Genomic DNA, 144,179 nt, shown 5'->3' on the forward strand with positions numbered 1-144,179 from the left:
CTTTGCAATGACCAGACATGTGTCACAATTCTAAATGAATCTAGGCACATGAAAAAATATTCTCCAAATCAGCCCAAAATTCATCTCGGGCCATCGATCTTTCTTTTAGTCAACGGTCAAGAGTCGGGAGTCACCGAGTAAGACATAAATATAACTTATAAGAAAGAATCTTCGACTACATGTGTTCCAATTTCAAGTAGAAATAGAATTTAACTTCAATCTTTTAAAATTTGGCCCAAAATAGAGCTGTGGTTGTTGATCTATCATTCATTGAATGGTCTAGATCAAATCGTGAATTGTTAGAACTTAAATATTTCGAATAACTAATATTAATTACTTAAACAAGGTTCCATAGCAACTAAGTTCGTGACAAAAAATTGATAGAATTAGTAATAAATTTGATTGAAAAAAATATTAGCATGAAAATAATTTAAATAATATATTAATTAATATAGAGAAAAATATTAAAATAAATACTGTTAAATAATTTTTTATTAATTATTATTATTTTATTTTTAAGTTTAAGCATGTCAAAATCATGATGTTAATTTAATTATTTATATAAAATATTTTTTTATATAATATAATTTATAATTATTATTACAATAGTTATAATATAATATAAATAAAAGATTTTCTTTTCTATTATAGAAATGATTTTCTTTTCTATCATAAATTTTTTATTATAAAGATGATATGAAAAATTCAATGAAGATATATTAAATTTTATAAAATAAAATTGATGCAAGATATGAAATAATAATGAAAATAGTTTAGTTTAAATAAAATAATTAAAATTAAAAATATAATTACAAATGCTATATTTTTATTCATATTTATTAATTAGTTTCAAAATTAAAATGTAATATAGTTTAATTATCTATATATATTGAAAATGTTCATGTGATAATTGTTTCTAAACTATTCTTCATCATTTAAAATATTTCATATTGAAAAAAGGTTAGGTGACAAGATAGGTATGAAATAAAAAAATTGACACATAAATTATCAAAGTTTTATTTAACTTTGTTAAGGTTATAATTTTTTAGTTTTCCTTAAAATCTGCTCTTATCGCTCCATTTGTTTTAACCAATCAAATTAAAGATAAATAGTTTTAGAAATTACAAAACTTTAAAAATTGTGCATTTTACTTTATCAAATATTAAAATTTGATATGTAGAAGAAAAATTATGAAAATTGATTGGTTGATGTTCAATAGTTTAATCAATAATTCAAAAAAATCGATGCCTATAGTTCTATAGCCTACGACGTGAACTAATTATGATCACCCTATCGTGAACATAAAGTCCAATCTTCGAACACATTTTTACTATTATAATATATATTGTAATTAGTTGAACTATTTGTACATATAAAAAAATCCAAATATTGATAAAAATATATACCAATACTTGAACACATGAAAACTTATAAATGCTATAGAAAAAATAAATAACTTTTTGTCTCAAATAAAAATTAAAATATCATAGCTATTTCATATATGTTTATCACTCAAAACATAATATGCTCAATTAAATAAACATTGATATCTTAGTAATATTGTACAAATACTACTCTTATGTGTACAACTATTGGGGTAGCAATGTATATGCATAGAGTAAATCATATCAATAATATGTCTCACAAATATAAAAGGTGAATACTAATAAATGTTTTTTATTTTCTTATGAAATGTGTGAGATTGTCAAAAAAAATTAGTGTTCAACTAATGGTCCCTTAAACCTTTGTGTTGGTTATAGGTTGTATTTTATATAATAATGTCTTATTTTTATAACAAAAAATAATTTTTCTTGTTGAAGTATTTGTCATTTTGTTATATATAGGCATCTGCTTTTTTTAATTAAGTTTAACTTTAACAAACTATTTTTTCATTTATTTAATATTTTTAAATAAAGTAATAATAGTTAAAATTATTATAACTAATAACTATTAACTTGCATGGCCCTAGCCCCTGCGTTCATATATTATCAAATTTTACAGCTTTTGAATTTAAAAAACATACATATACATATTGCAAATTTAGAAATTTTTATTGCATAATTTTTAATTGAATAATTTTTTACTATAAATCATTAATCAAATATGAAACCATAAAGGGATTGTTGAAACCCTTTTTTTGTTTCTAACTTTATAACTATTAACAGTTAATTTTTTATGACAAAGTTGTAGACTAACATTTCAACAATGCATTGAGATGCCAAAAATGAAGTTGTAGACTAACAGGAACAATGATTTGAGAAGCCAAAAACTATTCTTTTCATTGATAATATTTTAGAGTGTACAATGTACATAATATTGATTCATAGCATAGATAGTTGGTTAAATCAGCCTAGTTTTACTATTTCATAATTTACATTAAAGGGCAAGGCCCAATCCAAAGAAAAAATAGATATCTTAAAAATATTTTTTTGCCCAAAGGGCAAGGGTCAAGGAACAGAAAACCAAGGAAAATGGAGGTTTGAAGTATCAACAGGCTGAGGGGCTGAGGGCTTGAAGCCTTCAATCAGAAAGGTCTTCAGGTCCCTCCACGAGGAATCTATTGGAGAAGATGATGTCGCTGAACTTGTCCAGCCATGTGAATTCAGTCTCGTTGACGTCATCCAACAACAACCACTTCCATAGAAAATCCCTTCCGAGTCACGCCCGCTTTCGATGGCAAGTCAATTTTTGTTTATTCATGCCGAGCAGGAAGGGATACTTTTGTACAATGCTCCCTATGTCTTGCTCAAAGCACTTGTCTGCTATATCTACAAAAGGGATGCCAATGCCCTGCCCTAGTATTTGCTCAACCAATACAAGAATTTTGGCATCATCTTTTAAAAAGATTTCCTTAAAAATGTTACGTAGAAGCATTAGAATGTCTACTTGACTGCCTCCAAGGTCGAGAAAAGATGTGAGGAAGCGAGAGGTAATATTTATGGACACACGATACCTCTTATTGTTTCTTAAGAATTCATGACCGAGAACAATGAATAAAGAATGGTAGATAAAAGGACCTTGGGCATCTTGGTTGCAAACCATGGCAAGGACATCATCAGGAATCATGCTCAAAAAGGGCTTTTGCAGAGCCATTATACTGCATTTCAAGCGAATTGGTGTATCCATGACTAAGATTCAAAAAACTCTACAAACTGAATTTAGATTCAAGAATTTGAGAAATGATAATGAAAGAGGAATTGAAGAGGCTATTTAATGATAGTTTCATTAAATTGTTTGGTGTTCATGATCTTTCATATCTTATTTTTTCATATTCCTATCAATTTTCAAGTGTGCAAAATGTACTCACATTAATGTTGGACAATCAAAAGTGTCTGCCAAGGTGGCTATAAATGGAATGCAATAATTGTAATTGTCAGTACCACATTTATGATTTTAATCTTGATGTGATGTTCACTACATTGGGTACATTCCAGTTAATGGTTTCCTTGCAAAACTTTCCACGTGTCTCCATTCTAGAGAATTTCATGCGACTCCAAGTCTTTTCAAGTGAGTGACCCCAAAATGCATCTTCTGTTATTGATCTCTAATTAATAATATTCAATAAACCTATTGTTGGTGTAAATAAGTATTTACTTATTACACTTACTTAAGTTTACTTAGGTTAATGCATTACTTAATTATTTTATTTAGGTGAGACACTTAGGAGTTTGTGTACTCTCAAGAGTTACGCGACTCTAATTATGCACATGGTGTCTACAACACAGGATTTTTCTTCATTCACTAAGTTGTCATGTTGACAACACAGTTATTCGTACTTCTAATTTAGCACATGTTGTCTACACCACTGATTTGCATGATACACCATTGTAGGCTTATCCTCACATCATCACACTTAATTCTGTGCTTAATGAAGGATAACTCATATCTAGTGGACATGTGTTTGGTTGTATGACTTATCATGATGCTGACTTCTATGCATTCTAGAAGCTCTCTTGAGGCCTTTATATACAGGCACTCCTAGTGTACTCTTAAGCTGGCATATTGAATGAATATCGTCATTATGATCATACTCTCTCTCTCTCTCTCTCTATTGGTCTACTGTGTGCTTGTGTTGAGTTCTTTAGTTCTTGGGTGAATTTTGGCCTAAGCCAAATTCTTACATGGTATCAGAGCTGAGAGAGATTCTCTACACATAGCCGTTCGAGACCGTTCATGCTTCAGCATCTTGACACAAATCCAGAGGATCTGCAAAAATTGGGAGCATCTAGAGCTAGATCTGACCTCACCGTTGTGTCTGGAGCATTGATTTAGTGAAGATTGACTACAAATTTTCCCATGTTGGGTGAAAGTTGATCGTGAGGCAAAAAAAAATTGCAAATCAGAACCAAGAGGCCCCGATTTGCAAATCGGGTATGATCATTTATTGATCTGATTATTTGATTTTTGGATCTGAATTTATTTAATTCTCTTCAAAAAAAATTCCAAATTTCTATTTTCAGAATTATTTCTCAGTTGTCCAAGCAGAGAAAAAAAAATTTGTCAAACCAAGCAGTGACACCCAGGATCGGCTCTATATTTTCGGTGGAATTTTTTATTTATTGCAGGGTTTATTATTATTAATTTTGTAGGCATCCTAAATCTGGCCTCAGCACTCACCAAGTAGTACACTGGCAAACTTCTCAGCCAGCAACCCCAAACTGGCGGTAACTACATCCACTGATAGACCATGCATAGAATCCGGCGCATCACCGTTTGCCTTTGTATTTGTGTCGTTGGCTATATAAACAATACCCACCATCACTATATGAGCGATGTGGGACTAAAATTTTGGTCCCTCACCTTTTAAATTTTGTGTCGATGTGTAAACAACTCCGATGACGTATTTCCTCCTCCGCCCACAAAATTAATCTGCCACGTGACACAACATTCACCCGCCACATCACACCTTGAACCTGCAGTGCTCAATGCCACACGGCATGATACGGAGACACATATGTAGATCCCTACACAAGCCTCCACATGCTACCATGCAGGATATACATCACCCACTAAGTCATTCACACGTGAACGCAAATTGCATCCCTACCACATTGGCCTCTGTGTGTATGTCAGTCCTAGTCAGCAATAAATCTACTGTACATGTGATGCCCTCGTCAGCAATCCGTACAGCAGACTTAATCCTACCATGTTGTTTTTCCATGCAATTCGTATAGTCCGTATGATTTCGTACAAATGATGGCATGTTGATGTCATCACATGGGGCAAGGTGTGTTGACATCATCAGATTCACTGGCTTAAAATTGATGGCCATTTAACCATCATACCAAGACAGCTTACAACTATTGTGATGGTTGTATGACCATCAAATTTAACCTTGTCATTTTCTAATACAACCCCTCTCCAGATTGATTTTGGTTTTTGCAGTCCGACTTCGAGAGGCCATAACTCAAACATCCAAATTCCAAATCAGGTGCAATTTTTTTAAAATTTGGGTAGAATTTTCTAAATTTTTTAGTGGTGTAGCTCTTTTCTAGTTTTGGTACACGAATTGTTCAAAAATTACATTTTTTGGTGACTGTACCTGCATAATCCTATATTTTGCAACTTGAACTGCTCCGTACGGGCACATTAGGAGTCGAAAACAGGTTTCATTTTTTTTTGAAAGTGTGTTGTTTTTTATCTACTTTCTAGATCTACTATCAAATTATAGGGTTGTGAGGAAAAAAGTGTCACTTTCAGCAATAGGTTATTTCTTTGTTTTGTAATGCTTTAGAATTGTAGCACATTGTAAAGTTCCATAGTTGTAATCTATTTAGAGGTTGTAGCAAGAAAAATCAAAAGTCTATGAAGGCCAAAATTGGCAAGTGGCCTATTGTAATAGCACTACTGATAAAGTGCCCAAAGCATCTATTTTGGGGGGGTTTCTTGATTTTGTGAAAAGGGGGGTGTTCTTGGTGTTGTGTTCTCTCTTTTCTGTAATTTTCTTTCATTTTTCTGCATTATGGGCAACTTTAAGTTTCCTAAATTAATTCCTCATAACTATGCTACATGGTTAATCAAAATGTTGTATCATTTAATGCATAATGAAATTTCACAATATGTAGATGGTACTCTTCCTAAACCAGCAGGTGATAATGTATCAACAAGTGATATTTCAGCTTGGGTAGCAATGGCTAGTAAATCCCTAGGTGATATATGTTTGGGGGTAGATGATAAAATCATGTATCAAATTAAGAAGTGTTCTACATCCAAGGAAGCTTGGGATACCCTCGAAAACCTTTATGGTAAATTGTTTGAAGAGCATGTGTTCAAAATTGAAGATGAGCTTGTATCTTTAGATCCTAAGTCATATCATTCAATCCAGGATTTCATCATTAAGGTGAATGAACTGAGGACAAAGCTTACTGATTGTGGGAGTTCAATCAAGGATGACAGATTGATCTATCTCATACATAACAAGCTGCCATCAGAATATTCCACATTTGTATCTTCTTTTAACACTTCTAAGACTACCTTAGGGTCTACCTACAAGAAAGTCACTTTTGATTAATATGCTAATCTGTTGGATACTAAAGAAAAGAAGTTGAAATCAATGGGGATTCTCAAATCACCTCAATCTAAAGCATTAGTGTCCAACAATAAGGGTTCTCAAAATTCAGCTGGACAATCTTCAAATAAAGGAAAGGGTAAGAAGAAATGGAAGACCAAATCAGAGGATGCAAAAAAGACAACACCACAATCTAATCAACAAGGCATGTCCTCAAATTCCAACAAGAAGGGGGACAACAATAAGGAGAAGAAAAAGTGCTCTTATTTCAAGAAATCGGATCATGAAGAGCATGAGTGTTATCTTAAGAAGATTGATGAATTAACCACCATCATGAAGAGACATAATGTTCCATTGCCTAATGCTTACAAGGATAAATAGTCATCTTTAGATTCAAAGGGCAAAGGGCAAGCATTCATGGCAAATGCAAATTCTTCAAAGGCATGGATATTTGACTTAGGTTCCTCATATCACATGGGTTCTTCAAAGGAGGATTTTTCTTCAATGATGCAGTCCAAGGTACCGCACATCTTCATGGAAAATGATAGCAAAATGGAAGTTGAAGGAAAAGGAAACATGGAAATGGAAAATGGAGAGTTTCAAGAAGTTCTCTATGTTCCAAACCTAACTTCAAATCTCCTATCAATCTACCAAATCACTCACCTTGGAGATGGACATAGAGGTGAGTTCCTTCTAGACTCAGTAAAGGTGCACAATCTTAAAGATGATTCCTTGGTTGTAGTGGGGAAAGTGAATCATAACAAGAGGTTATACTCTTTCTCTCATTTTGTGCCCAAGTCTTCTTCAAAGGCCTTGTTAACTCAATCAAATTCAAACATGCAATTATGGCATGAGTGGTATGGTCATCTTGACTTCCGCTATCTTTAGCAACTTTGCACATACCAAATGGTGAAAGGTCTATCTCAAATCAACTTTTCTAAGGGTGAATGTTCAATAGATTCAATAGATATGCATCCAGAGGGGAAGTTACAAAAAGGGAAGTCTTTAAGAGTACCAAGTGTTCTACAGATGGTTCACATGGTATTAGTAGGTCCTTTTGCATTCAACCAGGGTCGCTACATACTTACCTTCATTGATGACTTTTCAAGATACACTTGGGTCTACTTTCTTTATAACAAGAATGAAGTGTTGGAAAAATTTCTAGCCTTCATGACTCATGTGGAACAAAAATCCAAGAAAGCCATCAAAGTTCTCTGAATGGACAATGGAAGCATGTATGTGAACAGAAGACTTATGAACTTTTGTAGACTCGAGGGCATTGATCTTCAGACTTCGTCAGCATTCAATCCACATAAGACAAATGTTGCAACTTTGAGGATTCACACTCTTAAGTCTATGGCAAGTTGTATGATACAAGCCAAGTCTCTCGATCCATTATTAGAAGTCGAAGTAATCTCTAGTGCCACTCACATTCTTAATCGATCTCCTCATCCAGCCTTAGATGGAAAGACTCCTTTTGAGGCATGTTGTGGCAGAAAACCTATTGTGACACACTTCAGAGTCTTCAGTTGTCCTACATGGGCAAAGAGATCTTCCAAGGGATGCAAGGCACAATCATCCCAACCTTGTACTTTCATTGGTTATGAAGACAGTATGAAGGCATAAAGACATATAGATCCTAAGACACGTCATATCTTTATGGAGAAGGATGTACACTTTGAGGAAAGTTCACCCAGCTTGTCCTCTCATCCTCTTCACACATCATACAGTGTGGATATTGATAGTGACACTAGCAATAGTGCTTCAACAGATTCAAACATGTGGGGTTCTATCGACAGTTACAGTGAGAGGTCACTACATTAGTTTACTCCACATGCATACATCACCACAGTGCTAAGTCCAGAACAGCAGGGTACATCCAGTCTTCTATGTATACGTTCAATGACAGATTTGGGGGACAATATTGATGATTTGCCTCTTCTTCTTGATGCAAAAGTACCTTCTTTAGTTGTCACGAGGGTTCCATCTGACTCTCTTATTCATTCTCTACATGATCGATCCTCACAAGTTGAAATGATTGTGGATACTTATGATCAGTAGTTGTAACAGGTTTCTTCATCAGTTGCAGAGACAGACAAGTTCTTCAGCCAGTTGAGCAGGTTTTAGAGATATCACTTATCCATGGGATTCTTTCCACACACAATGGAAGCATCTCATTTGTACCTTTGGCGTTGTTTCTTCCTAAGGGGAGGAACATCATTCTGTAGTATTGGATCAGTTCCTTCATCGGAGCAATCATTGTTTGGCATTCTTCTTTGGAGGGGGGGGGAGCCTATTCCTATCTCTCTTCCTCTTCTCATAATTCTCTTATGTATATATTGGATGTATGTTTTAATGGGGGGGTCTTGATTACTCCATCCATCCATGCATCCCTATTTATCTCTCTTTTTGGGAGAAGGTTTTTCCCATGAGGTTTTTCCTCTTTCCTCGCTTTATGAGAGATTGCATTTGCATTATGTACATGGGTACCTAACATGGCCTAGTAGCCGAGACCCATCATGCAATTCATCCTAGATTTTGTAAACTTAAAGGCATTCCCCTAAGTTGCACTTAAGGGGGGGTGTTGGTGTAAATAAGTATTTACTTAATACACTTACTTAACTTTACTTAGGTTAATACATTATTTAATTATTGTATTTAAGTGAGACACTTAGGAGTTTGTGTACTCTCATGAGTTACGCAACTCTAATTATGCACATGGTGTCTACAACACAGGAGTTTGTTTCATTCACTAAGTTGTCATGTTGACAACATTATTATTCGCACTCCTAATTTAGCACATGTTGTCTACACCACTGATTTTCATGATACACCATTGTAGGTTTATCCTCACATCATCACACTTAATTTTGTGCTTAATGGAGGATAACTCATATCTGGTGGACATGTGCCTGGTTGTATGACTTATCATGATATTGACTTCTATGCATTCTAGAAGCTCTCTTGAGGAGTTTATATACAAGCACTCCTAGTGTACTCTTAAGCTGGCATATTGAATGAATATCGTCATTCTGATCATACTCTCTCTCTCTCGATTGGTCTATTGTGTGCTTGTGTTGAGTTCTTTAGTTCTTGGGTGAATTTTGGCCTAAGCCAAATTCTTACACCTATTGTATTAACAATATGAAAATTATGGTAGCCGACTTGATAATAGTGACATTGATGTTACAATGTTATGACATTATTAATAATAGACCTAAGACAGTACACAAGTTGAAACTTGAAGTGACTACTTAGTAGTCAGTACAATCACTAGCCAATACATGTACAAATTTGCTTTTAGATTAAAAAAAATTTCAATTTACCACTAAAGATTAGCCAAGACCATTATTATTCATTTTCCTGTAAAACAAGTAATTCGCCTCTGACATTATTAATTCATTTTTGGCAAGGGAAAAAAAGTCATCATTAATTTATCTGTCAACAAGAAAAAAAAATTAATTCACCACATTTAAAATGATTTTTGCTAAGGAAAGAAAAAATTTGTCAATATATAATATTTTATTTCCCTATATGGAACAAAACAATCACCCTCGACATTAAAATTTTCCTGCCCACAAAATGTTGGATTGGCCAGCATTTTTGGCATTTTTTTCGGGAGGGGTTTATTAAAGTTATTACTATCTCTATTGTCCCTTATACTTCGTGTAGCCTTCTTCAATTCGCACTCATACACTTTATATTCCTTCTTAATTATATTCTTGGATATGATATAATGAGTTATATATATATATATATATATATATATATATATATATATATATATATATATCCAAATAACTACTTACTGGAGTCAGCTACAATACCAATTTCATCATAATTCACAAAGTTGGCCCAACTATTGTAACTCGGGTTTAGAAGACAAACTTGGTGATGTTCTGATACTTGGAAAATACTATCAATACTCGAAAAACTTTGACACTCAATTGAAGTTGAAGCTTGGCCCATATTGATCACTCTCAAGTAGCTTGGACTCGGTCAGCACTATGTGACTTGGTGAACATTGAGAAGCTCAGTAGCAACTGAATCACTCAATTGACACTTCATGACTCAGTCAATACTAGATTCACTTTATTAACACTGCAAGCTCAGTAGACACTGTAGAACTTGGTTAATACTATAGAGATCGGTTAACACTAGAGTCTTCATCACTTCTGTTGGATACCTTGGTAGACACTGCTATGCTTGAGCTATACTACAAACTATCTCAACTACTCGATAAACACTATGTAGCTCGACATGAACTATAAATTGATTGTTTAGCTTGGTAGCAAGTAAAACAATTGGTTAACATTGTTGGATGAATGATAAGCTTGGTAGCAACTATAGAGCTCAGTAGCAATGTAACCAATTGACTAAGTGTTGAATCACTAATAGACAAATTGACCTTAATGTCAACAATAATAACCAATATTTCATTCCCATTGGTTGACAAATGTTTATACAAAGACATCATCTTATTTGATACATATGGACCATCATTGGAGCAACTTGTATCAAGAAAATTAATGTGCAAATAAGTATTTATTATCCTTGAGTATTATATTTACTTGCTTATTGTTGTCTCTCTCTTATTTGTAATTCTACACACACTATAAGGGTTATTTGCCTTGATATTTTCCTTTATGTTTGAGGATATTCTTATAGGAAAAGAAGGTTGGTATTTTACATATGCTACCAAATATTTTGCAGACTCAATCTAATGACAGTAGCTCCAAAAACCCTGATGATCAAGATGGATAAAGTGAGGCTCTTGAAGAAAACATCCTTGACGATTGAAATTATGAAATTCTTCTACATTAAGAGGGAGTATGACACTTCTTCTAAGGCAATGCATGAGCTTACAAGATTAATACTCAGAGGGAGTCTAGAAATACACGTGTATGACTGCATGATTTTGATGGACCTACTCTTGAGTGCATCATGAGGAAGTATTGACTTATCACTAGAAAATTAAAAGATTGATATCATATTCAGAATGAGTTTGACAGGCATCCTTGGGTGAAGAGAGCTTCTAAGGAAGTAACTAGAGGACTTGACTTCCTAGGATCAATGTTCAGAGGGACAATTTTGAGGTCCAATCCTTTGTAAATGATATCATCTCTATGAGGAGAAGTTCTAAGTGAAATTCCTTGTAATTCATTCTTCTCTGTGAGAGAGAATTGAGGTGAAAGCATTCATACCACCCTCTGACTTGGTTCGTAGTGGTTATTATTTTGCATATGATATGTAATGAAGCTGAAAATCTTTCATTAACATATATAAATAGAAGGTAATCTTTGTAAGATGACAATCTTATAAATGGTAGACCTATTATCACGACAAACTTCATTAATTTGTTGCCCTAGAGTGTTGACAGTCATGATAATGAATGTATAATAATAGACTTCATTAAGTTTTTGTCACATAAAGATTAATTTTTTGCAAATGTGTGTTATGAAAGGTGATGATATTTCATATGTGTGAGGTCACTATTGTAAGGTGACGACTTTATCAATAGTTGATCTATCTCCTAACACCAAAATCTGTTGGAGCAAGTGTTGTCATGGTTCTTTGGGCTAGATTTTCCCACACCTTGATAACCAACTTATCATGGTTCTTCAGGCCGGATTTTTCTAGACACCTTGATAATCAACTCATCATGGTTCTTCGGGCCGAATTTTCTCAGACACCATGAAAATAAATTCTTATGGTTCTTTAGGCTAGATCTTGCCTAACACCATAACTTAAATCTATCATAGACCACACTTAAAGTGGTGTTTAAATCTTGTATAATTGCTTCAATTCTTTTTGCTAAAGAAGGAGTGTTGATAAATTTAACCTTATAGTGAATTGAATATCATTTTGAGATAATATCTCTTCATATACTTGAGAGCATAACGTATTCCATTACAAATCCTCCCTAGCTAAGAGGGAGTGTTAACATTATAGCTATAGTAGGATTGATTTAATCATAAGATACAATGTTGATATAATATATATTTTATATATAATATTATAATTATTATATTATTATATATATCTTATATTATTTTTATTTATTTTTTTGTATATAATGCATATGTTATATTGTGATTTATATTGTTAAATAATAATAATTAATAATAGAGACATGTCTCTTCATGAGACATGTCTCCTATTATTATATTTATAAGAGATTGGGATCTGCATTTGAAAAACACCACTAACAATGGCAGTGTAAATACATTTGCAGAAACGATCCTTACAACTTTAACAAATATCAATATTAGTATTAGTATTATTATGTCATTAGATATGGGGAAGTATAAAACATATATAGAGAGCTTCTTCATAACAATTAAAATATATTGTTAATATTGATTAATTATATTAAATAATTATATTGATTAGTAATTTTAATTGATTATCTTGATTTTAAGTTATAGTGATTAATTGATCAATTATTAACACAATTAAGTAGTTGTGTTCTAAGAAAATTGTTGTTGTTCGTTGTATACAATAGGTTCCAAAAGATAAGAGTATGTTTTTTGTTTCCTAACATGAAGATTGGATTGTCTAAATAGAACTTATTCCTTCTCAATTATCGTAAGAACTCACCTACTTTTATTTTCCTAGAATATTTGGGAAACTTTCTAGATCTCAAGAAGATAACCATCAAATTAACTTATGCAATTATCATTGTTTAGTTCAATACATTTTATGTTGAGGATATAGCATATAAATAGTCAGCTTGGATAATGTTTTTGATATAAAAGAAGCCTAAAACAAGGGGGTTGGCCCTGTAGAACAAAACAATGGATAAATCATTCACAATAGATAACTGGTAACTAAGCTACTAGCACATTTACAACCTTGTTGTTTAATATAAAAACTACACTCCTCTCGAACTTGTACGGCCGAAAAAATTCACATCTAACATAGTAACAAAATTACTAACAAGTAGAGTATTGTTCATCATAATAGTAGAAATAAACATATCCCAACCATGGATACTTAAAGAAAACTTACAATATCTACTTAAATAGTAGTTAAAGTTTGTAAGGGTCATTAACAACCAAACCAAAGAGTAACTAGCTAGAACAATCCAACAAAGCCAGAGCATAATAGTTAAAATTAAAAACAATAAAGGCTTAAACTTTAGCCTTCTCCTTTCCTTTCTTAGCCAGCAAGACTTTGGCCCAATCATTAGCCATAAAACCATAAAGCTTCTTAGAGTCCTTCAATTTGAGACCCTTAAACTCTTCCTCTTGGTGAAGCAACAAGAGTATGGTAGCCATCATGGGGATCACTTTGATAGAAAACCTCGACAAAGTCTTGAAGCTATTGTCCAAAGTAGTAAACTAGGTCTTTAGAGCTTTGATCTCCTCTTTGGTCTCTCGCAGTGTCTCTCTTAACTCTTGGAAGCCAACACATTTCCCTCTAGGAATCACCATTTCATGAACTTGTAGCACATTGGGGTTAGCAGAAACCATTTCTTTTTCTTTCTTCTTTGTCCTAATAGGAGGGTGGTGGTCATCGAGGAGGAATCTTTAACAGTATGGGTGGGGGGATGGGCAGTGGAGGTGAAGTCAATGGTACTCATGTTGAAACTTGAAAACAATTGAGTAGAGTCACGGCTAGCCTCTTTCATCTTTTTGTTTTTACCCACCTCTGAGTCCAAGGTTTCCTCCTTTGTCTCCTCACCATTCTTCTTCTCCTCTTTACCAACATAATTACTCCTAACCACCTTCTCCTTTATTCTTGACTTCCTCTTCTCACTGGCTCTTGATCCCATCTCATCCTCATTGATACACATTTTACTATTAGTCATTTATTTTTGTCTTGCATGAGTTTTGGATAGTCTACTCAATCTCCTATAACCACCATCATTCTCCTCTTCAGAGTCAACCAAATCAATTTCAGTAGAGCACTTCATATCCTGTATTTTAGCAGTACTATGGGACCCATCCAAATTTTTCTTCTATATTTTGGAATTTATAGGAGCAGATGATGGGGATGGTTGTGGAGTGGAGGTCGCAAAGCATCCTCCACCCCTATTTTTGGTGGGATTTGTATGCCTTGATTATCAACAAGAGAAATTTGTTGAGGTGGACAAAGGGAAAGGTGAAAATCATAGAGTCCAAGGATAAGCCCTTGGTGGAGGATGGTATAATATTTATCCTTCTTCCTTTTATCCCTAAAAGATAATCTTAATCCCTAATATAATTCCATAGCCTCCACCACATTGTTGGACGTGTTACCAAAGTTTCTAGCAAAGGCCATCAGTTGATGACCATCTGAGTCTCTAATCACTCCTCTTCCAATGGCACAACCATACCTATCTACCCTATCAAAATTTAACTTCAGCATTGGTTGGGGGGAGATGACTATCTAGTATTTCTTCTTGCAATAGCAATAAGAGTCTTGTAAATCTTAAAGTCCTCTAGAAATTTTTATTTAAAAGCCACTTTCTAGTCACTAATGGCAGGGGGGTTAGGGGGATCTTCCATTTGTTGCATTCAGTGTTTTCTTTTAAGCGTTTAAAAATGATATTGGTAACCACTTCCACAGAGCACTCCTCTCTAAAAGTTTGATTGTTCCTTTCTTTCCATATTACCCAACAAAGGTGGAAGGGATCATTTTCCATAACAATTTTAGCAAAAGATAAATAAAAGGAAATTCCCAGATTATGATAAATTGTCACAAATCATTCATGAGAACCCACTCCAAAGGAAACTTCTTGAATATTCTAAACCACGTCTCCTTGGCAAAGGGAAAAACAATAAAGACATGAAGAATACTTTCCTACTCATCTTTATAGAGATAGCACCTATTAGGGAACTGGAAGCCTCTTTTCTTCAAATTGTTTATAGAGATAGCAGAAGTTAGCAATCTGGAAGCCTCTTTTCCTCAAATTGTTTGAAGTTAGAGTCTTCCCATACATATTTTTCCACCAAAAGAAAATGATTTTAGGGATCAACTAGTAATTCCACACATTCCTCTAGACTAGGGTGCTTGGTCATTTTTTTTAAATAAGGTAAGCATATTTAGCTATTAATTTTCCAATCTTAGTTCTATTCCATATGATTTTTTCCTCCTCTGGGAATTGTCTTATTCTATTAGTCTCTAGGGTTTCCATAAGTTTAGTAGTTAGGGGTTGGAGATAACCCGATACATAGGTATTCCTTGAAGAGAAGCAACCAACAACTAGAGTTTACTCGTACTACTTAAGACCTTTCCCTTTTGTCTTGCTATCTTTTTCTACATTTTCTCAAGAATAATGTTCCAAAATTGATTAGAAAGTCCTTCTCCATAAGGGGAAGGCCAAGCTAAGTATCTCAAAGACTAGCAAATTGGTATCCCATTATAGCAGTAATCCACCCCTGAAGATCAGGCTTAGTGTTAAAGAAGTACATCTTTCTCTTGTTATAGTTTATTTGTTGCCTAGAGGTGGTAGAATAATCATCTAAAAGCCTGTGTTAGACCCTAGTCTGAACAACTAAGGAGTAGCCAAAGAGGAAAGTATCATCCACAAATTGGTGTATGACCTCCCTGGGCAAGGTAGTAGCTGCTTTCACTCCCTTGATTTCCCTTGTGCTAGCTAATTTGGTGAAGGACCTACCCATAACCTCTGCCACCATTATGAATAAATAAAGAGATAAGGGATCTCCCCATCTCAGCTCATGACCTACACGAAAGGATCCCCACGGATTGCCATTCACTAGGATAGCAAATTTGACAATTTCAACCATTGTTCTGATCATTCCAACAACTTTTCTAGTGAATCCAATTCTACCCAAAACCTCATACACGAAGAAATAATTAACTTTTCCATTAGCCTTAGATGTATCTAGTTTCAAGGCCATACTTGAGTTTCTACTCTTTTCCATATAATGTATAACTTCATGAGTGGTTATCACAATATCCAAAATTTGTTTGTCTAGGACACACCTTATCTAGTGAGTGCCAATAAAGTTACCAAGGAAGGATTTTATTCTATTAACAAGGACCTTAGAAAAGACTTTATAATAGTGTTACAAAGACTAATGGGTCTAAAGTTAGTTAGAGCCTTAAGATCAGAGAACTTGGGGACAAAAACAATAAAAGTTTTGTTTAATTTCCTTAGCAACTTACCTGTCTCGAAGAAATCTTGTTGAGAAATTGTAGCGTCGGTCAGAATTCAGAGAAATATAAATATGATCAAACCAAGGATGAATATTCAATTATCTTTCTCTTAGAATTAGGTTAGAAACTCTTGATTATTTCGATCTTGAATGCATCGAGAAAATGATGTTATTTATTCATCCGATCGAGGGGATAAATATTTATCTTATTACACATTAACATGTTCGATGAACATAAGGCTTGATGATTAATCACACCCGATCATAATCAGGTCATTTAATTAGTTAAGTCTAGGCATCATGTCTCTTTAATGAGACTACTAATCAAACCATCAGTATGTTTGTGTTTATGCCCTTTGAGTTCAATATTTATATTGACTGGTTGAATTGGGAAAGACATCAAAATAAATAAATGTATTCTCTCTATATATCAGTAATTGCAGAATTGTCCATTACATATTGTCAATTTCCATATCGATCTGATAGTTGATCATAAGCTTATTAAAATTCACATGGTATCAAAGCAAGCAAATCCCAAGCTTGTTCATACTGAAGCATCTATAGCGGATCAAAATGCCTTTGCAATGTCAAGTCAAAAATTTAATGTCACTTGTTGCAGTGACAAGGTAGGTTCAAGAGGGGCCCAATGGAATATTAATGTCTTCTTAATGATCACAATATCCCCAGTGTTTGATGTTTGTTGTGATTGAGCCTAGTGCGAAGAGTATAAGATCGAACTATTGATTGGTTTGATTGGGAAAGACATTGAAATAAATAAATGTATTATCTCTTCATATCAGTAATTGCAGAACTGTCCATTACATATTGTCAATTTCATATTGATCTAACATTTGATCATAAGCTTATTAGCATTCACATGGTATCAGAGCAGGCAAATCCAAAATACTAAAGCATCTATAGTGGATGAAAATGCATCTACAATGTCAAGTCAAAAATTTAATGTCACTTGTTGTAGTGGCGGGCCCAATGGAATATCAATGCCTTCTTGATGATTGCAATATCCCCAATGTTCAACATTTGATGTGATTGGGCCTAGTGCGAAGAGTATAAGATCAGACAGATATTTATTCATTTATTTATTTTTCAATTGCAAAGATCCAATGCATGTGAACTATTGGTCTTGGTTTATAGAACTTGTCATGACATCTACGTGTCCTCGATAAAAAATATGTGAGATTGGAGGAGGTTGTGTGAAGTCTAGATAAGGATAAGCCACTAGATGTAGAGAAGTTGTGAAATATTTCTCTTCGGACTCGATCTTGATAGTGTGTCCAAATACATAAGTGAGATAAGGGGACCAGTAGGAATGGGCAGATTATTCAGATTATTGTTGACCCAATTATTATAGATAGTTCGTGTAAGGGTTGGCCCTACGGGTTGGCGATGATTGCACTATAGATAGATATCGATGCCACAACTTATGCCATAGACGGTTTATAGATATTAATTGGCCTAATATTTTATTATGTATTGAGGTGAGAGTGTAAACATTCCAGTTATATGGTTGCAATCCCTATTTGTCTCTAGCTTCTTGCACGGAAAGGATTGGTCTTACAAAAAGGACACATGCATGTATTACCAAACTGCGCAGATGATCAAATATCGAGTAGACATGATTGAACATATTATTAAATTGTGTTGCTTAGGCTAGTATTGACATAAGCTTTGACAGTAATATTTTGAACATATGAGATGAAACCTATAACAAAAAATTCATTGGATGCATTGAAAGTTGGAGATGCTCTCAATAGCAGAGATGAGAATATACTTAATTGATTTTTTTATAGGTATTGGAGCACTGTCCATTATGATATAACTATCAAAGAAACATCATCGAATCTTTCACAAGCTCCAACCTTTTATAAAGTATCTTCACATTGTTCAATAGCGTGAATATAAATATGAAAAGAAAAAGAAAAAGCCATGATGGGGTCCTTTTCTTATATCAACCTGAACATGCTCCTTCAAATGACTATGATTCTAAATGAAGAAACATTTGATGTTGAGAAAGTAAAGTTTCAAAGGTGGACACAGATTTTGAGTGGATTGAAAAATACATCCAATTGGGTTGGAGTTAGTGTGACTCCACATAAGCAAGTTTGATGGTAGAAAATAAAATAATAATAATAATAATACTTTCAACAACAAATGGTAGTTTTGCCTGAGATGGAAATTGTTTTTGTGTGTTCTAAGCAAGATAGAGAGAGATGTTGTCACTATTTGAATGCCTTAGTTGGAATATCTATAGCTCTACATGCAAATAAGATAGGATTATGTTACTTAGGCACAAGAATCCCAAAGAACTTTCAATGTTCAAACCTTGCAACTATTCAAGAGGTGGAGCAGAGCTCATAGTTCAAAGAAGTGTTGCTCAAATTGCATGACTATTGGTTCATCATTTGGTGCTTGTGGGAATTACAATAATGCAACTGCAGTATTTTTTCATCACCTAGTTGGTACAAAAGATCACTTGACTTTGATCTCTTGTATGTTGTGTCTATTCCATGATGAAGATATACATATCTACTTTACGAAGAATAAGCTAATTCACTATTAGATAAACGAATTGTTAATGGAGCTATTGTAGATGATGTTATTCCTTCACTGACAAAAGTTGAGGGAAGAGACTCTCAAAGGAAAGAAACAAAATCATTAGCTAGATGTATTCATTAATACAATTTATTTTTTCTTTAGGAATTGTTCTTCATCTAGTATTGTTCCTTTAAGTTTCTTGAAACACTTTCCTTATTGAGAAGGAGGGTTCTCCCACTGAAAGGGAGCTTAAGTGGCAAAGGGAGAGTGCAAGCTCATGTAGCAGTGCGTCTACTAAAATTCCATGTTTGGTCATCATTGGAATCAAATCTAGAAAATGGAATGAGTGGGAATTTTACATTGTGGGGGGGAATAACCAATGTTCCATTCCCATTTGAACCATTTGTAGAACGGGAATTTCAAAGAAAGGACATCATTACAATTCAAATATGAACCATTTTTTGATTTGATGCATATGGACCTTCATTAACTAGTATATAAGGATGTTGGTGTGCAAGGATAAGAGAAGAATGATGAATTAGGAATGTTGTTGAGGCATATGTGCAAGTGATAACATATGGGATTGTGAAATTAAAAAGGGTTCTTCTATCGAGAGGAAGTAGACTATGATGAAATTTTGTTCAATTATCCAAATGACCATATAATTATCTAGATGATCTAATGATGACAACAGGTCCAAGACAGTATTGAATCTAGCACCTTCAGTTGTATATGAATCATGTCAAATGATAAGAGTCTCTTGGAGAAATATATATCCATATGAGTAGAGTGAGCTTCCATGACCGAGTAAGCATCTAGAGGATTTGTTTGAAATTGACCATCGAGGATTATATTGATTCAGAAGGAGTTTGATAATCTACCAAAGGAAACCTTAGACATGGAAGTTAGAAGGTTGATATCTCATTCAAAAAAAGGTCTAAAGAAACCTTGGACAAGAAGGTCAAGAGGTTGATGCATGTACTTCACTCATATTACTATAAACAAGAGACTACTCCTATGAATAATTTTCTGATTAGAACAGAGAGAGTTCCTAGAAGATTTGTCAAGTGGATCTTTGATCATACTAATTCAAAGGGAGTAGACCGTGGAGATGGTTTCTAAACAAGGTACATTATCACTAAAGACTGAGCAATTGATATTCTCACCCAAGTCTGTTATTAAAATAAAGTTTGTGCATTTGGAGACTGGCTTGGAGTTGGGAAGAATGAATCCCTTGCAAAGAGGGAGTCTTGGCATCAATTGTTGTCTAGTGTAGAGCTTGATCAGTCCCCAAGTGGGAGATTGTTAGTTTGTGGTGACTGATCAGAGAAGTATTGTACATACTCCATAATTCCTCCTGATAAAGATAGTCCTCCATTTGCATTTTCCATAACTGAAAGTTCTGCCCATTAAACTTGTCAACCTTCAGCTTACCCTCATCTGTCATCGCTTCCACTCAACCATGAGACTTTCCTGCAGAGGATAACTGAAAAAAAAAAACCTCCCTCTGATACCACTTGTTAGGATAAACCATAGACAGAAATAACAATTACATGCAAATATAAACAATACCATAAAATAATAAATTGCACACAAGAGAACACAAGACACCAAGATTTAGCATGGTTCACCCAATTTCTGAGCTACGTCCACCAAACAACAAGTCCAATATTATTACAATCCAGTGATTACAATCTGTAATCCCTTACAGCTCAATACTAGTACAAGAAGCAATTTTCACATCACACCTTATGAAAATCCCTAACCCTAAGCCCTTTTATACAAGTATTTTTGTCGCTTTAGGGTTAAAATTAGTCACAACATGTCGTCCATAAAATGTCAATAAAATAGCCCCACCAAGGAATTATGGAGTATGTATAGTACTTCCCTAATCAGTCACTACAAACTAAAAATCGATGATTTCTTGAAATGTACTTTATTAGATCCTTCTCCGTGAGAGAGAAGCTTAAATTGGAACCCTTGTTCCACCCTCTAATATGGTTCATGGTGGATGTCATGTGTGTTATGCCATGACAACACCACGTGAGAGAATCTATGATGACTCTATGTAAACTCTCTTGTCATATGTGTAACTCTATGACTTTACGGGGCCCCTGTGTATATTACTGAAAGCTGATGATTGTACACTTGTATTCAACATTGTAAGGTGATGACTTTACAATGTTTACTATCATGACGAATACCATGTTCACTTGATATTCATGGGAATGTCTTAATAGTTAATATCTCTTAGACTAATTGATCGATATCATGTTGACTTGATATCCGTTATAGATCAATATAGTCTTAATGAGATAATCATGGTGGACATTATGTGACGTAATGTCCATGGACATGCCATGACATGTTATTGGTAGACATCATGCGACGTGGTGTCAGTGCACATACCATAACTAGGATATACAAGTATTACGCTAACTTGATATTTTGTATACTCCTTGATATCACATGTTATGTGCTATCTAAACCTATTCATACCTTGGTGTCTTCCCTAGCTAAGAGGGAGTGTTGAGAAATCATAGCGTCAATCAAAATTCAGAGAAATATAAATATGATCAAACCAAGGATGAATATTCGATTATCTTTCTCTTAGAATCGAGTTACAAACTCTTGATTATTTCGATCTTGAATCCATCGAGCAAATGATGTTATTTATTCATCAAATTGAGGGGTCAAATATTTATCTTATTGCACATTAACATGTTCGATAAACATAGGGCTTGATGATTAATCACACCCAATCATAATTGGGTCATTTAATTAGTTAAGTCCAAGCCTCGCGTCTCTTCAATGAGACTACTCATCAAAATGTCATGTATGTTTGTCTATATGCCCTTTGAGTTTGTTAAGGTATGATAGTTTTATATGTTAGGATAAATATAATTCTGCAAATATGATCATCTTCAGGCTATAGGAAGGTGTAGAACATTTATCAATTACGATGTCTACACTTCTTTCAATGATGGCATATATATATGCATCAAGTTCATTTTAGTCTCATATGATTATGTTGGTCGACTTTCATGTATATTCCCAAATTCACTATGACAAGTACATATGTGTGAATGTATGTAAAACATACATTCACATATATGGGCAAATAGTATTCAATATAATTTGACCGAAGCTATCATATCTCAACACTCCCTCTTAGCTAGGGAAGATGACTAAGTATAAACAAATTTAGATCCTACCTCACTTGAGATATAGGAGTATAATGAACATCAAGTCACATGACATTCATATATCCCATTTATGGTATGAGCACTAGCATCATGTTGCATGATGTCTACCATAACACATCATGGCATCTCCCCATAATTATCTGATAAAGAATATAATGATCTGCAATAGGAATCATGTATCTTGATATCCATAAAAAATGCTCAAGAGATACCAAGTGTGACAAATATAGATATCACCTCACTCGTGATATCAAGGAGTAAATTGAACATCAAGTCTGCATGATATTCATATATCCTGGTTATGGTATGTGAACTTACATCGCGTCGCATGATGCCTACCATAACTCAATATGGCATGTCCACAAGTGTTACGTCACATAATATCCACCATGATTATCTCATAAAGAACATATTGATACAAAACAGATATCAAATCAACATGATATCTGAGAATGTGGAGAAGCGTTGGCTGCCGGCTGGGCTAGGGTTTTTCCCCTAGCCTGTTCTTGGTGTTGGATCTTTACTATTTTCCTGTTCTGTTTGGATTGCTAGCTACTGGACATAATTTGCGTCGGTGTTTTTGGAAATCTTCTGCAGTCAATTTTGGATTGGGGTTCTATTGTTTGCATGGCAGGGCCTGGGATTTCTTCTCCGTTGGTGAGAACAGATGGTTCTTCTCCAACTATGCATGCAATGCGATCTGAATCGTTTTATTCAGGGGAGAGCTCCAAGCTGAAAAAAGTTAATGGTTGTTTTCCGCGTAGCCATGATCGCCTTGTTCTGGTTATTCCTCCAACGGCTGTAATGGAGGACATTGATTATTGGACCAAGCATGCTTTGATATGCAAATTTCTTGGAATCCGAATTTACCTATCCGCTCTTTGAGGCATGGATCCACTGCTCATGGCAGGTGGAAGGCGGTATGGAGATTATGTTGGCGGGGAATAGTTTTTTTTTTGTTGTATTCTCTTGCATGTCTGATCGGGATCGTGTTTTTGAAGGACGCCCTTATTTCTACAACCATGTGGGGTTATTTGTCAAACCTTGGCATTCAGGTTTTAATTCTGCTGAGGATCTCCCTTCAACAGTGCCAGTTTGGGTTCGCTTGCCTCGTATTCCCTTGGAATTTTGGCATGAAGACATCCTTCGACAAATTGCTGCTTTGTTGGGGAAGCCGGCTGCGATCGCACATCAATCCCTCGATAAAAAGGTTATTTCTTATGCTAGAATTTGTGTTGAAATTAATTTGAATAACCCATTACCAGATTCTTTGGAAATATGTATGGGGGATTTTTCTTGGGTGCAGCAGTTAGATTATGAATCTCTCCCTTTCCGTTGCCGGATTTGTCATGAGTATGGTCATTTACTGCGTCAGTGCCCCCGTAACTCAAGTTTCAAAGGAGTGGATGGTTCTATAGCTGGCAATACTAGTGGTTTGGCAGATACTACAGGGAAAGGACAATCTCAAATGGCTAATACTACCAAGGGGATGAATCCGCAAGATGCTACAGGTAAGGGTAAGGCTCAAATGCAGGATAAGGATGGATTTACCCCTGTTCGCCCTCGTGCTAAGGGTCGTGGTCAAAAGAGGCCTTTGAAAGAAAGATTATCTGATTCAAGTTTTAACCGCTTTGAGGTGCTGGATAGTATGGTTCTAGAGGAGGGTATTCCTCCTCCTATCTCTTCTGATCCAGTTTTCCCAGATGAGAGATCTGTTCCTAATGATGCTTTTGGGGCATCCCAAGTTGTAATATATCAGAATTGTGAGGTCCCTGTAGCTCCTGTGACAGAGGCTCTGGTGACTCCTGCAGTGTTGGAGGATAATGATGTTGTTTTAGCTGATTTGGTTAAGGATTTGCTACCATCAGGTAAGGGCAAGGGTTCTCCTCTCCCCTTGGGGTTGATGTCTCGACCCTTTAAGCGGGCTTCTTCTACTCCTCCCCTAAGGAGTGGGCGCAAAACAAACCAAGAGAAGATTAAACTCACAGGAGATATATTGATTGAGTCTGGTTCAGTGAAACCTTTGGATTCTCATTTTCCCAATTCTACCCAATGATGATTATTCTCTCATGGAATGTAAGGGGGTTGAATAGCATCCCTAGACAAAAGGCTATTCATAACTTGGTGGTTGATCATAGCCCTGATGTTTTTTGTATCCAAGAGACTAAGCTCTCTGTGGAGTCTATGGTCCAACATGCCTCTAGTATTTGGTCTCGTGGCCAATGCCAGTGTGTTGGGGCAACAGGCAGTGCGGGTAGTTTAGCTATATTTTGGGATCCTCAAAAAATTTCTCCTCTTGGCTGGATGTCTTCTCGCTCAGCTCTCTCTATGGTAGCTTCTGCTCTAGACTCAGGAGAGGTAATCATGGTTACTAATGTGTATGCACCTGTTGATCTTGTGGGAAAGGAGGAACTTTGGGAACATATTCAATATGTTAGAAATTGTCATCCTTATCATCCTTGGGTGTTAGCAGGGGACTTCAATTCAATTTTAAGTCTGGAGGAGAAGCATGGTGGTTTGGCTAGATTGGGGCCTTCTTCTGCTCTTCTTCGGCAACATATATCTCTTTTGCATCTCTCTGATGTTAAGCCTTCTAATGGTCTCTATACCTGGAATAATCGTAGGACTGGTGTTGTTGCTATCTCAGAACGTCTGGATAGATTTCTTGTTTCTTGCTTCCGAGTTAGTGGCACCCTTACTATCTCTTCAGAAATCCTTGATTGGAGGTGTTCAGATCATTGGCCAATCAAATTTTCCGCTATAGGGGCTTATGTTCCGAAGCATCCTCCTTTTAAGTTCCAGTTGATGTGGCTTCGAGACTCCTCTCTTCATGATTGTGTTTTCTGTTGGTGGAAAGATGGTGCTCCTGCATATGGTACTGCAATGTTCTCATTTTCTAAAAGGCTTCAATATGTTAAAAGGCAGCTCAAGATATGGAATAGAGAATGCTTTGGGAACCTTCACTTTATGAAGAGGCTTGCTCAAGAAGATCTTGATGTCATCACAAGGGAGATTAGAGATCGAGGTTTCTCAGAGGATCTTGGCAAGGCTGAATCCCTTGCTTCTAGAGCTCTAGAAGAATGGGAACTTCGAGAGAAAATTTTTTGGAAGCAAAAGGCTAGAGTTGATTGGCTCCAAGAAGGTGATCATAACACTGCCTTTTTCCATAAAACAGTGCAATCTTGTCGGAATCAGAGCACTATCTCTTCTTTGGTTAATTCTCAAGGTATCCAACTGAATTCCTTACCAGCTTTGTTCCAGGAGGCTATTTGGTACTTCTCTACCCTCTTCTCTGAGGACTCTCCTCCTACTGATAATGAAGAAAATATTATTTTGTCCTGTATTCCTTCCCTTATCACTTAGGAAATGAATGATTATCTCATGCGTCCTATTTCTTTGGAAGAGCTAGAGGAAGTGGTCTTTGGCATGCCTAAGGGGAAGGCTCCTGGTCCTGATGGCTTTCCAGTTGAATTCTTTCAGGAATTTTGGGACATCATTAATCATGATTTGTTGGAGGTGGTTAAAGAATCCTATGCTAGCAAGCAGATGCTTCGAGCTTTGAACTCTACATTCTTGACTCTTATTCCTAAGAGAGAGGGTGCTAATCAATTGGAGTTTTTTAGACCAATTGCCTTATGTAATGTGATTTACAAAGTTATTACTAAGTTGATTGCTGAGAGATTGAAAAGGTGGCTTCCCATTATTATCTCAGAAGAACAAGGTGGTTTTGTTGCTGGCAGACAAATTTTGGATGGGGTGGTTATTGCTACTAAGGCTATTCACTCTATGGCTATTTCAAGGGAGAGAGCCATGTTTGTTAAGCTGGATATGGCTAAGGCCTACAATAGAGTTAAATGGAGCTTCCTAAGGAGTATTCTTCTTTCTTTTGGATTTAGCTCTGATTGGGTGAGTTGGATTATGAGTTGTGTTACTTCTGCCTCTTTTTCTGTTCTTATTAATGGTCAACCTTCTCAACTATTTGGTGCTTCTAGAGGCCTCCGCCAGGGTGACCCTCTCTCCCCATATCTATTCATCATCATGGCTGAAGGCTTGGGCAGATTCATTAAGCATCAGGTGTCCCAGAATTCTATTCAAGGCTGGCGGTGGGGTAATGGCTTACCTTCTCTTTCCCATCTTCAATTTGTTGATGATTCTGCTCTTGTTGGTCTTGCTAGGATCAAGGAAGCTGAAGCCTTTCAACATGCTTTGGACGTTTATTTGGCAGCTTCAGGCCAGAAAGTTAATGAGCACAAATCTTTCATTTACTTTTTTAACACTCCTGATTCTATTCAGCACAGGATTGTTGGTATCCTACGGTTTCAGATAGGATCACTTCCTTTGACTTATCTTGGCATCCCTATTGCTATTTCCAGGCAACCACGTCTCTTCTGGCAAAATTTGATTACCAAGCTTCAGGATAAGGTAAATCATTGGACTCATAGATGGCTTTCTACTGCTGCCCGGGTTACTCTTCTTCAAGTTGTTATCCAAGCTCTTCCTACTTATCGAAGCATGGTTCACGCTGCACCTATTTACTTTCTCAAGGAGTTTGATGCTCTTTCTCGACAATTCCTTTGGAGTGGTAATTTGCGTAGTACTAAATGGAGCTTGGTTAATTGGGCAACTATTTGTAGGCCTAAAAAGGAGGGTGGTCTTGGTCTTTGATTTGCTCTATTGAGTACTCAAGCTTTGGCTGCTAAACTTTATTGGCGATGGTGCTCTGAACAACATCAACTTTGGGCTCGTATTATCACTCATAAATATTTTCATGGTGTTGATCCTTGCTCTGTCTCTGCACTTCCTCTTGAAGGTCGTGGCTCAATGGTTTGGCATACTTTGAAGACAGGTGTGATGTTGGTAAAGAGGGGTCTGTTTTGGATATGTAAAGGAGGTTCTCAGGCTTTGTTTTGGTCTGATGCTTGGGATGGATTCCCTTCCATTTTATCCATATACCCTCATCTGCAGCCTCTTTGTGACTCTTTTCTTGCCGCTGGATGGGATAAAGTGGCTCATTACAAGACTCCTTATCAATTGGGACCTGTTGTTGGTTACAGATGGAAGCATTCTTCTGATTGGCCTCCTGGACGTACAGACATGGATCGTCAGGAGCTTTCTCAAATTCTGGCCTCTAGAGAGTGTTCTTCTTTGCTTGGTCCAGATGTTTTGGCTTGGGGCGGTACCTTGTCTGGTAAATATCATGTCTCTGCTGGGTATCAGGAGATAACTAGACAATTATTTGGGGATGCTGAGGTCCCTTGGTGGAAGCAAGTTTGGAATAAAGTTTCTTGGTCCAAGTGCAATTTTTTCATGTGGCTAGTGGCTCACAACCGTTGTCTTACCTGGGATAATCTTTGTAAACGTGGATATCACGGCCCCTCTTATTGTGTTGTGTGTGGTAATGGATAGGAGTCTGTCTCCCATCTGTTCTTCCATTGCTCCTATTCTACTCAGATATGGCACCTTTGGTGGCGCGCTTGGGGTTGCTCTTGTCGGCATGCTTCCTCTTTGCCTGAGTTCTGGTCCTGCTTGGGTACTGCTCCCTCCAAGTTTTCTTTTCTCCATGCTGCTTGGATTGCTGGCCCATCTTTCATGCTTTGGCATATCTGGTTGGAGAGGAATTGTCGCATATTCCAAGATGTTCGGCTTGGTGTTTTGCATCTTTGGTGGAAAATATCACATTCTCTTCAGGAAACTATTCTTGTGAAGTGTGAACTTGATGGGGGTATGGATCCGGTTGATCTTGCTATCTGTAATCGCCTCAATTTTCATCTGCAGGATGGGGCTGCAACTCATAGGTTTCCTTCTATATCCAGGCAGCTTCATCATCAGAGGAAGGGTCGGGTTAACCGGGATGGGCACTGGACTCCTCCCTGTGGAGTTTTGAAAATTAACACTGATGGTTCTTCCCGTGGGAATCCTGGTCCGGCTGGTATTGGCGGAGTGGCTCGTTGTAGTTCTGGGGATGTTAAATTTTTCTTCTCAGTTCATAAGGGTGATTATACTAACAATCTCATGAAAGCTCAGGCTATTTTATATGCTGTGGAACAGTGTTGCTTGCGGGGATGGAGTAAGATTATCTGTGAGTCTAATTCTTAGGTAGTGGTGAACATGCTTTCTTCGCAAGAGCTTGAGGATGTTAGTTGGCAGCTGGCTACTGTTGTTAAGCAAATTCTTTTCTTCTCTTCCTCTTTTCAGTTCATTAGGTTCACGTATATTCCTCGTGAATGGAATAGAACTGCTGATTGTTTAGCCAAATGGGCATCTAGTCATGATCCGAGTTGGAATATTAGGGATAGGAGGCAACTGTCCTTTGAGATGGTGCAAGAATTTGATGATCTTGTTGCTCAGGATCGAGCTCCTTGTTGAGCTCTAGCACAAACTTCATTTGGTGAGAATATCAGTTTTTCATATTATTGTGATAATATACTTTGTCAAGAAGTTCTACTTCTATGATCTACTTCCTTAGCAACTCTCTCTATTTTGATCATGACATTATTCATAGTAGTAGTTTTTTGTACACAAATATACTTGTCTAATTTCATAGTAACATGAGTAAATGCAATAAGCTTTGGAATTTTCCCTAGGTATGGCGGTACCAAACATTCATAATAATGTGGCTTCTATCTGAAGTTCCAAGTACATGCATCAGCCTCTTGACCTTCTCGTCCAAGATTTTCTATGATGGGTTTTCAGACTCCCTCAAAATTTCATCGCAACCTGCTCCCTCTGAAGCAATATAGTCAAAATCCTCAAGGATCAATTGTGACAGATCCTCTAGATGCTCAACTGATATTTTCAAAGCTCAATATATCTAGTTCCTTGTGACAATACCTCATTAGGTGTTTATACTCCTCAAGATATAACATTGTCATCTTCATGTTGTTCAGAAATGACAACTTGCAGTGTTTATTACTGCCACCAAATATAGAAGGCACTCTAAGTACTGAAATAGATTATAAGACTCAACCTAAATATTAACTCTCCCTCTTCGAAGAAACATTTCTAGCTACCAACTCAGTCTCATTGTAGCAATTATCAAGTTCTTATATTCTTATGCTTCTTGGTCCATCTTGAAAGCAATAGAGAGATTGTCCAATGCAATTGAAGCATAATGATTTGCTGTAGCATAACAATAAAAGTTCATGTGCATTGATCAAGCATGGAATAATCATCTTTTATTTGAAGAGAACATGCAATCAGCAAAGAGTCCCAAATGACCATACATACACCAAACAAGAACCGCATATCATAGTTGTTTTCATTTATTACTCTCTGTCGATGATTCAAACGAATGAGACCCCTTAAAATATAGACCCATTCAGTATTGGGTATTCCAACTGCAGCATTAGTTACACAAAACTTCTGTATAATTCAAGACTGTGAAACTGATAACAAATGTAGTCCACACATAACAAATGAACTTTGGTGGCACATCAATCTTATTAACTGGACTCCCACGTCTGACAAGTCAACCAATTATTTGACACCACTGTCGTTTCAAATAAACTCACTTCTGTTTGAATTATAATAAACCTGTTTGTATGATGAGTAACTTGCCTATTTGTGTGTCAAATAAGACAAATGAATATTAACTTTATGCTGCCATGCCACGTAAACAATAGTTTTTGTCTATTGATCAAAAACAAATTTACAGATGGCACATTTGCAGGTGGTACCCTAATAAATTTGTAGTTTCTAATACTTCTGTGTTTCCATTTGATCGTTCTAGAACAGACCAATTAATTTCTGTATTGCCTTGTAATTGTCCGAGCCTTTCAAAACAAAAATCGCTAACCTTATGATCTTAAATACAAACGGACCTTCATTTTTCTTGTATGATTATGGCAGAAACATGAAGGACCATTACCTAGTCTGAAATAAATTTACCATTTTCTGAATTAAATCTATTGAATATAGAGCCTGTCAGGACAAAATTCCAGTTTCATCATTATTGGAGGTCTGTGCTTCATAATCGAATAGTTGGAATCAGAGATGTGCATTGGCTGCTACTGCAGGTATGTTTGAATATATTACTTCTGCAAGTGTTCTTAATATCTCTTTGTCTGCAAAAACTAAAGATGTTCAATACATTCAAACAGATGTTAAGGTATTGTGCAAAATATGAATTTATTATTTCATTGTTACACTTATGTTTTGGCATCAATGACATATGCTGCAGCCCATGCCAACAATTTTGACATTTCAACACTATCATGGCCATTGTTGATCCTTAAACATAACCTGTCCTGATGCAACAAATTTTCACCATGGCTCTGAAACCATGTTAAGGTAGGATAGTTTTATATTTTAGGATAAATATAATTCTGCAAATATGATCATCATCAGATTGTAGGAAGGTATAGAACATTTCTCAATTACGATGTCTACACTCCTTTCAATGATGGCATATATATATATATATATATATATATATATATATATATATTCAACATTCAATCCATGATCGGTCATGACTATTCAAATGAAAAGTCATTTATGCATTTGTTTGTTAGTATGCACTAACTAATCCGATCCATAAGGATTTGATTAGTTAGTAAATACTAACTAGCAAGTGATTACTCATATGATTAGCAATATCCCTTAACCAGTCATTATTATAAGAAGCAAGATAAGAATACATATACATACATACATATATATATATATATATATATATATCAAGTTCATTTTAGTCTCATATGATTATGCTGGTTGGATTTCAAGTATATTCCCAGATTTATTATGACAAGTACATATGTGTGAATGTATGTAAAACGTACATTCACATATTGGGCAAATAGTATTCAATATAATCTAACTGAAGCTATCATATCTCAACAGAGTTCTATATTTATATTGACCGATTGAATGAGGAAAAACATCGAAATAATTAAATGTATTCTCTCTCCATATCAATAATTGCAGAATTGTCCATTACATATTGTCAATTCCACATCAGTCTTAATAGTTGATCATAAGTTTATTAACATTCACAAATCTCTAGTGGCTCTCGTCAAATCCACCTTGATGATTTCCCAAAAGTGTTGGAAGAAGGCTGAGGGAAAGCTATCCGGGCCTGGGGCCTTAAAAGCTTTCATGGAAAACACCACCCTCCTGACCTCTGCCTCTGTTACTGGGCTGGTCATATTGTCATTATCCTTTGCATTCAACACACTTGGTAAAGAATGAATGAGAGTTCCCCTTACCTCCGAATCAATCCTCCTATTAGGTCTAGCATAGGTCTCAGAAAAGAATTGAACATCCCATCTCCGTATAGCCTCCTACTCATCCACAATGTTGTTATTATTAAGGCACGAGATAGCATTCATTTTCTTGTGCTTGGAGGCGGAACGGTGAAAGAAGGCAGTGATCTCATCACCCTCCGTGAGCCATTGGATCATCTATCGTTGCTTCCAGTACATCTCTTCTTTAGCAATAATATCCTTTCACTAATTATGACACTCCTCTTCCTCCCTATGAGTTTTAACACTGTCATCACCATTAGCCATGGCTTGCTGAAGTTGTTTTTTCCCTCAATTTCCCCTTTTTTTCTTAAAAATGTCACCAAAGGACGGCTTGCTCCAATCTATTGCTTCTTGGCCAATCTGTACATAGTTGTTCCCTCTATAGATATATTCCACCATTCAAAGATACATTCTCCAAAGTCCAGAAGAGAATGCCACATTATTTCATAGCAAAAAGGTTGTGGACCACAAAAGAGACCATCTGCCCAGTTCAATAGAACAGGGGCATGATGAGAGAGCATCCAAAGAAGAGCTCAGAGAGTGGAGGTCAGACACTGTTGCCAATCAGCTGAGACAAGAAGTTTGTTTAATTTAACCTGGATGATGTCCTGACTTTTCCTATTATTGGAATAGGTAAAGGGGGTTCCCTAAAAGTCCACATCCTGAAGGTCATTCCTAGTCATAAAATCAGTCAAATCTTGCATGCTCTAGTATTTGGAGCATAGATGGTGAAGACTTACCAAGCGTGAGCCCCACAAGAATGTTCAGTAGCTATGAAGTGTCTATGTATAATAACAGCCCTCCCTCAGATACCACCAAGTTTCAAAGAGTAGCAACACCTCCAGAAGCTCCCTCTGCCTTGCTATAACTATATTGAGCACCTGACCAAATCTTGGATTATGTTAACTTAAAACTTCTGTAATAGTATCTGAGCTTTGAAATTTCTAACTGGTTGCTTTTCATTCTCAAAAGGCAACTTAATTCCCACGATGTATAATTAATTAGTTTATCCAAATTGCATCTCATTGAACACTGCCAATAAAAATCTCACATCGCTTGTCCAAGTGTAGAATGGGTAAGTTTATTTCGTTCTCTTATATCAAATAGCATGTCATTCATTAATATACTTGTTTCTCTTTGACAAAAGTAAATTTACTTGACATTTCACTTCATCAACGATCGAACCCAACGTGTAATCAAAGTATGGCGAACTCTTTGATCACAGCTTTCTCCAGAATTTCTCTTCAACCCATACAGTCATAGACACACATCATGGTTTTGATAAGCCAAAGTCTTGGAACAACTTGAGACATCAGAAGCCTAATGGGCCCATGAAATTCATACTGAATTTAAGAAGCCTGCACTCATAAACCCTCACGAAAACAGAGCCCGAAACCCAAAAAATGCACATCCCTCATCATTACCATATATCTGCTTTTAAGCATTTACGCAATTAGAACATGATTTAGAACATAGAAGGAATTTTTTAGCCTCTGAAAGATCAGTCAGTCTATGGGTTATTTTGACTAGAATTTTTTTCCATTTGATTTGACTTAAACCTTGCCAGGTTTCTATCCTTTTTAAGCTGTACTATCCCAAGCCCAAAATGGGCCTCTAAGTGTGTATATCAATACCAAAATTTTAACAAATCAACTCAGTATTACAAAAAAACTTGGTAGCTTCAAATTGAAGTATTATTTACCTTATTTTCAATTCCATACATATTTCTCAATCTCTAAGCTATACATCATGCTTCTAACTTCACCATTGAAAATCCGATGCTCCTAATAAACAGGGAAAAATCTGATTGTATCTACTGATCCATATTACAAAATGAGCCTCAAATATTTTTCATCACACATTTCATGCGGTGCACTCTCCCATTATTAAGGCTGACTCAAAGGCCAGAGAAGATCTGTCTTGCCCCTGCGTGTTGTTCCCGCAATGAACCTTCCACTCTTCTTAAAATTTTCATTTGGGATCCTTATCTATATAATAATTATCAACTATCCTTCCTCATAATGAAATAACGTTTGCTCATACTTGAAAACTCTTGAATTAACAAGTTTTGAATAGAAAGTAATAAATTCTATTTTCCAATGACATAACCACAATCAGCAAGAAGGATTCTCAGTAATATCTTGCAAGATAGCTTATGCTATCAAATAGCTGTAGAGGTGTCTTGCATAAAAATTACCCTTTCAACAAGGATTTAGGATTTCAATGTTTTGTGTGATGTCCCCTACAAAATAATCATCCACAAGACAAACTGATTCCGCAAATATAAACACAGCTAACACAACAAACTATTTGTTATATACATGGTTGATCCTTGACGGTGAATTTAACCCCCGTCAAGCATAATAAAACATATCTATTGAGAACGAGAGATTAACTAATCGGAAAGAAAATTACAGAATTTCCAAAAATTTATCTTACAACCCATTACGCAAATATAAACACAGCTAACTGTTTGGTATATACATGGTTGACCCTTCACGGCGAATTCAATCTGTATCAAGCGTAATAAAACATATTTATATTGAAGAGTGATGAACTAATAGGAAAAAAAGTTACAGAATTTGCAAAACTTTATCTTACAACCCCCATCTTCTCAGTTATGTACATTTATGGAAGATTTATGTACTGTTATCACCTCCAACCAGAGTAGAAAATGGCAGATACTACCATGGTTCAGAACTTGAACCCCACTGATACTTGCCTATAGAAGGCCTGCTCCACCCTTCCTCCATCAGAATAAGCTTCAGACGTGCCATGAACTTCTCTACTGCATTGTCCTCTTGAGCTTCAAATGGATTATAAGATGAAACTGATGTTGGAGAAGTGTTCTGCATGTGCCAGTAATCACATGAATGAATGCCGAGTTTTGTTTAATGTAATGAGATGTCCAGATATGCACAATAAAAGCAGAAATTTTAGTAAAACCTTATTTTGCATGTCATAGATAACAACTCATTACGAATATAAGTACCTTAGACATGCAGTACAGCTTTAGGTATTCAAATGATTGCTCATACAGACCACAATGGTAGAGGAGGATACTGTAGTCCCTCAATTCTTTGGCATCTACTCCCAGTAGAACAAGTCGTTCACAAGCTGCCCATTAAAAAAAAATCAAATTTCCTTTTCCTGTGAAAATTTAGCATATTATAGGCAGAATCCAAAAGGTACTACAAACTACAAATTTATTTTCACCTACATGCTACAAAGTATACATGATTTACTATCATCAAAGTAGTAGTATATCATTGCTGAACCAACAGTGAAAAGAAAAAATCATTGAGAAGTTTCCAAGGACCAAACATCGGCATGGAATCAGAAAGCTAAAATGGTCAATTTTGATCAGATGTTCAACTCTTACCAAACAAGATAAAAAGAACAAGCCTCTCATGGAATAAAAAGGATGTCATTTTTAGTCTAAATATTTACTAGAATATCAAGAGCCTATAAAAATAGCAGTATCGCATTTCTAGCACTAATCCCATTGATTTCAAAAAAAGACTTAGGTTTCATCTGTTCCCAATCTATTAGGTAATACATGCTAAATAAACACTTATTGACCAAAGTTTCAGAAGGGAGGATTCATTAGCAACCCATCTATGTGTAGAATGATAACGCTGCTCAAACAGATTTATGGCCTAAAGGAAAGGATATGTTTCAGTGAATGGCATCTCTCTTCTCAAAGTTAACTTTAGATGAGCACTTTGATTTAGTGGTTACAGAAACAGAACATGCACGATAAACTATTAAACCAGATGCATGACACCTAATTTATGATAAAGACAGAAACATCTCAAATGCTCCCTTTGCCAACAAGTATTTTAGGATCTTGTCAATATACAGATCAATAATTGTCGTCCTCATATTGTTTAGGTCGTGTTTGTACACAGGACAGAACACTACTTCATTTTTGTAGGCATATGGAAATACCTTGTATATAATGACTAGAAAGGTCATAGAAGGAATCTAGATGGATTAAATCAAATGAGTATTCATCAGTAGAGAATCTTTTCACATCTACGAGATGCTATCAGTGAATCTCATTAAAGTGAATGTTGATAGATTCAGTATTCAACTATTAGTCTACTGCACTGGAATTTTATGCATTGCCCATTCACAAGTATTAATGTTTGTACAAATGGTTGTTATGGTTATATTTGGTAGTGATGCGCGATACTGGAGGTGCTAAAATGACACTTACAGGCAGATATAGACCTCCAACCATGGGCTCTAATGTAATCAGGTGAGGCCAATGTAATCCAGAGATGCTATCAAAGAGAAACCATTGAAGACAGTCATGTACAGCTTCAAAACTCACGTGATAACATGCCAAAATGTACTTAGAACACTGATATTAATATAAATTGTATGTACTAGTCTAGATGTGAGTATCTATTACTTGCTTATGTTCATTATCAACATTGACAAACATCAAACTTGACAAACTAGTAGATAATTATTCAAATATCGTTGATCCTAGACAAAAATGGCTAAACCTAGACCCTACCATCAGCTCCCATAAGTCATTCTTATTCAAGCTCTAACATGTTATGATTTTTTTTGTTATGAAACTGTAGAGGAAACAGAGCATCTTGGGGGATGCCCAAATAATCATATATTTTTTTTGGCTTGGAGGGTCAAGGCTAACCCTAAATCTGCTGGGGACTTGCACTTATTTCCATCCCTGACACATTGTTGGGCCATGCTGGCAGAAAAAAATACCTGGTAAATTGTAAAAAATTGATTATTAAGTTTCACAATCCATACTAAGGATCCAATTTTGTTGGAGTAAAATAGTATTTATAACGTAAATATTCTAGATCAGACTGTGTTGAATTGGAGAGCTTTGAATAGATTTTATTATGATTTATTTGGGGATCCAAAGATACTTGAAATAGGTAATATATATGGACAGATGGGTTTCTATGTTACAGATGTATCCCGATGTGACAGATGGTTAGGGATTGTGATGAATAGAATTTTAACTTCCAACACGAACAAATAGTTTATCATCTACCCATCTACAAGTAAATAAAATTTAAATCTATTGCCTTTTCAAAAATATGCAAATGGTGAAATGCGGAGACCCTTACCAATTTTCTCTCAACATGTAATGTTTGCTTGCTTCGTTCGCAAATTTTCTAAGGAATGATGCTTAAGTGTTTGAAAAAAATACTGCATATACTGAATTATATATTACAATGCTAATTATTGCAAACTGAATTCACAAATATAATTTCTGCATAAACTTCTGATTTTCAATGCTTACAAAAAACAGATATTTTAATACAAAAAATCAAAGTGGGGCAATAATTTCTGGCCTCATATAATTCTGCTGCTATAAAGTGGCTATGATCAGGCGGCTAAATGAAAATTTCACAAAAGCTGTTCCAAGATTCCTGATGTTAACCTTGAAGTGTTTTTCAGTGTCCAAAAAAAGAGAACTGATATATCTGTGAATGACCATGTCCTACTAGAACAAGCACAGTGAGAGAAGAGAGTTGGGGACAGCAGCTCAGAATCATCAGTAATAGGCCACATAACCATAAACACTAGCACCTCCCCCTTTACTTTATCTGCTTGGTTCCTCCAAGTCTGGTGGAAAGAGTTTGATTTCCCACGACTCCTTCAGCCTACACATGATTTTTGAAAGGTCCACTCATAAGCTGCAATTACCTCTTTACCCAGAAGCTATAGGTTGGCCGAAATAAAGTTTGACTTGTAGCATAATTCTGATTTGTAGCGAATATTGTAATCCAGCCCAAAAACTAAATCTCCAACTTATCAGAAATGTGAATTCTGGAAAATCCACCTTCAATTTAGCTAGAGAGAAACCACTCCATCAAACAAAATACTCTTATGGTTTTTGTCCTAGGGTTTTGCGTTGAACACCCAGTCCACACTTCACAAAGAGAAGAATACGAAAATGACCAAAAGATGTCTAATTTTCTTCTTGCACTTCTTTTATTCTCTGCACGCAAACTTTGAAGAGCTTTTAATTTTAAATTGTACAAAGCAACCCTTCTAAATATTTAATTCACTTTGGCCTTGAAAAGTCACTTTAATGCTCATTGTCATCTTTTATATAGAAAAAATTAATTAAACTAAAGTTGTACCAAAGTAATAGTAATAAAAGACAACTTTGATTTAATTAATTACAAATATTCCTTCTCCAAGCCCTAAAATTAGCCTACAGGAATAAAATAGGCTAAGGGGTTCTTCCAAAACAAATATGTTGAAGACGGGGACATTACATGAAGACATTTACAAGCTGTTTAATGCTCAGTGTATAAACTAGCTCAATTTCCTTGTTGAGGACATCCTTGCAATTGAAAAAATGGTATACTTCAATATGTTTTGTGTGAGTATGGAAAACTGGATTCTTGGACATCTTTGACATTATTTCATATTTGAAATAAATAATCATGGGATCAAGTTGTGGGTGTTGAAAATACTAAAAAAGTGGTCTTCAAATTTCTGCAACAAATGCCTTCTACCCAGCTCCAATGGATGACAATGCAACATTAGGTTACTTCGAACAACTCCATGAAACACTGGCAGATCCAAGATTGAAGTAGTTACTTAGGTTACTTCTTCTTTAAATGACACAACTGAAATGAACTGAAATGAACTGAAAAAGATTAAAAAATCTAAATCTACTCCAAAGGGCAACAATATCAATAGATAGTGCTCCAATGGACAAACTCCCAATAACCAAGCTCTACTTTGCCAAGATCACCTACCACTCCCCAAAAACTGGTGCAATCTTCTAAGGGTTATGCAAAGAATTTTCACATGACACATGTTCATCAACACTTTGAACAATGAATACGGTAATGAAAGTTGAGCATCCATACAGAGGGTGGCTCAGACTAACTGTCATGTCCCTATATTTATAAGATTTTATAAATTAATAATAGAATATATAACTATAAATTATTAATTTATTATTATATATTATAAACATAATAAAAAATTAATAACATACAATATATATATATCACATGATTGTAATGCAATTAATATAATTATAAGAATATATAGATAGATAGATAGATAAAATTTTAACGTCCACGAGGCCAAAAATAGCCTATGGGACAGATAGATAGATAGATAGATAAAATATATTATAAATATAAATTAAACAATTATAATAAATATATTATTTAAAGAACCAAAGGTTGCAACCTAACAGAATGGTCACAATCTCACATCAAATGAGCTATATAAGGAAGATCATAGGAAATAGAAAAGATATACCTAAGAAATCACATAACAGATAGAAAAGGCAGTTGGAGGGGGAAATCATTCAGGAAGGAAGGAACAATTGATACATCAATTACTCACCATCTGTTTTTAGCAAGTTGGACTCCGCATACATATAAACCAATAAATTAAACCAACACATATACAGGGGACTCATAACCAGTTGGGAGAGGCACACATACAGCCACATAAGATGGCTATGCATGCACTCAATAATAGCTGCGATCAAGGAAGGAAATTAGCACAGAACCTTGGTGGTTTAATCTTAGTAATGATTGGGCCATTATACATGGCCGCTGCAGAAGAATATTGGCGATCAAACAGAAACATCTAATTCCATGGATGGTGATTGATATGCATCAGATGAGAAGCAAAACATCTCCACCGGACAGGGAAGGTTAAGTAACTCCAGAAAAGATTCATTGGCGCTTGATCATAATAATATTCCTATAAGTCATGGGTCGAGCAAACATTAGTTGCAATATGCTCATATCACCGTATTGTCTGGAAGACTGGCATATAACAATCACTAAGATTGGGAGCCTAAGCCTAGTATTATATTTGATATAATCTATGTTTCCCCGAGTTTCTGGGACGAGGACAGCAGGGGACAACCGGACGGGTTTTTGGGACGGCAAATTTTATTGCCAATTTTGGGGATGGTGGGGGACAGCATATGGGGGCAGCTATATAACAATAGGAAAAATTAAAATATAGAGAGAAACTTAAAATATTTATATGAAAACATGGATAAAGCATGTACTTATACATGATAGAACCTTAAAATATAAGAACCAGCAAAATTCATATGCCAAATTTGTGTTACTTTGAGAGTCAAAGTCTAATTTGTTCTACAAGTATAAGTTGAAGTCCCCCAAGTGTCCCCAAGTCTCAGAGACGTTTGCAGGACAGGGACGGCTCAAAATATAGTGGGGACGCGTCCCCAGGTAACACTGGATATAATCTATACATGTTCCATGAAGATGAAGAGAGTAAACACACCATATATACATATCCAAATCGATAGTGACTTTGGCACTTGTGACTCCACTAAAGAAGCTTGTCATATAGAGTATATTGAACAAGAATTACAGATAGTATAGAAGATCTCATTCAGCAATGGGAGATCAATACACAATCCAGTTAATACAATATGGAGATGATTAGTGATTCTTATATCAGCCTATTTGGATCTACTTAACCTAAGGCCCTTAGAGAAAAGATAAGACTCATTCAAAAATTCATCTTAAGATTTCAGATTATATCACAGTCTTTGAATGAGGAAACCATCATTAAAACACAAGTCTGCGAACATATAATCTTTGCATAAAGTTTTGATCATTTCACATTAGAATTATAGGAGTTCAATGAAAGATGTCTCCTGCAATTAAAGATAGTCTTAAATTTTAATAGATAAAATAAGCAGGACATCACACTAACTTTACACAACTTACAATCAGCAAACTACCAGAAGTATGAACCAGGAAAATTCATCAAACACCATTACAATTCTCCATTGAAACAAAAGCACTTTATCTAACAAATCTATTTCACTCTGGGAACAATGAAACCATGCAAGCACCAAAATACATCAAGTAATCACCGTGAAACCAACAATGAAAACTCCATCATCTTGGTAGCTCATAGCAACAATCTCAAAATTCACTACTTTACAAATCAGAAACAAGGCCTTTATATAAATCCCTGATTACAATGAATGGCTCGGATTGAAATAAAACTAATGGTCCAAATCGTGTCACATCAGCCCTAATTGGTGTTAGGGCAAGAAGAAAGAATCTATAATTAATGAGGGGGTCCACCAATTTTTTTTAAAAACCTCCATCTTAGTAGGGTAATAAATGCCCACTATGCATGCCCATTCAGCAAGAGAGTGGGGCGACATGAATGCTCACTACAGATTAAATGCTTTGTTTTCCTTGAATAGATTCTTCTTAATTTCCTCCCTTAAATGCAATGAACTTTGTCTTGGGGATCTTTGACTAGCTGGTGGGGATGATTGGATACCATGTTGGCATGTCAGGTGTTATGTAGGCCCAGGTCTTTTCTACCTACATCATTTTGTAACCCAGATCCAACTCTGATTACTTCTTTTAAAAAATCTCTCTTCGATCATTTCCTTCCTTCCATGTACCTACTTGGGAATTTAGCTTCTCGAGATAGATTGGACCTTTTGACTTTTGATCTTAAGTTTCCATAGGAAATGCAAGATGTACTTGAACTTCGATCTTTGAAATCCTGAACCTTGAATGCCTTAACCTGGATCACTTGAAAACTGGAACTAGAATTCTGAGACTTGAATATCTTCCTTGAACATCTAGAATCCCTCTTTCCTCTTAAAAGCTCAAGATTTCTTTCTCTCTAGAAACTCGTTCTCTCTCTTCAAACTTCACACCTTCCTCTTCTCATGCTTTAAATTCACTGTCATGCTTTTTCTTTTATTTTCCAAGAATTCCCTTTTTGGTGTTTATCTTTTTCAACACTTCTCAAACCATGGGCGCACACTTGAAGAGGGTGAAATTTGAGATATACAGAGGCAATTCTTATACTCGACTTCTTCCATGGAGGAGAAATTTCTTCAACTCAAGGAAATTCCTTGAATAGCAAAATTTCATCTCTTTTCCTTTTCTATATATTTTTAAAAAGTCATTCTTCAAACTTAACCATTTTTCTGATGTTTTTCATGCCTTTCCATTTTTGGATATTTCAAGGGTGTTTCCAGACTTAACCACATTTTGATTGGCTACCTCACTTACTCATTCTTATAGATATAGTAATGAATACCATTTTTTCTCTATATCAGTTAGGCCTCACTTGTTTCCAAAATAGACCTACCAAAAGTAGACTTTCTAAAAATAGCAAGTGATTACAAAGTCAAAATAAGGCTAATCAAGGAGGCAATGAAATTTACTAAAATAGAAAAGACATTTTTTGTTCAATGAAGAGGATTATGTGGCTTTGTATGACATTATCGAACATTCATTGGAGATTCCCAATTAATAGTCTCTGCGGCAAGTGGTAAGAAATTTAGGTAGGGTTCTTAACTCAAAATTAAGGTGCAAGGCCTTTTCCAAAGTACATAAACTATTAGCAGTGATGGGTCATGAACATGTAATCTCTCCTCCACTCTCAAGTAGGACTTCTCCAACCGAAAGGGATTGGCTTCCTTTGTCTGCTTTTGTCCCAAATGATAATCAATGGCCACAAGTAAATCCCTTCCCTGTTGTTTCTTCTGCATTGTATTCTTTATTGGCGGTTATTCCATCATCTTCACAAGTTTTGTTGATAATTTTGTTGTCAATGCTTCTCAAAGTCAACTTCCTAATATGCTCTTTGAAGGAAACAATGAGGAAATATAGCCAATGGAAGAAGAATGAAGCTCTTTGGAAGGTGATGCTAATTTTTGAAACTTCTGTTACACTTTGAATGGGCAGGTCAAATAATATACAATCACCATATAGAAGCCAATTAAATAATTTGTTTATGCTTCTTTCCTATGTACCAAAGTCTTCCCTCGAAACGCCAAAGTTTGGTCCAGTTCTTGCAAAAGTCTAGTCCTTGTCATAATCTTGCAAAAATCTGCCCAAATTCTGTCAGATGAACCCAACACAAAGTTTTCCGTTTTTATTGTGAATTTGCAAATCCGTGGCAGGACCTAGGCCAAATAAGGCCAAAAAATGGATTTTTTTACTTTTAAAAGAAACAATTTGGTCTGTTGTAGTCAATCCAACCCTCCGTCCCAGTAATAGACCACTAAAAAGGTCAAAAAGGTAAAACATACGTCATTTGGACTAGAACATTAATATATATGATGGTTTATTTTTCTATGTTGCTTTACTATTAGCATAGTGGTGTATGAACTTATTTGCTGCTGCATATATATACACACATCATATAAATATATATATATATATATATACACACACACACACACACACAAGCATCTACTTTTTTTTTTAAACATGTTTTTGTACGGACGAAACCAAAACGAATTCAAACCCACCCTGAAAAAAACTTGTCTGAATTTCATACCCGCATCCGAACCAGCAACTTAGCTTCTTTCCGGTGGTGGTTTCCAGGTTGTCAATTACAAAATTAGTTGTATGTATAATGTTCAAGATCACAGTTAAGAAATTTGTCAATTGGTTCTGTGCCCATTTTGACAGAGTACAGCTTTGTTTGGTCTCACTTTTTATTTGCTGCTGCATATATATACATATACATCACATACATATATATACATACACACACGCATCTACTTTTTTCAAAAACATGTTTTTGTACAGACAAACCCAAAACGAATTCAAACCCACACCGGAAAAAAATTGAATGAATTTCAAACCCGCATCTGAACCTGAATCCGAACTGGCAACTTAGCTTCTTTCCAGTGCTGGTTTCCAGATTCTCAATTGTGAAATTAGATCTATGTATAATGTCCAAGATCGCAGTTTAAAAATTTGTCAATTGGTTCTATGCCCATTTTGACAGAGGACAGCTTTTTTTGGTCTCATTTTTTGTGTCCAAAGATCCCTGGTTAAAGCAGGGGAACTAAATATTGGTAAACGATTATCACTGATGTGCTGAGGATAGAAGATGGAGGATGGGCCTCATGTTGCTTGCAGATTCAATTTTCCACAGTTTGTGTTTGTACAGATGATCGATGTTCCTAAATTTGTAATATGCAATATTCTAAGGATTAGAATATTGATATTAAAGGGGTTGTAATTGTAACTTGTGGACATTTAGTTGGGAGCCAATTTTGGCTGCATTTTGCATATGTGATGTAAATGTAATCTATGAATTTGGAATTGGGGCCCAATTTTGACTACCTATTTTTCCTAATAGGATTAGTTGGGTATATAGGTACATGGGGTGTTAGATTTTTAGGTTGGACTCTATTTTATATATATATATATATAGTATTTTTGGGCAAGGAATGGAGGTTTTCTTGCCCGGTATTTCCTCCATGAGCCCTAAGCCAGTTTTATTTATGTATAATATATATAAGTGGCTTGCTACTTTTGCAACAACAAAAAAAGATACTGCTACAAAATAGTGAGTACTTCCACACTCAAAATAAGGTCATTCCAAGACATAGTGAACTTAGTAAGAAAAGACAGTAAAATAGAAATTTCCAACAAATAAGTAGGTCAAGACGTTCAAAATTAAGCTGACATTCTTTCTAAAAGATCAATTCTCATTCACACTTGACCCAATTCACAGACAAACACATAGTTTCCATTCTAGGAACCAAGAGGACAACACTTTTCTAGACTTTGCCAATTTTACCAATTCTCATTCAGAACATGGGGAGCCTTAGCGGATTGAGACAAAAACTACCTTAAAAGAAAGCCAAAAAAACAAGGCCAACAACAAAACGAGGGGGTCCCCATTTGCAATGGGCAATGTGTGAAATGGTCACAACAGGACCCCCAAATATTTTGTCACTACATAATCAACATGAGAGTCAAATAATTTGAAGACTGTACTAGAGTCAACATATCCAACAAGGATGCATTTCTATAAGGATGTTACCGAAATTTCTCAAATGCCTAACTGATGGTTTCCTATCTAACAATTCTTATTTCAAAGAGCCACTTTCCAAGCGCTTTGTCAAACTCAAATTGATCAAATAATCCAATGTACAAAAGCTTCTACCCATGATCTATCTTCAAGATGATGAACCTTGAAAATTGATTTAGCTTTTTGTTGATGTGTCATGTTTATTCTATCAACTATTCCATTCTATTGTGGAGTGTGTGGAACTGAGAGTTGCCTTTAATCCCCTTGTTTGTGAAATTGATGAATTTGTCTTAGGTGCTCTCCAACCATCATTTACCTCAAAAATTTATTTTTTACAATTTTTGAAACATAACAATTATAAAAACAGAAACATTTTAAGAGCATTTAATCAAACCAACTTGCACTCTAAATCCATGTCCAAGGTTTATAACTAGTTCTATCTGCCTATTGCCATCCTCTCGTGTATCGAAGACCTTTCTTGAAAACTGTCCAAATATTTTAGTCAAAGAAAGGCATTAGATGTGAATTCAAACTGATTCCCCCCTCCACAACCATATATTGTCTATCAAAGACCCCATACACCCCTTGCTAAACATATTGTTGAAAGTAGCTGGCAACATCCGACAAAGAGAAAAAGGAACACAATACTGCTTAATAGACACCTACCTACAAATCTTGTCACCTTCAAGCACGCTCCAACCCTCTAGTTCCTACATAGAAGTAGAATTAAAACCATTCACACTTGAAGTAGAAGTACTAGAGTTAAGACATCTAGGGAGTGAAAATTGAGGCCAATAAAATTTACTAGCAGCTTCATGCTCTAATATGCTTCCCTACATTTAAAGACAAAAAGTAAAGGTGCTTGAGACTTATAAGACCCCCTTAGTGAGGGTTGCCATGAGACCTTCTAAAACCTTATCCAACTCCACAGAATACATTTTGATCTCCTAAAACTCCTCCTAAACTTGGGAGAGCTCCTTGTCACCAATTGGCGCATCATTGGAGTACTCAATGCCACAACACCTCACACCCTTAGATGCCTTTGGAATATAACATTTCAAAACCTTGAAATGCAGAGGCAATTAAAGATACATCATTCGTGGGCTATGCATTGTATTTGCAACCACCTCCATCAACTTCATAAGAAAGCCTCTTAGATGGTTGTCTTTGAAAATTGCTTGCAGCACCCATCGTAGACTCTCAAAGCGTTATCTTGACAGAACCTAGTTACACTAGCTATTGGAAATTAAAAATAGAACAAAGGAATTTGTATGAAACGTGATCATGTAGATAAGGATCACAAAACTTACTTAAAACCCAGGGCATAAAGTTTGTTCATCTTTCAAAAATATCCTAAGTTGCCAACTAGGATAAGAGTCTTTCCTAAGACTATTAATCACCACCAAGGAAATGCCTTCAACCATTAACCACTAGAATCCTGACGAGGAAGACAATGCAATCCCAGCAACAAGTCCTTCCTATTCAACATCATTACTAGTTGGATGTCTTGAGAAAAGAGAGCTACTTCCCATGCTCATGTCTTAATGCCTAATGTCTTACTTTTGTATCTTAAATTACTTTGTTTTGTAAGGTACAAGCAGTAGTCTATTGCATGAGATGCACTATAATTCATCCTTTACATGCAAGGCATCTCTAAGTAAACATGTACTTCTTAGGCTTGACCTAATGGTTCTCACCCATCCCAACTTGGACATTACTAGAACAAAGTTTATAGGAATACTAAGCTCTTAAAATTAACCATAATCACAATTCCAAGCACTTGTGTACATTGCGTGTACTTTTTCATGAACACAAAGAATTAGGTATACTGAAAAGCCAAGTCAGAAGGTTCGAATTCGAATTCGAGTTCGTCGATCATAAAATTCAGATGAAATTCAGCGAGGGTAAAAATTTGGATAAAAAATCAACATTAAATTTAATTTGTATAGATTTATTTATTTTTAAATATATGAACAAAATTGTCAAAATAGTTTGACTTGTTAAATAATTAAACTAAATAACTCAATATTATTTTAAACAAAAATAATAATTTTATAAATAACAATATTATATTAAATAACATAAAATTCGGATGAAGTTTGAAAGGGTAAAAATTCGCTGAAATTCGAACTTCATTGATGAAATTCGCTGTATCCTGTGACTTAACTGAAAAGCAAATTAAATTATTCATTCATTAGCGCATACATGAACAAATTGCAAGGCCTGCAAATTTACATCTTACCAGCCATTGCACGTCGTAAATCTCCATATCGTGTACTTGTCCAAACTCCACGACGTAATCGATGGTCTGCAGCCTTTGCATTGGCAAGCTCAACCCCACTACATAACCATCCAACCAAATGAAAATCATGAGACAAAAAAATCAACTAGATAAATAATGTGGAGTAGAAAAAAAGGATTAGAAGTTGCAAAAAAGTGTGTTATATACCTTTTTTAAAACATGACCTAGAAATTTTACCTCAAACTAGATTCAAATGTGTTTTCTGAATTCACAATGCTTGGACCAACCCCACAATTTGCAGCATATACAGCCCTCAAGAATAAACTCCCACTAACATTTGGTTCATATTGAAATGGCCAGAAAAATTCTTTAAGATTTCCTAGAATCTGCAATGGTCAAAGATTTTAATTTCAATTCCTTTTTTCTTTCTTGTAAAATTTTGGGAAAAAATAGATTAAATGTTTTTAGTCCTAGATTTAAAAAGAAACCTCTGCACTAGGAAATAAATTGTCTGACTCTAAATCATTGTGGCTTTCACTTGTATAAAGATATGCAAAAAAATATACATATCATAGAGGTAAAAATATTTTCTAAACAAGAGCAGGGAATGAGAGACTAGTAACAAGCAAGTCTTACTAGGCCACAAAAAGACAATATCTATCCCAGAAAATGCTAATATTTATCATAGCCCTTTTTCTTGTTATGCCATGGAAGTCTTGTCACGTTTCAATGTACCCTCAAAACAATTCAACAAGCATACTACACAAGGGTAATGAATGATTTCCAAATGATACTAGTGACGGTGCTCGAAACTGTGATCCAGAAGCTTAACTTGGTCTTCAGCATTTTGCATGCTCATGTTCAATACTGATGGATATGCACATATACTGTCAGGACTCGAGTATTGTTTGGAATTTAACAAAATGAAATGTGCTGAAAATTTGATACGAGTACATAGGAACTCACACAGACAGACAGTTCTTATCATTTAATAGTTTAAAGTTTTTAGATTAATGATTTAGTTGCTTGTTGGACCACATATTTGCTATCCTCGAGAACTAATCAAATTTCCAGTCTGATAATAATAAATATTTTGAAGTAAAAATACATAGAGATGTTTTTCCAATACTTTCAAGTTTCAACAAGGGTTCTTGAATCCAGCAATTTATGAGACTACAACAAAAATATCAGTCACAGAGATCTCAGTACTTATCAATATAAATTACAATAAAAGGCAAATAGACACCAATTGAATCACAAAAAAATATAGGTAAAATGAGCTTAGTGCCTATAGAGAGTTTTACCACATTTAGATTTTGTATGGAACCTCTAATGAGGTAATCATTTGTTAGATTTCCTCTGTATATAAATTAATCTTGGCTTCTCAAGATCTTTATCCTATACAGATTTTATGAACTAAATCATTTTTTGATCAAATAGCTCGCACAAAAGTGTGCTTCTACTGTCTCTAAGGAAAACATACCTCTGCAGTTTCTGAGCAATTTTATATATTTAATTCTTAACTTACTTCCTCAGAATTATTTATTCATCTAACTCTTTTATTTCAATTTCTGAAACTTTATGGAAAGAAAAAGTCATCCTTCTAGGTATATCATCATCGTGGTAGCTCCAACAATATGATCAGCATCAGCATTAAACAATTTTTCATAATCATCAACAACCTATAGATCCAGGTGTCATTCTCTGTACCCCCTTTTTGAGGTAGCACTAGATGAAGCTAGCCTTGGGACACTCAAATGTCAACTAATGCAGATATGCCAAAGCACGACAGAGAAGAACTAACAATGAATTGTTGGACTACAAACTGTCTCAGCTCCTGCAACAGTTTCTTTGTTTTTCTTGACAGGAAATCTATAAATCTGTAATATCTTTGAGGGGTTGACCTCCTTTTCAAGAAGTTATATCTTACCAAATTGTGTGTGCTCTCATGGAGTTTTGTACAGAAATTGAACTAACTAGACAATTGATTAAGCATAACCATTCTAAATCTCTTCTGACTGACAATCAATGACAGTCTTTTTCTTCAAAATTAATTATTAGCATTACTAAGACACACCATTGTTCAGTAATAACGGATAACATAAACCATTTTTGCTTATAAGGCATTGGATTCTTATGATTTAGTATGTTGTCTTTCACAATCCTCTTACGATCCATATGACTGGCATTAGAGCAAACTTTATGATCTTCCTCATATTCATATGCCTTTTCCAATAAGAACAAACTGCAAGAGGTTGAACCTTGAAACCTATGTGTCGTCGGTAGAAATTGTGTATCAGCCGACGGGTCCCTTCGGGAAGGAAATTGTGTATCAGCCGACGGGTCCCTTCGGGAAGGAAATTGTGTATCAGCCGATGGGTCCCTTTGGAAAGGTTTTTGTTATGTAGCAGACATAATGTATCTGGCCGACGGATACCTTCGGGAAGGTTCCTCAAAAAGTATTTATAACCCCTTCGGAAGCATTGTAAGGAGGATATCATACCATCGAAGTATAATGTACTGTGGGCATATGCGAATAATAAGAAGAGTTCTGTTGTTCAAGTTTGTATTCATTATCTTTGTGCAATTCTTAATTAACCTATGCGGTAAACATTTGGCGCCGTTGCCCGATGGACCTGGTACACAGGCAGGCAGATATGAATTAAATGCCGAATCAATTGAACAAAGATAAGAATAAACTGAAAGAAAAAGATGACATACGTGTTGCGCAAGAAAATTTAATTCTGGCTCAGCAGACAGAGCATCGAAGGAGATTTCAAAAAATTGCCGACGGAAACAAGAGCGCGGAAGGATTGTTGAAGGAGACTCGACAATAGCTTGAGTTGGTGGAAGAAGCGAGGGAGGAGTTTCTGAACCTGCATACGCCACGGGAAGAGAATCCTAACGGAAGGAGATCGACTGGCACGGCCCGGAGTGCCGACAGAGCACGAGCGTGGAGTGACCTCTTCATCCAAGATACTTTCGGAACAAACAACTTTGGTTGACAAACCCTCTTCTTCACCAAACAGCACGGAAGCAGAAAACAGCATGGGTATTGAAAACAATGCGGAAGCAGAGAACAGCGCGGGTGTGCAGAACAGCATGAGTGTGCAGAACAACGCAGGAGCTCAGAATAGCGCGGGTGTTCAAAACAGCGCGGGAGTGCAAAACAACGCAGGTACACAACAAAACCCCCGACATACAGTGATAATGGTAGGTCCGAAGGAAAAATTGTCTAAATTTGATGGTGATGAAGCAGCTGATCCCATTCAACATTGTAAAACATGTGAAACGATCTGGAGGGCAAATGGCATAACAGATACAAACGAATGAATCCGACAATTTCCCGCTACCCTACGGGGTGTTGCGATTGATTGGTTTACTGATGCTGATCCACAGAAATTAAATAGTTGGGATAACATTAAGGAGGAGTTCATCGCAGAATTTCAACTTTTGCGTGATGATAATGAAATTGTAGCGGAGATATTCAATACCAAGCAAAAGAAGAATGAAACAGTACGGGTCTTTGCTAGGAGGTTGAAGGACTTAATCAGTAAAATGGAGAATAAACCGACAGATGGGCTCCAGAAAAGATGGTTCATTGAAGGCCTTCACCCGAAGCTCAGGAAAAAGATGAAGATCGTGCCACCATCAACATACAATGAAGCGTACAATCGGGCAATGAACCTCGAAAGTGACCAGAAGACAAAGAAGAAGAAGAAAAACAGCTCGTCTGATTCAGAAGACGATGCATCTTCAGGAGAGGATAGCAGTGATGACGAGGGAAGCAACAAGAAGGTCTGTGCCCTCCAGAAGGATATGATGCGAATAATGAAGGAATTCAAAAACATGAACAAGGAGACTAAGGGCAATGACCTATGGTGCACAGAGTGCAAGAAAGAAGGCCATACGAAGGGATCCTGCCCGAAAGATCAATTTTGTGAGATTTGCCAGATTCTAGGACACTCGGTAAAGAAATGTCCTTTCAACCTGAAATCAAGAACACCACAGCAAGTGTTTTTGTCACAGGAGGCATCCCCGTCAGGAGGGAATGGGAACACCAGTACGGAAGGAGCCACATCGGGCGGATACAGAAACAACCGGCGCGGTCAAAACAACAACAGCAATAACAACAATGGTGGCAACAACAACAATGGAGGAAGGAGTCGAATTCAGTACGATGCGAATGGTCGGCCAATTGTTCAATGTCACGCATGCAATCTGTGGGTTCACTTCGCCCAAGAGTGCACAACGACGAACACACCGAAGTTGCTATGCCGATGGTGTGGACCTGGCGATCATGATGATACTAAGTGCCCGAAGTCTGGAGTAAACTTGATTACCGTGGGGACAGATGAGGAAGAAGTTCTGGCAGTCACCCGGAAGCAGGCGAAGCTATACCCTGACCTAGCGGAAGAAAAGAAGAGACTGGAGGAAGCAAGGGCAGAGATCCAGAAAGCAACACAGGCAGAAACGGCACACCTGAAGGACTTGCCAAGTACCTCCGTCCGGAACTGTGCAGAACAGAACATTGTATGGCAAATATTGCAAGCTAAGATACCCATCAGGATAAATGATCTGTTGCTAACTATGCCTCAACTGCGTACGGCCCTCACAAATATAGTTCCAAGCGCTAAGCAACCCGTAGAGCAAGACAACGAGAAACAGGGGGGTACAAGTGCAGAAGATCCGATGTTGTTAGCTCTTTCATCTGGACGCTATCCGGCGGTTGTTGAAATGGGCATTCTCGGGACTGTGCTAACGGACACGATTGTCGACGGAGGATCCGGTGTCAATGTGCTACCAAAGGATACTTGGAAAAAGTTGGGACGGCCGACATTATGGCCACCTACATTCCAGCTGTTAATAGCCGATCAACACGGAATCAAGCCATTGGAAATACTCACAGCGCAACCAGTGACAATCGGAACACAACCATTCCTGTTGGACTTTGTTGTGATTCCTCTCAGGCGGAAGGGGTACGATGCTATTCTGGGCCGGGGGTGGCTGATACAAGCAAAAGCAAAGCACAATTGGAAGAAAAATACTTTATCACTTGAAAGCAAAGACCGGAAGTATGTCATCGATCTGCACACTCAGATGGTCGAGGAAGAAACCCTATCGTCAGATTCCGAAGGAGAAGAGGATGAGAGGAGGCAGAGTATGGAACCCGATCAGGAGGGAGTCCTACGATTGGAAGAAGATGACGATCTAGATTCAGTAAATGGTCTTTACCACTGGCAAATAGAGGATTACGAGCTCTTTCCAAGTTGTAATATGCTAAGGATTGACGAAGGTAAGAAAGAAGAAGGAAATGAATGTCCGAAGGAACACAGAGAAGTCGAAGGAGGAAATGAATGTCCGAAGGAACACAGAGAAGCCGACGGAGGAAATGAATGTCCGAAGGAACATGGAGAAGCCGAAGGAGGAAATGAATGTTCGAAGCAACACAGAGAAGCCGAAGAAGGAAACGCGGATATGACTGAAGCTGAAAGACAGAACATACAGTACGAACCCAAAAGAAGGAAAGATTTTACTGTACAACTGCGCAGGAAGAAAGTATTATGTTGGACCACAGATATAGCAAAAAGGTACCGGCGGCAAGGAAGACACACAATACGGTCTGCACAAGCACAAAGAGGAAGGGTTCAATAAAAGTTGTAGCGGTACAGAGTGAAAGTGTTATTGACGGACAGAAGGGGCAGCTAACGGAGTCCATGGTACGGAGCTTCGGGAACAAACTAGGCGGTATGGAGATGACACAGAACAGGCGTAGCAGGTTTCAACTCAGACAATGGGTGTTGAAGTACGACGATCGGAATGAGATCAAACCAGGCAAGTTCAAAATTAAATGGGTCGGGCCGTACCAAATGCGAGAAGTAAGCAATAACGGAGCAATAAAACAGTGGATGCTAGACCGAAAGGAAGTATTCGATGTAGTGAAGAGGTCGAAGTTGAATGTCTATCATGAAAGAAGTAAAGCACCCCCGTGGACGAATAACTGAGAGAAGACTGTAAGTACTATACATATGTAAATATTGTACATAGTTCAAAAAAATTTATTTTAAAAAAAAAAGAAGAAAAAAAAAGAATGGAAAAAAAAAAGTACCGTACGGATTTTGTCTGCTCAAGTTTTCACTTGGTTTTTGAGTTGTACGGATTTTAAGTTGGGAGCTACTGTACGGATTTTGGAAACAAAGCACCGTACGGATTCTTAATTATTCACCGTACGGTTTTGGAGGAAGTACAACTTTTGCATATTATAAAGTATGAGATGTACGACTTTCTACTGTACATATTTCCAGCAAGTGTACGGTTTTCTTTTTGGTGTACGGGTTTTAATATTTGAAGAAAACATTACCGTACGGATTTCATAGTGAAGGGAAGAATACCGTACGGCTTCCATATGTACCGTACGATTTTCAGGGAAAATGAATGTCGTACGGTTTTCAGAGAAAAGTGGTACGGTTTCCATAATTGAAGATTGGTGCACTTTTTTTTAGATGTACGGTTTTTAAGTGTTGTACGGTTTTTAAGAGCTAAATATTGTAATTGGAACCACCGTATGGATTTCAATAGACTGAGAATGTATGGACTTTTTCACCGTACGGATTTATGGAGTTTGCGAGCATACATTTTGTAAATTCCGAATTTGGCAATACTCCAGGTTAACATACGGAATTTGGAGCCAATTGTTAATTTCCATTGTACGGATTTTTGAGGAAAGCCATTGACACTGCATATTTTGGCCGTACGGTGTACGGAATTTGGAAGTAAAGATAGCATACGGAAATTACAATTTGGAATGCAAGGTAATTGTACGGATTTTTCAAGCATATCATGTGTACGGATTTGGATTGCAAGATTACAGATTCTGAAGAGTTGGGTTTTGGCGTACGGCTTCTACTTGCTATTTGGTAGCACAGAAGGATGGCAAAAGGTTTTCTAAAAAAAAAAAAAAAAAACATCGACAAATCAAGAATGCTCAGAATGAGTATCAGATGATGCCACAGGGTAGAGGAAGAATCAACGATTGCCAAAAAGAGTGTAGAATCGGCAGAAAATGACAAAAATGGTGTGTTCCGTGTAGTTTTGTGTGGGTTTCAAAGTGCTAAATTGGTGTTGGCGGCCCACAGAGGCACTACCCCTCGACCCCGCCGGGGGCATTGCCCCTTGGACCCCCAATCGTTGCGGATATCAATCGTGGGAGTCTGACCAATTGAGAAGACTTGGAGCTGCTGCAGGCATGGAGTGTCTGTGTACCAGAAGCACTGAGAGTAGGTGTTGGCCGTGAGGTTGTCTTGATGGATGCATAGAGAGCTCGGGAGGAGCTGATCATCCAGTTGGAGGCAGTGCAGCGACACTTGGTTCAGTGTACTCAAAATTGGAAGGCAAAAAGCGGCACAGGTGGCTATAAGGGTTAGATGTCAGATTGGCTAAGGTGACAGTGTTGAAGACCAGTTAGTCAGTCAATGTATTTTGGTTGTTGATTTGTCTCAGAGATTTTGTAATAGTCGTCAGGAGACGACTTTTCTTTTTGGGGGGATGATTTCGTCGGTAGAAATTGTGTATCAGCCGACGGGTCCCTTCGGGAAGGAAATTGTGTATCAGCCGATAGATCCCTTCGGAAAGGTTTTTGTTATGTAGCAGACATAATGTATCTGGCCGAAAGATACCTTCAGGAAGGTTCCTCGGAAAGTATTTATAACCCCTTCGGAAGCATTGTAAGGAGGATATCATACCATCGAAGTATAATGTACTGTGGGCATATGCGAATAATAAGAAGAGTTTTGTTGTTCAAGTTTGTATTCATTATCTGTGTGCAATTCTTAATTAACCTATGCGGTAAACACTATGATTGTTCATATTGATTTCATTCTCACCTCAGATGGCATTAGTTGTCTGAAATTGATCGTGGGAGGAAATGAATTGTGTAAGGTATTTCATCAGTTATCAATCCAAGTTAAATTCGGATGAATCAGTAGACAATGTGATTGATACTATTACTTTTCCATAGAAAGATTCCCGTATACTGCAAAGTGATCTTGCTGGTGTGAATGAGAAAGGTATTGATATCCTGCATGGCACTGATTTGGATGAAGGTATCAAATTTAAGCTAGCAAAGGAAAATTTAGTCATTGGTAATATTTTGAGAATAGATGAGATTCTAATTATCTCAGATGACAAATTATCCCCAGTAGTAACACTAATTTTAATAGGCCTGGTTGTATGTGCTAATGATTTCAGTAAACCTGCTGTAGTTTGGAGCTAAACAGATTTCTTTTATCTTGATAAAGACACAACATTAGGGGATATGTTTAATACACTTTCAAAAAGGTGTGGTTCAGATAAAGCTGGTATTTGATTTATATAGTCATGCAATGTTTAAAAAATATGAGAAATGAAGCAAAATCCATTTCGGTTCACTTCAAACCATGGTTCCACAGGGAAGCATCTCCCCAAAGCAACTGCCATTTCCAGAGCGGACATTTCCAAGAAACTAGAATAGCAGGGAAATGTCCCTCCATTGTGCCACCACTGCTGCTAACAAGTGGGAGATGTCCCCGAGGAGAAATTTATGGGGAATCCTACCAAATGGGGGCATTGAGGAGATACTGACATATCCCCTGGTCCCCTGGACACTCAAGAAAGTTGACCAGGTCCCTTAACACATAAAAAAACTGGCAACAATCTCCCACATTTGGCATTAAAAAATGTTTTTTTTTAAATGCTTTTTCTTCTTTGATTTAGGCCACTACCCCTAATCCTGATAGTCTAATAGGCCCCACTCACACCTTAAACACTCAAAAATCTATAAGAAATGCATGGCCTTCATCATTTATACCGGTTAGATTTTTTTTGACTTCATTGTTAGCTCTTTGGAAAGTAAGAATTTGATTTGATATACTGAAATAGTGAGGACATCATGCAGGAGAAAATGTTGAAGATTGTAGCTGCGATTGAGATCTTTATCTCTGGAAATATGGACGTTATTACCGTTATTGTCACCTTCAGCTGAGAAGGACAATTATGTTTAAATTGTAACATTAAATGTAATGACATGTATCATTCGACATGCATTGAGGAATGAAAATAAGTAGAGTTGTATTTAATAAAAAGTTATATTATGGAAAATTCAAGAGACCTTTGGTTGTAATGTGAAAAGTCTCTCTATGAGTTATATATATCGCATCAAGCAAAAGACATTGTACACTTGAACATTATGTGATTAATAAAAGTGATATTTTGGTTGTGTGGCTGGATTCTTCCCTTCATTCTAGAAGGGTTTTCTCAGGATAATTCTTAGTGTCTCTTGCATTTTTTCGGATTCTTCTTATTGCTGTTTATCATCTTAGTTTCTGGGCCCTATCTTTAACATGGTATCAGATCCAGGTTTTTATTATAGCAATAAAGGATTTTGTATAAACCTTTTGTTAATGGCTTAATAGTTGTGTGTGAATTCATTCATTTCTGTGATTATCATAGTGTTGGGAAATGATCAAGGTTAAGTACCATCTATCATCGTGTTATGAAATGCTCAAGGTTAAGTACCATCACTCAACAACATTGTGTATCTCTTATCAATGTTCTATATTCTTTATATTTGATTTAGCAAGTTACGTCATTTTTTTTAAAGACCATTTGAATCAAATCCAGATCTGTCTCTCTCTAATAGTATATATATGCTGCTGACGCTGTGTTAAAATGGTTCGCAATGACCGAGATCCAAATATGCATGTGCATTGAGATGGCATCATGGTGTTTTGATTATTTGTGTCTTGCTTGATCCCTGCATTTTATTCAAAGCAGCATATTATCTTTGAATCAAAGAGTTTCTTTCTTCAGTTTTTCTTTGTAATGACTCCCAGCATGTTAAATCTGGATCTTCATAATTTTTAGTAGTATGGAGAATTGTCAATCTTTCTCATCTTTTATAGTAGTAACAATTCTCAATCTGTGCATTGAGAATTGTTTGTTACTGGGATGTGCTTCTTTTTTTATATTTTTCATATGACTCTTTCAAGTCGGTTTGTATTACACCCCTTGGCATCGTGCATTCTTCTTGGTTTTTCACCATCAGGGTGTCTTTAGTGGTTTGTTATTTGTGTTAGTTCTTTCTTTATAGCAGTGGAATTTATTGTGGTTTTATCTTCCTTGTTTATTCTTGACTCTAATGTTATCAGTTGCTTGATCTTTTACACAAAGAGAAGTGTGTAATGTCAAAGCAAAGGAAAGAAAGCGGCTGTTTTTAAATTTTAGGTGAAGGCGCTAAATCCAAGAGAAATCAATGGCGGGAATACCGTGTTTACCGCACAGGGTAAGAAGTTCAACACATGTATAACAAAATTCAATTCAGAACAGGTACTTTATTCATGTATGCACTTGCTAATTACAATGACTACAATGATCAACCAATGATTCCAAAGTCCATCTCGGACATGTACATATACCTTTTCGAAGGGGTGACTCAAGCATCACGCGCCCGTTCGGATACTACTCTACCCGTCGGCTACATTATACATTTTACCGACAACATCATCCCCCCCCCCCAAAAGAAGGGTCGTCTCCGGACGACAATACAACAAAATTCACTAACAAAATTCATTAATAAATTACATCAATGTATAAGTACTAGACAGAGGGGTGCGTCCCTGCCGTAGTGGTCATCCGCATTCGCAACTCGTTCACCTCTGCCCTCAACTTGTAGACCTGTTCTTTCCTGATTTTCAGCTCTGCTTCTGCTTCCAACTGGAGCTCTAGGGCTGACTGCATCATCTCTCCGACCTCTCCCAATTCCTTCTCCTTCTCTGCTGCCATCTTTTCTTTTTCTGTCGTCAATTGTTCATTTGTTGCTGCTAACTATTCTTTTGCTGCTAACAGAGGTGTCCTCTCAGATTGCTAGGCTGCCCTCTCCGATTCCCAGGCTGCCCTCTCTGAAGCAAACCTGGCAACTGACTCCTCCCAAGCTCTCTCAACTGCTAGCTAGTCTACCTGACTCCTCCGAAGGGTGTAATATATCTCCCTATGTAACCTCGCGATCTCCTGAATCAGTATCTCAATCCGGCCCTCCATCTCAAGTTCCCTCGTCATGGACCAATCCTGTCACATCTTTGTGGTCTCCACATCGGGCCATCCCCTCTCCTCAAAACAAACCATAAAGGCAGTTGGACATCCCGTCCGTATGAAGGATATGACTCTCTCCAGCTCCTTCCCTACTGACTCCAATGCCTGCGTCTTTGCCAAAGCCAGAACCTCGCGAGCCCGAGATGCTAGAGCTGCGACATCCTCAAGAAAAATTGCCTCTGTCATCACTGTCTCTTGCGCTAGTGGGTGTTCCTGTTGTATCCCCATAGCCTTCTCTTCTGCATTCGCCATACGCTCAACAACGCTATGCGGCACTCCTTCACTCTGTGTTTGCGCGACCTCCTTCTCTAAAATTGCTTTCCATGTGGGTGTTGGCAAGTATGTCACTCGAGGTGCCGGAGTTCAGTGGAACTTTGTACTCAGAAAAGCACTCACCCTCTGGGTTCTGTCCTCTCTCTCGCTGTCCTGCTCAGGTGATGCCATCAGTGCTGTGTCTACAAAGACCATCGCATCAGATTCTACTACATCCAATCGGACACCTGGTGCCCCCAACTCCTCGCCTGCGAGTACCTCCAACACCCCTGTCTCCGTGTCTATCTCCATCTCCATGTTCGGTACCAAAGTCTCTCCTATATCTAGTAAAGTCTCACGAGTTGGCTCCCTCAATGCCTCCGGAGCTACTGTCTTCGTCGGTGCTGGATGTGACTCTGCTATAGCTCGTGTCTCTACGGTGGGTTGCGTCGTAACTGAGACTGGTGTCATCACTATCGGCTGTCTGATCTGTCCAAACCCTAGGATACCGTGTATACCCACCGGAACCAAGTGTGTCGTAGTTGAAAGCACAAGCCGCGGAAATCTCAAGGGCTTAGCCGTGATTACTCCTACCTCTTCATCATCTTCCTCCTCCCCCTTAGACCTGTTCTCCTCTGAAGATGTCTCCTCTCGGCCACTATTTGTGTTGCCACAATCCGGCCTTGGTCGCTTCTACCCTACTATTTTGGTGCCGAGAGTATCCACGTGCTTCCACTGCATTATAGATGGTTCGCCAGGTGCGAGTGGTCCTAGTTTTGCCTCCAGTGCATCATTCGGGATCATCCGTGTCGTCGCATCCAAAAACAGACCAATAGCATAATGTGGCATATAGAACATTTTGTGTTGCAATGTCATAAACTCTGACATCCGCTCAGCCAATAGTGCTGCCCAATCATAAACTCTGCCGTGCAAGATTCTGTTCATCATGGCTACGTGTGGAAACGAGATATGTGAAGCGCGGCTCGAGCCTGTGAGACGGCTTTTGACTATGTCCATCAAACAACGCCAATGCCCCTCCTGGATATTAGATTTCTCTAGTCCTCTGCCTTTGGATGTGTCTGAAAGAGCCTCCTGTTCTACTTGCGACAGGTCTCCGCACACAAGCTGTATCAACTTCGTCTTCACCTCACGGCTTAACTTTTTCGGCTTGCTTTCTATTTTTCTCCCACCCTAAGCATGACCAAGTATGTCAAATACGCGTGTAAAATCCGTTGGTCTGAATGATACCGTTAACTTGCAACCAAGATATTCAAATGTACTGCTTCTGGAGAACCTGTCATAAGTTTCAATCATAATGCGCAAAAACCCCTCGTAGTCTCTGATGCAAAATACTGGCATTTGCACTACCCATTCCACCTGTGCTTTCCGGATACTAGCCTTCACCTGGTGGTTGTCCGGAGTCTCCTGCCACCATTTCTGGCACTCTGCACCATTTAACCCTTCGAATGTGATACTCTGTACTGTAGGAAATTCTCCCTGCTGCTTGGTTTGCTTTGCTTTCTTACTTGCGCCTACACTAGTGGTTCCTGTATACCTCCCTCCTGCTACACGAATTCCAGATGGTAGTGTCTTCGCGTTCCTGTTCATGTCTTCGTCCAGTTTTCTCTTCCAAGCCCTCTTTCCAGCTGACTCCATACTGTTACCCTTTTGTCGTTTGTGAATAAATGTCACACCATTATGGCAGTTACTTTCCACAATTTTTGCTGGCTTCCATACTGTACAGCTTCTACAAATCTTGTGAACAATTCCTATGATACCGCTTGACTGGATTCAGCCTCCAAGTGGTGGTACAACTTCTTGAGTACGGGTACCTTGTCTTAGAAAAGTATGGCCTCTTGGAAAAGGATAGCTTACTCCTTTTAATGGTACGACTGTTACAAATTTGCGGCTTATTCCCAACGGCTTCAACTATATCTCACATACCCCGTACGCACATCTTCTTGTGCTACCCAAATCGTATGGTCTTTTGACCTTGCTATTAACTCTAAACTATTTCAGTCGCCATTAAATCATTCCTTTAGTATGAACTCAATCCTTCTCCAAGTCTTAAGCTTTCATCTCCACAAAAATCTGTGCCAAACCTTCAATCTAATTTGGGCTCATGAATATTTGGTTCCAAAAGTCCGAATTCTCCCACCATCGGAATCTTGAACTGCAAGAACCAGTAGATTACTCCTTTTGGTATGCTTAGTAATTCTTATGCTCTCTACTTAAGACCTTTTCCTTGTCTACTTCAACTTCCGTAAATCCTTTCCTGAATGCTTCAAAAATTTCGATGCTAGCTTCATGAATGGTGCCATCGGCCTGTATCCATTGTTCACACCCGCTTCTGAACAGAAAAACTGATAAAAACTAATCTCAGAAAGTGTCCTGATTGATTATCAAGCTTTCTGTCGGTAGGTCGCAATTATCACTTGATCTCCCTTCATATAATGACACCATACTATTTTCTTTTTCTTTTTTTTGGGGACCGTACGGTCTCTCTTTCAAAAAATTCACCATAGCAGACCATACGGCTTTATTCCACCGTACAGTGGTCCAAAAAACCCTTCAATTACCTTTCTTCTTTGAGTCTGTATGGAGTCTCTCTCAGGCCATACGGTCTTCTATTTAACTCTCATGTGCTGGGTCTGACTGTACGGTCTTCCTTTATAGTCTCCCAAGGGCCGTACGATTTTTTCTTTTATTTAATATTTACAACTTCACTACTTAAGGGTGGTACGGTATTATATAATTCATTACTTTATTACTTCCAATCAACTGTAATTCATTACTTATAATTAAAATTAGACTTCATCAAATTTTTTACATCTTGACTTTACTCCAAAATATATACTACACATACATTATTTACAGGCATCTTTTCCTTGTTCAATTGTTTGTCCGCGGAGGATCCTTCCTTTCCTTGTATATTTTCAGCTTTGATCCATTTACAGCATCTGGTATTTCTTTTCCGTCCAGTGTCAACAATTTAATTGCTCCGTTATATCCAAATTCCCGTATCTTATATGGTCCAACCCATTTAACTTTGAATTTCCCAAGCCTTATTTCATTTCATCCATTATGCTTCAATACTAATTGACCGGGTTGAAAGTTGTTCAATTTTAGGTGCTTGTCGTGCCCCGCCTTCCTCCTTACTTGAGTAACTTCAATGGTCCATTGCGCCTGCAACCGCCGCTCATTGAGTTTGTTCAGGTTATACAGCCTCTCTTGTAAGCTCTCCATATCGCCTAGTTTATTCTCGATCACTATCCTTAAACTTGGCACCATGAATTTTGTCGGCACCATTGCCTCCTGTCTGTACATTAGCTGAAATGGAGTGTGTCTTGTAGTTACTTTATACGAGGTGCGATACGCCCATAAAGCAGATGGTAACTTCTCTTCCCAGTCTTCTCCCTCAACTGCATAGGATTTATAAATTACTCCTACCAAAATTTTGTTCGTTGCTTCTGCCCATCCGTTAGCCCTTGGGTAGTACGGGCTCGACAATGAATGGTATATTTTGAAATCAGCAGTGAGTACTCTGATGACGTGGTTAACAAAATGTCCCCCACGATCACTCGTCAACTGGAGTGGGATCCTGTACCTTGTAATAATTTGTTCATATAAAAATTTTGCTGTGCTGACTGCAGAATTGTCTAGTAACGCGCGTGCCTCCACCCATTTAGTTAAGTACTCTGTAGCTACCACGATGTATCGGCACCTTGTTTTACTCACCTTCAATGGTCTAATAAAATCCAATCCCCACCTCTCAAAAAGCTCCTGTGCGTGCGAGGGATTCAAAGGCATAAAATCTCTCTTCAATGGTTTTCCGGCCCGTTGGCATGTATCACACGCAATGACCCACTCCCTGGCGTCGTTGTATACAATCGGCCACCATAGCCCTGCCAATAGTATCTTCCACGCCGTAGTATCCGGCCCCATGTGTCCTCTCGCAGGACCCTCGTGTGCTTCTTTGAGTACTTCCAGAATTTCCTCGGAATCTGATCTGGTCCCATTTTATACAGTAGGCCATTAATTAACTGAAATGTCCGGCTTCTCAGCACCAACTTTCATCTTTCGTTTGGTGACATGTCGCTTGGAAATTGCCCTGTGGATAGATATTCTCCAATGTGTGTGTACCAAGCTGGTAGTACTGTAACCTAAAAAAGTTACGCATCTGGAAAATCATCATTAACTCCTTCAGGTGGCTCCCCCGATTTTATTCTTGATAGGTGGTCTGCACTCACATGACTCTTCCTTGGCCGTATCATGATCTTAAATGTGAACTCCTGTAATAATAACCATCGGCTTATTCTTCCTTGAATAATGGGCTTGTTGACCAAGTATAGTAACGCCTGATGGTCTATGTAGAATACAAATGGAGTAGCCAACAAGTAGTGTCTAAACTTCTATACTGCATATACCATCCCCAACACTTCTTGCTTCGTGGTACTGTAATTTCTCTCCGCCTTCGACAACAATCTGCTTGCAAAGTACACTGGATGGTCCAACCCGTGGTCACCAGTGTTGCTCCGATGGCATAATTTGAGGCATCTACATGGATATGAAATTCTTTATCCCAATTCGGATAGGCCAAAATCGGAGCCGTAGCTAACCTTCTCTTCAATCCATCAAAGGCTTCGCTCTGTTCAGCCTCCCATCTGTAAGGTTCACCCTTGCAGGTGAATTTGTCCAGCGGATAAGCTAATTTTGCATAGTTTTTAATAAATCTTCAATAATAACCAATGTGCCCCAAAAACGACTTCATTTCCGACACATCCGTTGAGGGTGGCATCTCTAAGATCACGCGGACCTTATCTGGATCCGTCTTTAGTCCTTCTTTACAAACTATATGCCCACGCAGCTTCCCCTGCGGCACCATGAACCTGCACTTCTTCGGGTTCAATGCTAATCTTGCTCGCCTGCACCTCTCCATACACTCTCCTAACGCCATTATGTGTTTGTCTTCTGTGCTAAAAATCGACCAGTCATCTAAAAATGCCTTAAAGTTCCCGATAGACATCTTATCAAATATACACAAGATAATCCTTTGGAAGGTCGCCGGAGCATCACATAATCCGAACAGCATCCTGTTATATGCATATACTCCATCCTCGACAATGAATGTCGTTTTTAATTTATCCTCCTCAGCGATGGATATCTGATTATACCCCGAGAATCCGTCCATGAATGAATGAATTTCATGCCACGCCACTTCCTCCAAAATGCTATCTGAAAACGGTATCGAGAATGGGTCTTTAATTGTCACGGCATTTAGACATCGAAAATCTACACATTCTTATCTGTGTCGTATCCTTTTTCAAGGCTATCATGATCGATGATACCCACTCACTTGTCTACACTTTAAAGATGATACCCGCCTCCAGCATCCTGTCAATCTCTTTCGTGACCCGCGCTGCATAGTTTTTGTTCATTCGGTACAGTCTCTTCCGTACTGGTACCGCGCCTTCGATTAATGGTATCCGATGGACACATAGTTCTGGTGGTACTCCTTTCAAGTCTTTGTACGTCCAAGCAAAAACATCCTTGTACTCCATAAATATTCTGAGTGTTGTTGCCTTTAATACTGGGTTCTAATCGTCTCCTACAAGAATGTTCTTCGGATTTTCCTCATCACCCAAGTTCATTGCTTTCACTGTCGGCTCTTCATACTTTATTGGCTTATCTTTATTGAACGCATGGGCAGGTGTTTCATCCACCTGCACTTCTCCCTCCTTCAGTTCACTATACTCCTTCGGAAACTCATGGCCTTCTTTTCCCTCCTCGACACTCAAAATATTGCAGCTCAGAAAGACCTCATAGTCTTCCATTTGCCAATGTAGCGGTCCATTCACGAAATCTAAGTCGTCATTAGTTGACCCTCCTAATCTCAATACCCCTTCATCATCTGGTTCCATCCTTCTTTTCCCTTCGTCGTCATTCTCACCTTTGCCTTTTGAGTCCGACGATGTAGCTTCTCCTACCATTTGTGTATGCAAATTGATTATAAATCTCCTACCTCCTTTCTCCATCGACAGGGTGTTCCTTTTCCAATCATGCTTTACCTTAGCTTGCACCAGCCACCCCCGTCCCAGGATGGCGTTGTACCTTCTTCTTTTTAGTGGAATAACCACGAAATCCAGTAAAAATGGTTGTGTTCCAATTGTTACTGGCTGTGCCATTAATGTTCCCAATGGTTTTATCCCATGTTGATCTGTTGTAAGTAACTGAAAGGTGGGTGGCCATAGTGTTGGTTGTCCAAGTTTCTTCCAGATATCTTCCGGCAATACGTTCACTCCCGATCCTCCATCTACTATTGTATTTGTTAGCACCGTACCCAGAATGCCCATCTCCACCACTGCTAGGTGTCTACCGGTCGTAAGTGCTAATAACATTGGTTCTGTTGCTGCTACTGAGGTTGTTTCCGTACTATCCTTTGCTTCCTCTGTTACTCTCGGGGACGGTGTCATATTTATAATAGCCGTACGCAGTTGTGGCATGGTGAGAAGATCATTTAATTTAATTGGCACTTCCGTTTGCATTATCTGTTTCATCATGTTTTGTTCCGCCATACTTCTCTTCGGGGTTTCCGCAGTGTCTTTTACTTGTGACTTCTCCGCTTTCATCTACTTCTCTATCTCTGTTCAGGATTTTTGTAACCTCTCCTTTTCTTCTTCCACATTCGGATATTTTGCTTTCCTCGCCTGCTCTCACGTGATTGCCAACACGTTCTCATCACATGTTTCAATACTTAATAAATTTACGCCTTGCTTAGGACATTTTGAATCTTCATGGTCCCTTGGACCACACCATCTACATAGTAGTTGCGGTGTTTCTTTCGAAGTACAGTCCCTCGCGAAGTGACCCCAAAGATTACATGCCCGGCACTGTATCATTGGCCGTCCACTCACATCATATTGTATTCTACTCCAACCTCCATTGTTATTGTTATTGTTTCCACCCCTTTTGCGTCTATTGCTATTTCGATATCCACCCGAAGTTGCATCATTGCCCGCGTTGTTGCTATTGTTTGACACTTCCTGCGTTAGTAACACCTGTTGGTGTCCTTTTGTTTTCAAGTTAAACGGGCACTCTTTCAGGGAATGCCCCGCCACCTGGTAGATGTCACAAAACTGCTTCTTCGAGCATGAACCCTTTGTATGGCCATCCTCCTTGCAATCTGTGCACCACAGTTCTCCTTTTACTGTATCCGAATTCTTTTTCAAATTTTGAATTCTTTCATCATCCGCAGCATGTCTTTTTGTAGCACTTTCACCTTCTTGTTTGATTCCTCATCACTACTACTACTTTCTGAAGATGAATCATCTGAATCAGAGGACTTATGCTTTTTCTTCTTACTCATCTTCTGTTCACTTTCCAAATCCATAGCGCGAGTATACGCATCGGTGTACGACGCCGGTGGTACAATCTTCATTTTCTTTTTAAGAGTTGACCGTAGCCCCTCCACGAACCACCGTTTTTTCAACCCATCCACTGGTTGACTCTCCATCTTTCCAATCAATTCTTTCAGTCGCCTGGGATAGGTTCAGACTGTCTCATTCTTTCCTTGTTTGGTGCTGTAGATTTCTGCCACTATTTCATTATCATCTCGGAGCAATCTGAATTCTGCTATAAATTCTTTTTTAACATTTTCCCATGTATTAAGTTTCTGAGGACTAGTGTCAGAAAACCAATCTATTGCCACACCCGGTAGGGTCGCTGGAAATTGTCTTACCCAATCATCCTCATTCATCACACCATTTGCTGTCCATATGGTTTCACAAGTTTTACAATGTCTGATAGGGTCTGCTGAACCATCACCATGAAACTTGGGTAACTTTTCTTTAGGGCCAGCCATCGTTACTTGCCTTTGATTCTGAGGTACTTGTGTACCCGCGCTGTTCTAAGCTCCCGCGCTGTTCTAAACTCTCGCGCTATTCTGTGCTCCCACGCTGTTCTGGACTCCCGCACTATTTTGGTCTTCCGCGTTGTTCTGTGCTCCCGCGCTATTCTATATAACAGTCTTGTTTCCAACAACCGCATTGTCTGGTGAAAAGTCTTCAAGTGACGTTCTATTCTCCACCTGTATCCGTTCGTCCGATGTATCAGGAACAAAGAGATCCCTCCACGTTCGTGCTCCCTTGGCACTCCGAGCCGTGCAAGTTGCTTCCCTTCCGTTCGGACACTCTCCCCTTGGCATATACAGGTTAAGGAATTCTTCCCTTGTTTCCTCCACCAAATTCAAGCATTGTCGAGTTTCTTCCAGCAATTCCTCGGCACTCCTCAGCCTACTAGGTGAGTGCACTCCCTCCGTCTGTGCCTCTTCACTCCTTCGGTGCCCCTCGGCAATCTGCTGAAGTCTCTGTCTGCGCTCTGCTTGCTGTGTTAAAATTAAAATTTCTTTTGCTGTAGTTAGTTCATTTTTATCTTTTACCTTGTTCCGATCTTTGTTTGGCAAATTCGACATCAATCTTCATATCATTCCTTTGTTCCAGGTTCGTCTAGCAACGACGCCAAATGTTTACCGCACAGGGTAAGAAGTTCAACACATGTATAACATGATTCAATTCAGAATAGGTACTTTATTCATGTATGCACTTGCTGATTACAATGACTACAATGATCAACCAATGATTCCGAAGTCCATCTCGAACGTGTACATATACCTTTCCAAAGGGGTGACTCAAGCGTCACACGCCCGTTCGGATACTACTCTACCTACATTATACATTTTACCGACAACATACCGAACAGAGGTTCATGAGTTGGGGTTCTTCCTCCTTCGCCCTCTATGCAGCTCGAGGCCCTCCTCACCCTCTGCAATCTTCCCTCATCGATCATGAAAAGACTTTTCCTTCGTTGCTTTGGATATTCACGAAGATTGAGAGTCATTCGCTAAAGACTTTGCAGTTAGAGGCAAGGAGCGAAAAGATGAAGTGCAAATTTTATACCTAGAGAGATGCCACACTACGAAAACTAATAGATTTGGTCACTTGAAGAGCATCATCGTGATTGTAATTCATAGCTCGTAGCAACTTCATCATGATTATTGAGACGGATGTTCGAGTATGTTCACGTATTTTGAGTTTCAAACGACAATCTTCAAAGAAAATACCAAAATCATTTTTTTTTAATGATGAATTACCAACAACAACATCTATGATCATTATCTCGTCGGCAACATACCTTACAAAACACAAAGAGTTCCTCCCGTTAATCACCATTCTTCTATTTGCTTAGTCATAACTGCTCAATATGAAAGATGTTATGGTATTGGGAATTTTGTCCGTTTTCTTGAGGTAGCTCTTGGACAAATTCAAGTCAGTCGATTTTAGCATAACCGTCATTGAGATCTCATGCAATGTTTTGATTCGTTCTGAAGAAAAGTCGTGTGTGAAGATATTATTAAATATATATGGATTTATGGTTCTTGCAGTATGCAATTGATTTTTTAGAAAAGAACATATTGTATGTTCAGAAAGAGGTTCGCATGTGCTAGGGAGAATCTGCTATCGAGGATTGAAGCATCAATCATACCCGATGAGTAATGTTTGGCCCCGTGGGAAGTGAACGGATTTGTGTACTAGAAGATTCCTGATCTCCCATGAGAGGTGACAAATTATTGAGGATGTCTATGCTGGATCTGCTAGAGAGGAATCATATGGAATCAATTGATAAGTTTTAATATTATTGATCTCTTTTCTCCCTCGATTGCAAGAAAAGGATGCATCATGCTATGACATAGGGATGTTTTAGAGGGAGTGTTTAGTTTCAAAGGGGGGCTTTATCAGCTATCTTCTTCTGCTAGTTGAGAGGGAGTCTTTGAATCCCCTTCATTCTCATATATGCTTGTGATGCTTGTGGTATTTGTAAAATTTGAGACTTAAATGGAACAAAGTCTTATTTTGTTATGCCTATTTCTATTCTCGTGTGAGTAAATGAGATCATAAGATCAGCTATGATAAATCTTTCACCATGCAATAGTGAACATCATGTTGAGAGAGTCCATGATGTCATCACGTTGAGAGATTCTGTGATGGGAGTTGGATGTCATTTTGAGAGATTCCATGACAGTTCACATTGAGAGGTTCCGTGATTAAAGGCTTAGTTGTGAGTCCTACAAATCTGTCATGTTGAGTGATTCCATGATTATTAACAATGAGTAAATTGTTCTCTTAGTGTCATGCTAAGAGATTCCATGAAAAATGATTGTGTTTTCTGTAGGGTTTTTATGTTGAGTGATTCCATGAAATTTTATAGGATCATGTGATTAGATTTTATAATTGACATTTTCGTTGCAGCATTATGTGATCGATCACTAAAGATCTCTCTGTGGCTAAGAGGGACTGTTGAAGATTGTAGCTGTGATAGAGCTCTTCATCTCTGGAAATATGGACGTTATTACTGTTATTGTCACCTTCAGCTGAAAAGGACACTTATGTTTAAATTGAAATATTATATGTAGAGACGTGTCATTCGACATGCATTGAGGAATGAAAATACATACAGTTGTATTTAATAAAGAGTTATATTATGGGAAATTAAAGAGACCTTTGGTTGTAATGTGAAGAGTCTCTCTATGAGTTATATATATTGCATCAAGCGAAAGACATTGTACACTTAGAACATTTTATGATTAATAGAAGAGATATTTTGGTTGTGGCTGGGTTTTTCCCTTCATTCTAGAAGAGTTTTCCCAGAATAATTTTGAGTGTCTCTTGCATTTTTTCTGATTCTTCTTATTGTTGTTTATCATCTTATTTTCTGGGCTTTATCTTTAACAGAAAGCATAATGATAAATTTATGAAAATGACCTGCACCATGAAGGTCAGTGCGGTGTCCAAGCTAGTACCCCAAAACCCTATGAGAGCATGGCCCCTTGACCCTGCTAGGTTCTCCACACCGAGATCCCAACCAACTGCCATCCCCTGACACCTAAATCAAGATCCTTGGTCGCCTCATTCACCCATTTTAAGACACCAGGGAACATAGCTTCAAAATTGCACTCAATGATAATAAGATCACCAATAAAGCATAATGATAAATTTATGAAAATGACCTGCACCATGAAAGGTCAGTGCAGTGTCCAAGCTAGTACCCCAAAACCCTATGAGAGCATGGCCCCTTGACCCTGCTAGGTTCTCCACACCGAGATCCCAACCAACTGCCATCCCCTGACACCTAAATCAAGATCCTTTCGCCTCATTCACCCATTTTAAGACGCCAGGGAACATAGCTTCAAAATTGCACTCAATGATAATAAGATCACCAATATTCTTTTCTATTCCTAGCAATAGCTAATCATGCAAGACCTCTCCTTATATGAGAAAACTTAGATATCTAAGTCAAGAAATTATTACATCATGCATACCTCAATGAGAAACATCTGAGTTGTCAAGATATGAGGTGCATCATCACTTCCATCCTTCACTTTGAGATAGCCTTTATCTCCTGAAAGATTTGATAAAATATGACCTCTAGGAAGCTGAGTTGGATGATGAGGTACATCAATTTCTATGTCATGATCTAAAAGACCATAAATTTTCACCATCTTAACAATCTCAGAATAGATTAGTGCCAGCATAATAACCGATCCTGTATGACGGGTCAACACCTGTCAAATTATAGCCCAATTAGAGTCAAGAAAATTAATTTTTACCCATGTAGATGGACAAGAAAATGTTGGCATCCATTTTCTTTAAATATTCACAAAAAAACTGCATCAGAAAAAAAGCTCACGGAAGTGGACCCTACAAAATTACAAGTTGAACTTACCATGTTAAGGTACAAACCCCTTACATCTCCTGCATTCGAGACTGGTGTTCTTTTAAAGTCCTGATCATAACACGAAAAAATCTTAAGCTGCAAGAAAATAACTTGAAATCCCTTCAAATTTACAATACAATCATTCTTTCATGTATCTTGCTCGGTTAATAGTCACAACTAAACAGTTTTTGTCCAATGTTAAAACAAACTTGGGTAAAGCCTCTAGCTGAGTAGAAGCTTTCACTGTTTGCAATCTGTCAATGCTTCTCATGAAAATAAGCTGGCCTGATGTTTCAAAACAATTACAATTCTACAGATTTTTCCTAATTATGAATCTTTCAAATATATTAATTGAGCTAAAACAAGCTCTGTTGAATTCCAATCCTTAGATTTACTTTTATAGAAACTTAAGTGATTTGAATATATCAAGGGTCACTTCCTACAATTGTATTAAGTAATAGTGAAACCTAGTATCCAAGTGTACCCTGTTCGTGTGCTTTGGAAAATGTGTAATTAGAGCTATTCAAAGCCCACACTAAATAGAGTGCCAATCAAGACTAGTCATTGTAAATCTAATTCATGACACATCAGAGTAGAACTAATTTTTTGTCATTTTTAGAAAACCATGTGACTTTTTTCCCCAAGAATCAAGTTCCATATATCATGAAACTAAGATCATTTTATAATACTATAACTAGATAAAATTTATACCATATATTGTATTTGACTTTAAAACAGATGGTTTTCTTTTTGCTTTTAGGTAGAATTTCTTGAGCAAACTTGTCCAGAGAAATCAAGCTAAATTTTTTAAGGCTGCAAGGAGTACTGTTCTGATTACTCAATATGTCAGTTAGGCTGGCCTTTATCCGAATTGTGAATCTTATGTGCATGCAATGTAAGCTACTAAGTAAAGCAGTACAACATCAAAGGCCAAGAAGATGATCTGATCCAGGGAGATTATAAAGGTTATATCAACTATGCTTTCATCATACATGCTAATATGCTATTATATGTTCAGGTTTTTCTCTAGCTATTGATGAAATAATTGGACCATAATTGGTTGATTAGAAGATTTCAAAGTTCTTCTGGTAGTTAAGGTCCTACCCCTGCTAAGATAACCATTATTGTAGAGGCTCTTCCCTGGCTCTATAGGTTTGGGATCTTACAGAGTTACTCAAATTTAGTCTGTCAAAAATTATTAAAGATAAGTTTAACTTACATTCCTGTGCCAAATGAGATGTAACTGGATGAACTTTAATGTCACCATGCCGGATTGGTCTCTAGAATCTAGGTTTGTATTTCTTTAGAAGATCAATTCTACAGGTTTCAGGTCTAGCTAATTGTCTCATTAAGAATTTGTGCATTACCAAAACTATTTCTCTGATTGTACCTAATATAATTCTAACACACAGTTCAAAAGTAAAAACGTGCTTTATCCATGTTGATGTCAAACCTGGCAAATTTGAAGTAAAAGTAATTTGTCATCTAATGTGTTCATAACTTGAATCACACAACTCACAGAAATCACAGTAAATATTCATGCAAAGGTAGATTAACCTATCAAATATCTTCTTTCATTGCTAATCACTTTGAAGTTTGAACTGAGTTGCCGGTTCGGATTCAGGTTTGGGTGTGGGAATGAGGTCAAGGTTTGAAAGTCATTCAATTTTTTTTGGAGGTGTTTGAATTTGTTTTGGGTTAGTCCATATAGAAACATACTTTTAAAATATATATACGTGTATATGTATATGTCTATGATGTGTATGTATATATATGCAGCAGCAAATAAGTTCATAAACCATTATGCTAATAGTAAAGCAACATAGCAAAATACACCACCATAAATATTAATGTTTTAGTCCAAATGATGTCTGTTTTATCTTTTTGACCTTTACAGGGTAGGAGGGTTGGATTGACTAAAATAAACCAATTTTTAAATTTTTAAAAGTTAAAAAAATCCATTGTTTGGCCAACTTCGACCTGGGTCCTACCACAGAATTGCAAATCCATGATAAAAACAACAAAATTTGTATTGGGTTCATCAGAAAGAATTTGGGTGGGCTTTGAAGGTCTGCAGAAGACTTTTGCAAGAATATGACGAGGACCAGACTTTTGCGTTGCCAAGGAAGAATTTGGTAACAACTGAAATATGAAAATATGCATACATACCTTGTGGATGTACATAAACCTTTCCAAGTTCATTGGAAAAACATTTGGGGGAGCTCCCCTTGGTGGCAAGAAATGCCTGCAGAATTCCATGCTCAAGTCATCCAATCTTGAAATATAAGCTTCCACTGGCAGAGCAACTGAAGAATGTGAAACCAGGGCATCATCCTCTGCTGCTATTTCCAGTGCCACTCTGCCCAAATCAATACTCACACATTTGCTTATGCTCACCTCCCTCTCTGACTTGCGCATCCCATTCACCTCTTTGACAAACTTTTTCCTTGCAACCTGTCCTATCAGAAATTAAAAATTAATTTTAAAAAGTTGATGGTTAGAGATTTTAAGTTTTTGCAGTACATAAATTGTTAAAAGAGAGGGTTTCTGAATTTAAAAACAGTACAAATTACTCCAAAAATAAACCTTTCACAATCACAAATTTTGATCCTCTTCAGATGACTCATATCTTCTACCGTATACAAGCTTTTAAAACAAACCTGCAAATTTTGGTAGATGAATCTTAATTCACCTATGTTTAATCCTCCTGTATTTCAAAAATGAATGCATATGGAAATCTCAATGCTTTAAAATCTAATAACTGCTTTGTACAATCAATGTAAGAGGTCAATGCTGCAGTTCATTATTGGCTGAAGAGAGTAAAGCTTTAATTGCTAATATCTGACTATAGCAATCACTTGGACCAATCGCTTTCTCTTGGATTCCATGACATTTAAATTTTTCAAAGATTTCCCTAGGTTTACCTGCTTTATTCAGAAAATTGACAATAACAAATTAACAAGAACAGACATTTCCTAACTTCCAATTGCCTGCCAGATTTTTCCCTGGAAGGGAACATATTTTCTAGATGATTTTTTCTAAATGTTAAGCATTGCCCTACATTAATCCAAACCTATCTGCATGCATTGACAGGTGGCTAGCTGATGGCTGGCTAACATCCTCCAGAAAACCCTATAAAATTATTCACCTTTTGCCTAAATTACTATGTCATCCAGAGCCTCTGCAGCTCCAGATCCCGTCTTAATAACTTGCAATTAAGTGTAAATTTAAAAGGACTTGACTCCTGATGAGGCATTAGTGTGGGCTCATTTCTAAAAATATCACAACTGTAACTGCCATTGTAAACAACAGGACTTATATCAGCAAACTCCTCAATACCCTTTCCTGAACCAAGGCTTGTGTTACACTCAATGTCATGAGCACACCCCAAAAAGTATCACAAATCCGGAATCCCTTTTCCTACACTACAAAATGATTAGTTTATTACTGCAATCAAGTTTTCTTACACTCTTCTTCACTTGTATTCAACTAAGACTAACAGCTACTGGATTAGGATTATGTTAGTTAAGGGTATTTGATGATTTAGTTCCATTAATCATCAACCTTCACTTAGGTTGCAATCTATGCATCACACTTTCAAATGTTCAACCATTGTCAATTAGATTTCTGTCTTTTTCCTCATTTGATTTTTAAGTTTCAAAAGCCTATATTTGTGGCAGGTAAAGAGGACGTTGACAAAACAAGCAGCACATGTTGTCGGTAAATATTGTGTAGCCGACGGGTAGATTAGCATGTAGTCATTAATTGTTATGTCGCTGACGGACCCCTTCGGGAAGGTTCTGCGGGAAGTATATGTACCCCATCCAAAATCATTGTAATCATCATCATTGTAAGCATTATGTAATCTCTCTGACATATGCGAATAATAAAAGGAGTATTGTTGTTCTTGTTTATTGTCTATATGCATTAATCTATTTACCCATACGGTAAACATTTGGCGTCGTTGCCTAATGGACCTGGAACGAAAGCAGAGGAATGAAGACTAATGCCAAATCAGCTTAACAAGGATAGAAATAAGATAAAGGGAAAAGATGGAATGCGCACAGCACAAGAAAATTTAATCTTGGCACAACAGGCCGAGCGTAGACAGAGGTTTCAGCAGATTGCCGATGGGCACCAAAGCACCGAGGAATTGTTGGAAGAGTCTCGACAACGGTTGGATTTGGTGGAAGAAGCAAGGGAGGAATTTTTGAACCTGTATACGCCGAGGGAAGGGAATCCAGATGGAAGGGAATTAACTCGCACGGCTCAAAGTGCCGAAGGAACACGAGCATAGAGTGAACTCTTTGTCCGCGATACACTTCCGCAACGGACAACTTCGCTTACCAAAGACCTTTCTTCACCAAAAAATGTAGCTGTTGGAAATAAGACGACAGTCCAGAATAGTACCGGTGTGGGAGTGCAGAGCGTCGATGTGGGAGTGTAGAGCACCGGTATGAGAGTGCAGAACAGCGTTGGTGTCAGAGTATAGAACAACGCCCATACACAAAATCAAGTAATAATGGCAGGACTAAAGGAGAAATTGCAAAGTTTGATAGTGATGGAACGACCAATTCAATCCAACACTGTAAGACATGCGAAATAATTTGGACGGCGAATGGCGTAACTGACAAAGATGAATAGATGAGACAATTTTCAGCGACTCTAAGGGATGTAGCAGTTGATTGGTTTGCCGACATGGATCCCCAGAAATTAACTACATGGGCAAACGTTAAAAAGGAGTTTATCACTGAATTTTGATTGTTGCGCGACGACAATGAGATTGTAGCAGAAATATACACCACAAAGCAAGGGAAAAATGAAACCATCCATGTATATGCCAAAAAGCTAAAAGAATTAATAAACAAAATGGAAAGTAAGCCGGCAAATGGGCTTAAGAAGAGATGGTTCATTGAAGGATTACGCTCGGAGTTGAGGAAGAAAATAAAAATTGTGCCGCCATCATCATACACCGAAGCATACAATCGGGCAATGGACTTAGAAAGTGAACAGAAAACAAAAAAGAAGAAGAAAAGTAGCTCATCCGACTCAGATGACGCGTCTTCGGAAGAAGATAGCAGTGATGAAGAAAAGGGCAGCAAGAAGGTCCGAGCTCTGCGGAAGGATATGATCAGAATGATGAAGGAATTCAAAAATATACAGAAAGAAACAAAGGGAAACGACCTATGGTGCACGGAATGTAAGACAGAAGGTCACACGCAGGGATCCTGCCCGAAAAACCAGTTCTACAATATCTGTCAAATTATGGGACATTCCACAAAAGAATGCCACTTCAGTATGAAAAAAAGAGGACATCAACAAGTGCTCCTGACACATGAGGCTTCCACATTAGGAGGGAGTGGAAACACTAGCTGTGATGGTGCCACTTCGGGTGGGTACAGAAATAATAGAAGAGGGCAAAACAACAATACCAATAACAATACCAACAATAATAATGGGAGCCGCAACTGAATCCAGTACAATGCAAACAACCACCCAATGGTTCAATGTCGAGCATGCAATTTGTGGGGCCACTTCGCATGGAACTGTATGTCAACAAACGCACCAAAGTTATTATGCAGATGGTGCGGTCCTGGAGATCATGAAGATGCCAAGTGCCCAAAGTCAGGAGTGAATTTGATCACCATCGGGACGGACAAAAAGGAGGTTCTAGCAATCACACGGAAACAAGAAAAACTGTACCCCGACTCGACGAAAGAAAAGAAGAGATTGGAAGAAGCGCGGGCGAAAATTGAGAAGGCAACGCAGGCGGAGAAAGCACACTTGAAGGACACTACTGGTACCTCAGCAAGGAACTACGCGAAATAGAACATCATACGAAAGATATTACAAACTAAAGTACCAGTCAAAATAAACGATCTGCTGCCCACAATGCCTCAACTCCGATCGGCACTCACAAACATCGCTCCAATTGCTAAATTACCAGGAGAACAAGGAAACAAAAAGGAAAGTGGGTGAGTGCAGAGGACCCAATGTTGCTAGCCCTTACATCTAGATGGCATCCGGTGGTCATCAAGATGGGAATTTTGGGAACTGTTCTGACAGTCACAATTGTGGACGAAGGGTCAAGCGTGAATGTGTTACTAGAGGATACCTGGAAGAGGTTGGGACTACCGACGTTGTGGCCACCTACTTTCTAATTACTGACGACGGACCAACACGGCATCAAACCTCTCGGCATCCTGATGGCACAACCAGTAACTATTGGAACACAGTCATTCCTACTCGATTTCGTCGTCATCCCACTGAAGAGGAGAGGATATGACGCCATTCTAGGTCATGGATGGCTCGTACAAGCAAAGGTTAAGCATGATTGGAAGAAGAATACACTATCACTGGAAAGCAAAGGGCGAAAATTCATTATTGATTTACACACACAAATGGTGGGCAAGGAAGCTCTTTCGTTCGATTCTGAAAAAGAGGATGAAGGAAAAAAGCGAATGGAACCAAATTCGGAAGGAGTCCTACGGTTGGAAGGTGGATTGATGGACGATGATTGGATTCAGTAAACGGATTATTTCACTGGCAGATGGAGGATTATGAGCTATTCCAAAGCTGCAACATACTAATGATAGAGGAAGGGCACAACGGAGGCGGATTTCCAAAAGAGTTCATGGAAATAAAATAAGGGGACGCACCACTGGATGAAACACTTCCACATGAATTTGGTAAAGGAAAGCAGATAAAATATGATGAAGCCACAGTACAAACCATGAATCTGGGAGATGAGGCTGAACCAAAAAACATACTGGTGGGGGATAACTGGAATCCAGTACTACAAGCAACAGCATTTAAAATATTCTTGGAATACAAAGATGTATTCGCCTAGACATATAAGGATTTGAAAGGAGTTCCGCTAGAGCCGTGTGTTCACCGCATCCTGCTGGTCAAAGGTGCAGTGCCCATATGGAAGTGACCTTATACAATGAATAAAAATTACACGGCGCGGGTCACAAAAGAAATCAATTGAATGCTGGAGGTAGGTATTATCTTTAAGGTTCAAACAAGTGAATGAGTGTCACCCATAGTAATATCCCTCAAGAAGGACACCACCCAAATCAGGATATGTGTCGACTTTAGATGTCTCAATGCCATAACAATCAAAGACCCCTTCCTAATACCAGTCACAGACAATATATTGGAGGAGGTAGTTGGACACGAGATTTATTCATTTATGGACGAGTTCTCAAGATATAATCAAATTTGCATAGCAGAAGAGGACAAGCTGAAAACGACTGTCGTCGGTAGAAATTGTGTATCGGCCGACGAGTCCCTTCGGAAAGGAAATTGTGTATCGGCCGACAGGTCCCTTCGGTAAAAGTCTTGTTATGTAGCCGACAGGAAAACAGTTTGTAACGGGTATAATGTACTTAGCCGACGGATACCTTCGGGAAGGTTCGTCGGAAAGTATTTATAATCCCTTCGGGAAGCATTGTATTCATCTTATCATTATCATATCATATGAGAAAAGCATAATGTACTGTTGGCATATGCGAATAATAATAAGAGTTCTGCTATTTGTTGTTCGGTGTTCGTATCGATTTCCTGTGTATGTTGCTTAATTAATCCATACGGTAAACATTTGGCGCCGTTGCCCGATGGATCTGGCACGCAGGTAGGAGGAGATGAATTAAATGCCGAATCAGTTGAACAAAGACAAGAGTAAGCTAAAGGAAAAAGATGACATACGCGTTGCGCAGGAAAATTTAATTTTGGCTCAGCAGATAGAGCGTCGAAGGAGGTTTCAGAAGATTTCCAACGGAAGCAAGAGTGCGGAAGGATTGTTGAAGGAGACTCGACAACGGCTTGATTTGGTGGAAGAAGCGAGGGAGGAGTTTCTGAACTTGCATACGCCACGGGAAGAGAATCCTGACGGAAGCAGATCGACTCGCACGACTCGGAGTGCAGAAGGAGCACGAGCGTGGAGTGACCTCCTCGTCCGAGATATACTTCCGGAACGGACAGCTACGGTTGACAAACCCTCTTCTTCACCAAACAGCGCGGAAGCAGAAAACTGCGCGGGTGTTGAAAACAACGCGGGTGTGCAAAACAGCGCGAGTGTACAGAACAACGCGAGTGTCCAGAACAGCGCGGGTGTTCAAGACAGCGCGGGTGCTCAAAACAACGCGGGAGTGCAAAACAGCGCAGGTACACAACAAAACCCTCGACATACAGTAATAATGGCAGGTCCGAAGGAAAAATTGCCTAAATTTGATGGTGATGAAGCAGCTGATCCCATTCGACATTGTAAAACATGTGAAACGATCTGGAGGGCGAATGGCATAACAGATACAAATGAATGGATCCGACAATTTCCCGCAACCCTACGGGGTGTTGCCATTGATTGGTTTACTGATGCCGATCCACAGAAATTGAATAGTTGGGATAACATTAAGAAGGAGTTCATCGCAGAATTTCAACTTTTGCGTGATGACAATGAAATTGTCGCCGAGATATTCAATACCAAGCAAAAGAAGAATGAAACTGTACGGGTCTTTGCCAGGAGGTTGAAGGACTTAATCAGTAAGATGGAGAATAAGCCAGCTGATGAGTTACAGAAACGATGGTTCATTGAAGGCCTTCACCCAAAGCTGCGGAAAAAGATGAAGATCGTGCCGCCATCCACATACAATGAAGCTTACAACCGAGCAATGAACCTCGAAAGTGATCAGAAGACAAAGAAGAAGAAGAAGACCAGCTCGTCCGATTCAGATGACGATGCATCCTCCGGAAATGATAGCAGCGATGACGAAGGAAGCAACAAGAAGGTTCGTGCCCTTCAGAAAGACATGCTTCGGATGATGAAGGAATTCAAGAACATGAACAAGGACCCTAAGGGTAATGACTTATGGTGCACGGAATGTAAGAAAGAAGGCCATACGAAGGGATCCTGCCCGAAAGAGCAATTTTGCGAGATCTGCCAGATTATGGGACACTCAATAAAGGAATGCCCTTTCAATTTGAAAACAAGAACACCGCAGCAAGTGTTCCTGACACAGGAGGCCTCCCCGTCCAGAGGGAACGGGAACACCACTACGGAAGGTGCCACATCGGGTGGATACCGAAACAACCGGCACGGTCAAAATAACAACAATACCAGCAACAACAATAATGGCGGAAGGAGTCGAATTCAGTATGATGCAAATGGTCGGCCAATTGTTCAATGCCGCGCATGCAATCTGTGGGGTCACTTCGCCCGCGAATGCACCACAACAAATACACCGAAGTTACTATGCCGCTGGTGTGGACCTGGTGATCATGATGATACCAAGTGCCCAAAGTCCGGAGTAAATCTGATTACTATAGGAACAGACGAGGAAGAAGTTCTGGCCATCACTCGGAAGCAAGCGAAGCTTTATCCTGACCCAGCAGAAGAAAAGAGGAGACTGGAGGAAGCAAGGGCAGAAATCTAGAAAGCAACACAGGCAGAAACGACACACCTGAAGGACACGCCGAGTACTTCCGTACGGAACTGCGCAGAACAGAACATTGTCCGGCAAATTTTGCAAGCCAAGATACCTGTCAGGATAAGTGATCTGTTGCTCACTATGCCTCAGCTCCGATCGGCACTCAGAAACATTGTTCCCGCTGCTCAACTACCAGGAGAACATGGAAGGAAGCAAGAAAGTGCAGCAAGTACAGTACACAAAAAGGAGAAGGAAAGTGGCGCAAGTGCAGAAGATCCAATGTTGTTAGCCCTCTCATCCGGACGCCATCCAGCAGTCGTCGAAATGGGAATTCTCGGGACTGTATTGACGGAAACAATTGTGGACGGAGGGTCCGGTGTCAATGTGTTGCCTGAAGACACTTGGAAAAAGTTGGGACAGCCGACATTATGGCCACCTACATTCCAGCTGCTAACGGCCGATCAACATGGAATCAAGCCATTGGGAGTCCTGACAGCACAACCAGTGACGATTGGAACACAACCGTTCCTGTTGGACTTTGTCGTAATCCCACTGAAGCGGAGGGGATATGATGCCATTCTGGGCCGGGGGTGGCTGATACAAGCCAAGGCAAAGCACAATTGGAAGAAAAATACTTTATCACTCGAAAGCAAAGGCCGAAAGTATGTCATTGATCTACACACTCAGATGGTTGGAGAAGAAGCTCTATCGTCGGATTCCGAAGGAGAAGATGATAAGAGGAGGCAGAGTATGGAACCCAATCAGGAGGGAGTCCTACGATTGGAAGGAGATGATGATCTGGATTCAGTAAATGGTCTTTACCACTGGCAGATAGAGGATTATGAGCTCTTTCCAAGTTGTAATATGCTAAGGATCGACGAAGGTAAGAAAGGAGGAAATGAATGTCCGAAGGAACACGGAGAAGCCGACGGAGGAAATGAATGTCCGAAGGAACACGGAGAAGCCGACGGAGGAAATGAATGTCTGAAGGAACATGGAGAAGCCGAAGGAAGAAATGAATGTCTGAAGGAACATGGAGAAGCCGAAAGAAGAAATGAATGTTCGAAGCAACATAGAGAAGCCGAAGAAGAAAATGCGGATATGACTGAAGCTGAAGGACAGAACATACAGTACGAACCGAAAAGAAGGAAAGATTCTACTGTACGATTGCGCAGGAAGAAAGTATTATGTCAAACCACAAATATAACAGAAAGGTACTGGCAGCAAGGAAGGCACACGATACGGTCTGCACAGGAAACAAAGCGAAAGGGTCTAATAAAAGTTGCAGCAGTACGGAGTGAAAATGTTATTGACGGACAGAAGGGGCAGTTGACAGAGTCCATGGTACGGGGCTTCGGGAACAAACTGGGCGATATGGAGATGACACAGAACAAGCGTAGCAGGTTTCCACTCGGACAGTGGGTGTTGTACGACGATCGGAATGAGATTAAACCAGGCAAGTTCAAAATTAAATGGGTCGGGCCGTACCAGATGAGGGAAGTAAGCAATAACAAAGCAATAAAACAGTGGATGCTAGACCGAAAGGAAGTATTCGATGTAGTGAAGAGGTCGAAGTTGAATGTCTGCAATGAAAGAAGTAACGCACCCCCGTGGACGAATAACTGAGAGAAGACTGTAAGTACTGTATATATGTAAATATTGTACATAATTGTTCCAGGAGTGAGATTTAAAATTTAAAAAAATAAAAAATAAAAAAAATAAAAAAATAAAAAATAAATAAAAAATAAAAAATAAAATTTAAAAAAAAAAGAGGGAGAGAAGTGAAGTAAAGCACCGTACGGATTTTGAAGTGTCGTACGGTTTTTCAGAAGTGAAGTACGGATTTTGAAACTAAAGTACAGATTTTGAAGAGCACCGTACGGTTTTCCAGAACTAAAGTACGGATTTTGAAGAAGCACCGTATAGTTTCCATCAGCAACGTACGGATTTCATGTTACCGTACGGATTTCCATCAGCAAGGTACGCATTTTGTGTTTCCGTATGGTTTTCCATAGCAAGGTACGGATTTTATGTTGCCGTACGGTTTTCCATTGGCGAGACAATCCAAATTGCAGTAGGATTTTTTAAGAATGTACGGATTTCATGTTGTAGTACGGTTTTTAAAGCCACCGTACGGATTTCATCACCACCGTACGGATTTTATTGCAATGGTACGGATTTCATAGTAAGGGCCATTGTACGGTTTCCACAAGCACCGTACGGATTTCACAGGGAAAAAATTGTCGTACGGTTCTCAATGTTTGAAGAATGGTGTACGGCTTTTCAAATAAATTAATTGTACGAGCTCTCAAGAGGCTGCTGTACGGATTTTTAGAGAAAGATACCGTACGGCTTGTTATAAGCTTGTGTTTCGTACGGATTTTAAAGCACATATATTAAGCATATGGATTTTAGAGCCTTTTTTTTGTACGGATTTTTAAAGAAAAGCAGCGTACGGAAATTGCAGCTAGGAATGCGAGGTGATTGTACGGATTTTCCAAGCATATCATGTGTAGGGATTTGGATTGCAAGATTACAAATTTTGAAGAGTGGGGTTTTTGCATACGGATTTCATCACAGAAGGGTGACAGGAGGTTTTGTATTAAAAAAAAAAAAAAAAAAAACGTCGACAAATCGAGAATGCTCAGAATGAGTATCAGATGATACCATAGGGAAGAGGAAGAATTAGCGATTGCCAGAAAGAGTGTAGAATCGGCAGAAAATGACAGAAATGGTGTGTTCCGTGCAGTTTTGTGTGGGTTTCACAGTGCTAAATTGGTGTTGGCGGTGAGGGGCGCTGCCCCTCGACCCCGCCCTATACTGCGACAAGGAGCGCACCCGGGGCGCTGCCCCTCGACCCCGCCCTGTACTGCGACAAGGAGCGCACCCGGGGCGCTGCCCCAGGACCCCGCGAGGGCGCTGCCCCTCGACCCCGTCGGGGGCGTTGCCCCCTGGACCCCCAGTCGTTGCGGATATCAGTCGTGGGAGTCTGACCAGTGAGAAGATTTGGAGCTGCGGCAGGCATGGAGTGTCTGTGTATCAGAGGCACTGAGAGTAGGTGTTGGCCATGAGGCTGTCTTGGTGGATGTGTAGAGAGCTCGGGAGGAGCTGATCATCCAGTTGGAGGCAGTGCAGCGACACTTGGTTCAGTGTACTCGGCATTGGAAGGCAGAAAGCGGCACAGGTGGCTATCAGGGTCAGATGTCAGATTGGCTAAAGTGACAGTGTTGGGTCAGTCATTATATTTTGGTTGTTGATTTGTCTCAGAGATTTTGTAATAGTCGTCGAGAGACGACTTTTCTTTTTTGGGGGGAATGATGTCGTCGGTAGAAATTGTGTATCGGCCGACGGGTCCCTTCGGAAAGGAAATTGTGTATCAGCCGACAGGTCCCTTCGGTAAAAGTCTTGTTATGTAGCCGACAGGAAAACAGTTTGTAACGGGTATAATGTACTTAGCCGACGGATACCTTCGGGAAGGTTCGTCGGAAAGTATTTATAATCCCTTCGGGAAGCATTGTATTCATCTTATCATTATCATATCATATGAGAAAAGCATAATGTACTGTTGGCATATGCGAATAATAATAAGAGTTCTGCTATTTGTTGTTCGGTGTTCGTATCGATTTCCTGTGTATGTTGCTTAATTAATCCATACGGTAAACAACGACATTTGTGGTAGAAGATGGGTGTACGCACACAACCAGATGCCATTCGGCCTCTGCAATGTGCTGGTGACATTCCAAAGAATCATACTGCACATATTCGAAAAAATCTTCGTCGAAAATTTTAAAGAATTCCTAGATGACTGGTCTATATTCAGCACTGAAGACAAACATCTCGTGACGTTGGGCGAATGCATGGAAAGATGTCGAAGGGCATGACTAGCCTTAAATCCAAAGAAATGCAGATTCACGATTCCGCGGGGAAGATTGTTGGGGCATATAGTCTGTAAGGAGGGATTGAAAACAAATCTAGACAAAGTCCGAGTGATAATGGAAATGCAGCCATCTACAAATGTAACGGAAGTAAAGTCATTCCTAGGACACATAGGTTAGTATAGAAGATTCATCAAAAACTTTGCCAAAGTACCAGACCCACTAGACAGGATAACATGCAAAGGGGAACCATTCAAATGGGAGAAAGAACAAGACAAGTCATTTCAGGGGTTGAAGGTACGATTGGCCACAGCACCTATCTTGGCATACCCAGATTGGAACAAGGAATTTCATGTCCACGTAGATACATCCAACTATTCAATAGGAGCAACTCTGGCACAGACAGGCAACCACGGACTACATCACCCGATATATTTTGCCAGCCGACTACTGTCAAAAGCAGAACAGAACTACAGTACAACAGATCGGGAAGCATTAAGAATGGTCTACGCAATGCAGAAGTTCTGACATTACTTACTAGTGACACCATTCGTGTTTTATGTAGACCATCTAGCCCTGTTGTACCTGGTAAATAAACCTGTCATCCAAGGAAGAATCATTTGATGGCTACTTTTGTTGCAGCAATTCACTTTCAAGGTCATTGTATAGCCCAGGAAGCATCATGTTAGTGCAAACCATCTGTCACGAATTAAAATAGGTGAACCAATGAATGGCGGCGTGAATGATGATTTTCCTGATGCACAATTATTTCAAATTGCAGTACTGCAAAATGGTACACGAAGATTGGGGAGTACCTTTCCACAAGACAGCCACCGAGGGAGATGCCAGAGAATGAACAACAGAAATTGGTATTAAGGAGCCATACATTTCAATTGATTAATGGATTACTGTACAAAATGGGGCCGAATCACATCCTACGACGGTGTGTGTTGAAGGAGGAAATACCAAAAGTATTGAAGAAAGCACATAAGGCCCCAGCAGGAGGATATAAGGGACCTGACACCACGACAAGGAAGATATTACTGGCAGAATTGTGGTGGCCAACAGTGTACAACTACGCACGAGAATGGGTCGTCGGTTGTGATACTTGCCAAAGGGTTGGAAAGCCGCTAAAGAGAGACTTCATGCCGCTACACCTCTCACATGTGCAAGAATTGTTTGAACGATGGGGATTGGATTTCGTGGGACCCCTGAGAGTAAGCCGAAGGCACCAATGCCGATACATAGTCTTCACTACAAAATACCTAATGAAGTGGGTGGAAGCACAGGCCCTACCGGATAACTCAACAATCAGTACAACAAAATTCATCTATGAACAAATAATCACTCGATATGGGCCACTTCAGATAATGAGTGATTGTGGAGGGCATTTTGTCAATCATGTCATCAAACTGTTAAAGACGGAATTCAAGATATATCATTCTCTATCAAGCTTGTACTACCCACGAGCAAACGAACAGGCTGAGGCTACGAACAAGATCCTGGTAGCAATCATCTACAAGTCATGTGTGGTGGAAGGTGAAGACTAGGAGGAGAAATTACCCTCTGCCCTCCGGGCTTACCGCACGGTGTACAAGGTGACAACGGGACACACACCGTTCCAGTTGATGTTTGGACAGGAGGCAGTGGTACCAACAAAATTTATCACACCAAGTTTGAGGATCATGCTGGAGAATAAGTTAGGCGACATGGAAAGCCTAAGGGAAAGGTTGCATAATCTGAACAAACTCGAGGAGATGCGGCTATTGGCACAATGGGCCACGGAGGTGACACAGAATAGGTGCAAGGCATGGCATGATAAACACCTAAAACTAAACAAGTTCGAACTAGGACAGCGAGTGTTGAAGTATGACGGATGAAACGAAATCAAGCCGAGCAAGTTTAAGGTCAATGGGTAGGACCGTACCAAATACGGGAAGTAGGCGACAACGGAGCAATTAAGTTGTGGACATTAGACAGACAAGAAATACCAGAGGCAGACAACAATTCAAAGCTAAAGATGTACCATGCCAGAATGATCCCCTCGTCATGGGAGAATAACAAAACTCAGAGGGAGAAATAGATGAAGAAAAACAAAAACAAAAAATAATAATAATAAATTTTAAAAATCAAAAACTGAAATTGGAAGTATGTCCTATGGACACCTATTCCACGGATTGTTCCACGGACACCTGTCCCCCAGGGTTCCCGCGGCTTTGCCTTAAAGCCCACGGCTTGTCTCTCCTCCGCGGCTTATCTCCTTCCACGGTAAAGGTTTCCACAGTCTGCACCTTAGACCTCCGCGGGTTATGTTTTATATTCCTGCAGACAATGTTTTATATCCACGCGCATGCTTTGGCTACCAATTTGACGGAGGAAGAGCAAAACATTTGGAAGCAGCCAGATAATTTGGTATATAGGCCCTGGTTGGAGTTCACCAAGGAGTTCGAGGGAGAATCGCTTGTGGTGGTGAGTCGGTGGCAGAGGTATTTGATGGTGGTGTCGTTCGATCAATCAAATGTGCGGCGATGAGAGTGAATTCAGTGACGTATTTGCAGTGAATTCAGTAATATATTTCATTGGCTTGTGTTATTTTCTAATCTCCCGCAGCCTTTGTTTTTCTCCACGAACGTGTCTTAGATTCCCATGGTTTGTGTTTTTCTCGCGCATGAGATTGCTTGTGTTCATGACAGGCTGAGTTGCAAACTCCACTAGTTAAAAGAAAACCAGAGGAAAAAGAGAGAAGCAACCGAAGGAAAAAAAAAATTATATATATATATATATATATATATAGATATTGAGGAATATTATCTGTGAGAAGGCAAAAGCGACAGGAGGAGAAACCCTACACTATAAAGGTAAAGCAAGAAGCCGTTATGGAATTTGCAAGGAAAAGAAAGCAATCGAAGAACCAGTTGAAGAAAAATATGGAGAAAAATGCCAGAGTCTTGGCTTCCGGAATTCGTGTTGCAGGGCCATCAGCATCCAACAATAAAAAGCAAAAAGTAAGGGCTGAACTCTCACACCTTACAGTTCAGTTTGAAGGACTCAATGGCAACGAGTGTCGGAAATGGTGGCAAGAAACTCCGGATACAGAGGTAATCAAACAAATTCTGGTACGAGCACAAGTGCATTGGGCCATATAGCTTCCAGCATTTTCCATTCGATTGTTTGAATCAGTTTTGCGAACCATGATAGAATCATACAATAGGAATAGCAGAACTAGTACATTTTTGTACAAGAAGCACCGCATGACAGTTTCTTTCAAGCTGAAGGATTTCACTAGAGTTTTTGGCATCCCTGGCCAAGGAGGACGGAAAGTGGAAATCAGGAACCGCAAGCTATCACAAGAACGAAAAGAATATTGGGTGAAATTAGTAGGCCGCGATCTTACGCCAGAGGAAATGGAGTCAGTGGTAAAGGGTGCCAAGTGCAGAGGGCTTCAGGGAAATTTTATTCAAGAGGGCCACTGGAGATGCATCATGGATGTCATCAAAAGCAAGTCGACAAGGGCAAGTCGGGCTTCGGATATAGCTTTGCCACAGATTGTATTCATGAATGGCACAGTGTACGATTGGGCCACAGTCCTCGCCGACAGGATGGAGGAGTTCATGACACTTTAGCACTGGACGTTTTTCATGGCACACCATGCCATTGGTTTGTTTTTAGAGGCAGCCATTAATCAGATACCACTAGACGATTTTAAAGTTCCACCGAGGGGAAAGTTGGCGCCAAGAGAGCCTCCAATATTCTATTGGAGACATTTGGACACAGGTGGAACAGCAGCCGGGCAGAAGAAGGTATTCCAAGGATTGGAGGCATACGAAGACACGGATAGCAGATGGGAGGACACTTCAAAGAGCAATAGGGCCGAGTCTGAGGAAGAGAGTACTTCTACGGAAGTTGGCAGCAACCCAACAAGTAGCGAGTCCACATTCTTCACCCCTCCTCAGTTGCCAACTTCGGCGCACTTGACCACCACCACTTCACTCATTCCTCCGTTTGGCCAGCGACATGCACCAGTCGTTATGACTCCACCAATGGTGGCAAATGTGGTCCCACGAACAGCTTCATATGTTGTTTTCCCAACGGCCACGACGGATGTTGTCTCTTCTATGGCCAAGCCAAGGGCATGCCTTCCCAGAGTTGTTTGCCACACTCTATTGCACCAGCAGAGCCAACCCCAGAGATGGTGGAGTTACCAGTTCCAGAGCTCGAACCTCAAGTTCGAATAGATGTGACTGGCTCTGATGCTATGGTCACTATTTCGTCCTCCTTGTTGGCGGACGCACAGCCAGCACAGTCAGTACAGCCAACATAGCAAGATGAGAGCATTGAGCTGACACAGACATAGCAGACTGAGAAGATGGAGGTGATGGTCAGAGTGAGCACATTCTTGCGGCAGCAATTCCAACTCATTTCTACAAAGGTCGGTCCGTCCATTCAGTCCCTAAGGCATGGAGGGGTCTCTCCAGGACTAGCTGTCGTATCGGACCCACAGGAGGGGGCAGTTCCACAGTCCGAGGATGCGCCCACGGACATGGCTACCGCAAGAGTGGCAGAGATGGATAGTGATGGAGAGTGGACGATGGACGATGTGGCGAAAGAGGATTATGGGTCAAATGAGGAGAGATGCAGGGACTATCTCAGAGACATGCAGGTTGCATTGAAGAAAGGACACACCATTGCATTACAGGCTTTGACTCGTCAGAGAGAGTTGCATTTGATCTAGGCTTTTATTTAGGGAGTTTGTCCTAAGCAGTTTCGCTCCTGCTTTGAGGACAGGGATTGGCCAACTGTTGAGACACCAAAGACGTTGGCTGATTAGGCCACCGAGCCTGATGTAGCCGATGGGTAGATTAGCATGTAGTCGTTAATTGTTATGTAGCCAATGGACCCCTTCGGAAAGGTTCTATGAGAAGTATATGTACCCCTTCCGAGATCATTGTAATCATCATCATTGTAAGCATTATGTAATCTTTTTGGCATATGCAAATAATAAAAGGAGTACTGTTGCTCTTGTTTATTGTCTATATGCATTAATCTATTTACCCATACGGTAAACAACACACAGGATAGTGGTTCCTGAGAACATGGACATCAAGCATGCAAGCCTTACATAGAGAAATCTTTTAACACCAAAAGTTTTCAAACAAATGTGTTATATGTATTGTTGCTTTTTTATGCCCTGCGTTTTAGATCTAAGGTTATCCTGTGTTTGATGTTGTTAAACATTGCAGGAATTTTCTGAATTGGATGATCAATTAAAGACACCCAATATAGCATAAGTGCCTCATTATGTAGAAGAGTAGAAACACTGTATTGAAGTTTTCTCTGTATTGAGCAATTATGATTTGAGCTGATTTTTGTTTGTTATGATATGGCTTTAAGAAAAACTGAACATGGCTTCATAGTAGTGATGAACTTGAGACTTGAAGCAAATTAACATATTTAAATATCTTTCCTTATTGATATGTAAATGTGAGCATCATGACAACTCCCTTTTGTATATATGACAATATGATCAAAATGATTCCAAAACCTTTGTTGCTTGATATGGAAAAATGACACACAAAGCATGATATACATAGAATATAGTAGAAATTCGCTAAGCATGTTCAACTTTATCGTTGGAAAAAGTTCTACTCAAATAGTTAATAGTGATATTAAGCCAAAGGAGATTAGTAAGACATCCCCATAAGGAAGTGATCTAATGTAATTGTATTAGTTAAGGGTGAAAGAATTCAGCAATATAGTAGACGCCACAATTGATGAGAGGGTGACTTCCAAAAGAGACAAAACTCTCTATTATCAAGCATAGGATAGTTAGGGACAAACTTCGATGGAGGGTGTTACCTAGGGTTTTGGAAGCTTAAATATTTTCCCCCGTTCAATTATGTGAGAAAATATAAAAGGTAAGCTCTTAAAGATCATTTATAAATTATTTTGCATTATATAATATTTAATTCTATAAAAGAATTAAATATTCAAATATTCAAATGCAAAATAATTAAATATCAAATCAATCTAAATAAATCTCTCACATAATTAATTTTATAAGGATTAATTATTATTATAATAGGAAGAGATGTAAATTTGGTTAATTAATCAGGGTAAGATAAAGTGAAAAAGGAATTTAAAGGAATTAATTCTTCAACAGAATTAATTATTATTGTAACATAAAACTTTAGTGGAAAATTGTACGGAGAGGATTTCTTGGGAAAGAAGCTAAATCGAAAAAAAGAATGTAAAATAATTCATTCATTAGTGGAATTCATTATTATAGTAATGTGCCCAAGAATACAAAATTAGTTCAGTAAGAAGTTGTGGTGGTTGCCAAACTTCTTTGGGGAAGATTCATTAAAAAGGGAAAATTCCTTTGTAGTTGGGTTCTTCTTTTTCGGTTCTGGAGTTTTGTAGCTATAGGAGGGAGAAGAATATTTTATGTTTGTAGCAAGGAAGAGAGATTTGTTTTGCAGTCTAATTGTAATGGCAAGGATAGAATAATACTATTGTTATTCTATTATGTTTCTAAAATAAAAAGGATATGCGTGTGCTGATCCTATGGTCTGTGCACTCGTATTTCTGGTTTTAAAAGATCTTGTGGTCTTTTACTTCCTGTTTTACATACAGTCGTGTGTTATTACACCAGATTTGTGATGTATGTAATCTTCTGGTTCATGTACTCACATTTTTGCATAATGATGTCTGTAACCCCTCTTAAATCTTCTGTAATGTGGGAAGTTGAATAAGTGATCATAGGGCTATTTATTTGTCTTCTCTTTTTATTCATAAATCTGGTAATCACATTCATCCCATGTTGATGGGTGGATGTTAGAAATCCTTTTGTGTCTTCAGGTTAGAGACATAACCAGATATCACATTCATTAAATATCTTTTATGAGGGAGTTGTACGTCTCAATTCAAAGGAAGATTATCAATGAAATGATAATCTATCCAATTGTTAATACGTTTTGTTCTTCTTTCGAAGCATATTGAGTCATTATTTGCATTTCTTTCCGAAGGACAAATCTGTTCACTAACAAATTTTTGGCAACTCTACTAGGGAAAGAAAGCGAAGTTCCAATGCTTTCCTTTCCTTGGATATTTGAAAGTACCTTCCCGAGGATGAGAGTTGGTGACTCTAATTGATTGTGGTGAAAGAAGTCTAGTGTTATGGCTTTGGTGGCAGCCCAGCCATGGGGGGCTTGGATTGGGCCATTTGCTTTATATCAATACTCAGCCTTACCTAAAAGATCAATTGAATATCTCTCAAAGTTTTCCGGCACCGCAAATGAAGACCTTGATGATCACATTAAAGCAACTACAGTCGCCTGTGGTATTCTTGGTGTGCAGGAAGAGAACATATTTGTCAGAATGTTTGCAGGGAGTCGCATTGGGAGTGTCGTTGATTGGTTTCAGAATTTGCATAATGGTTGTATCACTTGCTGGAGTGTCTCGAGGTAAAATTTCTCCAGAGATTTAAGCCTGCAGTTGATGTTGCTGAGTTATTATTAAATTTCTTTCAAATTCAAAAGGAGATTGAACCTATGAGCGATTTTGTAGATAGGTTCAATAGGTGTGCTAGTAAAATTCCCCAAAATAGCCAACCAAATGAAAATAATCAACTCTGTGTTTTCATTGTTGCTTTACAAACTGAAATCAAGTTTTTGTTAGAGCGTCAGAGAGTGCAAACATTGCAAGATGCACAAAGGGAGGCTATTAGTTTAAATGATAACATGATTCTAAGTGGAATGAAGTGTAAAGAAATTGCACAAGCAGGAATTTGTCTCTATGAACAACAGAATTATCCGAAGGTAAAGCCTAAACAAAAAAGGCTCATTCTCAAAGCAGTAAAATCAGCATCTCCTACCTCTTTTTATCAAAGTCTAACAGTTTTCAATGATGAAGATCTCCTAATCCCTCCTATGATTGAAAGCACTCCCTGTAGTGTAGCTAGAGCCTACCATTTACATGTTGATTATGATGATGAATATGCCTCACTGTCAACTGACTCAATGATTGGCCTTGATATACCTCCCATTGAACAAAGCCTGGAGGGTGAAAGATCAAATGAAAAGTTATTAGGAGATTTTCAAACTTCAAAGTTTGATTCTTTTATATTTGGGATTTCTAATGCTATTTCACCAAATGATGTTGTTCGGGGAAATATGAAGGATCAACATAAACACGAAAAGATTGATGACAAATACTCTTCTAAAAGTATGGCTGATCAAACAATGCAATATCTATCAGCATGCTTGGATGGCTCTTCCTATGAGCATGAAGTTGATTATGAATTATTCTTGTTTGATCTCTTGGAGACTAATGAAGCATTACTACAGCCTAAAGCACCAAATGATAGCCAAGAAGCAGAAAAGGATTCATGCATCTTTCAGTCCCTTGCAGATCTTTTCTCCTCTCTTCCTTTGGAAGAATTGGTGCCGCAAATTACAATAGAAAAATCACATGGGCAATCCAAAAATCAAAAGACTCAAGGTATGACAAAAATTGTTGACATTTTACCTACATTTGTGAAAGGAAATGTTGATATGAATAATGACAAGGAAAGTTTTGAATCTGTATTCATTTTCCCCCCTTGCATACATTTCCCATATATGAAATAAAAAACATACTAGTGTTGTTTCTTACAGTTCTTCCTCCATCACCAAGAATTGATTTAGAAAGGCTAATACTTTTTCCAGCCTATAAATGGTCACATTTAGTTTTTAGGGTTTTCCCCTCTCCATTGTAAGTAACCGCCCCTTTTTGTTTTTCTTGGCTTGCTTTGTTTCGGTTGTGTTTTCTCTGTTGTATCCCTCCATTTCAAGTTGCATCATCTTTTAATCTTTCCCTTCCCTTGAGTCAATACATATTCTGAAATTTTTCAAAAAATAAAAGCTCTTATGAATTGATTGGCAACACTCTGAACTCGCCTAGTTGTATTGTCCAAGTTTGAATTCAAGGCTCAACTTTAAATTTCAGCATGCAGTTTCAAAGCTCAGTTCATAGTCCGAGCTTCAAATTCAAGTTCAATTTCAGATTCTGATATACGATTTTAATTCAAATATCTGTGACACATGAGGAAATATTGTGAGCAGCATTGTAACTATGAGAGATTCAAATTTTGTTTTGTGTTGTAGCTGGTCATCCCTAATATACAGGCAGTACATTTTAAAGTACACCTTGTGGTGTGAGATTTTGTGAACAATGTTGTGCCAGGGTGCTTGGACCGTGTGAGATTTTTGAAGAAAATCAATTGGAAACAACAGATGCAATGTATTCATTAAGTGCTCATGCTTCCATAGATTTTAGATGCCAAACTCAGTTTAGGAACAGCTACGCAAGAAATTTGCAACAAGGGCATACATTATTATATACAGTTTACTGCCCCCATATACTAGCAGATTTCCAACATGCGCTGATAGCTGAAGCCAAGGAAGATATAAATGAAATTTACTAATCAGATGCTGCCAAAGCCTTTTAAAAGAAGTTGGAAATGGTTCTATTATTTGAAAAGTACTTTATTCAGGGTGGCACAATAAAAATGGTATCCCTAAAGTAATAAGTGAAGGGAAAGAAGAATGCTTCATCACATTTTAGGGTTGATGCTTTTGATGCAATACTCAAAGAGAAAGATTGCATGTTGCGGCTGGATCTAGTTCAAGACAGGTGATAGATCTTCTAATATAAGAATTAGTGGTATCACATATGGTCCAGGCCACAAATAAGTATTGAAAAATTCAGACAGATAGATGGGACTGTTATAGTGCTATACAATGGGATACAGCTCGTGCAGATTGTCATGTAGCCCAAGTTCACTGTTGGTGAAGAGCTGGCAGTTTTTCTATCTTCTTGTGGAATCCTTGAGCAAGCTTGGGGCGAGAAGCACATCATTTCAGACAACAATGACAATACCTATTTTTGTGTAAGGGAACATGAAGGTGTATTATTTATCACATTCCCTTCATTTTACATAGGAGATTTCACAGCCGGTAATACCCCATATGAACAGTGAGATATATAGAATGAGAACAAAGTCTTCTCAACTAGCCTGAAGGGTGATGATGATCAACCAGCTCTTGTTCACAAAGGAGCTCTCAATCTGTTCTAGTACATTCTCAAAAATTCAAACTTGGCTGCCACTTTCGTAAATCCATTAGTTAATGCCGGATTTGGCCATGACAAGTTGTTGATAGCTGCTTCAGATTCATCGAGTGGAGGCAATTCAAGAAGTTGATTTTTTCAAAAACAAGAGACATGGAAAGGCCAGTGCAGCTGCTAGTTTGGGCCTAATTCTTCTCTAGGATGTTGATGTCGGCCTTACACAAATTGACAAGTACTTCATAGCAATGATAATCATGTCATTGCTAGAGCATTGCTAGCTGTTGGTATTTTAAATTGTGGTATCCGAAATGAATATGATCCTTTTGTTGTCAATAAAGTTATAAAATAGCCGACGGGTAGATTAGCATGTTGTTGGTAAAGTTATAAAATAGCCAACGAGTAGATTAGCATCCGAAAGGACGCATGACGGTTGAGTCACCCCTTCGGAATGGTATATGTACATCGTTCGGAATGGACTTTGGATCATTGTTGTAATGATGATTGTAAGCACTATGTAATCTCTGTGACATATATGCGAATAATAAAAGGAGTATTATTGCGTTACATGGTTTTGTCTGTTGTCTATATGCATTAATCTATTTACCCCATACGGTAAACATTTGGCGCCATTGCCCAATGGACTTGGAACGAAGGTAGAGGAATGAAGACTAATGCCGAATCAGTTTAACAAGGATAGAAATAAGATAAGGGAAAAGATGGAATACGCACTACACAAAAAATTTTAATTTTGGCACAACAAGCCGACCCCAAACAGAGGTTTCAGCAGATTGCCAACGAACACCGAAGCACCGAAGAATTGTTGGAAGAGACTCAACAACGGTTGGATTTGGTGGAAGAAACAAGGGAGCAATTTCTGAACCTGTATACGCCAAGGGAAGAGAATTTTGACGGAAGGGAATCAACTCGCACGGCATGGAGTGCCGAGGGAGCACGAGCGTGGAGTGAACTCTTCATCTGTGATACACTTCTAGAGGGACTTGAGGAAAACCCTTTTTCACCAAGTAATGCGGCTATTGGAAATAAGACGACTGTTCGAAACAGCGTGAGTGTACAGAACAGCGCAGGTGTGCAAAACAGCATGGGTACACAAGTACCTCCACCTCGAATAGTAATGGCTGGACCAAAGGAAAAATTGCCAAAGTTTGATGGTGATGGAACAGCCGATCCAATCAAACACTGTAAGACATGCAAAACAATTTGGACGACGAATGGCATAACCGGCACAGATGAATGGGTCCAACAATTTCCAGCAACCCTAAGGGGTGTAGTAGTTGATTGGTTTGCCGACACTGATCTCCAAAAATTAACTACATGGGTGGAAGTTAAAAAGGAGTTTATCACAGAGTTCCAATTGCTACGAGACGACAATGAGATCGTAGCAGAAATATACACCACAAAGCAAGGGAAAAATGAGACAATCCGTGTATATGCCACAAAACTAAAAGAATTAATAAATAAAATGCAAAGTAAGTCGGCAGATGGGCTGAAAAAGCGATGGTTCATTGAAGAACTAAGCTCGGAGTTAAGGAAGAAAATGAAGATTGTGTCGCCATCATCATACACCAAAGCACACAATCGGGCGATGGACTTAGAGAGTGAACAGAAAACGAAAAAGAAGAAGAAAAGTAGCTCATCCGACTCAGAAGACACGTCTTCGGAAGAAGATAGCAGTGGTGACGAAAAGGGCAGCAAGAAGGTCCGAGCTCTCCAAAAGGATATGATCAGAAATGATGAAGGAATTTAAGAATATGCAGAAAGAGATGAAGGGAAATGAGCTATGGTGCACGAAATGTAAGACAGAAGGTCACACAAAGGGATCCTGTCCGAAAAACCAATTTTGTGAGATCTACCAAATTATGGGACATTCCACAAAAGAATGCCCCTTCAATATGAAAACAAGATAACATCAACAAGTGTTCCTGACACAGGAGGCTTCCGCGCCAAGAGGGAGCGGAAACAGTAGCAATGATGGTGTCACTTCAACTGGGTGGAGGCTTCCGCGCCAAGAGGGAGCGGAAACACTAGCAATAATGGTGCCACTTCAACTGGGTACAAAAATAATAGAAGAGGGCAAAACAACAATACCAACAATAATAATGGAGGCTGCAGCCGAATTCAGTACGATGCGAACGACCGCCCGATGGTTCAATGTCGAGCATGCAATTTGTGGGGCCACTTTGTAGGGAACTGTAAATCAACAAATGCACCAAAGTTGTTATGCAGATGGTGCGGTCCTGGAGACCGTGAAGATGCCAAGTGCCCAAAATCAGGAGTGAATTTGATCAGCATTGACATGGAAGAAGTCTTGGCAATCACCTGTAAACAAGCAAAACTGTACCCCAACCCGACGGAAGAAAAGAAGAGATTGGAAGAAGCGCAGGTGGAAATTGAGAAAGCAACGCAAGCAAAGAAATCACAATTGAAGGAGACTACCGGTACCTCAACGAGGAACTGCGCAAAACAAAACATCATAAGGCAGATATTACAAACTGAAATACCAGTCAAGTTAAACGATCTGATCCTCACAATGCCTCAACTTCGATTGGCACTCACGAACATCGCTTCGATTGCTAAACTACCAGGAGAACATGGAAGGGAAAAGGACAACGGAGCAAGGACCCAATGCTACTAGCCCTCACATCCGGACGGCATCCAGTGATCATAGAGATGGGTATATTAGGAACAGTCCTTTCAGACACAATTGTGGACAGAGGTTCAGGGGTAAACATTCTGCCAGAAGATACCTGGAAGAAGTTTGGAAAGTCGATGTTGTGGCCACCTACATTCCAGTTGCTCACAGCAAACCAGCATGGGATCAAACTATTGGGAATCCTAATGGCACAACTAGTGACTATTGGAACACAATCATTCCTACTCAACTTCATCGTCATCCCACTGAAGAGGAGAGGATATGACACCATTCTGGGCCAAGGATGTCTCATACAAGCAAAGGTTAAGCATGATTGGAAGAAAAATACACTATCAATGAAAAACAAAGGACAAAAATTCATTATTGATTTACACACACAAATGGTGGGCGAAGAAGCTCTATCATCTGATTCTAAAGAAGAGGATGAAGGAAAGTAGCGATTGGAACCCAATGAGGAAGGAGTCCTATGGTTGGAAGGTGGATCGATGGACGATGATTTAGATTTGATGAACAGTCTTTTCCACTGGCAGATGGAGGATTACGAGCTCTTTCCAAGCTATAATATGTTAAGGGTCGACGAAGGGGAGAAAGAAGAGGGAAATGAATGTCCCAAGGAATACAGAGAAGAGGAAGAAGGAAAGGCGGTTACGAAAAAAGCTGAAGGGAAGAACATACAGTACAAACCCAGAAAAAGGAAAGATTCCACTGTACGATATATAATAAATGAACCGTGCAGAAAGAAAATGTTAAGTCGAACCACAGATATAGTAGAAAGGTGTTGTTAACAAGGAAAACACATCATACGGTCTACACAGGAAACAAAGCAAAAGAGTTTATTAAAAGCTCCAGTAGTACGGAGTGAAGATTCTAAAATGAAGAATACAGTTATTGACAGCAAGGAATGGCAGCCAACGGAATTCATGATACTGAGTTTCGAGAACAAACTGGGGGATATGGAAAACCTGAGGGAGAAATCGTGTAACTTAAATAAACTTGATGAGCGATGATTGTAGGCACAATGGGCCACGGAGGTGACACAGAACAAACGCAAAGCATGGCATGATAAGCACTTAAAACTAAACAAGTTCCAACCAGGCCAGCTCGTGTTGAAGTATGGCGGACGGAACGAAATTAAACGGGGGAAGTTTAAAGTCAAATGGGCCGGGCCATACCAAATCTGGGAAGTAGTTGATAACGGAGCAATAAAGCTATAGACATTGGACGGGTAGGAAATTCCAGAAACGGTGAACGGTTCCAAGTTAAAAATATACCATGCCAAAACTGTTCCCCCGTCAACAAACAATGAGGAGCAATAGTAAGGAGTATTAATATTTTTATTTTATTTTTAAATTAAATTTAAATTTTTTAAAATAAAATTTAAAAAGTGAAGTTATAATCACCGTACGGTCATGGTACGACTTCCCTCAGGAAGATGAAAGTCACAATACGGTACTTGGACTACCATTACCGTACGACGAAGCTACTAGCACCGTACGCCGTCAGGCTGAAGGCTACTATACGGTGAGAAGCATATGTGAAACCCATACGGCGTACAAAACTGGAAGGAACCCAGATAAACACCGTACAGTATACAGTGAAAAGGAGCGCAGAGGCCAGAGGCCATATGGCAATTTAATATCATGGACACCGCATGGTAAAGAGAAGTAGAGGATGTATCGCTAAAGCCACCGTACGGCTATAAAAGAGAAACAATACTGAAGTCTGTGGACCATACGGCATTTGCAGAGGACCGTACAACTGACATTTGTGGAGAAACCCATACAGCTAGAAGAAAGGTGGAAACGAAGCTCGTATGGTTGGAAGGAAGGGAAATAACACTTTCCGTACAATGCATTCTTGGCACCCCATCACCATATGGCAAACATAAAGCATTTGAAGACGCTATACAAACACCATAATACATTGAGCAGGCATCAGAAAATGTCGTATGGTCACAAATAGAGAGGATTTATGCAAATTTTTACTATTTCAAACACCGTACAGTATAGGAGAAAGGGGATGTATATAATTTATTTTGACATACCACATCTACATTGCCGCTGTACAAGCATGAGGCAGAGGTCGATTTTGGGTTGGGTTTTGCAGACATTTTTTGAGTGATCAAAGAGAAAAGGAGAAAGATGTAGCCATACAGCAGAAATAAATAGAGGAAGGAGCAAAAAAAAAAAACGACGACAAATCAAAAATGTTCAGAATGAATAACGCATGATACCAAAGGGAAGGGAAAGACATAAACAGGTAGTAAAACATAAGCACTTGCTAGAAAGAGTGTGAAATTGGAAGAAAATCACAAAAATGGTGTGTTTCATGGAGTTTTGTGTGAGTTTGAGAGTGCTAATTTGGTCTTAGCGGCGAGGGTGTTGCCCCTCGACCCCGCCCTGTATCGTGACAGGGAGCGCACTTGGGACACTGCCCCAAGATCCCGCGAGGGCGCTGCCCCTCGACCTTGCTAGGGGCACCCCCAGTCGCTTCAGTTATAAGTCGTGGGAAGTATGACTAGTTGATGAGACCTGGAGCTGTTGCAAGCATAGAGTGTTTGTGTATCAAAGGTGGAGGGAACAACAGAGCAAGCCTTTCAAGAAGGGTGATACGCTTTGAGGCACTCGGAGTAGGTGTTGGACGTAAGGCTATCTTGGTGGATGCATAGAGAGCTCGGAAGGAGCTGATCATCCAGTTGAAGGCAGTACAGCGACACTTGGCTCAATGTACCTAGAAGTTAGAAGCAGAGAAAGTGGCATGGGTGGATATTTTGTAATTGTCATCCGGAGACGACTTTTCTTTTTGGGGGGGATGATGTTCTTGGTAAAGTTATAAAATAGCCGACGGGTAGATTAGCATGTTGTTGGTAAAGTTATAAAATGGCCGATAGGTAGATTAGCATCCGAAAGGAAGCGTGACGATTGAGTCATCCCTTCGGAATGGTATATGTACATCGTCCGGAATGGACTTTGGATCATTGTTGTAATCATGATTGTAAGCACTATGTAATCTCTATGGCATATATGCGAATAATAAAAGGAGTACTGCTGTGTTACATAGTCTTGTCTGTTGTCTGTATGCATTAATCTATTTACCCCATACAGTAAACACCTTTAACCATCGAATTTGGTGAGAACAGGTTAACTGCTCATAAAGCAAATGGATACCAAACTGTTCATGCACATGGGAGTTTAATGGGTTTGGCATTCCATCAACCATTCACGCTTACTATGAAAGGGATGGTGAATTCGTGTTTGTAGCATGGAGTGGCTCTATGTAGATGACCAAGACCGATGAGGATATAAAAATGGTTGTACCTGATTCTAAAGTATCCCACTTTTTATGTCATGATTAGATGATGGAAGGCGGCCCAATCTACAACTAATGTGCATAATTTATGATACAAGTTTGAAGATGCAATAAAGGCAAACCTAGTGAGTCACATACTGCAAAATGTTGGACAACTTCCCTCGACATTCATTCATTGAAGAAATGAATATCAGTGAAATTGATACTAGCAGGAGAATCATGTTTTGAAACACGTAACGGAGGCATCCTCTCTAGGTGAATAGAAGTTCGCAATCATCAAGAATAATCACATTTGCAAATGGAGTGGCTCTGCAAGAAGGAGACTCGTCAAAATCACCATCGTAACAAGAAATTGCACAAGTTTGACTGATAATCAAGTCACCAATTTGATATAGTTAGTGGGCAGAGATACGTCCACTTCAGATAATATTCCTCTCTTATTGAGAAGATCTCTAAATAACTATGATTTGAGTTGAGAAGTTATTTTGGTTGGAAAGAGCTTAAGAAGTGACACAGATTTTGATCAAAGTGCTAGCCGTGTTCATGGTCGTCCATGCAAGAAAGTTTCAAATGGAAAAGGAGATACAATTTTAGATATCACTGAGATGCTGACAATGTGTATCATTGGGCTAAATATATGTCTTGCGAGAAGTTTCTTCAAAAGACAATGGAAATAAAAAAGGGATAAAGAAGATTTTGCAAGCTTCAGAACCATTGATTAGTGTGTTGACTCTATGGTCCAATAGGAAGACACTGGACAGCAGCACTAAAGTTTCCCAAAGAGTTTGGAGTTCTCTACATCCTAACACAGAATGCAGCCCCCAGAGAGAGCCACTATTACCTAGGGTTTTGGAACCCTATATATTTTCCCCCATTCAATTATGTGAGAAAATATAAAAGGTAAGCTCTTCAAGATCATTTTTAAATTATTTTGCATTATATAATATTTAATTCTTTAAAAGAATTAAATATTCAAATGCAAAATAATTAAATATCAAATTAATCTAAATAAATCTCACATAATTAATTTTATAAGGATTAATTATTATTATAATAGCAAGAGATATAAATTTGGTTAATTAATGGGGGTAAGATAAAGTGAAAAAGGAATTTAAAGGAATTAATTTTTCAAAAGAATTAATTATTATTGTAACATAAAACTTTAGTGGAAAATTGTATGGAGAGGAATTCTTGGGAAAGAAGCTAAATCGAAAAAAAAAAAAGGTGAAATAATTAATTCTTTAATGGAATTAATTATTATAGTAATGTGCTCAAGAATAAAAATTAGTTCGGTAAGAAGTTGTGGAGGTTGCCAAACTTCTTTGAGGGAGATTCATTAAAAACGAAAAATTCCTTTGTAGCTAGGTTCTTCTATTTCAGTTCTGGAGTTCTGTAGCTGTAGGAGGAGGGAGAAGAATATTTTCTGTTTGTAGCAGAGAAGAAAGATTTGTTTTGCAGTCTGATTGTAATGGCAGGGATAGAATAATACTATTGTTATTCAATTATATTTCTGAAATAAAAAGGATATGCGTGTGTTTCATCCTATGTTCTGTACACTCATATTTCTGGTTTAAAAAGATCTTGTGGTCTTTTATTTCCTGTTTTAGATACAGTCGTGCATTATTACACCAGATTTGTGATGTATGTAATCTTATGGTTCATGTACTCACATTTTTGCATAATGATATTTGTAACCCCTCTTAACTCTTCTGTTATGTGGGAAGTTGAATAAGTGATCATAGGGTTATTTATTTGTCTTCTCTTTTTATTCATAAATCTGGTAATCACATTCATCCCATGTTGATGGGTGGATGTTAGAAATCCTTTTGTGTCTTCCGGTTAAAGACATAACCAAATATCACATTCATTGATATCTTTTATGAGGGAGCTGTACCTCTCAATTCAGAGGAAGATTATCAATGAAATGATAATCTATCCAATTGTTAGTACGTTTTGTTCTTCTTTCAAAGCATATTGAGTCATTGTTTGCATTTCCTTACGAAGGACAAATCTGTTCACTAACAGAGGGAAGGGGCAGATTTTGGCATCCATACTCATCATCTAATAGGAGAATAAAACTTAGATTGCAATTGTCCAATCAGCTTATGTCATTCAGTCAACAATTTTCTAGCACAGGAGAAGAGGGGAGAAGTCCTCAAGATCAATTCTCAGTCACAACAGTTTAGTTATCATATCAAACTCCCTGTATGCATAAATCAGATCTGGCCATTGGATGTCTGAAAATTTGACAATTGGATTAATAAGAAGATTAGTATTATATGCGAGAAGGCCCCATTCTTGTATTTCTAATTAGCGAATATCTCATAAATTAATGAATATCAAAGTATACTATTGCAAGCAAGAAAATCCACAACCAGCCAAGTATCAGAATGGTATACAAATCTATTGCAGCTTGAGTTGTAAGAAATAAAGACAAAAACCTAAAAAATCTCATTAAGGGGACATTACATTACATTACAAAGGCTAAGAAATTTCAATTTCCAAATGCAATTCAAACTCTAATTAGGAAATTTATGGCAAGTCAAGTGGAGTCTATAACGGGGACATTACCTACAAAATTGAACATATACGTTCTTGACTGCAAATCAACCAGCAACCACAGAAAGGACGCAGATGTTAATCCAGATCAAACAAGAAAACCCTTCATTCTGGTAGAGGTGTCAGATTACAACTTATTATTTCCTTTATTCACATTAACTGGATCTGCTCAGTAAAGCACTTGCCTATTTGGCAAATTGGGCCTCAATCAATTATCCAACTGAAACTAATACAGGGATCAAACTAGGTATTCAATTTGGCAACAGATTTACAAGACGTGAGCATGGTTCTAAAGAAATAACTAAAAAGAATACAAGTAATCTAAACCATATCAGATACAGTAATAGATAATTTCAGATTGACTATTGTGCAACTCATCATTTGGATTAGAAAATGGAACCTTGAGTATAAAAGATTAATGTAGTCGGAATAAAGTAACTATTGTGTTTAGTACTTGTTAAAGCTAGTCAGACTGGGCAGTTAGGAGGTGAGGGAATGCATCGGTTGGTAAACCAACCGACCCTTCTATAAGTACTTGGAATATTGCCAATGTACTCATGTTGTTTTTAGTATTAATAAAGAAACCATTTCCTCGCCTACTAGTATTGTGGTATTAATGGTTCATTCTATGTTTTACTTATGTATATCTCAATTGCATTATTCTGTATGATTAGCATATCTCTGCGAACTTGAGTGATATTTCCACTCTACATTTTTGGCGCCATTGCCTGAGTCCGAACCTTGAGGTTAGCAAGATGGAGTAATCGGAAGGGCCTTTGTACTGCTCGTCCAAGTAACAAATAGTGACGAGAAGAGGAGGAAATAACCAGGGAAGATCAATGATAAGTGATCTGGTGATGGCCTAGGAAGTTGCAGTTGATCAGTACGTACAAAGGGAAGCCCATGAGAGAACGGTCCCTGAAGGTACGGTACACAACAAACTTTCAGTGCCACTAGTGGTGTACAATCTCCTGGGAGAGATTCCTCACCTATTAGCACACAATTTGTTACAAGTAAAAGAGGAAAGAGCTGAGACACAAAGAGAAGGGAGGAGACAACAAGTACTCCAGCAGTTTGCTGAAAGGAGGACTAGGGAATGTGAGGAATGTGAAAATTCCAAAAAGGGAAGAGACAACAAAATTGATTCATGCCCCTAATTCCAAACATATATCCTAGGCAGGTACAAGGATAAGAAACTGAAGAAGAAGTCGCCTTAAGGACACTACATCTCTAGCAGCAGTAGGAGAGACGTCGTAACTTGAGGGGAGGACAAGGGGATTCCACGAGAATCCAAGAAGGGTTGATCGAGCATACAATCGAAAGTATAGCAAATTTGGTCATCTCGGAAACACCACCAAGGAACTTGGGATATAGAAATCCAGAGACACCTGCACGGAGAGATCTTCGACAGGAACAAAGTCAAGAAGAAGAGGATACTATCAGTAATCAAGAATCAGGTTCCTCATCGAGAGCGAACTTCCAGTCGAGAGGAAGTGTGCCATCAGGAGGAAGTGTTCCATCGAGAGGAGGTGTTCCATCAAGAAGAGGTGCTCCATCTGGAAGAAGTGTTCCAACAGGAGGGAAAAAGCCCCACATAATGGCAATAGACAAACAAAAATTACCAAGGTTCACAGGGGGCGGCTCGGAGGATCCCGCTCGCCACTGTAAAACATGCATAACAATATGGCAAGCCAACAGAGAAAATAACCCAACTAAGTGGCTAAAAGCTTTCCCTACCACACTAAGGGGTATAGCCATTGACTGGTATACCAATCTAGAGCCAACAAAGAAAAACACATGGAGTAATATCCACACAACCTTTGAGGAAGAATTCAGACTCCTGAGGGACGATGATGAAATAGTAACCAAGATTTATAACACAAGACAAGGGAAGAGTGAATCGATTAAGACCTATAGTAGAAGGCTAAAAGAGCTAATAGGGAAACTTGACAACAGGCCAGAAGATGGACTAAAGAAATGATGGTTCATTGAAGGATTAACATCGCCCCTTAGGAAAAAGATGAAGATAGTCCCACCATCAACCTTTAGGGATGCGTATACTCGCGCCATGGACATAGAAAGCGAGAGTAAAACTTCTGAGGCAAGAAGGCATAGAAGCACGAGTGAAAGTTCCAAAGAAAGCGAAGAAGAATCCAAAACTATTCATGCCCTAATAAAAGACCTGAGGTGATTGATGAAGGAAGTGGCAAGGAGTAAAGAAGAAAAGAAAGAAGGGAGAGAACCTTGGTGCACTGACTGTGAAAAAGAAGGCCATACAAAAGGAGCATGCCCGAAGAAAGCATTTTGCGAGATTTGTCAGGTACTGGAGCACGCAATTAAAGATTGTCCCTACAATTTAAAAACACGGAACGCTCAAGTATTCCTAACCCAAGGGGAGCAAACTACACCACCCTCCACTCCTCCGAAGAATACAAATACGAAAGCCTCACCAAGAGGATACGGAAATAACAGAAGGAGTAATAATAATAGCAATAGTAGCAACAATAACAACACACCCCGACGTCCAATCCAATATGATTCCAAGGGGAAGCCTATGATCCAATGTAGGAGATGCAATGAATAGGGACATTTTGCACGAGATTGCTAAAGCGGAGGAGGACAAAATGGAGGGATGCTCTGTAAATGGTGTAGGCCAGGAAATCATGAGGATGTGACCAAAAAGGGGAAAATATGATAGACATTGAAGACCCAGAAGGCGAAATTCTTGCAGCTGCTAGAATGCAAGCTAGAAAATTAACCTATCTAGATGTTAAAACGAAGGCAGAAAGATTTCAGGAAGCAAAAAAGGACATTCGAGATAGCATGGGAGAGGAAGGAAAGATAAGGCCTACTTCCAATAGGGGCATACCAAATATTGTGAGGCAAGTACTGGAAACCACTATCCCAGTAAGAATCTCTAATTTATTAGAAACACTACGCCAATTGCAGGTAACGCTAACTCAAGGGGCAACCTAAAAGGAACAACTTCAAATAAAGAGAAGGAGAAGTACGGACAGAAGAAAAATACCCTATTCACTATAGGAATGGGGAGAACACCAACAGTAGTAGAGATGGAGATATTAGGGTGCAAGCTTTCAAATACCATTGTTGATGGAGGTTCCAATGTAAATGTTTTATCAGAAGAAACATGGAAGGAAATAGGGAAACCTACACTTTGGCCACCGACATTTCAACTAGTAGGAGCCAACCAACATGGAATCAAGAGTATAGGAACCTTGATCGGACAAAAAGTCATAGTCGGTACGCAACAAATTTTTTTCGGATTTTTTGGTTATCACTTTACAAAAGGATACGATGCTTTATTAGGCAGGGGATGGTTGGTCGCATCAAAAGCTACCCATAACTAGAAAGGAACACTCTATCTATTGAGACTGAAAGAAGAAAATATATCATAGATCTCAAGAACTAGTCAGTCAGTCAAGACTTGGCATTAGACTCTGAAGGAGAAAACTATGAAGGGATGGAACCAAATGAGGAAGGGGTGCTCAGACTAGGGGAATGCTCAGACAATGACACAAGTTCCCTTAATGGATTATTCCACTAGCAAATAGGAGACTATGAAATTTTCTACGCAGAATGTAATATGTTGCAAATACAAGAATCTCAGTCGAAAGGAAGCTACTCGAAGGGGTACACGAAGTATAAAGAGACACAATAAAGTTATCTACTCTAGATAATGAACCTATCGGAGACCTAGTAAATGGGTCTAAGTTAAAAGTATATGAAGAAAGGAATAAACAAGTAACCAATTACTTTATAAGTACGGAAGGAGGAAATAAACAAGGAAAGCAAAAAGTGACCAGCGAGAAAACCTTCACCCTAATCCCTATAAAGAGGTTGCTCCACAACCTATTATAAGTCAAAGGGAACTTCACGTCCAGGAAGAAGCAACAGCCATACGTGCACAAATAAAGGGAAGAGTGGTCGTACGAGGGCAATTCTAGGGACCAAAAGCGACAGCTGTATAGAAGTAGAGGGTAGTCGTACGCCAGGAAGAGGCATCCGTATGGCACGAGGAGGCAATCCAAGAGAAGCTAGTCGTACGGCATGAGGGGGCATCCGTACGGAAGGAACAAGCATTCGTATGTGAGGAGAAACAGGCATTTGTACAATAGGAGGAGCTAGCTGTACAACAACAAACGGCATTCGTATGTGAGGAGAAACAAGTATTTGTACATGAGGAAGAACAGGCAGTTGTACAAAGGAGAACAATAGGAAACCAGCTCATATAGACCTAGAAGGAAGGTGTACAGAGGAAGCCATATGTGGAGCAACAAATTTGCAGATTGCCACATGGAAGGAAGAAGTTCAAATTGTCGTACGAAAGGAAGACATCTGGCAAGCATTTTGTACGGTCATACGGAGGAAACTAGGCAAGGAGTCCATACGGAACCCATACTCCATAATAGGTTCGTACGTACTTATCATTGTCAGCAAGTACGAAGACATTTACTCCTTGGCCGTACAGGCAGACACTATAGCCATACAGAAGCAGGAAGAGGTCTATACGAAAGGGTGCATAACGACACGTCACACGAATGGTTGGTACACTTGGCACATACAAACAAAAGAAATTTGTTGGGAAGTGAGGTATTACCACGCAATGGTGAAGTTAAGTATAGGAAACCCCCGTAGAGGGAACATTATTGATTCCAAGAAGGAGAAGCCTGCTGCACTGAAAGCACAAAAAGAGATAAGGAAGAGAACAAAAGGCAAGGGCAAAATGGCACACAAAATCACAACTAAGAATATCACTTTTGAAAGTGTAATGGGAAGTGAGTGCAGGACCTGGTGGGAGAAAACAGAAGTGGATCACCCTCTGAAAAAGGCGTTGTGCAAAGCAGAGGTAGACAAAATAATCTTCATACCAATTTTTGAATTGAAAGAATTTGAAACTATACTACGGAGTCTAATCACAAGTTATGAAAGATCATGTCATAAATCTATAGTGCAGTATTTCCAACAGCAGATGACAATTTCTTATTCAACAGAAGAAATAAGTAGGGTTTTCGGAATTCCCAATAGAGGGCAGGAACTGCAAAAAACCCTTATGACAGTAGAAGACAAGAAGAAGTGGTTGAAACTAATGTGTCGAAAAGATCTTACATGTTTGGAATGGGAAGGAATTTTGAAAAATAGTAGGGGTCTCAAGAAAATTTTCATTGTAAATGATGAATGGCGATGTATTGGAGATTTGGTAAAAAGTAAGCTCATAGCCAATAGTCGCACTTCAAACATTGCCCTTCGGATGTTGCCCATAGTGGATGGACTATATAAAAGACAGGCGTATAACTAGGCTCAATTTCTTTCTGACAAACTTCGAGAATTCATGGAGTTGAAACACAAAGCCTTTTACATTCCCCATCATGCCATGGCCTTATTCTTAGAAGCAGTACGGACTCAGGCGAGCAGCGAGCACAGAGGGACATTGATACCGGCTAATAGGGTGGAACCCTACAAGCCTGCTATGACATACCGGCTCTATATGGATACCATGAGTGTAGGATCTCACGATAGGGGTGAACCAAAGAAAAAGAAACCGAAACAAGCAGTTGTGGCTGAGACACTCGAAGAGGATGAAAAGGACGAAGAGAGTTCAGAAGAGGAGGGCAGCGATACGGATTCATCTCCCTCAGACTCACAAGAGGCAAAAATCCATCTAAGTCACCTGCAAGGGATTCTGCGGGAAGTTACTTTCTTACCACCTGCGGAGGGGCCACTTCCAACCAGAACATCAGAACCTCCAAAGATTTACCATAACATGGTTGGTGATCCCAAAAGAACTGCTACAACAGATATTTCCGAACCAAATTAGGCAAGAGTCGAGGAAGGAGCAAGCGGTAGGCGGCAGGCAACAAATTCCAACATGGGGGCCTTCCAAAATATCACTTCCGAGGATGGTGCCACTAATCTATCTGGAACAGCACTCCCGTACTAAAGTAATAGATTTGAGATGCCAAACAAAGTATGCGCATAAAATGAGGTTGCAAACATCTCTTAGCAACGGTGCCAAAAATGTAGAGTGGAAATATCACTCAAGTTCACAAAGATATGCTAACCATACAGAATAACACAATTGAGATACACATAAGTAAAACATAGAATGAACCATTAATACCACAATACCAGTAGGTGAGGAAATGGTTTCTTTATTAATACCAAAAACAACATGAGTACATTGAGAATATTCCAAGTACTTATAGAAGGGTCGGTTGGTTGGAAACCAACCGACGCATTCCCTCACCTCCTAACTACCCAACCTAACTAGCTTTAACAAATACTAAACACAACAGTTACTTTATTCCGACTACAATTGACTAAGCAGATTGCTATAATAGAGATTGGAATTGTGATCCATTCAATTTATATAAGGCACTACAAAACTCTTCATTGAATCCAGACCAGCATAATGCTTCAGCATCTGCTTTGCGCAAGTTGTTCAACACCGCCTTCATAAACAACACTACTAACTAAATCAAATAACATATTGCAGTTGATCTTGCAATCCATTATTACAGCTCAATATCTATTAATGGATAATTTGCACAGAGCAGTCTGAATATAAGGATTAAATGATCAATATTTATTGTTCAAAGACCATTTCCATCATACAGTGACTATAATGCAATCTACTTAAAAACTACATCAAGAATTAATGTCTAGGTTACATAATTCTTGTATATCATTCAAATAGAAGACCAATACATCGAATTAATCAAATAATAATACCAACTTTATACACATTTGTGAATCCCATCCAATACACACCATTAGGGTGAACAGTGAATTGTGTACAAATTACAGATAACAAGAAGTCCCTTGCAAGCGTAATTATAGAATTTTAGTTCAAGACCTAAGAGATTACTAGGGGACATTACATAGAGGCCCTATTTTTTAGCAATTTAAATAACTTTTGATATTCTAGAATATTCTTTAGGACTTTTAAAGGAAACAAGTGTTAGGAACCTGTGTGTTCCTTCTGTTTATTTTGTTAGAGTAGTGTTGTTGGACGCATATGCTTTGTAAGTCGTCCCGTGAGTATATTTTATTATCCCACATGCATAGGTAGTATTACTTTTCTAGATCGTACTCAGTATATAAGAATAGGTTGAGGCCCTTGATGGGCACGGACGAATTTATTGTATTGAGCTTGCTCAAAGGAGGTTACCCCCTCGAAGTGGCCTGCGATCAAGTAGATTCATTCTGAGTTCTGCTATCACTTTGTATTCTGTTATTTCGAGCATTCTCACGATATTGCTATAAGGAGGTTCATCACATCTGGTATCAGAGCACTCTCTTGGGCTCGCTGGGTGGAAATTACATCAAATTCTTTTTTTTCTGTCGTGGCCTTCAGGTTCCTCTCAATTCTAATATCTCTTGTTATTGCAATAACTCTTTTCAGTTGTTCTTTCTGTGAGTGAATTTTTCTAAGTCGACTGTTCCATAAAAAAAAAAAATAAAAAAAAAAAAAAAAAAAGAAAAGAGTAAAAATTTTTCTGTTTTTTAGTCGTAGCTTCCTTGTTTGCTTTCTGTTTCTGCTCATACTTCAGCAGAACGTCTGCAATATCATTTCGCATACTTCCTTCCTTGGCGACCCAACCCCAAATTTTACATATCAAAGCCCTAAATCCCTCATTTATCTAATTTTAGGGTTTGCCCTATCTTTTTCACCTCTCATCCAATCGCCACCAAACTGAGCCACAAGATTCAATTCCTCATTTTGCTCCCTTATCCCTCTTGGACTGTTCGCCTCATTTCGCCTCCCTACCCTTGAAACCCTCATTTTTCTGTTTCCCTTGTCCCCAGATAGTCTCCCACCACCCGTCGAACACCCATTTCCTATCTGAGTTTTACCCAAATCCAAGTTTGCCGTAACTAAAAAAGTTTTTGTTTCTCATCTTCTACCCATTCCAAAAAAAAAACAAAAAAAAAAAAAAAAAAAAAAAAAAAAAAAACCTTGCTTTATGGTTGTTACGCGTACAGGAGCAAAAATCATGGAAGAAGAAATGGCATCCCTCAAAACCAAACTTCAAGATCTGGATGACAAAATTCTGGGTCTTAACTTTCAGCAGTCAGCCATGAGCCGAAACCATTCAGGAGATACTGGGTCCTCTTCTGGCAATTTCCGTGGACCAAAGCTTGATTTTCCACGCTTCGATGGTTCTGATCCGACTGGATGGATCTATAGGGCAGAGCAGTATTTCAGCTTGCATAATACTTTGGATAACCACAAAGTCCCCCTTGCATCTTTTCATTTGGAACATGAAGCTCTTCAATGGTTCCGTTGGTACATCAAGGCTAATGTAGGCCCAACATGGAGAGAATTGTGCACCCTCATTTTGGAGCGCTTTGGCCCTAGTTCCTTTGATGATTTCACAGGAGCACTCACTAAACTGCGTCAAACAGGCACTGTACGAGAATACCAGACAGAGTTTGAAAAATTAGCTAATCACACAGAGGGCTTGTCTGATGAATTCTTCCGTAGTTGTTTTGTCAGTGGTCTGAAGGATGCACTTCGCTCAGAAGTCAAAATGTTTCGACCTACTACAATGATGGAAGCCCTTGGGTTGGCTAAGTTAGCAGAAGACAAGATTAGTGCTCTACAACGCTCCAGATCTAATTTTGTTCCATTCAGAAATACAGGTTCTCACAACCCTCCAGTCATACCAGCTCCCAGAACTACTCCGATCAAGCACTTGTCTGAAACAGAGATGCGAGTCAGGCGAGACAAAGGGCTTTGTTATAATTGTGATGAGAAATGGTCTCGGGGCCATAGATGTGTTCAGCAAAAGCTCTATCTCTTGGATGTGGATTCTCCACCGGAACTGGAAGAATATGTAGATGCTCAGGAAACAGTGGATGATGAGGTTGAGCCTCACCAGCCTGAACCTCCTTCACCAGAAGCTCCACCAGAGATATCTGTCCATGCTTTGGCAGGAGTCACTACTCCACAAACCATGCGGGTCCAAGGTTTCTTCAAGAAGATCCCTCTTACTATACTCATTGATTCTGGTAGCACTCATAACTTCATTGATCCACGAATAGCCAAACAGGCTGATTGCTTTATCCATCCTTGCTCTAGCTTTGAAGTCATGATTGCCAATGGGGGCACTTTACCTTGTAAAGGGAAATGTCGCAATGTGCGTCTCTCTATTGGCAATTATAACATGCGCTCTGACATGTTTGCCTTACCCTTAGGTGGATGTGATGTGGTTTTGGGTGCCCAATGGTTACGCACTCTTGGCCCCATTCTCTGGGATTTTGCTGAACTTTGGATGCAGTTTTCAGCCGAGGGGCACCAACACACTTTGAAAGGCTTACAACCAGGGTCTCTCAGCATCATCAGTTCACACCGTATGGAAAAACTTCTTAAGAAGAATTCACATGGTGTCATCGCTCAGCTCCATTCCATTCAGATGCAGCCATCAGCAGTCTCTAGCACTCCTGTCGATCTCCAACACATTTTGGACAAGTATTCTGGTGTATTTGCTGAACCTGTGGGATTACCTCCTTCTCGTCCAGAGGACCACCGTATTCAGCTCCTTCCTGGCAGTGTTCCGCCCAACATCAGGCCCTACCGCTACCCATTTCATCAGAAGACCGAAATCGAGATACTTGTCCGTGACTTACTGAAGCAAGGTATTATTCGCCCTAGTACCAGTTCCTTTTCTTCTCCAGTTCTGCTTGTTCGCAAAAAAGATGGGTCATGGCGACTCTGCATTGATTTTCGAGCACTTAATCATCTCACTATAAAGGACAAGTTTCCCATTCCAGTTGTTGATGAACTTCTTGATGAACTTCATGGGGCTCATTTTTTCTCCAAGTTAGATCTTCGTTCTGGGTATCATCAAATTCGGGTTAATGAGGAGGATATACCTAAAACTGCCTTCCGCACACATGATGGTCACTATGAATTTTTAGTCATGCCCTTTGGCCTCACGAATGCTCCTTCAACATTTCAGGCAGTGATGAATAACATATTTCGACCATACCTCCGGAAATTCATTCTGGTCTTCTTTGATGATATCCTCATATATAGCAAAACTTGGGCTGAGCATCTCCATCATCTGGAGCTTGTCTTGCAACTTCTCTCTGATCATCAACTCTGTGCAAAACTATCTAAATGTGTGTTTGGCCAAGAGGAAGTGGAGTATCTCGGGCATATTGTTGCACACCATGGAGTGCGGGTGGATCCTACAAAAATAGATGCCATGAAAACTTGGCCGCATCCTAAAACTCTCAAGAGCCTTCGGGGTTTTTTGGGGTTGACTGGCTACTACCGCAAGTTTGTCAAAGATTACGGGAAAATTGCAGCACCATTGACAGCTCTGTTAAAAAAGGATGCCTTCTCCTGGACCCCTGTTGCTGACACTGCATTTGAACAACTGAAACAGGCTATGTGCAGTACACCTGTTCTCGCAATGCCAGATTTTTCCAAACCCTTCACTATTGAGAGTGATGCTTGCGGCAATGGATTGGGTGCTGTTCTCCTGCAAGATGACCATCCTATTGCGTTCACTAGCAAAGCCCTCTCTGGTAAGAATCTAGCCCTCTCTACTTATGAAAAAGAAATGATGGCTATTTTGCATGCTGTACAGAAGTGGCGGCCATACCTCTTAGGGAGTCATTTTTGCATCAGAACCGATCACCAAAGTCTGAAATACTTCCTGGAACAACGGGTATCCTCTCCTACACAACAGAAATGGGTCAGCAAACTCATGGGGTATGATTATGAGATCACCTACAAGAAGGGTAAGGAGAATATTGTGGCAGATGCTCTTTCTCGCACATTTGATAATCAAGCTTCCCTTTCCGCTATTTCTATGCCCATTCCCAATTGGTTAGCGTCTGTTCAGCAGGGCTATGACAGTGACTCTTCTTTATCTCAAATCATTCACCAGCTAGCCAATAATCCTTCTGCTATACCACATTACTCTTGGGATGGTGCTTCTCTTCGATACAAGGGTCGGCTAGTGCTTCCTCAGAACCCAGCTCTACATCAGGCTATTTTTTATGAACTCCATGCTTCTCCTTCAGCAGGGCACTCAGGCTTCCTCAAAACTTATGAGCGAGCAAGGAGAAACTTCTTTTGGAAAGGGATGAAACAGACGATTCAACAGATGGTGGCTGAATGTGATACTTGCCAACGCCACAAGGGTGAAACGACCCTCCTTCCTGGCTTGCTCGAACCATTGCCCATCCCTACACGGATTTGGACTGATATTTCTATGGATTTCATTGAAGGGCTTCCTAAATCCGGTGGCAAGACAGTGATCTTGGTTGTAGTTGATCGTCTCTCGAAATATAGTCATTTTTGTGCCCTCAGCCACCCCTATACTGCCTCCTCTGTTGCACAAATCTTCATGGACCAGATATTTCGTCTTCATGGACTCCCTTCTTCCATTGACTCTGATCGTGATGCAACTTTTACCAGTCATTTTTGGACTGAACTGTTTCAGAAAACTGGCACCAAACTGAAGATGAGTTCGGGCTATCACCCACAAACTGATGGTCAAACTGAAATTGTCAATAAATGCTTGGAAACTTATCTTCGTTGCTTCACTTCCGAACAGCAACATCAGTGGGCCAAGTGGCTCCCTTTAGCTGAATGGTGGTACAATACCTCTTACCACACTGCCTCTAAAATGACTCCATATGAAGCAGTCTATGGTCAGGCACCTCCAGTGCTCCTTCCCTACACTCCCAACAGCTCACCAGTCCAGGCAATTGACATAGTTCTCCGCAGCAGGGATCAGATTCTTCGTACCTTACAGGATAATCTTCACATGGCCCGTAATCGGATGAAACAGCAAGCAGATCAACACCGTTCTGAGCGCTCATTTCAAGTTGGGGATATGGTTTTTCTTCGTCTACAGCCCTACAAACAATCCTCCCTAAAGCTGAAAGGGCGTCATAAGCTGGCCCCAAAATTTTATGGGCCTTATAAGGTTCTGCAGAAGATTGGTTCAGTTGCTTATAAACTGGAACTTCCTCCTTCTTCCCGCATTCATCCAGTCTTTCATGTTTCTTGTCTAAAGAAAGTTCTGGGTACCACTGTCAGAGCACAAACTACTCTCCCTGAAATGGATACGGAAGGATCCATTATCCTGGAGCCGGTGGCAATCATTAACCAGCGCACTCGCCAGCTTCGCTCTCGCTCCATCTCTGAGGTCTTGATTCAGTGGCATGGCATGCAACCAGAGGATGCTACCTGGGAACCCCTTCTTCAGATTCAACAACAATTTCCACACCTTAAGCTTTGAGGACAAAGCTTTTTTCTAAGGGAGAGGGGATGTTAGGAACCTGTGTGTTCCTTCTGTTTATTTTGTTAGAGTAGTGTTGTTGGACGCATATGCTTTGTAAGTCGTCCCGTGAGTATATTTTATTATCCCACATGCATAGGTAGTATTACTTTTCTAGATCGTACTCAGTATATAAGAATAGGTTGAGGCCCTTGATGGGCACGGACGAATTTATTGTATTGAGCTTGCTCAAAGGAGGTTACCCCCTCGAAGTGGCCTGCGATCAAGTAGATTCATTCTGAGTTCTGCTATCACTTTGTATTCTGTTATTTCGAGCATTCTCACAATATTGCTATAAGGAGGTTCATCACAACAAGCTTAACAAGTATTTGCGTGATCAAACTGAAAATGAAATAATCCTCTTTCTGAATGATGCAATCTTGCTCTTACAACTCTGGATGCATCTACGTTGATAGGAAATTTTAGTAGGGCGGACCAACAGACTTTTGCACAAAGCATTACAACTTGTCTATCCCCTTGTGAAGTCTATCAAAAGTTTAAATACAATTAAAACTGTTTAAAAGAATAAACCAGTAAGTTTTCAGTGAGATTTTAGTTGTATGCCCCTTCTTATAACATCTAAATCAAGAATTACTATGCAACAATAAAAAAAAATCAGTTAAAATAGCTAATTTCTTAATTGAAGATTAGACTGTATATCTGTTCCTGTAATATTTAAGCCAAAAACTACCCTATGTTCTAAAAATTGAATATTGTTCACAACCAAAGAACCTATTCCTAAATTTAAAGACGGAACCTTAAAAGCCCAAACTAAGTCAACATCCCCCACGCCACACTATCATAAATAGAAAACGATTTTTTTCAGTCAAACGAAAAATCCTCTAGGCACTCTATTGACACAAGAAATGAGAAAACCCTGAACAATAACATTTTTTTCCATTTTAAGAGAGATTTGTACGCGTAATCGAACGATCAGCTAAACTAAATCATCTGTAGAAGAAATGATTAGATGGAAAACTTTAAAAGCACTGAAATTGCCTTTAGAAGGTTGCTATGTGCAGGCACTCTTATAGATGACACTTAGAGGTTTCTGCAGAATATTTGTTATACTACAATATGTTCACGGGAGTTTTAGCAAGTGGTTTATGAAAGAGGCCTTACAATCGATAGTCACAGAATGAAAGGTCTCATTAGGAAAAGAATAAATTATTATAGGTGTTTCCAAATTTTCGTTTAAATCTCCTGATTAGTTTAATTGATTTGGTTAAATCTCGCGCAGGTGTTAATTGTTTTCATTGATTCGGGCTGAAAATTTTTCCAGCCATTTGAAAAACAATCTCTGCCACACGTCAATATCTAAATTTTTTAAACATATTCTATTATTAAAAGACAATTCAACAAATTTATTCAGCATTAACTGCTGCTAAAAAAAAAATACAAGATCAACCTGCTTTGTAAAATTTTGGACCAAAAGTTTTCAAACTTATATATTGCTATACCCTTTAAACACTCGTTAAATTTTGAGAGAATACCCTGGCATGCGTGGTATCAATTCCAGCAGCTTCCAAACTGTTGTGTAGAAAAGAGTCTGCATGATGTTCGAGGTGACGTTGATTTTTGTCTGAGAGACACATTTTGATTGATCTAAACCCGGAATTTCGCACCTTAATAGGCTTGAAAAATCGCTGCACGGCATTCTGCGCATCGAATTCCAGTGATGACACTGGAGGATGAACGCGCAACGCCTGCATTTTGTCCCACTATTTTTTCATTCATTCATTCGCTTTCCTTAGGAAGAATATGATCTGAACGAGTGGTGTTCCATCGTACGGTTTATTGGTAGATATTTATTTGCTTAATATTTAATGCTGCGGCCCAATCACAAGCACCAAAACCGAACTTTCCCACAGCTTTAGATGAGTTTACCTATTCATTTTTGGCAATCTTTAATTAGGACGAGATGATCCTGTTTTTGTAGTTTAGTTATTTTAATACTACACGAGATAATCATGTTTTTGTAGTTTAGTTGTTTTAATGGAAGACGGAACAAAAGGAAGAATTTAGAATTCATAGTTACTATATGAGGATTTAAAATATTAATATTTATGAAATTTTAGAATATATTTAAAATTGTATACAAGGAATTAGCATGTAGTGGCCTGTACTCATTGTAAAAATATTATGTAGAATAATAGTAGTTAAAATAAAATTGTTATAGTAAATATGTATTAATATTTATGAAAATTTAGAATATATTTAAAATTGTATACAAGTAAGCAATGGTACGCAGTGGCATGTACTTGTTTTCATTGTAAAAATAGTATGTGGGATAATAGTAGTTAAAATAAAATTGTTATAGTAAATTTGTAATAATTCAAACACAATTAAATTTATAATAAGTTAAGATAATCTAAAAATAAGTGTGTAATCAAATTATTATTATTATTGAATTGTGTGTTATATTATATTTTAGTATCTTAAAGTTTCTTTTTAATATGTTTGTTTAATTTAAATTATTCTTTTTCTTTACTAACTACTAAAATGATAGTAAGCATTTAAATTGAGCTAACCTAGTTTTTAACATTAAAAGTAATTATTTATATAATAGTATATTAAAGTAATCTATAAATGATTTCATAAAAAATAAAAATCTTAATATTAATAAAATGTATTAATTAGCTTAAAATCTAGGTGAAAATAAATGAATATGGAGAGCCTCTAGAAAAAGGGGTCCTATAACGCCTAGTGAAATTAACAAATTATCATTGAGATAATTAGTATATATAAGATATTATAATAAGAGATTAATATAGTAACTTTATAAATATTTGATTATCTAAAAAATAGTTCATTCTTATTGGTTGATTGATACTGAACTAAGCAAATTGAATTACAACAAGTGCCAATAAGATTATTTGAATTGATAGATTGTTAATTTTGTAATATAGTAGATTCAAATATATATAGTAATAAATAGTTATTAGTAGGATAATTGTAGTGAATTAATATTGTTAGTTGATAATTATAGTGAAATAATATTAGATAAGTAAATTAAAGAGCACATATTAATTGCCCCCTTAATATTGTTTTAACATTTAGTTGGAGATGTTAGAAATGATAGTGAAATAAAATGTTATAGATTTTTATTTACTTATGCCTATTTTAATAAGAATGGTTTAAGTAAAACTATTGTATATAAATTTAATAAAATAATTTGAGTTGAAATATTTTGTATTAATATTTATTGATTCTATAATTTTTCTTTTATTAATTTATGATTGAGTAAGTTTTAATATAAAATTTAGTTTGGGTAAATTTTAAATTAAAAAAACCAAATGTGTCTTATAATGAAAATTAAATTTAAAAGATTATGATTGCATTTGTAAAAACTAAATGAATATTTTTTTTACTTAATATCTTTAATTATTTATTGTCAACATAATATAATTTATTATGTTGGGGCCAAATTTGGCAAGTGTGAGTCGAAGTGTGCTAAAATTAAGAAAGGTTTTAGGGAAATGAGGAGACGTGGCCGTACAAACGGAAACATGAGTGAATGCAAATTAAGAGGAAGGTCACTTCATCATTATGGTAACCCATCATGAAATTCAAATTTCTCCCCATTTAAAAGTACGAATGATATCATTTATCAAATTGTCAGAGATTTTTGGGGTGTTAAAATTATGATACTATACAATCACGAATCCCATAATGAATTTGCATGGGATTTTGAAGCTTATCAAGCACAGGACTATAAAAAAAATTTGCTCATTGTTGAAAGACTCAAGGTTGATTGTTGGTGTAGTGCTTTCGCAGATAAGGAGGTTCAAATGTGCATCACTGAAGTGGGGGAACAGGAAATTGGCAAGATAGATATGGGCAGGGACTTGAATAGGCTAGAGCCCACGAAAATGGAGAACTTCAAAGATAGGATGGCCACCTGGTTCTTTTTTTTCCCTACATGCAGTCGATGGCAGGGTATGATGAGAATTGTGCCCTTCAATTTGTCAATGGGTGGAACGACCGCAAGGTCACCATTAGTGGAATCACTTTTCAAGTGAATGAGGAGGTGATAGCCATGGCGATTGGTCTTTCAATGAGAGGAAAGAAATGGAAGGTCACTAAAACTGCGGACGAGGCCAATATGAACAATTTTTTTGTGGATGGTGAGGAACCAATGCGCTATAGAGGAGGATTTAAGAGGGACAAACTGCCAACTCCATGGGATGATGTGTGCCTGGTTCTTATGAAATATCTGATGTTGGAGGGCAAGTTTGGTGTTTGCTACTACTATCATTTCTCTTTGTTGAATCATTTTAGGATTAGGGATTTTATTTCTATCCCATTTTTTCTGTAGCATTCTCTTGAAGATATGGTCGGTGATGTTAGGGAGAAGAGAAATAAAGGGCAAAACTTTACCATTATCCACCAAGGCCTTATCTTTCGCCTGTACCAATTCCACCTTGCCCTTTATCCCCCTAGGGTGGTGGTGGTTGACAACCAGCGCCACCGTCAGAATTCACCCCCAAGCACCAGTACTAGAACAAAATTTCATACCCCGTGACCCTCCCCTAGCTGTGAAAATAAGAAAAAGAAAAAACTGATATAGTTGGGGAACAAAAGGGTAGTAAAAAAATTAAAATGGAAAAACTTGTGGTGGTGGAAGAGGAGGACTGGAAGGAGGAGGCTGAGGGAAAGGCTAGGAGAAGGTCTGGGAGAATTGCCCAATCCCAGGCAAGGCACAAACGAAAATCCAACAGGTTCAAGGTTGAGGAGGCTAAAGAAGAGAGTGCAAAAAATAATGAAGATGAAGTGAAGGAGGAGGATTCCAAAGGAGAAGAAGGAAAGGAGGAGGTAGAAAAAAGTATTAACTCGACAAACGATTCTATTGATAATGCCCAGTTGTATGCTAATAATACTTAAGTGTCAATTGGCAATGTTGCAACTACGAAGACTACCCATGTTTCTACCAGCTTTACCCTTTAGCCCATTACCTTCTGTGAGGATAGTAGCAAACTGGACACTTCCCCCATCACTATCTCCTCCCTGACCAAAGAAAAACTTAAGGTTTTTACTAACCTAAGGGTTTTGCAGGATGATAACCAGGTGCAAAATGTTGAAGAGGAAGCTAAAAAGGTGGAAGCAGATAATAAGGAAGAGACTGAGGAGCAATTGGAGGCGTATGTCAAATTGGAAAAGAGGGTTAAAACTTTAGAAGAAGGGTTCTTCCCCTTCTCTAAATTTTCCCTTAAGGTCACCCACACTGCTACCACTACCCTCCAACTACTGGCCTAGGAGAAGTAGGACACTGGAATGGTTATGGAGGATCATAAGCTCCTCTTTAAATTCCTTACTGATGACTGGGCTCAGATTTTGCTAGCTGCAAAGGGAAAGGAGAAAACTATTAATTAAGTTTTTTAGATTTTGGGTATCCTCGGATCTAAGTTTTTATGTTTATATGTTGTTTCTGGTTTTGGTGGTTTTCAACTATTGCTCAGAGTTGGGTTGGCATGGTTATACCAATAGTTGTTACGATGAAATCTCATAGTTTGATAGACTTATTAGACTACTACTATAGTTTAGATGATTTTGTTCATAGTTTTATGCTGGTTGGTAACATGCATAAGTTTTATTGTGGTTAAGTGGAACTTTAGTTTAATTTGTTAAGGTCCTCAGTTGGTCTCTACTGGTAATGTGCTAGTTACCAGCTTTTTGGCTGTAAGGATTGACCCCCTTGTTTTTGGTCGCTTTTTATTTCAAAAACATAATATAGTTTATTAATTCATTCCTAAAATCATGACGATGAAAATGAGTTATGGAATTATCTCTAAACAAAGAGGTCCTATAAGAAAAAATCAAAACAACCAATCATAGTGGTGAAAACTTATTTTTAGAATATATAAAAATCATCAATAAATTAAAAAACTTTAGAAACATGTCAATTCCATAAAAATTGTCATTCGTGATTGGTACAAATTAATTGAAAAATTGGAGCAACTGAATGCAATAGTATATTGCCTATGGCAAGTGTAATAAGAAAAATTGACCATAAATACTAACAAAAATGGAAATAAATGGTTTTCTAGAACTCTAATAAGTTGAATTTTTTTTATTAAAAAAAGATATAAAATTGCTATTATTGTTCAATTTTCAAAATATAAAAGTATATACTCCAAATTGGAAAGGAAAACTTTCTATCACCACTATGATCTTGGTTTTAGGTTTGCATTGCTCAAACGATGATGGTCTCTTATATCAAGATTTGATGATAGTTTGTCTAAATAATTTTAAAATATTAATGAAATCAAATTCAAAAGTTTTTATACAACAATAATTTACCTCTTCAATTTTTCATATCTCAACTCATTTCACAATATTACAAAGAGAATTGATCAATAGATTAAATATCATATTTCAATTTTCTAAAAATCAATTCAAATCAAAACTTCATTTCAAAGCATATTGGAGGGAATCTAACCATATCAAAATTTTATGAAACATTTAATTTGTGCTAATTTGTAAATAAGATTCAAATGTTTATGTTATTAAATCTAAAAGATTCCAAATTATATTAAAAAAAATTCTACCAAATTCTATGCATCTCATCATAAGAGATAATTATTCATGCAATCAAGTTCAAAATTAATTTGTGTCTTCAATTTTTCAAATCTAAATTGATTTAATGAAAACACTAAGATTGTAGAAAGTGTGGGGAATGTTAGTCTTGACATATTCTCTTTTAAATAGAAACATAAAAAGGTTTATTTCAAATTATATTCAAATGAATCATTACAAAATATGTCTAAACAAATCCATTAAAACAAAAAAAATTCCAAAAACATTGACCGAAAATAATATGAGAACACATTCTAAAAAATTTACACAATCAAATCTAAAAGTTTCTTTCAAAGTCAATTACCAGTTACCCATTCAATTTCTAGTATCTCAATTCATTCACACTTTCATATAAACAAAGATTTTATTGAATAGATTAAGCATTTGCCCATTTTTCCAAAGTTGACCTATAATACATATCTAATTTATTTCAAAACAAACTGGGACATATCAACCAAGGATATATTCTGAAGCATTCACCTTACTTCACATCTTAAAATACACACCAGATCTACAATCTACATTCCACCATATTAACACTAATTCTAGAGAAAGCATATAATACACCTTCTCCCAAAATCCATCTCGAATGGAATGGAGAACAACATAAACTCAACACAAGTGAAGCATTTACTTCCCAAAAACAAAGTTTAAAAATTGAAGCTTTATAATTCGATCCACCAATTATTAGTCTAGTGATTTAAGAACCAAACAAGATTTTGCAAAAAATATTCATAATATTTAAAAGAACCAGTGAAGAGATAATTAGATCTTGTTGAATGAATAAGAAAAATTATAAATTACTTATTACAATGGATTTTTCGTCGCAGAAACCAAACCCTTAGTAGATGAAACAACAAAGAAATTGGAGGAAACATTTTGTTTTATTAAAAAAAAGCTAAATAAAATTGTAGGGAGGGAGTCGTAATCACCAACAAATCAAGATCTATATGATGTACCACTCCCCACCATTGCTTGTTTAGTTTAGATATATATGCATATGTACATGTTTGATGTTTATGCAGATCGCAGGTATTGGGCATCAACTTCCATGAATTGCCAAGAAGAGTGTGTCATATCATAGTATCTCAATGGTAAAGAGGTGAGATAGTTCTTGAGTCCAAATGTTAAACCTGAGGCAATTATCCTAAAATATAGGACAAGTATCTGATTTATTTACCCTTCTAAATTTGCCAAGTGACGTGAATTTGAGATTTTGACCTTTAAGTTTGAATTCATACTTTGTCTTTTAGATGGGTTTTCTTATTAAGTTTGTGGGTCTGTTGTGATTTTCAGTTATAATTAAATCAAATAATATATTTTTAAATAATTTAATTTAACAAAAAATTAATAAAGAAAAATTAATTAAATAAAGAAAATAAAATTAAAGATTTAATTAAAAGTCTAAATTTGGTGTAATTATATTTGTTTAATTTAATAATAATTAATTTAGAAGTTTTATTTTAATAATGAACTCTAAATATAAGCAAAATGGCGAGAAAGCGGGAAGAGGAAGGCTATGGTAGATGGAGGCAATGGCTACCTGGTAACGGTGGAGGAAACCATAGAAGGCAAGAAGATTTTTGTTTTGATTTCCGTTGACACAAGGGAAGGTTCTATGGGCAGCAAGCCAGATCCAAGTGGCATTTCAATCAATATAATGTTAACCAAAGGATGATGCCCTATTTCCATCGAAATGATCAGTTTCATCCAACATAAAGAAGACTAGTCAGGTGGAATGAGAGGAGATGGGGAAATCAGACCCAAGGAAAACAACTGGTCTATAGGAAGTTTGACAGATTTGATTTTACAAAGGTTGCTCACAAGTTTTACTGGCCTAAAATGTAGCAACAAACAGGAGAGCTGGAGAAAGAGATAGTCAAAGACATGTCCCAAAGCCCAGATGAGCATATCACTTATGAGTTAATGTCCATTGTAAATATTGATAATGAAAAATGGCAAGAAACAATAGGGGTTTTAAAAGAGAAAGCTTTCTTTTTCAAATGGTTCAGCCCTTGGCCCTCTGTAAAAACTATAAGGGTAGGATGTAAAGTCATATGGGGAAAAGACTGTAAATTGAAAACCCTAACAAATGGCTTTTACATGGGGTTGGCACCAAGTAAATCTGATAAATGGGAAATTTTAAATAATGGCCCATATCTTTTAGAAGGAAAAGGCATGTTTATGAAGGACTGGGAACCAAATTTTGATCCAGGCAAAGAAAAGTTGCAGACTTTCCCTTTATGGATTAATCTCTACAACTTACTAGCAAAGTATTGGGGGGAGGAGGTTTTGGCAGAGATTGGGAACATAATTGGATCTTATGTAAGAGCAAAAGAGGTGTTAAGCATTAAGGATTCTTCTTCTCACCTAAGGGTTCTAGTCAATATAAAGGAGGGGAACCCATGCTCAAACTTTATCACTCTTAGCATAGAAAATGGAGTGTGGAAATAGCCTATAGAGGTATTTGAAGGAGATGAGAACCCAACCCTCGAAGAAGCCTTACAGAACAACAAATTTACAAAAGGGAAAGGGCTAGAGGAAGATAGACTCATAAAGATTCTGGAATGGAAGGAAGATCAGAGGGAGAAAGAGAACAACACTCTTTTAAAGTCTAATTTAAACAATCTCTACAAAAATCAGCAATAGCCTACAACAAAACAGTCAATGGAGGCAGAGGTAGTTAATTTGGAAACAAAAATCAGAGTGCATGAGGATAAAGAGCTTTCAGCTCAAGTGGTGACAGAAACCCCTCTTGAGCAATGGGATGCAAATAGGGAAGAGGTTTTAAACATGAGGAACAAGGAGCAAGGCAAGGAGTCACATGAACTAGTCACTGCCTCACCCTCAATGTTATTGGTGCTTGAAAAGTACAGAGAGACTACCTAGCCTGATATTCTAATATCAAAAGATTGTGAAGAATAGATTAGGGAAACACCCCTTGAAGATTCAAGATCAAAGTAGGAAGACTATAATAGTAGAGGAAAACCAAATCTTCAAGGATATAGAAATGTCCCCTAATAGGAATTTGAATGAATCTTTTGAGGAAACTATGGAAAGTGGTAGCTTGAAGGAAGGTGAAGATTCATCTCAGGAGACTCTGAAAGAGGAAGACAATTTACATGATCTTGGCCTTTTTGAATGCCTAGGCATTTAGGAGGAAAGATCAATAGAACAAACAAGTTCAAAAAAGAAGAAACCAAATGTGGGGAGCACAAAGAAAAGGGGCCCCAAATCTATCAAATTAAAGTTGGAGATGGCAGGCAATGATGCAAGCCAATCTAAAATATTGAGATTGGGAAAAGGTTTAGCCTTTTCCTAGGCACCATGAAAACCTTATCATGGAATGTCAGGGGCTGCAATGCCCTTGACAAGATTTGATTGATCAAAAGATGTCTTGATCAATCAAAACTGGACTTGGTGCTACTACAGGAAACAAAGATAAAGGAGGAGGACTTTTATTTTTTCAAAAACAAATTCAGAAGATGGGAGTGCTTGCTATTAGGAACTTAGGGAGCCTCAAGAGGTATGGTTATTCTATGGAAACCAAATACTTTAGAAATTACTGATTTTTTCTTAGATAGTAATTGGCAATGGGTTAGAGTTAATGTGAAACAATTACATTGCTCCTTTTTAGTTTTCAATGTTTATGGCCCAAATAATAATTCTCAAAAAAGGTTCTTATGGGAAACCCTATCCACAAAAGTGCAAGATCTAGATAATGATGCGGCAATCCTTAGAGGGGATTTTAATGCAATTCTGAACCCAGGGGACAAAAAGGGTGGGAAAGGATGGATTTCAAAGAGTCAATAAGATTTTAGTAATTTTGTTAATGACAGTGGTCTAGTGGAAATTCAGTTTAGGAAAGGAGATTTCACATGGACAAATAGAAGGGAGGGTTTTGTGCATATAGCAGAAAAGTTAGACAGATTTCTTGTGGTAGGTAATTGGGCTGAAGCAAATTGGTCTTGTTCAGCGGATATCCTTCCTTATCAAGGTTTAGATCACTTTCCCATATGTTTAAGGTTTCAAGATGAAAATACTCTAGATAGGTGCCCTTTCAAAATTGAGGCTATGTGGATGAAAACGAAAGGATTTGCCAACCTTATTGCTGAATGGTGGGAAAACGCCCTAATAAGGAAAGGTAATAAAGCTTTCATTTTCTTTAAGAAGTTGCAATATCTCAAGGAGCAGCTAAAGATTTGGAATAGAGAACATTTTGGCAATATCTTTGATAAAAAAAGGGAGATAGAAGAGAAACTTAAAATTTTGAGTCTTAAAGTCATAGAAAACAGAATGTTTGAGGAAGACTTTAAGGAGGAAAAGTGCTCAAAAAGGAATTAGAAGTATGTCTAAGTAAAGAAGTTTACTGGAGACAAAAATATGGAGAGGTGTGGTTAAAGGAGGGGGACAAGAACACTAAATTCTTTCACAATTTAGTAAAAATTCTAAGGGCTAATAATAAAATATATGAGATTCAAAATGTTGATGGGGCTCTCATTCAAGATAAAGAAACAATTAATGAAGAAGTAGTTAATTTTTTCTCACATAAAGGTCAGCAGACAGTGAAGAATCAGAACGAGGTGGATGAAGTGTTGAATGTTATCCCAGAAAAGATTACTACCTTCCAAAACAAAGCTTTAATGGAACCAATCAAAGAGAGTGAAGTGGTGGAAGCTCTAAAAGGTTTAGAGGGGACAAAGCCCCAGGCCTAGATGGCTTTCCTACTATGGTCTTCCAAAAACTAAGTTCTATTTTTCAAAAGGATTTATGGGAAGTTGAGGAATCTAGGCAAGGAGGCTTCATCTTGAAAGATTTCAACAATACATTTATAGCTTTAGTGCCAAAGAAAGAAACACTTGTAACCTTTGAAGAATTTAGACCAATTTCCTTATGTAATACAGTCTACAAGATTATTTTGGAGGTTATGGAAAACAAGCTTAAACAAGTTCTTAGCTCTGTAATTTTAGCAGAACAGAGTGGTTTCTTACCTGGGAGATCCATATTTGAAGGGGTTGTGGTAGCACATGAGGAAATCCACACAATTCAAACCTTAAGAACACAAAATATAATGGTTAAACTAGATTAAAAGTGGGCCTATGATGAGGTTGATGGAGGTTTTCTGCTGAATGTTTTAAGAAGGTTTGGTTTTGGTCAGGAATGGTTACAATGGGTAGCAAGCTACTTATTTACACCACGCTTTTTAGTTCTCATTAATGGAAGCCCCCAAAGTTTTTTTGAACAAGAAAAAGGCATTAGACAAGGGGACCCCTTATCCCCCTTTCTTTTCATCATAATGGCTGAAGTATTTGGGAGGCTCATACATAGACAGCGGGAACAGGGTTTTTCGAGAGGAATCGAAATTACAAAGATAGTGGAAACCTTAACCCACTTACAATTTGTACATGACACCTTTTTAGCAAGAACAACAAGTTTAGGGGAAGCCAGGACTATGAAGGACACTTTAGAAATTTATGGTAGAATATCAGGACAATTTATCAACTAGAATAAATTAGAGATCTTTTTCTTCAACACCCCACATAATATCAGATCAAAGATTTGCATGATTATGAACATAAGAATAGGGCTATTGCCAAACAAAGATCTAGGGATTCCTTTTTTTGCAGGTAGAAACAAAGCAGATCTATGGGATAATTTGATAGAGAAATGTCAGAAAAAAATGGAAGGATGGAAAGGGAAATGATTATCCTCAATAGGCTGAAACCTAATGCTTCAAATGGTAATCTCAGCTATGCCTATTTTTGTAATGATGTGTCTAGATCTACCCAAGAAAGTGATCCGTATTTTGGAATAGAAGATGAGGAATTTTTTCTGGAATGAATCAAATGAAGATGACAAAATTCCCCTACATGCATGGGAAAAAATATGTAGACCCAAGGCAGAAAGGGTGTTGGAATAAGGAATTGGCAACTAATGAATAAAGCACTGGGAGTAAAATTATTTTGGGCAATGTTTGAGAATTCATAGCTATATTGGGTAAGAATTTTGAAAGGCAAATATCTAGATTCTGATGAGGCACATAGGATCTTAACAATTCAAGACCCACCAAAAGGTTCAACTATTTGGAATTTTATGCTCTCATGCAAACAACTCATAGTCAAACATATTTCTTGGTGTATTGGGGATGGCAAACAAGCAAAATTTTGGGAAGACTCCTGAAATGGGCATAAAATTTTGGATGAGGAGGTTGCTAATATGAACCTAAAAACATATTTCAAAGATAAGTGGGGAAATTCGGTAGCCGACTATATGATAGAAAAGGATGGGCTTTTAGGGAAGGAATGGTTCTCTATCAGGTAATTACTCAATTAAATTAAGATATAATATGTTGGCTGAAACAAATGAGGAGATCTTCACTTCAAAGGATCTATGTTGGAACAAAGACATTCTCCCTAAAGTAGGGGCTTTTGCATGGCTAGCCTACAACAGGAGAATTTTAATAGCAGAAAGACTTAAGAAAATAGGTATCATTGGCCCATCAAGATGTCCTCTATTTGAGAAGAATGAGGAGACCATAGATCATCTTTTAGTTCAATGTCAGTATATGAAGAAATGTTGGGATATGATGCAATTTAAATTAAGGTGACAAGGTCCTAGAGCTCAATGTGTCAAAGGGGTGATGGATGGATGGCCAAGGGAGTAGAGGAAAACAACACTCTCAAGTATTTGGCAAGTAACTCCATCTCTTATAATGTGGGAACTATGGAAGGAACGTAATAGAAGAATTTTTTAGGGGGAAAATGAAAATCTAAGAAGATTCTTAAATAGAATAATAAACGCTATTGAAGAGATAGTTAGTGTCTTAGCCACAAAAAGACAAGCTATACAAATCCCTTACACCAAAGATGGTAGTGTGATACAAACTTCATGGCCAAGGATAAGATTCAAATCTCCCTTAGGGGCTCTAGTAACCAAAAATAAAAAAGATAAACTAGGGAAAATTGAATGGAAAGTCCCACGGGATGGTTGGGTGAAGGCAAATTTTGATGGAGCTGCTAGTGGCAACTTAAGAATCTCAAGGGTTGGGGTTATTCTGAGAGATAGTAAAGGTCATATCCTCTTGAAAAGTGCTAAAAAACTACCTACAGGCACCAACAACATAGCAGAATGTCAAGTAACATTGCTAGCAATAAGGTTAGTAAGGAAGGAGGGGATTAAGAAACTGCACTTGGAAAGAGATTCTCTTTTAGTTGTGCAGGAAATAACAAAATTGGAAACTAATGCTTGGCATCTTGAAGTTATAATCAATCACATTATGGAAGAATTAATTTACTTTGAAGATTTCAAAATAATGCATATTAAATGAGAAGGAAACTCAGATGCAGATATTTTGTCAAAATGGGCTCTATCTTTAAGAGATGAAGAAGTTCAAATCAAACATTCAAATAAAAGGGAAAATATAAATTTAAACTTGAGTGATGAAGGATTGTAAATAACCACCAAGCGAGCCAATGCAAGGACGGGTTAGTCAAAATGATAGATTTAGAAAGATTTATAAGTAACTTTAAATCTTTAAGAAGTGTGAGTTTTATTTACTCATGCGGTGATAGGACTGGCATTAAAGATGTCGATAATAAAAATGATGAAGTGATAAGAGTTGTCGTCAGGAAAGTGTGCAAGAATCTATAAAACAAGGAAGGAGGCATTTGTTTTAATCATAAACTTGCATAAACCCAGTAATTTGTTGTAGGTCTAATGGAGCCAACATTCACTTTCAAAACTTCCAAGCAACAAAAAGTGCTTTACGGGAGTGTTGCGGATCACCGGTTGAAGAAAATGGTGATGTGTCCTTCAGAGGAAGTCATTCAAGCCATGCAAGAGACATTAGGGCCATTTTCCCATGAAGTTGAACATTGCTGGAATTTGTAGGTGGATATAGCTGCTATGATTATGGCATGGGGTTTACATGTAGGAGAGCATGAACAAGTGGTTGCATGGGTGATGAGTGAGCTCTTTGAAGAAGCTCTAATTCCAAACATGGAAGCTCTACTAGAATGGGCGAAGTTGGGATGGGTATTTGATTTCAGTGAGGGATATGCAAATGAGGAAGAAGGTGTTGAAAAAGGGATATTTCCTTTTGTTAATTGGCAGTGTGGGCAGATAGATAAAGATGCTTACGCCATGCATGGCAGGTGCTCAAATGTGCAATCTTAGCCTATAATGAGCAAGAGAAGAGAGCCACAGTTCTACAAAACTTCCTGAAAGGAAAGCATGAAGTGTAGGAGGTGGCGTCAATTTTTGAAAGGGTAAAGACACCCATGATTTTGATGGAAGCTTTTTGACGAAGATGATAGAATGGAGAGGTTTTGAAGCATTTTGACAACATGCTGGTTTTGACGAGTAGGAAGCCTAGAAAAAAGGTCCATGCAATAGAGGTTGTTTTGGCTCTAAAGAGGATGTCTGAAGACAACCAGGTCACAACAAAACAAGGTGCTTGGGGTAGACTGATCCAATGTTTACATTTTTTGGGAGCATCGAGGATTATGTGAATGAGGATCTAGTAGATGCTAATTTTAGAAAGTAAGAGGTGCCTTGATGTAAATTAGCCTAGTAGAGGCTTTTTGTGTTTAGAATGTAAAGAAGATATAGCATTTTTTAAAGGATGGTCCTATAGATAGAATGAAGGACCCTTAAATATTGATGTAATAACTATTATTATATTAATAAAATCAAACTTATTACCGACCAAAAAAAAAAGAAAAAGAACTCTAAATATAATTATTAGCTAAATTAATAAATATACTTTCTAAATATGTCTTATTATTTAATAAAAATATGAGAATAATTTAAATAAAATTTATTCTAATTAAAAAGCAAAAAGTATGCACATGGAATTAAATAAATTAAAAGAAAAAAAAAAGACTTTTGCGTGTTCATAAAACTGATACCCTAGGTTGAGAGATTCTTTATTAGGAGAATAGAGCTTATTTCTCCAAACAGAAGGTTTGGAGGAGCAATTTTCAAAAAAGGTTTCGAGAGACAGGAATTTTTCCATTCTTCGAGTATTCATCAAGTTTAGCATCAGATCAAGGTAGAAATTCTTTTGAGATTATCACAATAAATCCTTTCAAATTACTTATGTCTTCTTTGTGCCTTTATTATGGATCTTGTCTTGTTTTGGAAATTGAACTTTAGAATAAAACCTTTGTGTTTGAAATTATGGTTCTTCATTACTAAAAAACGGTCTTGAAGGAAAATTAGTTAAAACCCTCATGATAGAAATAGATATCTGGAGGGTTGATTTGAAATTTAATCTGAGTTAAATGGATAATTTGATTTGAGAAATTCAAGTTATCTTTGTTCGAAAAAAATTGTATTCAAAGCTTGTACTGGAATTTCATCATATATATATGTGTGTGTGTGTGTGTGTGTGTGTGTGTGTGTGTGTGTGTGTGTGTGTGTGTGTGTGTGTGTGTGTGTGTGTGTGTGTGTGTGTGTGTACGTATGTATGTATGTATGTATGTACGTACGTACGTATGTATTTATGTATGTACGTACGTACGTACGTACGTATGTATAGTAGACATTGCTGAGGCAGCACGGGTTACCAAAGCAACACGATTCTTGAGGCAGCCCACCCCCTAATTAGGGGCAATTTTATTATTATTTTTTATTAGTATTTTTCATTCAAAAAAAATTTATAATAAATTGATATTATAAAATAATTATATTATAAAATAATTATATTATAAAATTATTATAATAATTAATAAATAAAATAAAATAAAATATTTAATTAGTTTAATTAACATTACTTAATTTAAAATTTAATTATATTTAAATTTTGATTATTGTTTTAATGTTAATTAAAATTAGCAATTAAATATAATAGTTTCTTTGCTTTGTGAATTTTGTTTTAAAAGGGAGTTCTTCTCATAGGTATTTGATCATCGAACTAAGAATATAATACATGGTTATTAGTAAAATATTGTTTTAACTATGAAAATGAAACTTTCATTTTGATCAAACTAAAATGGAGAATTTTATCAACTAAGAACCTTAGCAAATGAAAAAAAAACTCCAGTGTTAGTCAAAATCAAAACTCAGAGTATTACTAGAGAAAGAATGGTTAAATATCTACACATGTTTTAATTACTTGCAAAGATGTTATGTTTTATTTCATTTTGGGGTTTGGCATAAACCTAGTTTTTGACCAGTTAGGTATGTTTACTAGAGGCTTAAGAAGTGATTGATTTATTATGTTGTTATGTAATGTTATTTGGTCACAATCTTTTTTATTCCCAACCATTGTGATGCATTCATGTAGTTCTTTGATGAGGTTTTTGATCAATTATCTATTGGTGCATTTCCAATTGCTTGTATAGCACTGCAGTGAATATTGTGATTTTCTTGGTGTAACCTATGAGGTTTCAATTAGTTATCTATTGGTACTTTATAGTTACTTGCATAGGTCTAAGGTGAATATTGTGATTTTATCAGTTATACATTTTATGAGCTTAGGGTAGGTTATTTATGTGTATGTCGAGAAGTGGCTCGTAATGGAGGTCAAAGCCCTAAAGAGGTTGTCTAGGTAACCCATTTTAAGTTGTATTAATAAGTGATAACATTTCATTAATGGGGTTTAAATGAATTAAAAAGAGTCAATGTATTCCCTCGCTCGTGCCTCAAGTGCTAGTATAAGATAGAATGGGAGTAGAGAGGATGCTTGGTTATGACCATGCCTCATTAGTATGCCTTGTCTGTAAGAAAGGATAATGATTCCACATAGAGTCACTAGGGGGCGGAGTCCAGAGAGGCTTCCAAGATAACCTTAGAGTTGGCTCATGTGATGACACTTGCCCACATGCATATTAGGTTTCCTATGTGTCTTTGTTACCTCTGGGATTAGATGTTGTACTTGGTACCTTTGAGATAGATTGCAATCAAGATTTCTCGACCTAGATTCTTGTTATGACTTTGGATTGTTATCCATTTAGGACTTGATATTATCTCCTTAGTATGGTTGGAGTGGGCCATTTAGGTTCCATGAGGTTGGGTGGTAGTGTTTCTTATACCATTGAGATCTGATAGTTGGATGTACTTGTACAGTTGTTCTATTCTTCTGATCTTGTGATAATGTTTTATGGTCCTATTCTGATTTACTGTACTTTGAATATTTGAGATCTAAAGAGATGTTGTATCTTCTTGTGATGTATATTCTTTTAGCATTTCATACCCTGTGACTTGTACAGAGGATGATTATACATTTTGGTTATGCCATGTGGTATCTTATGTACTTGTATATTATTTCATTTGATTTCATCCTTATGGTTATCCTATGATGTGGAATTTTTTATATATCAAATTTAATCTTAATAAAACTTATGTATGTGATTCAACATCATGGAACCCTTGAGAGATGTAACTAGTATTGTATTGCTTATATATGTATGTGAGTTATTGCTTCCGCTATGTTATCTCTTGTTGTTTTAATCCTTCAAAAAAAATGTTTAGCAAATTTAGTGACATAATAGGTTAATTTATTTTGGGTTCCCTAGTAGGGCGTTACATCTAGTATTAGAGCCTAAGTTTCTACATTGGGAGCTCTGGGTATATTGGAATGCCACTAGATGACAACTAGTCAACTTAAACAAAACTTAAGCAACTATATTTATTTATCACAACTTAAACACCTTGAACTTTAGACTCAATACTTAAACATAGAAAAAGGAAAAACTTGAATAACTCTTGATTTGGATTTCAAACATGTTTTCTTATGAGTGTGCTTTAAGGTAGTATGCTTGTGTTGACTTTGTGGGCATTTTTGTTGTTCTTTCTTGGATGTTGTAGGAGGATGGTGTTTGAGACTATATCAGCTATTAGGGTTCATAGTACATGTTGAGGTAGAGGTCATGGTAGAGGTGGACATGATAGCTTTCCTCTAACTCATAGAGAGAGTCTAGTTCGCAAAGAGAATAGGGAGGTGAACAATGCATAACAACATGCTGACTCAGAGGAGGCTGATATGAGGCAGATGATGAGGATAATTATAGAGTGCCTACCCCCTCCAAGGGCGTTGATAAGGAGGAATCACATCATGTTGGAAACAAGGAGAGATGGAGATCCAGGAGTCCTTGGGGAGATCCCCATGGGAGTAGATAGAGGTTAGCCAAGGCTGTGCAAATGAGGGACCTACAGTAGGCCAAGAGAAAACCCTTCACCGAGAAAGGTGTTGGTTATGATGCAAAGTAGTGGTTGATTACCTTGGATAAATGTTTCATTGTGCAAGACCTTGATTCCATTGTCAAAGCAAGACATGTCATCACACATTTGGAATATTTTGCAGCCACATGGTGGAATATTGAGGAGAAGAAGCTAGGTGTGGACATGAATACTATTACCTAGGAGTTGTTCCTTGAAAATTTTTGTGATTTCTTCCTACCAGAACAATGAAACCAACAAAGGGTGGATGAATTTCACAATCTGAAGCAATATACCATGATTGTGGTGGAGTACAAGTGAAATTTTTATGAGCTCATGACATATGTAGGAATCAGTGATAGTTCACCACTAATGGTACAACACTTCATTCGGGGTTTGTACAATAGTTTCATTGGGGGTGTGAAGATTTTCAAACCTAAGACCCTTAAGGATGTGGTTCACCAGGCCATTCTAATAGAGCATAATGTCACCTTGGGACATGGTGGTTTTGTGGGGGCTCCTGCTAGTGGACATGCACCATCTAGGTCCAAGGGCATACAAAACCAAGGAGTGAGTAATAATAGGATGCCTCCTTCTTCCAGAGGCAATAAAAAACAATAGGGAGGATCTTATCCTCTATATTAGAGTGGTGGTATTGGTTCACACTCTATGGATTCTCATTACTCTCAACACAATAGGCACAATTAGTACGACCAGCCAGGATAGAGCACTCATTCTTTTGCAAGTGGGGGTGGCTTTCAACAGTCCATCACACCTAGAGTACATGGGAGTTTTGTTAGAGAATGTTTTTCATGTAGACAATGCGAGCATAAGTTGTCCCATTATCCCCAACAAGAACCATAGTTTTCATATTAGAGACCTACAGTTTTAGATCCCACGGTTGGAGATATGGGTAGGTCTCATAGGGTCTTTGCAGTGGATTCTTCCTCCTACAGGGGGAAAGGGTCCAACGAGAGCCACACATTGAGTGCTAGAGTTTTATCTTTCTTGTAGGCTTCCAAGAGAAAGCCTAACTCTAGGAGGGTAGATGTAGTGGCTCCCCCTAGTTTATTTTTCATGTTTTATTATCGAATTCTTTGAGGCTAGCTTTTATGGTTATGTGTTATGACTTAGTAGTACTTGGTTACCTGATTTGATTGATGTTATTTCATACTTAGATTATATATATTTGAGGGGCTACTTGATACTCGGTTATTTCATGTGTTCATGGTTATTCTTTTTATGATGATGCTTTTATGTGTCATATAGTGATTTCATTTATTTCATGATGACAATTAGATGGATGATTTATATAAAATTTTCATAGTTACTTACCCCATACTTGCATATGTATGGTGTACATGTATGTTTTACTTTATGTTTGACATTTCTAATGTAGTTGAGGGAGGGAGTTGTAGTCACTTGCTAGTCAGGATCTATATGATGTACCACTCCCCACCATTGCTTGTTTAGTTTAGATATATATGCATATGTACATGTTTGGTGTTTATGCATATTGCAAGTATCGGGCATCAACTTCCTTGAATTTCTAGGAAGAGCGTGTCCTATCGCAGTATCTCAATGGTAAAGAGGGGAGATAGTTCTCGAGTCCAAATCCTAAACCTAAGCCAATTGTTCTAAAATATAGGACAATTATTTGAGTTATTTACCCTTCTAAATTTGTGAAGTGACATGAATTTGAGATTTTGACCTTTAAGTTTGAATTCATACTTTGTCTTTTAGGTGGGTATTCTTATTAACTTTGTGGGTCTGTTGTGATTTTCAGTTATAATTAAATCAAATAAAGATATTATTAAATAATTTAATTTAACAAAAAAATTATTTTAAAAAAATCATTTTTTTAATTATATAGTTAATTGATAAATTAATTAAATAGAGAAAATAAATATAAAAATTTATTTAAAATTCCAAATTTGGCTTAATTATATTTATTTAATTTAACAATAATTAATTTAGAAGTTTCATTAGGTCATTTACTGATTTAAAAAAATAAAAATTTAGAAGTTTCATTTTAATAATGAACTCTACATATTATTATTAGTTACATTAATAAATATACTTTCTAAATACATCTTATTATTTAATAAAAATAAAGTGAAAGTAATTTAAATAAACTTTATTCTAATTAAAAAGCAAAAAGTATGCACATGGAATTAAATAAATTAAAATAATAAAAGAAAAGATTTTTGTGTGTTCGTAAAATTGAAACGCTTGGTTGAGAGATTTTTTATTATAATATTAGAGTTCATTTCTCTAGATAGAGGGTTTGGAGCAGCTATTTTCGAAAAGGATTTCGGTAGACAAGAATTCTTACATTCATCAAGCATTTGTCAAGTTTAGCATCAAATCAATGTTGAGATTATCATAGTAAATCCTTTCAAATTACCTATGTCTTCTTTGTGTCTATATTATGGATCTTGTCTTGTTTTGGAAATCAAATTTTAGAATAAAACCCTTCTGTTTGAAATTATTGTTCTTCGTTACTAAAAAATGTCAGTGAAGGAAAATGAATTGAAACATTCATGATATAAATTGGTATTTGGAAACAAAACATAGCCAAGGTTGGTTTGAAAGTTAATCTGGGTTAAATGGATAATTTGATTTGAGAATTCAATTTATCCTTGTTCAACAAAAAAAAAAGTGTTACAGGTCTATACTAGAATTTCATTAAAAAGTTATATATATATATATATATATATATATATATATATATATATATATATATATATATATATATATATATATATATATATATATATATATATATATATATATATATATATATATATATATATATATATATATATATATATATATATATATATATATATATATATATATATATATATATATATATATATATATATATATATATATATATATATATATATATATATATATATATATATAGAAAAGAAGGGGGAGGTGTTTTGTTTTTTTTAATATAAAAATTAGGAAGAGGAATTGAAACTGTTGGAAATGTAAGAGGAGTAACTAAGAAGGGAGGTGTGAATCAGTTACCACAAAAATAAATCCAAGTCCCTTAGATGTCAACACAAACTTTTACTTAACAAACCAAAATTTCCCTACTCGGCTAGAACTAGATATTCATCGTAACTCGGTTAAGAAAGTAGTTCAACTATATTAATGTGTATAAACCTTTAGTAACTTAGTTGCAGAAACATAAACCATTAAGAAAATAACATGAACACATGAAACACCAAGAGTTAATGTAGAAACCCAATTTGGGAAAAGCCACCAATGCAAATAGTTACAAATTTTTACTCTTTTGAAGTGAGCCCTTTTAGAAGCCAACCCTGTTAAAGGTTACAAAATACATGGTTAAGTGTGACCCTGTTAGAGGATTTTAATCACCCTATTAGGAGTCACCTCTTTAGAGGTCTTTAGACATTTCAATCTATAAATGCCACCTTGTTAGATGATTTACAAAATGACTGTTAAGCCAACTTTGTTAAGAGATTTCTTCACTACTACAATTATTAGAGAGTAACAATGATTGACTTGATTGTTGGAGCAACTATCTTTGTAGATTCAGATCATAGTCTTGCCTTGACCTTTGGATCCTTCTTGATCAGAATATTCTTTGCAGTTCAATCTTCAAACTTGGATGTTCTACCCTTAATAAAATACCCTTTGCATTTCACTTATCTCACATTGTTCCTCAATTACTTAATTAAATCCACAACTTGACCTTGCATATATATAATACTCAATGTCAAGTTGGCTTGAATACCCTTCTACACAAACATTTAACATCTATTTGTTAACTTGAATTAACCAATAAATCACAAAGTGTAACTTGCTAAAAGTTGGCTAACACTAAGATGAGTCACTTGGTCAATACTGAAATCCTTCAATGATTGACCAAACTCAGTTAACACTAACTTCCTTCATTGATCAACCTAGCTTGGTTAACATTGACTTGTGCTTGGCTGATACTGAAATCTCCTTTATTGTCGCACTGAGCTTGGCTAAAGTTGATTGTGCTCGATTAAAGCTTGGCATTTGTGTAACATCAATGACAATATACAATTGAATAATTGTTTTCAACAATCTCCCTCTTTAGCATTGATGTCAACACAACATGTCATTATGCAAAGAAAATTTAGAGCAATAGAATGATTTATAAAATTTTATAATATCCTTAGTTTGATTATGATTCTTCATCCATGAGAAATCCCTCTTAGATACTCCCTCTATCATCTATCTTCACACTTTCTCTTGCTCTTACACAAATTTATCTCTCTCATTTTCTCCTTTGACATGACATCAATCTCTCCCTCTTTGACATAAAATGCTAGAAGACTTTATATAATGAAACTGCAATGTATCTATTGTGCTAATTTATATGCAATGTTCTTTGAAAATCATGTGTCAACTTGATAGTTCTTCAATAAAGCTTGGTTGATGCATCACTAATCTGTACTCTAGTGAGCATCAGATATGGGAATGACCCCTAGCTTACCTCTTAGATACAAAAATGCATCCTTAGGTAATGGCTTGGTAAATATATCTACTATTTGTTCCTTGGTGTTCACATACTCCAATCTCACCTCTTTGTCTTGAACTAGTTCCCTTAGGAAATGATATTTGATTGCAATGTGTTTTGTTTATGAGTGCATTGTTAGATTTTTGGATATATTAATTACACTTGTGTTATCACAATAGATAACCACTGGTTCCTTGATTTCTTCTTTCATTCTTGACATCAATTGCTTGATCCATATTATGTTAGACCAATTAACTACTGTAGCAACATACTCTTCTTCTGTTGTGGATTGAGAGATACAACTATGCTTCTTGCTTGACCAAGACACTAGCTTCTTTCTAAGAAAGAATGCTCCTCTAATAATATTATTTCTGTCATCAATACTTCCTACCCAATCTGCATTAGTAAAGGCTCTTAACTCAAGGTTTCCTCCTTTCTTGTACTATAGTCCATAGTCTTTAGTTCCTTTTAGATATCTCAAAATTCTTTTAACTCTCATCATGTGATTTTATGTAGGATTAGCAAAAAATCTTGCAACTATGCCCACTACCAATGTAGTATCAGGTCCTATATGAACCACATACTAAGGTTTCGCAATCATTGATCTATAAGTAGTTTGGTTTACCTCATTTGAATCATTTTTCTTTGAGATCTTATGTCCAGTAGACATAGGTGTCCCAACTAGCTTGGAATCCTCCATTCCAAATACTTCCAATGTTTCCATGATGTATTTTGATTGAGTAATGAAAAGCCCATCTTTCATCTGATTAACTTGTAGGCCCACAGAAAATTTGATTTTTCCAAACATAGACATTTCAAATTCTTTCCACATTTCTTCAAAGAATGATTTACATAAGTTATCATATCCTATAAATAAAGTATCATCTATAAATATTTTTGTAAGCAATATATTTTTGTGTGGTCCTTCCTTAATATACAAATTGCTATTATCATTTGTCTTTTCAAAACCAATTTTTACTAGATATCCATGAAGTCTTTCATACCATGCTCTAGGAGATTGCTTTAATCCATATAAGGCTTTATGAAATTTACATATTGTATTTCTTTGGCTTGGATCATTGAAACCTTCAGGTTGTTTAATGTAGACTTCTTCCTCCAAGACTCCATTTAAGAGAGTTGATTTAACATCCATTTGATATACTTTGAATCACTTTTGTGTTGCATAAGCTAGAAGTGTTCTAATTCCTTCAAGTCTTGCAATAGGGAATTTTTTTTTGCCATAATCAATACCTTCTTCTTGAGCATAACCTTTGCATACAAGTCTTTCCTTTTTTCTTGTTACTTCTCCTTTCTCATTCATCTTATTTTTGAATATCCATTTTGTACCAATCACATTTTTGTCCTTGGGTCTAGGAACAAGAGACCAAGATTTATTCTTTTCTATTTGCTCAATTTATTCATTCATAACTTCTATCCAACTTTTATTTTCTAAAGCATCTTTTACAGAACTAGGTTCAACTTCATTAAGTAAATGTTCACCTTTTAATTTGTTCCTTGTCAATATGTCATCTATATCTCCTCCAATTATTTGGTTAGGAGTATGATTCCTTTTGAATTTTTTTGCAAGCCTTGAATCTTTCTTACTTCATTCCAAACTTGGTTCACCTGGTTCTTCAAGATTTTCATCCTCTTACTCGAGTTCCTCTATCTAATCTCACTATATTTCGAGTTTACTACTGGTGACTTGGGTTGCATTGTCTAGGACTACAACTTAGGTTGAACTAGCTGGGACTTGGGTGCCTTTGTCTGTGACTTGGGCTGAACTATTAGTGAATTGTTGGGTGTACTTGATTATTGATTGGCTTCAACCTTATGAGGTAAGGTTTCAATTTCTTCATAGTAGACAAATCTTTTGTAATCTTCAGGCTCTTTACTGCTATGTTCTTCACTTCTTTCTGCAAACTCATCAATTTTCACATGTGCACTTTCTATGACTTTGTGAGTAGAAATATTTAGACATATATATGCCTTGCTTTTGTTTGAGTACTCTAGAAATATTCCCTCATCACTTTTTGCATCAAGCTTTCATTTCTATATATCTTTCAAGATATAACACTTGCTTCCAAATACTCTAAGATAAAAAAAAACATTGGGCTTATACCCATACCACAATTCATAAGGTGTTTTTTTTGTATGTTTCTTCAATTGAACTTAGTTTAGTGTAAGAAATGTTGTGTTGATAGCTTCTCTCTAGTATTTTGGTGCAACATTCTTCTCTGACAATAATGTTCTTGCACATTCCATGATAGATATGTTCCTTCTCTCTATTATTTCATTATGTTCTACAGTACTAGGTGTTGATACCTATCTTTTGATTCCTTTTTCATTGTAGAACTCATTGAATTCATTTGAGATGAATTCTCCTCTTCTATATGATCTTAGGTATTTTAGATTCTTCCCAGTTTCTTTCTCAACTCTAGCCAAATACCATTTGAACTTTTGAAAAGCATCAGACTTATCCCTTAAAAATATCACAGTCATCATTATGGAATAATCATCAACAAATAAAATGAAATATACATCTACAAAATATCTTTCCACACCAATTGGCCCACAAAGATCAATGTGAACTAGTTCTAAGACTTCTTCAGAATTGTAAGACTTACCCTTGAAACTTATTTTACTCATTTTACCAATTTGACATTTTTTGCACATGCCTACCTCAGGTTTCTTCAGATAAGGTATGCCTCTTACTCTATTCTTCTTGCTTATGGAAATTAGGTTATCAAAGTTAACATGACACATGGCCAACTTTCTTCAACTTGAGCTAACAAAAAAAAAAAACTTTCATTGAGATCTAGGTAGAACAAGTTTCCTTTTGTCTGATTGCTTGTTCCAACTAGTTTCCCTTTTTCCATCCAATAGTTTAGCTTTTTCATTCATGAATTCAACCTTTTATCTTATATTATTGACCTATGCTACATTGAGGAGATTATATCTTAATCCTTCAATCCAATAGGCATTCTCACATTTGATTTCATCAATTAATGCTATGATTCCTTTTCCTTTAACATGACATGGTTTATTGTTTCCAAATGTAACACTTTCGCCATCATAGTGTTCCAAGTGTTCAAATTTAGTTTGATCACTAGCCATGTGATGAGAACAACCACTATCTATGATCCATGTATCATTTTTGATAACATGAGAGATAAGTGTCATCATTTCATTCTCCTCATCATTATATTCATCTTTAACAACAATATAAATTATGTCATCTTCACCATCATCACTATCAGAATCTTTTGCAATGTAACATGATTTCTTACCTTTACCTTTGAAATCCTTACATCTTTTGAAGTCTTTCTTCCCTTTGAACTTTCTAAACTTATTTTATTATTTATCTTTCTTGTTTGGACTCTTTGCTACAATGTGGCCAACTTCCTCACATGAGAAATAGATTAATGGAATCTTTCCTCTAAATTTTCCTTTTCATCTTGTTACCCTTTTTTCTAGGAGAGCTTCAATGACCTCAAGATCTTCATCTAAATCATCTTCATCTTCATTGTAAACTTGTTTACCTTTTGAGTTTCCTCCTTCTCTACCAAGGGTTATTTTTTCTTTGAATGTAGATTCAATATTGTTAGAAGAAGGATCATAATTATCAAAGTTTTCCAACTCAAAAGCAGTCAATCTTCCCACAAGAGTGTCTAGGGTTAAGTCATGATCGATGGATTGCATCTTATTTCTTCAATACCTAAAACTATAATTGCATAAATAGGAAGAAGATTTCTTAATACCTTTTGATTACCATCTCATCATCAATTTTAACTCCTACAACTTTGATTGCACTTACACTTTCTTTGACCCTTTCATTGTATTGGATGATGTTCTCACCTTCTTTCATTTTTAGTCGGTCAAGCTTTCCTCCCAAACTTTATGTCTTAGTTCTCTGCACATTTTTGTCACCTCCAAAGATTTTCTTTAGCTTTGCCCACATGTTGAATGTTGTAGGACCATCCTTGACTTCATCAAATTTCGAGTAGTTCAAAGTAGATGGAATATTAATCATTATAATATTATGATCGCTTGCTTCTTTTATTTTCTCTACTATCATAGGATTAGGTGGTGGCACATATTTTTTCTGTAGGTAGAATACACCAACATCACTAATACTTGATATGTGAAGCTTCATCAACTCTTGTCATGCTAAAAAGTTTTCTCTGTTAAGTTTAAGAATCTCCCTTCTATAAGACATCTTGATCTTTGGCTTAGGTCCTTAAAACCTTTTCCTACAAGTAGAAATTTCTTTGATACCAATTGTTGGAAATTCAAGAGAAGTAATTGAGAGGGGAGGGGTGAATCATTTACCACAAAAAAAATCCAAGTCCCTTAGATGTCAACACAAACTTTTACTTAAAAAACCAAAATCTTTCTTTGCTCGGTTAGACCTAGATATTCATTGTAACTCCATTGAAAAAATAGTTCAACTATATTAATGTGTATAAACCTTTAGTAACTTAGTTGTAGAAACATAAACCATAAAAAAAAAAAAGTAACATGAACACATGAGACACCAAGATTTAATGTGGAAACCCAATTAGGGAAAAACCCACCAATGCAACTTGTTACAATTTTCCACTCTTCTGAAGTGAGCCATGTTAAGAGCCAACCTTGTTCAAGGTTACAAAACACACGGTTATGTGTGACCCTCTTAGAGGATTTGAATTACCTTGTTATGAGTGGCCTTGTTAAATATCTTTAGACACTTCAATCTAGAAATGCCACCTCCTTAGAGGATTTACAAAATGAGTGCTAAGCCAACTCTATTAAGAGATTTCTTCACTACTAGAATTGTTAGAGAGTAGCAATGATTGACCTGATTGTTGAAGCAACTATCTTTATAGATTGATATCATAGTTTTGGCTTGATCTCTAGATCCTTCTTGATCAGAATATTCTTTATAACTCAATCTTCAAACTTGGATGCTCTATCATTAATCAAATATCCTTCTCATTTCACTTATCTTGCATTGTTTCTCAATTACTTAATTAAATCCACAACTTGACCTTGCACATATATGATACTCAATGTCAAGTCGACTTTAATACCCTTCCATACAAACATTTAACATCTATTTGGTCATCTTGAATTAACCAATAAATCACAAAGTGTAACTTGTTGAAAGTTGGCTAACACTAAGATGAGTAACTTGGTCGATACTGAAATCCTTTGATGACCAACCAAACTCAGTTAACACTAACTTCCTTCATTAACTAACCCAACTCGGTTAACACTAACTTCTTCTTAGCTAATACTGGAATCTCCTTTATTGCTCGACTGAGCTTGGCTAAAAATGACTGTGGTTTGTTAAAGCTTGACATTTGTGTAACATCAATGAAAATATACAATTGAATAATTATTTTCAACAAAAAACCCCTGGCTACAATGGCAGTCAACACTGCCAAAGCAACGAACGTTGTTGAGGCATTGTATGCTACCAAAGCAACATGGCTACTGATGCACCCCACCCCCTAATTGGGGTGATTTTATTATTATTTTATATTGGTAATTTTCTTCTACAAAAAAATATAATAAATAGATTTTATAAAATCATAATATTAATGAAATAAATATTATAAAATAATAATAATTAGTAAAATAAATAAAATAAAATATAAAATTATTTTAATTAACATTACTTAATTTAAAATTTAATTATATTTGATTTTTAAATATTGTTTAAATGTTAATTAAAATTAGCAATTAAATATGATTGATATTTAATATAATTAAATATAATAGTTTCTTTGCTTTGTGACTTTTGTTTTCAAAGGACAGTTTTCTAATAGGTATTTGTTCATTGAACTAAGAGGATAATATATGGTTATTAGGAAAATATGGTTTAACTATGAAAATGAAACTTTCATTTTGATCAAACTAAAGTTGAGAATTTTATCAATTAGCAAACAAAAAAAAAACTTGAGTGTTACTCAAAATTGAAACTTAGAGTATACATGTAGAAACTAGAATGGTTAAATATCTACACTTATTTTAATTACTTAAAGGGATGTTATGTTTTAATTCATGTTGAGGTTTGGGATAAACTTATATTTTGACCACATAGGTGTGTTTCCTAGAGGCTTGAGAAGTGATTGATTTACAATGTTGTTAGTAATGTTATTTGGTCACAATCTTTTATATTCTCAACCATTGTGATGCATTCACATATTTTAGTGAAAAGGTTTTTAATTAGTTATCTATTAGTGTTTTTCAGTTGCTTGTATAGGATTGAGGTGAATATTGTGATTTTCTTGGTTTAACCTATGAGGTTTTGATTGATTATCTATTGGTGCTTTCCAATTGCTTTTATAGGACCGAGGTGAATATTATGATTTTATGAGTTATACTTTTTATGAGCTCAAGGTAGGTTATTTATGTTTATCCTGGGAAGTGGCTTGTAATGGAGGTCAAAGCTGTAAAGAGGTTTCCTGGGTAACCCATTGTAAGTTGTATTAATAAGTGATAACGTTTCATTAATGGGGTTAAAATAAATTAACAAGAGTCAGTGTATTACCTCACCCATGCCTTGAGATCTAGTATAGGCTAGGATGGGAGTAGAGAAGATTCTTGGTTGCGACCTTGCCTTGTTAGTATACCTTACATGTAAGAAAGGATACTAATGTTGCACAATGTCACTAGGGGACTAGAGTCTAGAGAGGCTGCCAGGGTAACCTTAGAGTTGGCTCATGTAATGAAACATTCCCACATGCATATTAGGTTTTCTATGTGTCTTTGTTTCCTCTAGGATTAAATGTAACTTGTGTACTTGGTACCTTTGAGA

General features: G+C 37.5%; 1 protein-coding gene across 1 annotated transcript; it reads right to left on the minus strand.

The window, feature by feature from the left end:
* Window positions 1–33,993: 33,993 nt before the first annotated feature.
* Window positions 33,994–115,839, minus strand: LOC149536263 (uncharacterized). The gene is made up of 8 exons (XM_089803318.1): window positions 115,599–115,839; window positions 72,003–72,287; window positions 69,843–69,902; window positions 69,439–69,681; window positions 46,926–47,074; window positions 46,689–46,786; window positions 34,611–34,735; window positions 33,994–34,467 (listed from the first exon to the last, which is right to left on the minus strand). The coding sequence occupies exons 1-8, from the start codon at window positions 115,815–115,817 to the stop codon at window positions 34,303–34,305; spliced, it is 1,344 nt and encodes a 447-aa protein (XP_089659444.1). The 5' UTR covers window positions 115,818–115,839; the 3' UTR covers window positions 33,994–34,302.
* Between the last annotated feature and the right edge of the window lie 28,340 nt (window positions 115,840–144,179).

This window comes from Cupressus sempervirens, chromosome 10, assembly GCF_028749045.1.
Source record: "Cupressus sempervirens isolate cs-2001-9-10 chromosome 10, ASM2874904v1, whole genome shotgun sequence".
Classification (NCBI taxonomy): Eukaryota; Viridiplantae; Streptophyta; class Pinopsida; order Cupressales; family Cupressaceae; genus Cupressus; species Cupressus sempervirens.

Bases quoted from the DNA above. Each gene is read 5' to 3' on its own strand.
- LOC149536263 (XM_089803318.1), bottom strand. From the start codon at position 115,817: ATGCAGGCGTTGCGCGTTCATCCTCCAGTGTCATCACTGGAATTCGAT. The intron at 72,288-115,598 runs GTATTCTCTCAA...CTGATAGGACAG, and splicing joins TTGATACCACGCATGCCAGG to GTTGCAAGGAAAAAGTTTGT. The intron at 46,787-46,925 runs GTAAAATTTCTA...ATGGTTATGTAG, and splicing joins ACATTTGAATCTAGTTTGAG to TGGGGTTGAGCTTGCCAATG.